The 120,987-nt window shown below is 42.5% G+C and overlaps 1 protein-coding gene across 2 annotated transcripts; it reads right to left on the bottom strand.

Moving 5' to 3' along the window:
- Window positions 1-14,997: 14,997 nt before the first annotated feature.
- gse1b (Gse1 coiled-coil protein b) lies at window positions 14,998-108,317 on the bottom strand. 2 transcript variants are annotated; one of them, XM_056233263.1, is made up of 2 exons: window positions 105,812-108,316; window positions 14,998-15,207 (listed from the first exon to the last, which is right to left on the bottom strand). In XM_056233263.1, the coding sequence occupies exons 1-2, from the start codon at window positions 107,957-107,959 to the stop codon at window positions 15,013-15,015; spliced, it is 2,343 nt and encodes a 780-aa protein (XP_056089238.1). In that variant the 5' UTR covers window positions 107,960-108,316; the 3' UTR covers window positions 14,998-15,012. The 2 variants fall into 2 exon arrangements, with proteins under 2 accessions (XP_056089238.1, XP_056089239.1); XM_056233264.1 differs by lacking the exon at window positions 14,998-15,207 and adding an exon at window positions 73,111-73,419 and having other exon boundaries at window positions 105,812-108,317.
- Window positions 108,318-120,987: the final 12,670 nt, after the last annotated feature.

A 120,987-nucleotide genomic window follows, 5' to 3' on the forward strand; every position in this document is an offset into this window, starting at 1 on the left:
CATTTTTTTTGTGTGAGATGGCTTCCTCCCTATCGGGAGTTATTCCACTGAGGCCACCGCCCTGTCAAGCTCCAGATAGAACTACAGAGTCAAGCATTGGCCCTCTTCGGGCCACCTTGATAGCCACCTTATACTAGAGCAACAGTTCTCCTCTCACTTTAGAGAGTCGTTGAGATTATAGCTCTGAACTTCAGTAATTTATAGTCGTGTGTAAGGGCCGCCTCGATTTCTGGCTTAGGCTTAGTAACTAGGAAATTGGTGGCGGTTTGCTAAGCATTATCGCCTCGAGCCTCTCAGTTTCTGAGTGTAGGCTCCTCAGAGCTAGAGCCCATCAGGATAATTTATTCCTGTAAATCTAGTTGTTCCTAGTACTGGCCTCCTCTTACTACAAGAGTCGTCTAGCCAAGGCCCACCTTTTGCACTAGGCGTAAAATGCTAGTGGTGTTACAGGGTAGATAGCAGCATAAGTAGCAGGCTATCTTCAAAGCCTCCCATGCAGATATCTCATGGGCATTGTCAGGTCTTTTCTCTCGAGAAAGTAAGAAGCAGTATGCTCAGGCCTCCGCCCTTTAGAGCTGAGTATTGTAGGTAGTTTATCCAGCTAGGCCTTAACATTGAAAAAGGATTTTTTTTCCACTGAACCCCTTGAATAAAATAATTCATGTCATAAGGTTGAATGTCGTGGGCCGCTTATTGTGGCCTTCGGTTTAGTAGAGAATGTAACATCTGTCTTGTAAAAATACAAGATAATAGGCCTCGACCCTGATCACTTTCCTCAGGGTCATGCTGATAGTACTCCCCCTTGTTAGGGTCTTTATTTAGAGTACTTTGCTACCCATAGCTTGTATGATATCACCCTTCACCACCCAGGCTCAGGTAGAGACAGATTAGTGTTCCAGAATCTATCTGAGGATCGTTCTGTATGAATACTTGGCTCCCTAAATCTGGTCTGAAAGTCGAAGGACTCTCACGAGGCCTCCCTGTTAGATCAGCGCTAGAGCTGGAGGCACTCCCCTGATTAGGGTCCCTTTCAGAGTGCCCAGCCTCCACAGGGCTCTGAAGCACTGTGTAGATCCAGGATCGAGTAGAGTTACTCGCCTCGTTCGCAAGGGTTAGAAAGCGCTATGCTGAGTTCTACTCTCCAGGGTGCCCGTCTCTATGATCCGGTCTGTGAGCGATCACTGCCACTATCTGCAGTCCTCCCTATCGGATGCCTCCACAAGTGAGGCAAAATATGTCAGAGACTCTGTTTAGGAAACAGACAGGTTGTTGGCAAGACTAGGTGATTAAATTAGACCAGGTCAGCCTCCCTGGTGGCATGTAGGGTTGACTTCATGTCCCCATCAGAAAGTGACTGGACGGGACTCCTTTGGACCCCCAGGCCATATTCCCTTAAAGGAACCCCCCTCTAAATTCGGGCTGTGGTATCCATGCCCTTGAGCTGGCTCTGGGTCAAGTCCTTCGTGTGAAAGCACGAAGTTACTTCCTCGCTTAGCATGAAGCTCGGGCATTGGCCGTAGGGAATACTGGGAATAATAGGGGCGGCAGTGGCTCAGTGGTTCATGTTGGTTGTCTACAAACCGGAAGGTTGGTGGTTCAATCCTCGGTTCCACCTGACCAAGTGTCGAGGTGTCCATGAGCAAGACACCTAACCCCAGCTGCTCCCGACGAGCTGGATGGCGCCTTGCATGGCTGCCGTCGCCCGTCGGTGTATGAATGAGTGAGTGAATGGGTGAATGTGAGGCAAATTGTAAAGCGCTTTGGTGGCCATTGGGTCTGTGAAAGCGCTATATAAATGCAGTCCATTTACCATTTACTGTCACTGACAGCCTGTATGTGACCCGAAGGGGGAGTGTTTATCGCATTTCAGTGTAACTGCCGGGTTTTTTTTGACGTTTTTTGTCACAGCCATAATTTGGCATGCACTCCCCTCAGCATGGCAGCGTGGGTAGATCGTTCCCCAAAGCGTCATCAACGCAGTGCGAGTTCCCTTTCGAAAGGGAACGTCTCAGGTTACGACTGTAACCTATGTTCCCTGAGAACAGGGAACGAGACACTGCGTCTTTCCGCCATGCCTCGGGGATGCCTGCTGAACAGTCCCCTCAGACGATAAGTTGTTGACATGTTCTCCAGGCTCACCTTATATACTTCCGGGTCGCACTACTGATGATGTCATAGGCTGTCGCTGGCCAATAGGATTGCCGTGATTAGATAAGCATTTCAGACACCAGTTCACGCGAAGGCGTTCCCCAAAGCGTCATCGACGCAGTGTCTCGTTCCCTGTTCTCAGGGAACATAGGTTGCAGTTGTAACCTGAGACGTTTTTTAACATTAAAGCATGTTCACCTATTATTTTACACCAAATAAACAAAATAATGAACTTTTAAAATAGCATAATATGACCCCTTTAAATAGGCACACACACAAACAGGAACAAACTGCATTTGAAATGGTTGCTTTAGGTAAAGTTATCAATTTTCAAAATGAAATGTTTGCCTGCTGTTTACCTGACAAATTGTTGCCTCTTATAGAATGGCAACTGGTTAAACCGGTTTACAGCAAATGACACGTCAAACATACTGCATGTATTCATTTTCACAAGTACCCTGCTAATAAAATTCTAGAGGACTGTAAAAGAATTTGGCCAGATAGTCTTACCATACAGATGGCACTTCCTGTCTGACATGTGTCTCTCCTTCAGGATGTTTCTACCTGTGGGCCCGTTTAACATTCAGAGACACCTAGATTGCCTGTTTCCTCTTCACTGGGGATATCCAATGAAAGCAGCAATGTTTTGTCCTATATGTTGTTTGGGTCACTATGATATAGTTTGCTTAGAAAACACCTTCAGTCTGTGGTCAAAGCTAGTACGATCAGCTCTGACACAATAGGACAGTTTGTGTGTGTGTGCTGATTCACAGGACTGTGGTCAAACACATCTTAGATAGACACACACTCATTCTTCCCCCTCCCTCTTTTCTTCCTGTGTGAAACTGGCCTCCTCATCTCCTTCAGTACGCTGTCAAAGTGCTGCATGAGCGGCAAAGCACAAGATCTGTTCCAGAGCCTTTATACCAGATATCAACCTCCTAAAACCATGTGTTCACATTTCTGGATCCCTCTGTCTCTGTCATGTCTTTGTGCAAAGTATAGTACATGTCATCAGATGAGGGCTATAACCAGTCATTTGCTTTCTGTTTAAACACGCACACATACATCAGTTTAACCACACACTTCCGGATGTTCAAACTTGATCAAATGAGACTCTATATAAAGCAAGTTTCCTTGTAATATCTCTTTGGTGGGGTAATAGCATCATAATCTAAAAATAGCATGTTACTGATCTATTGATTTCCCTTTACTGAAAGGAAAATGTCAAGCACACATTTTGCACCTAAACATACAGTCTCAGAATACAGCTGTCTATTTAAACCTGGAAACAAAGTTTTAAGATTTAGAAAAAATATAGAAAAAAGTGAAGAACAAATGTTTAAGATGCTGCACTAGTTTTGCATCATTAATCAAATGCAAGCAAATTAGTGACACTAGGCATGCGAATGTTTTACAGACTGTCCGATGTTCCTGCTTTGCTTTTGTTGCTACATAACATGGATCATCAGGTTTTGTCCATGTCAACAAAAGAGTGCTGTTTTCATTTAAGCAAAATGGGATGTACCAAATAGGCACAGGCATTATCAAATTCATGTACATTTTCAGTTAATTGTTTCACTCAAAATTTTTATGCCGATAACATCCAAAGAAACTGTGAATTAAAAAAAAGTTTAAATGTAATACTTGTAAACGCCCCCTCCTTCTTCTTGACGATTCGCTGCACTTCTTCGTTCCACCACCCGATATTTTTGTCGATGAACTGTATCGTCCATCCCAAAACCTGACTCACAGCCTCCTGGATCTGGCTAGTCATCCTGTCCCATGTTGCGTCCAACGGTTGGTCAGGATCCATGTCCACTCGATCTACAGCCATCCTGAGCTGATCCGGTGGTGCTTGCTCGTGTATGGTAACTAGCTTTAGGTCGAATCTTCTTAATAGCCAGTAGTCAATTTGGGTGGTGCGAGGGTCTCTTCCTGAAGAATGTTTTGGCCACGATCAGGTAATGTGCCACCACGCAGTCCAAGACTCGGCAGCCCTTGTCGTTCTGAGTGCCCTACCCCAGACCGCCGTGCAGGTGTTCATATCCGTCCCGCGAGGAACCAACATGTCAAATGCAGTAGAGGCTCCTGGCCATAAATTTAGGTAGGGCAGATTCTGGGTTTTAGCGCTAGTTTATGATAAACATTTTTTTAAGCTTTATATTCTAATTGCTGAACACATCAGACATTTTTGGCAGAATTAGAATGTCCTTGCATCATTCAGCCTGAGGGTGGCACTTCATTGATGATTGATAGACTTTAGTTCACACAACAAACACATAAAATGCCATCTCAGGGGCTGTTTACACGACATCGTTTTCATCTAAATACTTTTAAAAAGTATGAGTTTTGGCCATTCGTTTACACGATGACAGAGTTTTTTGGGTGCCTGAAAACACAAAGTTTTGAAAACGGGTTTCAAAGTGCAAGTTCTTGAAAACGGTCTCCATGTAAACTACAAAAAGCAAATTATGCACATGCGTATTGCGTGTTCAGTCTGTAGTGTTTCATCGCCATCTAATGGCTTGGCAGCAGAATACAGGGATTTTAGTCATTTTTGACAATGGTGTCATCTGTACGCGGAAAACTCAAAGGAAAAACGTCTCAGTTTTAAGCATAACATTTTCGTGTAAACATACCCTTAGAAATGCCTTAATGTAGTATTTATTGCCTCCGAATGTTGTTTTAGAATGTTGCAAGTTGTGAAGGAATTCCAGTGAGGAATTTTCAGAACGAACATAAAACAAACACAACAGCACTACTGTATATAAAGGCAATTCACATGAGCATGTTTAAACTTAACGATTTATACTTTCATTAATCTGATACGCTACTCCACATAGAAAGAACAGACATGCCAACTACTGTAGTTACTGACCTAATATGCAGACACATAGCTGAAGAGGACAGATATCGCCTTCGCCTGGAGCGAAGCTCATGTGAGGTAACTTGAAAATAAGTGGGGCAGTTTGAAATGGCTCTCAATTAGAGCCCGCTGTAGTTCCATTTTTCACCACAGATTTACATTGGAAATGTATGGGGCGCTGTAGAGGGCTCAGAGACCGGCTTCCCCCTGCTTAGTATACATGCGCTAAATTTAAATATATCCTGCTCACTTTACGACTTAAAAATAGTCTAGAAAATCTGATTTTTTTTTTTTTTTTTGCAGAATGCTGAACACATTTACAATTTATTATCAATTCATGTATACAGAAGTATATGTAGGTCTTAATATTTTGGTAGGGCACTGCCCTACCTGCCCTTAGAGACGAGCCACGGCCGGTCAAATAGATTAAGACATGCTTTTTTGGGGGGGCATTAAATAATGGCGCAAATACCAGTTAATTGACTACCACAAACATTAGTAAATCACATTGGAGGATTTATTTAAATACTCTCCTCCCATAAATTTTGCTTCTGAAAGGGAAACTCCTTCAAAAGCATATGCAATAAGGTCAGCCGCAAAAATAACCGTGTCCACTCCTTTTCATAACTAATTTTTCACTGCTTGTCTTCAATTATCCTGTCCAGTGTTGGGGGTAATGCATAACAAGAAACATGAGTTACATAATCAGATTACTTCTTTCAAGCAAAGTAATGCACACAGAGTTACTTTTTCAAATAAGTAATGCAAGTTACTTTGTGTTCCCATTTATTGACTGACACCTCTTCTGTCCCCATGTTGAGAGAAATCAGGATTAAGGTGCAGATGTGTTGTGTGCGCGGTGTAAACATGATGGTTATTGTAGCTCAAGACTAAATATGAGCATGCATTTACTCATCTCACTTGCACAAAAACATATTCAGTATTCCGCAAAATTAATAAAAAATCTCAGAATATTATGTAAACCTGCAATAATTAAATATGTTAAATTACAGAAATATTTACATTTAATCTCACTTTGTGTATTTGCTGCCCTCTACTGCACAGTCGCAAATTTGCATTTCCTTCAGCCTGAGGCTTATTCATTTCACTTTTGGTGTGAAAGGGACTTTACAGTGGCCCGAATTCTTCTAAGTCCACAAAAATACGAAGGAATTTTCTGTATCGATTTTCACAGGTGTTTTACCTGTATTTTGAATTACACATTGCATGTTGTGTATTAGGGTTGGAAAAAAAGTTTGTAAAGCATAGATCATTTTCTGCCAGGACATTATCCATTTTTTCTACTGATTATTTTTCTTACAGTGTGAGTGTTGAGAAGAACAGGTCAACATTTGGGATGACTGAGACTGAGACATACATGATACACATCTCAACCACACACAAAACACACACATGGAAATCACAGGCGGTTTAACAGAAGCTGCTAAAATGTTAGATTTAAATAAAACATGCTCTTCGTGTAATGTTGAAGGTGGACATATAGATGCTCCAGGGGAGTTGGTGACACAATTTCCTGCTGACCCAAAGAGGACAGAATCTCAACCAACTAAATTCCATAGATGTGTCAGCCCCAATACTCAAACACAGGACAATGACAGAACAGATGGGCAATGAAGAGCTGGAGGCAAAAGCAAACGAACAGAGAAAGACAGCTAGACAAAGAGATAGATTATCCATGAATCTGATGAGAAAAGACAAGAGATCTTTCTATATAAACACATTTTGTCAGCTCATCTCTGCTCTAACTGGTTTACCCTTAGGACATTTAAGCATCAGAGGAGCCAGAAAAACATGAATATACAACAAAAAAACCTTACAAAAGTAACTTACAAACTACAAATACTTGCTCATCAAAATAAAATACTGATGTGAGAAATGTATTCTTGTAAACATAAGCAATTTGACATTTGAAAATATAAAATACACAAAAAAGAATCTGTAACTCTATTATCTGTACTGTAAATGCAGTGTGTTCAATATGGTGTCTGAGAAAGCATAGTGTGCATAGACAGAAAGCAAGTGTGGGAAGATTGTTAAAGGGATAGTTCACCCAAAAATTTTAATTCTGTCATCATTTACTTACCCTGTAATTGTTCAAAACCTGTATGAATTTCTTTCTTCTGCTGAACTCAAAAGATGATATTTTAAAGAATGTCGGTAACCAAACAGTAGATGGGCCCCATTGACTTCCATAGAATTAAAAAAAACATTAACTGTTTGGTAATCCATATTCTTCAAAATATCTTCGTTTGTGTTCAGCTGAAGAAAGAAAGTCATACAGGTTTGGAACAACACCTGTTTTTGCATTTATAGCATATCTATAAAAAACAGTAATAGGCTAAATTTAGAAGTCCTATTTAAAATAAAGTATCTCAAAGTATTTTGTAACTGGTTATTTTCTGTTTGTGACTGATTATTTTCTGTCCATCAAAATACAAAATACTCATATACGTACGTATACGTAATACGTATTTTAAATACATTTAATTTAAATATTCAATTTATATTTAAATTTATTTTGTCAAAGTTGAAAATTTAGCACAAATGTATATTTGCTTTGTCATTATAGGATATGGAGTGAAGATTAATGTGAAAAAAATAAATAAAGCATTATTTCTTTCTTTTGATTTTTTGTTGAAGTACCATGTCTGACTTTAACATGCTCTTGACTGGTTTCATGTAATTCACTGTAACTGAGGTGTTCTGCAAATGCAATCAAGACCCATTGAGAACAAGTGAGAATCCATGTGCAATACTCTATTACCTGCATACAGTATACCATCTATTGTTCAGTGATCTCTGCCCTTCAAGTGTCACAATCCTAAGTCACCAGCTCTGTCACCTTCAGCACTACATCTCCCAGAATCCTTCCTGATCAACCACCTGAATGTATTCCACAATCATCACCAGCTGTCACTCGTCACCGCATCAACTCTGCACCAGATATAAGGACACTCCACACACACATTGTATGGTCTTGTCTCTACCAAGACTGCTATCGTTTGGATCATGACTTACCTGAAGTATATTCTCCTCTGTGTCCAGTTCCTTTCCAGTCCACTCCAGCCATCCTGGGAACAGAGGTTTTGTCAATCGAGCAACCAAACATCCCCCCAACTCCTCCCAAGTCCTTCGCCATCTTCACTCCTAATGCGAGCACACAAGTCTCCAGCAGTCATGCCCACCAAGTCTGAGTCTCCAGTCTTCCCTCGAGCCCGGAAGATGGTATCAAGCAGCACCGACCTGGGAGCAAACCGGCAGATCTTGTGGTTATTTCCGTCTGAAAGGCCCCGACGACATCTTTCCCTCTCAGGTCCCTAAATCCAGAATCCGCTTCCATGTCTGTTACAGTAATTGAAATCCCCGAGCCTGTTCCAGTGATAGAAATCATAGAATCCATTCCAGTCTTTGAAATTCCTGAGCCCGTTCCAATGAGAGAAATTCACCAGTCTGTTCAAGTGTGAGAAATTCCACAGTCTCTTCCAGTGAGTCATCTTCCCCAGTCTGTTCCACTGGGATAAACTCCCCGGTCTGTTCCAGAGAGAGATATTCCTGAGTCTGTTCCCATGAGTGAAACTCCAGAGTCTGAGCAAAGTCCAAGGACTACTTAAGCATCAGTGCCTTATTTAACCTTAACTCAAAGGAGGAAGCAGAGGAAGAAGAAATGGCCCTCTGCCAAGTCCAGCCCCTGGCCACAGCCCAGTGTTGGCTCCAGCCCCTGACTTTAGTCTAGTGATGGCTCCAGCCCCTGAGCACAGCACAGAGATGGCTCCAATCCCTGAGTTCAGCCTCATCCCAGATTTCAGTCACGAGTCTGCTCCAGCCCCAGAATTCAGTAATGAGTCCGCTCCAGCCTCAGAGTTCTGTATCGAGCCCGTTCCGGCCCCAGATTCTACATTGGACCCCACTCTAACCCCTGAATCAGCATCAGAGCCCACTCGTACCTGTGAGTTACCTCTAAATTTACCTCTAGTCCTTGAGTCCGTACAAGAATTCCCCCCAGACCAAGATTCCGCTCTAGATTCCAGTCCGGTGAAGGCTCCAGCCCCTGACCAGAGTCCAGTGAAGGCTCCATCCCCTGACCAGAGTCCAGTGAAGGCTCCATCCCCGACCAGAGTCCAGTGAAGGCTCCATCCCCGACCAGAGTCCAGTGAAGGCTCCATCCCCGACCAGAGTCCAGTGAAGACTCCATCCCCCGACCAGAGTCCAGTGAAGGCTCTATCCCCTGACCTGACTCCAGTGAAGGCTCCAGCCCCTGACCAGAGTCCAGTGCCCGCTCTCGTCCCAGAGCTCAGTCCAGTGCCTGCTATACCGCCAGAAACCTCAGCCAACATGGCCATCATGCCAGAACCCAGTCAGATACTTCCAAGTCCAGAGGATTCAGAGACCCCTCTACCAATGATTGTTCTCCCTGTTGCGGCGGTGGCCATAATGTGTGTTTAAGGCCGCACACTGCTCTCCCACTCATATCGAAGTAGCCGTATTTGTCCCAGAATTTCCTGTTTGCCCAGAGACGACCAGAGAGGTCGTTACAGAGTTTTCAATTTGTCTTTCTAGGAACAACCACGAAGGTCATTCCCAAGTTCCCTGTTTTCCCAGATACAACCAAGAGGGTTGTCTGCAAATTCTATGTCTGCCCTAATACGACTAAGAAGGACGTTCCCCAATTTTCTGTTTACTCTAGTGTCGAGGCCAGTCCTTCATGGTCCACTGAGCTACCTGCACCACCATGGTCCCCTGAGCTACAGCCAGTGTCACCCTGGAGGCTACCCATCCTGCCGGCACTGCCCTGGTCACCTGCTCCCCACTGGCCATCATGTCCAGCACCAGGACACCCGCCCTCCCTCCCTTGATGGATTATATTCTATTATTCTAAACTTGTGAATGGTGTTGTATCTGAGAGTTTGAAATGGTATTTAAAAGGGGCCGTACCCATACATCAGCTAATGGTACCTTGTTTTTCATAGTCTTTCAGATTGTCAATTTTGCTGTATACCCACAACATTAATTTCAGAGGAAAAGTGTTGTCTTTTTTGATACTTTATACTTCACTCCTCCTTCATTCCTTTTTAGAAAGAAATGGTATCTGCGAGGATTTCCAGTCAGGATTTAGACCGTACCACAGTCCTGAGACAGCTCTCATTAGAGACACAAATGATTTGCTCTTATCATCCGATCGTGGTTTTATCTCTCTATTAGTGTTACTCGATCTTAGTTCTGCATTTGATACTATAGACCACAACATTATTTTAAATAGACTCAAATTATGTTGGTATTAGTGGAATTGCATTAGCATGGTTTAGATACATACTTATCTGACTGTTATCAGTTTGTAGCAGTAAATGAAGAAATGTCTTATCGATCACAAGTTCAGTATGGAGTACCACAAGGCTCAGTACTAGGACCGTTGCTGTTCACTCTGTACATGCTACCCTTGGGAGATATGCTGATGATACTCAGCTCTATATTTCTTCACGCCCTGACGAAACTTACCAATTCACAAAATTAACGAAATGCATAGCTGATATAAAAAACTGGATGACTAGTAATTTCCTACTACTTAATTCTGATATTGTATTATTGTGGCATATTCTGATTATTGGACAAAAAACTTCCTCACGTAATAACCTAGAATACTGTCTAACACTTGATGGCTGCTCTGTCAAGTCTTCGTCGACGGTTATGAACCTGGGTGTGCTCTTTGATACCAATCTTTCATTTGAAAGTTACGTTTCTAGTGTCTGTAAAACCGTATTTTTCCTTCTTAAAAATATATCTAAATTACGTCATATGCTCTCAATGACAATTGCGGAACAATTAGTTCATGACATCAAGGCTAGATTATTGTAATGCCATTATGGGTGGTTGCCCTGCATGCTTAATAAACAAACTACAGCTGGTCCAAAATGCAGCAGCTAGAGTTCTTACCAGAACCAGGAAGTATCACCATATTAGCCCAGTTCTGTCAACACTGCATTGGCTCCCTATTAAACATCGGATACATTTTTAAATATCGCTGATTAATTACAAAGCACTAAATGGTTTAGCTCTCCAGTACTTGAGCGTGCTCTTAATGCATTATAGTCCTTCACGTCTATTGCGATCTCAAAGTTCCGGCCAGTTGATAATACCTAGAATATCAAAATCGACTGCTGGTGGTAGATCCTTTTCCTATTTAGCACCAAAACTTTGGAACAGTCTTCCTAACATTGTCCGGGAAGCAGACACACTCTGTCAGTTTAAATCTAGATTAAAAACACATCTCTTTGACCTAGCATACACAACACATAATAAACTTCTATAATTCAATGTTGGGCTGCATAGATTAGGTCAGCCGGAACCGGGAACACTTCCCATAAATTCTGATGTACTCGTTACATCATAAGAAGAATGACGCTAATATTACTACGCTAATATTAGTCTCTCTGTTTATCCCGAGGTTTACCGCAGTCCGCCAGATCCAAGCCGTATCCAGATCTGATGATGGACCTGCGCCTGGAAACGACGACAATGCAGTCCTGAAGTGTCAACTAGTCTCTCCCCAGTGAAGGCCTCCTTTCTTCTCTTTACCTCTGTACAGATAAAACGTTGTCAAATAATTCCAGTTCACATGGCTACACGGAAGCGATAAATAATTCTGTATCATACATTTTTAAGGCCAGACAAGTAATTTGTTGAGGTCAATTTGTAAAGAGAGACTACACGCCTGCACACATATATATTCAGGGTTAAGGGTTTTCTGTTAGAACGGTGTCATGTTAGCGGCACCTAAGTTAATAACTAATGATCTTTGCAACGGAAGTGAATCAATCAAAACTAACTTTAGATGGATAATAACTTTATTCTAGAGCTGTTGTAAAGCCACAACAATCTCTGTTACTTTAATTTCCTATTATCACTGTAAAACGGCTTAGAAACAATCTAAACAATCTTAAAAGCGCTATATGAATGAAGGTGACTTGACTTGACTCCTCCTATAAAGATACATGAGGAAAAATGTTTCATCTAAACACCCAAACTAGTCAATGGACTGTAACGTTACAGTCCTTGCAAGCATCTACAGTACAAAAACAAATGTTTGACTGTCTCCTCTTGACCAGTGAACCCACACTCTCCCCTTACTGCTATATTAAAGGGACACTCCACCCATTTGCATTAAGCTTTCCATTGTTAGAAACCCAGTCATACTATTGAATGGTCGTGCAACACTCTCTCATTTTCCCCTGAGACGAGAGAAATCCACTATTTACCTTTTTCACTTCCTCCTACAATGACACAAAAATCGTCATTTTACGTCATTGTAGGAGGAAGTGTAAAGCCCCGTTCACACTACACGCGACCAAGCGACGCGATACCATTCATTTCAATGGGGAGCTGGCGATTTCCGGCGACACGCGCGACAGCGACCGTTGGCGACCGGATGGGGCGTGTCTGGCGACGCGACAAAGTTGAGATCTGTTTAACTTTATGCAAATGAGGAGCGACTTTCGGGAGCAACAACCAATAGGAGCGGAGCGCGTATGATCCTTCTCCACATCATTGGATGTCATTAAAGGCAACCAGTAGTGGGAACTCCCACTAGCGACCTCATCGCCAGCCACTGGCGACATGCAGCGACAAAGTCGCTTGTAGTGTGAACGGGGCTTAAGAGGGGGGTATTTCTGTAAAGACTACAAGCACCCTTTCAAACCCGCCCATAGGGGGTTGGACCTAATGCGCTAATAGACCGATCACAGATCAGTGCCAGTGCCTACAGCCAGCGTTCCGCATGTTTTCACCACGCCCATATATGGGGCGGGATCTCACTCACAGAATGTAAAGAGAGTGTCAGCCATTTTTCTGTAGAAGCTAAGCTAACAGGCTCTTGCCTCTTGCTCTGTGTAAAAAGTTTGTATAGTAGGCTAATCACGATGGCGGAAGATAGTTTTGAAGCTGAAATGGCAGAAGGGGATTTCGAAGATCTGTTGCTCGCGGCTACCTGTACGAGCCGCAATACAGCGAGAAACAGTTGCGGGAGATGGAGGAACAAGAGGCGGCCGGAGCGAGACCTGAGCCCGGCCAGACTCGAGCTGGGGCGGACTGGCGGTGTCAGTGCTCTCGCTGTGCGCCTATGGAAACAGATATAGAGTCCTATTGCTGTCGCGAATCTCAGCGATGTCATTTTCTTCTGGAGGAGATCGCTGAATCTGCAGAGCTTTGAGTGTAAAAGTGTTAATATTAATTATTTTTTTGATTAAAAGTTATAACTCACATTGGTTGTGGTTCTTTTTATAAACCTTTAGTGTTACTAGAGTATGGATTAGCCTAGAGAATGTATTAGCTTAGAGAAATAGTGATTTCAATTGGAAGAAAACAGTTAATATGCAGAGCTACTAAGCTACTCTGTTGACATGGTCCTGCCTTGCATCATATTTTTAATGTGAAAGTGTAAGTTGTGTTATATACATTAGGCTAGTACATCCCGGTACAACGCAATTTAGCACCATTTCAAATGGAAATGTATCAACTAATTCACGATGCATCAAAGCAAGCCTAGTTGTATCCATTTTTCGGATTCTGCCGCCTGTAACCGGTAGGCGTGGTTTGGGAGTGGCCTCGTAAGGGCAGCAAAGCAAGTGCATTCTGGGAGTTGTAATCTTTCAGCCACATGAGTAAAAAATACATTTTCTGCCTTTTCTCAGTCTAGAATGCTTCAATTTAAAAAATAATTTCACATTTGTACTATATAAATGACCAATATTAAATACACATTCATCTTCCCAGCGGTGGAGTTGCCCTTTAAGCAACATGCCTGTTTGTAGCTATTACCCCATAAATAAGCCTCCATTATAGCTGTTCACTTCTCTACCTGAGACTTTTACAGGGACCTCCACTGGTCTTTCAGGGTAAAATTTTACAGAAACTACATTGCCCACCTCATCTGTCATTGTTCTTTCAGTGTCTCCTCATAGACAGTTTTAATACATTGTACAAAACAGTTTTTTAGGCATTTCTCAGGAATTCATAACCTAGAGGTCTCAGAAACCTCTATTAGTGAGTCTTCCTGCATATTGTTTTCAAGATCATAAGCATAAACTATTTTTGAAAGCATCGTCAGTTATCACTTTCCTGTAATGTCTTAGCAGTTTACTTCTCTGTGGAAAATTAGGCATTAAGGTATTACAAACATCAGGAATTTCTGTAAAGCTGCTGTGAAACAATGTCTTTTGTGAAAAGCGTTATACAAATAAAAATAGTCTTAACTTGGAAGATTCTCCACATACTTCCAACTATCATGGTTCAGATCCCTAAGCTTTGTGCAGTTGTGCCTTATGACAAATAAACTGTTTGTCCAACACTTAAAACAACCCATTAAAAAACTTAACATGAAGACTAGTTGTTCATCTTAAAAGAAAACTAAGGGTGTGTTCACGCTTGTAGTTCGGTTCTCTTGTTTCGTTTGGTCCAAAAAAAAAACATTAAGTACTGGTTCGCTTATTGTTCACATTGGCATTTTAACATCAAACTTAAAGATACCAAACCTAAAGGCATAGGGATATTTTCACAACCTGATTGGTTGGCTTTTATTACGTACATTTTGCGATGGAACTCACTGAACATCCCAAACAATGCTGTGTGCTGGACTAAATGTGCTTGTTGTATGTGCGTAGCCTACATATAATGGTATGTTGACCAGCTGAGAACTCTGAAAACTGATGCCTGTACCGAACTGTGGTGGGCAACATTAACACTGATGTTATGTTTTTGCAAATAATTTGTTCCCCCACTGCTAGCATCACATCCTCCACTTAAAGACCCAACAAGCTTAGGCTCACACCTGACTCCATGGTGGAGACATAGAGATAAAGACGCAATAAAGAAGTATAAGCAGACAATAGAAAACATTTTTCATCATCACCACATCTACTATATCTAGCAAGAAACTAAGGGAGTCATTAAATATGAGAGAAAGGCTCACGAAAGAATAGTTTAACTCATGAATACTCACTGGTCACTGAGCTATCTGTTTTTTCCACTTTCAGGCTGCAGAGGGGCGAGGTGGTGACAGAGGTCATTCTGGTTTCGAATGATGTAGTGTGGTCTTGCTCTGCAACCTCTGCCACAGTGACTATTGCTGGTCTGGTCTCTTCATCCTTACTGCTGCTGGCTGTCTCCTCCACCAACAAACCCTGCAATGAACATTTTGAATTAAAGCGTGAGACATTCAAAGAAACACAGTATTTCTTATTAAAGGGCGCATTCTAAACTTTTGTAGCACTTATAATATGAATCAATGTTTCTTAGAGGATATTGCAGTGTCGGTTTTCCTTTTTGAATGACGAATATAGACGAATATATACAGTATATGCAGAAATAGACAGTTGTCTCATTTACACGCAGGGACAGAAAGCGCATGTTAGTTGAAAGTTGTCTGTAGTTCTCTTGGTGTGTTCAAGTGCTGCTTTTTTGCCCTGACGCAGGCGACGCAAGGCAACAACACATTCGACTTTCATCAGCGCTAGTTCCCTTTCGAGGGAACTCGCGATGCGTCATCGACGCTTTGGGAACGCCCCCAGCGTGAATGCGTCTGAGCATCAATGTCAACTAGTCCAATGGAAAGAATGAGCGTCACGGGCGGGTGACGTCATGACCAGGAAGGGATAAAAGCACATCCGGTGAAAGCCGGCATTAGCTTCTGTGTCTCAGCAAGCGATCTGTGTTACTCTGTCTCTGTCTATTTATTGTTGTCTGTTGCATTTATATTGGAAGAGTTATGGCGAAACAAATGTACAAGCAGTGTGCTTCTCCCTGCCCGCGTTATTTAACGGGTGGGGACACACACGAGCTTTGTGTTATTTGTTTGGGAATGGAGCATGCGGTCTCAGCCTTCGAGGGGGCTGAGTGCCAGCATTGCGAGATGCTTCCGCTTCGCATGCTCCGTTCTCGCCTGTCACTCTTTGACGAGAGTGGTCAGGTTCACGATCCTCAGGGTGCAGGACCCGCTGCTGCCGAGGCAGCACGGAGAATGCATTCCTGGGGATCGCAAAAGGATCTTTCGGAGGGGTTGGAGACGGGTCCGAGGGCCTTTTCTCCTTCCTTACCCGGAGGATCCAGTGCTCTCCCCCCGGTGTCGGAAGCCCGCTCTGCGGCTTCTTCCGCCCGGGGAGAGAGCCCTCCATTACTTCATTGCTCTTCCTCTGAGGAGGTTGATGCGATGAGTATGGACAGTTTAAGCACACACACTGGGGAAAGAGATTCGCCACCTGTTTCCCCAGCATATGAGGAGCTCTAGGGCTGTAGAAAAATTAAATATTGAATGGCCAGCTGAGAAAAGGGGTGCTCGTCCCAAAAGCAAATTAGACGAGCGTTTCCTTTCTTCAGCTACATCACCGCCACCACGGGGCCTTCCCTTTTTTCCTGATCTACATAACGAGTTATCTAAATCATGGGATAAACCGTACTCGTCACGTCTTTTCAGCCCTCAAGTTCATTTATATTCAGGTATAAGAGGGCTGAAAGAGTACGGTTATGAGGCGATGCCCCAGGCTGAACAGACGCTCGCGAGCTATCTGTCACCTGGTCCAGCATCGTCTCTGAAGGCCTCAGCTTTGCCCACTAGACCGCTTAAAGCAACTTCGGTGTTAGTGGGCAAAGCTTATACGGCAGCAGGTCAAGCTGGAGCATGTCTGCACACTATGGCAGTGCTTCAGGCTTACCAAGCTGACCTGCTGGGGGATCTGGATAGGAGTGAGGGAGTGGGTCCTGACGAGGTTCGAGAACTTCGTCGGGCCACCGATCTGTCTCTCAGGGCTACTAAGGAGACCGCCAGAGCAATTGGGCGGTCTATGGCAGCCCTTGTAGCTACTGAGAGGCATCTTTGGTTAAATTTGGCCGAAATAAAAGAAAAAGATCGGGCTTTTTTATTAGATGCTTCGCTTGAGCCTTCTGGTCTCTTCGGCGACGCAGTCAATGCGGTCGTCGAGAGATTTCAAGAGTCAAAGAAGCAAGCGGAGGCGTTTAAAAAGTTTCTCCCTCGCCGTGTCCAGCCCCCTGGGGCTGCTGGGTTGAGCAGCCCCAGCCGTCGAGCTCCTCATATCGTGCGCAACAAAAAGAGACTGTTTCGTCTCGTGCACCTCCACATAAACACTGGAAACAGGCGCAACACTCTCAGTCGAAGTCTTCTAAGTCGAAGCCGGATCTGAGGACCGTTCTTCAGGCGAAGAAGACTTCGGCTCATAAAAAGAGGTCCTGACGTCAATGGCGTCAGACCTGTGAGGACGGCCCCGACCGAAGTGGAGCGGTGTACACCTCAGAATACGGTGCCCGTTCCACTTCGGGGTCCTCATGGGACCGTTCTGCCAACCCCGTCACCCTTGGTGCTTCGGGGCGCAGCGGTCTCCAGCGAGTCGCTGATGCTATGCTGCGGCACTGCATCGGTTTCACGCCCTCTGAGGGGGGTTTTAGAGCAGCCAGTTCAGGTAGTTCCTGCCATTATGTTTCAGGCTCCAGAACTGGCTGTCTCGTTAACACCAGAGACCAGCCTCGAGAGGCTTGTTCCCTTAGTAGATGTTCTGGCAGCGTGGAAGCTACTGCCAAATATTTCTCGTTGGGTCCTGCAGATTGTAGAGAAAGGATACAGAATCCAGTTCGGTTCTCGTCCTCCTCGCTACAACGGGGTGTTGCTCACAGTAGTGCATCCCGAGCAGGCTCTGGTAATGGAGCAAGAGGTAAAGGCCCTGTTAGCAAAGGAAGCTATAGAACAGGTGTACTCACCCGACAGAGAGTCGAGTTTTTACAGCCGTTATTTCATTGTTCCGAAAAAGGATGGAGGGTTGCGTCCCATTTTAGATCTTCGTCTGTTGAATCGTTCAGTACAGAAACTCAAGTTCAAGATGCTGACACTCAAACAGATCGTGACTCAAATCAGATCCGAGGACTGGTTTGTCACGATAGATCTGAAGGACGCTTACTTCCATGTCTCCATCCTCCCTCAGCACAGGAAGTTCCTAAGGTTTTCTTTCGGGGGCAAAGAATACCAGTATCGGGTACTTCCTTTCGGTCTAGCTCTATCACCCCGCACGTTCACGAAATGCGTAGATGCAGCTTTAGCCCCACTCAGGCTTCAGGGCATACGTATTCTGAACTACATCGGCGACTGGCTGATTCTAGCGGAATCAGAGCAGTTGGCGGTTCGGCACCGAGGTGTCGTTCTCGCTCATATGCAGATGTTGGGGTTGAGGCTCAATGCCAAGAAGAGTGTTCTTTCTCCAGTACAGAGAACCACTTTCCTTGGTGTGGTATGGGATTCAGTGACGATGCCGGCCACTCTATCGCCCGTTCGTGTAGCTGTTATCCTGGCAGCCACAGAAGAGCTGAGGCTAGGCCAGTCACGCACTGTAAAACAGTTCGAGAGACTGTTGGGTCTCTTGGCAGCAGCGTCCAACGTGATACCTTTTGGCCTGCTGTACATGAGACCTTTGCAGTGGTGGCTCAGGACCAGAGGGTTCTCCCCGAGGGGAAACCCACTTCGTATGATCAAGATCACGCGGCGGTGCCTTCGTGCCTTGGTTATATGGAGGAAACACTGGTTCTTAACCCAGGGTCCGGTGTTGGGAGCTCTTTGCCATCGAGTTGCGATCTCGACAGATGCTTCCCTCACCGGCTGGGGAGCGGTAATGGAAGGCCGCTCGGTTCAGGGTCGGTGGAGGGGTCATCATCTTTCTTGGCACATAAATTGCCTGGAGATGATGGCTGTCTTCAATGCGTTGAAGCAATTCCTCCCAGACCTGAGGGGCCATCATGTGCTCGTCCGTACAGACAACACATCGGTGGTCTCTTATCTGAACCGTCAGTGGGGTCTGCGGTCGCGTCCGCTTTGCAAGCTGGCGCACCAGATCCTCCTGTGGTCTCTGGGGAAGGTACTCTCCCTGAGGGCAGTGTATATTCCTGGGGACCAGAATATTGGGGCAGACATCCTGTCGAGGCAGGAGCTGAGGCCAGGGGACTGGAGACTCCACCCCGAGGCGGTGGAGAAAATTTAAGAGTTTTACGGCCAAGCAGAGGTGGATCTGTTTGCGTCTCAGCATACGACGCACTGTCCACTTTGGTTCTCCCTTACTCACCCAGCCCCCCTGGGGCTGGATGCTATGGTGCAGACGTGGCCGAGGCTACGTCTGTACGCATTTCCCCCTGTTGCTCTGCTCCCAGGAGTTCTGGAGCGAGTCTGCCAGTACGGTATAAGCCTACTGCTAGTAGCACCACGCTGGTCGAGTCGGATCTGGTTTGCGGACCTGATCCATCTCTTAGACGGTCCTCCCTTGGAGATCCCGATCAGGAGAGACCTTCTGTCTCAGGCCGGGGGCACAATATTTCACCCCCGACCAGAGATTTGGAATCTGTGGGTTTGGCCTCTGAGGGGGCCCAACTCATAGAGAGTGGTCTCTCAACTGAGGTTGTTGAGACCATTCTAAGCTCCAGAGCTCCAGCTACTGGGAAACTATATGCGCTGAAATGGAAAGTTTTTTCTGTATGGTGTCACCGACATCAGTGGGATCCGGTTAACTGTTCTGTGAACACAGTACTCGAGTTCTTGCAGGAGCGCTTTACGTCAGGTTTATGTCCTTCCACACTTAAGGTTTACGTGGCGGCCATTGTGGCTTACCACGCCCTGGTGGGGGGTACATCGTTGGGTCGAGACCCCCTGATTACACGTTTCCTTCGTGGCACATTGAGGCTGAGGCCTGCAACTCGCACTAGGGTGCCAGCTTGGGATTTGGCAATAGTACTAGAAGGCCTGTCTAGGGCTCCATTCGAGCCCTTAGATTCGGTTTCAGAGAAATTTCTTACCCTTAAGACTATCTTTCTGCTAGCTATTTCGTCCCTTAAGAGAGTTGGAGACCTTCAGGCCCTTTCGGTTTCCCCCACTTGCCTTGAGTTTGCACCGGGGATGGTCAAGACATTCTTATATCCGAAACAGGGATACGTCCCTAAGGTGCCGACCTTGATTCCGAGGCCTATCGTGCTGCAGGCTTTCTGTCCTCCTCCTTTTACATCTGCGGACCAGGAAAGGCTGAACCTCTTGTGTCCAGTGCGAGCACTGGATACTTATGTTCATCGGACATCGTCTATGAGGAAGTCCGACCAGTTATTTATTTGCTTTGGATCACCTAAGAAGGGTCTTCCTGCTTCTAAACAGACGGTTAGTAAGTGGATAGTTGAGGCTATTTCACTTGCATACGAGTACTCTGACCAGCCGTGTCCTTTGGTGGTCAGAGCTCACTCTACGAGGGGTATGGCGGCCTCTAAAGCCTTCTTATTTGGAGTTTCTCTTCAAGACGTATGTGATGCGGCAGGCTGGTCCTCACCGCTCACATTCGTCAGGTTTTACAGTTTGGACCTGGATGCTGCCCCAGGTTCTCAGGTGCTTAGTGCTTAGTTCCAACAGACTGACACTCAGGTACTTGGAATTCTGGCGTTTTGGGTATTCTCGTTCCCAAAGCGTCGATGACGCATCGCGAGTTCCCTCGAAAGGGAACGCCTCAGGTTACGACTGTAACCATAGTTCCCTGAGAAAGGGAACGAGACGATGCGTCACCCTGCCATACTTCCTGCATCCCTGTGATCGGCTTGCTTCGACATTTTCACCGGATGTGCTTTTATCCCTTCCTGGTCATGATGTCACCCGCCCGTGACGCTCATTCTTTCCATTGGACTAGTTGACATTGATGCTCAGACGCATTCACGCTGGGGGCGTTCCCAAAGCGTCGATGACGCATCATCTCGTTCCCTTTCTCAGGGAACTATGGTTACAGTCGTAACCTGAGACGTTCTTTGGCATTGGTTTGGTGTCCCTTTATAAATAAATTTGGCTCATTTATTTAATTATTTCATTTTGGCGCTTTTCCATTGCATGGTACGGCTCGTTACGACTCACTTTTTTGGTGCTTTTCCACTACATGGTATGGCTCATTACGGCTCACTTAAATAGTACCACCTTGGATGAGGTTCCAAACGAGCCGTACCAAAACTAAAATGTGACGTGTAAACACTGCAGATCACTGATTGGTCAGAGAGAATCGTCACTACCAGCGTCATTGGATTTGTGTCACGAGACACCAAACCCGCTTGCAGCATCACGGCAGGTTAGGCGGCACAACTATAATAATCAGTCCATAATCCCACCCACTTTGAAGCGGTACTAACTGCAGTGGAAAAGCATACCCTTGTGAAAAAAAAGAATACTTTATTGTGTTTGAAATATATTCCCTTTTTCAATAGTACATTGCAAATATACTAACAACATTTTTTTACTATCTTTAACTATATTAAAAGTATATTAGCATCATGCTTTTACCTATTTTCACAATACAACTTTTAACACACTTTAAAATAATTGTACTTTAGTATATTTTCTAAAAATATATTTTAGAAAAATATACTTGAAGTGAAAATTCTGTTTATTTTTTAAAAGCACTTTATTAAAAATATATTTTAGGTATATTTTAACTGTGATGAAATGATCATTGTAACAATGCATTGAAAGCATACTTTCAAAATACATCATAGTATACAATAGTATTTTGTACAGGGTATAGCTAAGTATTATTTGTCTATTAATGTGCATTTGTTATTGAAGACAGAAGTGTGCAATTTGTAGAATTTGAAATAAGCCAAAGGTATTACTGAGCATATACTTTTTACTCAAATATAATGCACTTATGGTCGGCGCTGATAGCCTCGTGGGCTATCAGCCCCGTTGTGCTTCAGGCGACCCGAGTTCGAGTCACGGCTCGTGGACCTTACCCGATCCTGTCCCCCCCACCCCCACCCCCCACTCTCTCTCACTCTCTCTCTCTCTCTCTCTCTCTCTCTCTCTCTCTCTCTCTCTCTCTCTCTCTCTCTCTCTCTCTCTCTCTCTCTCTCTCTCTCTCTCTCTCTCTCTCTCTCTCTCTCTCTCTCTCCCACCTCACTTCCTGTCTATCTACTGTCCTATTCTAAAAAAAGGCAAAAACGCCAAAAATACATCTTTCAAAAATAAACATATATATAATATATACACTCACCTAAAGGATTATTAGGAACACCATACTAATACTGTGTTTGACCCCCTTTCGCCTTCAGAACTGCCTTAATTCTATGTGGCGTTGATTCAACAAGGTGCTGAAAGCATTCTTTAGAAATGTTGGCCCATATTGATAGGATAGCATCTTGCAGTTGATGGAGATTTGTGGGATCCACATCCAGGGCACGAAGCTCCCGTTCCACCACATCCCAAAGATGCTCTATTGGGTTGAGATCTGGTGACTGTGGGGGCCATTTTAGTACAGTGAACTCATTGTCATGTTCAAGAAACCAATTTGAAATGATTCGAGCTTTGTGACATGGTGCATTATCCTGCTGGAAGTAACCATCAGAGGATGGGTACATGGTGGCCATAAAGGGATGGACATGGTCAGAAACAATGCTCAGGTAGGCCGTGGCATTTAAACGATGCCCAATTGGCACTAAGGGGCCTAAAGTGTGCCAAGAAAACATCCCCCACACCATTACACCACCACCACCAGCCTGCACAGTGGTAACAAGGCATGATGGATCCATGTTCTCGTTCTGTTTACGCCAAATTCTGACTCTACCATCTGAATGTCTCAACAGAAATCGAGACTCATCAGACCAGGCAACATTTTTCCAGTCTTCAACTGTCCAATTTTGGTGAGCTCTTGCAAATTGTAGCCTCTTTTTCCTATTTGTAGTGGAGATGAGTGGTACCCGGTTGGGTCTTCTGGCGTTGTAGCCCATCCGCCTCAAGGTTGTGCGTGTTGTGGCTTCACAAATGCTTTGCTGCATACCTCGGTTGTAACGAGTGGTTATTTCAGTCAAAGTTGCTCTTCTATCAGCTTGAATCAGTCGGCCCATTCTCCTCTGACCTCTAGCATCCACAAGGGCATTTTCGCCCACAGGACTGCTGCATACTGGATGTTTTTCCCTTTTCACACCATTCTTTGTAAACCCTAGAAATGGTTGTGCGTGAAAATCCCAGTAACTGAGCAGATTGTGAAATACTCAGACCGGCCCGTCTGGCACCAACAACCATGCCACGCTGAAAATTGCTTAAATCACCTTTCTTTCCCATTCTGACATTCAGTTTGGAGTTCAGGAGATTGTCTTGACCAGGACCACACACCTAAATGCATTGAAGCAACTGCCATGTGATTGGTTGATTAGATAATTGCATTAATGAGAAATTGAACAGGTGTTCCTAATAATCCTTTAGGTGAGTGTATTCAGTATATATATATATATATATATATATATATATATATATATACACTTATGGTAGGCCTATATTGCTTGTATGTTTCGAAGACACTCGTAATGAATTTGTAATGGACTTGTAACACAAATAAAGTACACTTTAATGTCACTAATCAAGCATGTAAAAAGTCCCTACACAGGTATATACTTAAAGTATACTAAGTATACTTGAAGTTGTTCCAATTTAGCACGCAAAAGTACACTAAATACACTTAAAGTTATGCTTTACAACAATTTAATTACAAATAAAATATACTTTGTACAAATCAATTGTTAACACACTTGAAGTATACTATATTAGTCAGGCTGCAAGTATACTTAGCAACTCCACATGATGACTATACACTTGCAGAACTAATGGGCCCTGTCAGCCACTCCACTGTTTTTAGCAGCAGTCTTTACTTTAATTTCTGGGGAACAATGAAAGTCTCATCTTTCAAGTGACAGAGACTAGATATGTGACAGAATTCTCCTAGATCCATCAGAACAAGACAGACATAGTCGATATTGTACGATATTGTACAGCACCAGTATGTGAGCGCTGATGAGATGTTGTCTGACCATGAAAGGAAAGTAAGATACTGAAAGACTAGGTACAGAAAGAACTATCAGAGAGAAGTATGAAGTTCAGCAGAAGCTTCTGTAACTAGATAGATGAGACAGACACATTTTAAACCATAGTATCCATGGTACTGATGAGTCCAGCCCTGGACAAAAACCTTCAGTAGATCTTTTTGGTCTGAGAACCACATTTACTAATACATTGAAGAAATAAAGATAGTTTTTTACAGGCTATAAAAAAAAAAACAGCGACACCCATGGTGTGCTTGCACTAAACTGTTGCCCTTTTATCTGATCTCTCATACCCCTTTTCCACCAGAATGGTACTGTACTCTGATCTGTCCGTTCTATTCAAACTGAAACCATTGATTCACTCACTCTCTCATATACACAGTTTAATATATTTAGAGCAATGTATTGCAACATTATTACATTGCTCAATGAGAAGTTGACAGAATGGCAGTAAGGGTCTTTACATGCAGCAAAATTGGGGTAATGGGCAAGGTTGTGAAAACAGTGTTGTTGTTTTTGTTACGTGGGTGCAGATTGACGAACCCAAAAGCAGACTGAATGCTCTTCACACAATTTATTGAAGACAAAAAGGGGAAAACAAAGCCCACGAGGGGGCAAAACAAGACAGGACTCTGGTGACTAACTAGACAACGACACTGACAAAATACTAGAAAACAAACAACACTTCGAGAGATACTAACAATGACTAGACCTACAATGACTTTCAATGACAAGACTTTCACAAGATACTCACAAGTAACGTTTGGCAATGAACCGACACAAGACAGCAAACACAAGGGGATTAAATAAGGAGACTAATCAAGACATAACAGGTGACACGGGTGAAGCAATAAAGACTGAATCAGGATAACAAGGGGGCGGGGTAAAGAGACGAGACAACACAAGCACAAGGCCTTGACAATTGGCCATGCGCTTGTACACAAAACATTGGTTCTGTCATGATCCTGCCACAAGACCAGGAATAATCAATAACATGATGGCAGAATCATGACAGAACCCCCACTTTAAGGAGCGGCTACCAGACGCTCCTCAAAAGGGACACTAAGCACAAGACAAGATGGAACGAGACATTGACAAAAACCAACAAAACATGGAAAACACTAAAAGCGGCATACATGAATAAACAATAACAGGGTTAGGGTGAAACATCAAAAACAACATACAAGGCAAAGAAGGTGGAGGAAACACAGAGTTCATGGGGGGTGGTCCAGGGTGGATGGGAGGACTGGGGGTCTTGGGTCCATGGGATGAGGGCTGAGGACAAGAACTCAGGGTAGGTCTGGCGGAAGACACACGAGGACGAGACTTGGGCGGAACAGTCCGGGGTTTCGTGGTGACAGGGGGAACAGTCCGGGGTTTCGTGGTGACAGGGGGAACAGTCCGGGGACTAGTGACAACAGGGACAAACGGGGAAACAGTCCGGGGGCTGGTGGAGACAGGGACGAACGGGGAAACAGTCGGGGATGCTGCACCAACAGACTCAGACACAGGGGACACAGAGGACATGGAGGATGAGGTAACGGGACTTCTGACTGGGGACATGGCAGGTGACAGGGCAGGACTGGGTGCGGCGCTCACGGCGACCGGCTCGGGTGCAGGGCTCACAGGGACAGGCTTGGATGCGGAGGACAAGGCAGGACAGACAGGGGGTTCAAGAATCGCGACAAGACGGGACAGGTAATTAGAAAGGGCCTTGGCCGCAATGATGACCGGCATCTCCTGATGCGCAGAAACAGCTTGCAGAACATCTTTAGCGGCTAGGTTGGCCTCAACTCTCTCCGCAGATCCTGGAACAGCGCTTGCAGTAGCGGGCTCTGGAACAGCGCTTGCAGTAGCGGGCTCTGGAACAGCGCTTGCAGTAGCGGGCTCTGGAACAGCGCTTGCAGTAGCGGGCTCTGGAACAGCGCTTGCAGTAGCGGGCTCTGAGAGAGACGGAGGGCAAGAGGCTCCCCTCTTCCTCTTCTTCTTCCTGGGTCGCGGAGCAGAGGCCGTAGCCGGGCTTGTGACCAGTTGAGGCTGTACAGCCGGGACTGCAGTCTCAGCGGAAGAGGACTCCGAAGTCGACTCCCACGACAGCCGTCTCTCTCGTTTGCCACGGAGATCAGCGGGTGCAGATGATGCCTCGGGAGTCGAAGTGGGATGAGTCTGGTCTCCAAGCGTCACGACGCCTAACATACGACCCTCCGGGATCACCGGCAGACAGGCAGGAGGAGATCCCGTAGAAGAAGCCTGCAGCTCCCCCCGATAGTGATGCTCCACCAACTCCCGGAATGGGCGAAGAAACAGTTCCTCCCGTTCAGACAGAGGAGGGGGAAAGGAAATCCCACCACTCTTCGGGTAGGAGACAGACGGCGACCACCATTGTTCCCGGAGCATAGATTGTTGTTCGATAAGGGAGGACATACTGTCTGCTGGGTTCTGTATTGGTCGGTTCATTCTGTTACGTGGGTGCAGATTGACGAACCCAAAAGCAGACTGAATGCTCTTCACACAATTTATTGAAGACAAAAAGGGGAAAACAAAGCCCACGAGGGGGCAAAACAAGACAGGACTCTGGTGACTAACTAGACAACGACACTGACAAAATACTAAAAAACAAACAACACTTCGAGAGATACTAACAATGACTAGATCTACAATGACTTTCAATGACAAGACTTTCACAAGATACTCACAAGTAACGTTTGGCAATGAACCGACACAAGACAGCAAACACAAGGGGATTAAATAAGGAGACTAATCAAGACATAACAGGTGACACGGGTGAAGCAATAAAGACTGAATCAGGATAACAAGGGGGCGGGGTAAAGAGACGAGACAACACAAGCACATGGCCTTGACAATTGGCCATGCGCTTGTACACAAAACATTGGTTCTGTCATGATCCTGCCACAAGACCAGGAATAATCAATAACATGATGGCAGAATCATGACAGTTTTTTACAAAGAGTACGTCAAATCGTTAAATAAAAAAAAAAAACTTAACATCATGAAAATTATTCCACTCTAACCCTGGGTGGACAGCTTTGGTTTAGGACTACACCCAGACAAACAGAACATTTTGCAGTAACGTTTTGATTTCAGGCTACTAGAGGTAATATCATCATTCATATCAGCTTTCCATATGCAAACTCCAAACAGAGTGCTCATAAACAGCAGGTATAAATAAGCAGGTAAACACTAAAGACTGTGAGTGGTGAAGGAAACTTCCTCCATCTTACAAACACTCACTCGTCTGAAAGCACAGTGCCTGGATCGCTCACCTTTTCCCTCTTCTGCAGAAATTGTGATAATTGAAATAATTGAAAAAGTGAATAATTGAAAAAGCAACTACAGCAATGCAGTGAGAATATTAAACAAGAACCATACATTAACACATGGAGGTGTGGAAAGAATGATCCTAAATGTGAACGTAGGGCAGTTTCCAAAATACTGTCACAGGCCCAGGTCAAAGATGATGAAGACGACAGAATAAGTATTTCCCAATAACAGCAAGATTTATTCAACACGAGCAAACAACAAAAAATAGAGAAAGAAATATATATACGATGAAGCCAAGTCATTTGCATTTGTTTTGCATTGTGGAATTTAACCATGAAAGTTCAGAAGCATTTACATCATGTTTCATTGTGAAAAAAAATCGCTACAAAAGGGCAAATGCTCCACAGGAAACGATTGTTTCTTAAAATCCTGTTTGTGCCAAATATTCATGTTTGATGTGAAAGAGCCTTTACTGTCTATACATTGATATTCACGTATCAGTCTTACTGTATGTGCAACTTTTATAGAAAGGTGTTTTGATCAGTCATGAAAAATGATTATTACTAAAACAGTCTTGCCCTCCCTCACTCTGACATGATTTTCAACGGCCCCTGCTTTCAGAGACCCCTGTTTCAGAGACACAAGAAAAGGGTAAGTGCTATTGTTTTGCACTTTTAGCCTCACCAGGACTTCAGTGTGAGCTGACCGACTGACCGCTTGCCTTTCTGCATGGCCCTGACCAGCGTATGTGTGTGTGTGTGTGTGTGAGAGAGAGAGAGAGAGAGAGAGAGAGAGAGAGAGAGAGAGAGAGAGAGAGAGAGAGAGAGAGAGAGAGAGAGAGAGAGAGAGAGAGAGAGAGAGAGAGAGAGAGAGAGAGAGAGAGAGAGAGAGAGAAAGAGACAGGATATAGCACATTATATATAATATGTAATATATCTCTCACTGCATAATTTAGGATATATTATTAAACAAAAATACTCTATTTATACAGTACAACATTGTGTGTGTGTGTGTGTGTGTGTGTGTGTGTGTGTGTGTGTGTGTGTGTGTGTGTGTGTGTGTGTGTGTGTGTGTGTGTGTGTGTGTGTGTGTGTGTGTGTGTGTGTGTGTGTGTGTGTGTGTGTGTGTGTGTGTGCGTGCACCAGGTCATGAGGGTTATGTTCAGTTTCAGGCTGTTTATTTAAGGGGAGGTGATGATGATTCAGTGACAGTTGATTCACACTACACCACCTAACCAATAGCACAGCAAACACACTTCTGTCTGTCACACCCAAAGCTCCCTCTAATTTTTGCTTTAGCTAAGCAAAACCGGTTTCTATCACTTAAACCCTTCAGCCAACTAAACAGAAACCATATGTAATAATAATAATAATAATAATAAGTTTAATTTATATAGCGCCTTTCCCAAGCTCAAGCTCAATATGTAGTGTTCACTGTGCATTTTTTTAACAATTTTTTTTTATTTAAAAAACATCAAATGCTGAACAATTATTAGGCCATTTCACACATTTTAGTGGAGCCACCTGTAAGGGGGCAGTAACTATACAGTAACTAAAAACCAATTTAATAAATTAAATATGCGGTATTTATCTTGCAAGTATTTATTCTACCTGTAGATGAGATAGATTGATAATTGTTTAAAGTTGCACTCAGTAATGTTTAAGCTGGCCAATATGGCAGCATTTTGACTTATCATCACTCTACAATGCAAAACCTGCATATGCAACCACATTTTGCGTTAAGCAACTAAAAATGTCTGTCATTAGCTACTGGCTTGTAAATTGATAGATTTCACTTAGCAGTGATAGAGTTAGAGACTAAGTTTAGCACTAATATATTTTCACTGTGTCTTGTGTCCAAGAAGCTCTAAAAGACCCAATTCATTTCAATGGCATCAATGGCAAGTGAGAAATCTGAAGGCTCTCATGGACCTATGTTTAGAGATTGGGTGTCACATGCGGGGTGGATTGGACTGAACTGGTTCAGAGTTCTCTCTGATGCACTCTCTGTAGGTGATTTTTGCATCCAAGTAGACTTGTGCATGGACAACAGTGCATGTGAGAGTGATTGTACGTTCAAACTACTAGATAGTGTGCATGCACAGCACAAGTCCATCCATGCTCGTGAGACGAAGTAGAACATGGAAAACAAAGTATACACAGAAGGAGAAGGAGGCCTACATAGAGTACCACGCAAAATCAATGTACTAGATGTAAAGGCCATTCTTTGTGTCTTTTTTTGTTTGTAAAAATGACGGAGATCATTTGGTATTATTTGTTGTTTAAGCTGTTCACGTTCCATTTAACTTTAGCGCATAATGTATATATCGAAACTTCAAATGTCACAAAAAGTAGTTTGCCAACACTTTTTGTCGAGAAAAAGGACTTAACACAAATAAATGTAGTGTCACATGACACATATAGCCTATACACAGCGTCCGCGTTTGTAGTGTTGCTCCAATTTAAGCACCGTTTCTCTGCAATTCAAAGGTGCATTACATATATTATATTCATTTCTATTAAATTGTATATACATTTTTTTAAATTATTATAGGTATATGGTAAGAATAAGACACGTTAACTCTTAAACATCATTCATCTTTATTTTTGTAATTTTGTCTAATAGCCTTTTTTTCTCCTCATTACACATAATAATTTGATGTTCCTTTTATTTTAAAACATTGCAAGTTAGAATTCATTCATTTGTATTCCATCCATTCATTACTATAGGAGAGGAAGAATTGTCTAAACTAGTTAAATCATATAAATCGACAACATGTCTGTTAGACCCTATACCGACTAAGCTATTGAAAGAGATGCTTCCAGAGGTCATAGATCCTCTTCTTAATATCATTAATGGGCTCTATGCACGGCGGTATTTCCGGTGAAGGTCTAAGGATGCTGGATTACTTCCGCCTATCGTAGAGTCCAATGCTATACCGAGAATTTATATTGGTTTTTATACTCTATTGCTATACTAAAGAAACGTTAGTCACAAAAACAGACAAAACAGACACTCCTCATTTTGTTTATGCTTCTGTGTTTATTATATTAAATAAACATAACTATATATAAAATGACATCTAAACGTATTAAAGTTTCATTTCAAAGACGAGAGGACAGTACATTTTGAAGACTCTGCCATAATACCGTTTTCCTCGGTTTTCCTCCGCTTTAAATCTCCCCAACCTGAAACGCACGAGCATCCTTGCGTCAAACGCGGAAGTTATGCGTGCATATAGCCCATTCATCTTTGTCACTAGGATATGTACCGAAAACTTTTAAGCTGGCTGTTATTAAACCTCTTATTAAAAAAACGCAACTTGATCCTAGAGAATTAGTCAATTACAGGGCGATCTCGAATCTACCTTTTCTATCAAAATTACTAGAAAAGGCAGTATCTTCACAACTATGTTCCTTTTTAGAAAGAAATGGTATCTGCGAGGATTTCCAGTCAGGATTTAGACCGTACCATAGTACTGAGACTGCTCTCATTAGAGTTACAAATGATTTGCTCTTATCATCCGATCGTGGTTGTATCTCTCTATTAGTGTTACTCGATCTTAGTGCTGCATTTGACACTATCGACCACAACATTCTTTTAAATAGACTTGAAAATTATGTTGGCATTAGTGGAATAGCATTAGCATGGTTGCTAATAGCAATAGCACCCTGCACGCTTAATAAACAAACTACAGCTGGTCCAAAACGCAGTAGCTAGAGTTCTCACCAGAACCAGGAAGTATCACCATATTAGCCCGGTTCTGTCAACACTGCATTGGCTCCCTATTAAACATCGTATACATTTTAAAATATTGCTGACTACCTACAAAGCACTAAATGGTTTAGCTCCCCAGTACTTGAGCGAGCTCTTAACGCATTATAGTCCTTCACGTCTATTGCGATCTCAAAATTCTGGCCAGTTGATAATACCTAGAATATCAAAATCGACTGCTGGCGGTAGATCATTTTCCTATTTAGCACCTTAACTTTGGAACAGTCTTCCTAACATTGTCCGGGAAGCAGACACACTGGGTCAGTTTAAATCTAGATTAAAAACACATATCTTTGACCTAGCATACACACACATAACACATTATAAACTTCTATAATTCAATGTTGGACTGCATAGTTTAGATCAGCCGGAACCAGGAACACTTTCCATAAATCCTGATGTACTTGGTACATCATAAGAAAGATGGCGCCGTCTACGCTAATATTAGTCTCTCTGTTTATCCCGAGGTTTACCGCAGTCCGCCGGATCCAGATCAGACGGTGAACCTGCACCTGGACACGACCACAACGCATCCCTGAAGTGCCAGCCTCATCAGCCCTGTGAAGGCCTCATGGACACCTCAACAAACTCGTCTCAATACTGGCGTGATGACTCCGACCAGATGGAACTGAATAAATATTGTGAATGTCCTGATCCAATCTGACTTCTGACCTGTAATGTTGCCTGAATCATAATCATACACTGTTCGTTCGTTGGCCAGTGGAGAACTGGCCCCCGACTGAGCCTGGTTTCTCCCAAGGTTTTTTTCTCCATTCTGTCACCTGATGGGAGTTTTGGTTCCTTGCCACTGTTGCCTTTGGCTTTTGGCTTGCTTAGTTGGGGACATTCAATATTCAGCAATATTATTAATCTGCCTTACTTCAGGTGGACAATGACGCAATTTTCTTCTAGAAACATACTTCTTGTATTATTTTCATGTTATCACTGTGAAGCTGCGTTATTCTAACGCAAATATTTTAAGTTGTAAATTGTGATATAATTGCAAAAATTATATATAAAATATAAATCCGGAATAGGCAGTTGTTTCTCACGTTCAAAAAATAATATGCCTATGCAAGCATTCTTTTCAATACAATCTAATAAATGTAGTCAGAAAAATAATAGGCCTACAACTGCACCTGTTTCTGAATATTGCTTGATGATCAAGTATTGATCTAATTAGTCTATATAACGAAGAACAAACCGAAGTGACACTTGTTAATAAAAATAATGTTATTATGTATTGCCTACAAATTAATAATATAGCCTAATAAAGTTTTGTTTCAAATGGATGAGGAAAATATACGTGGCGTCTTGAAAATCCCTGCAGCTTGTCAAAAAATTTAAATGGGGCATCTGTCAAATGAAGGATGGCTGTTGGAGTTTCCAAAACTGACAAAAAGAAAGGTAAAATAAACAAATAATATGTGACCTGTAGGCCTATCTGAAAAATACTTATAATCATGTCATAAAATCATGAGTGTTATGGTCAGAAGCTGTCCTGGCTAGATGACAAATGAAAATCACAAACATGACACTTAATATAATTTTATAAATTCAATTTATTCATATGTAATATAATTTTATCTCAAACAAATTAGGAAAATGAAGTGAGTTAAATCCAAAAAGCTCTAAATGAATTTTAGAATTGTTAGGTGAGAATTTGTGAGAATAAGCATCAGTTAGCTAACGTAGACCATTTAAAAAAGTTAAATACACAAATAAAATGTTTAGGTTATAGCTGCATCTGTCTCAAAAAAGAAAAGTAACAGCAATATCGCTGTCGTCTTCTGATATTTCCTAATATTTCCTCAAATATTTGGGATGCAACATACGATATAATTTGTGATATAAGCAAAATGATGTATGTAAACGGCTCAAGGGCAGAATTTTTTAGAAATACAATATAACTTACACAATGTGTTGGAAGGCGGATGGAAACAGGCTGGAGACAGTAAATTTCGCAAACTTTTTTTATGCATATTCTCTTTGTCTATAACTAAGCACAAAACCTGGATGGAAACTTGGATATTGTCTGCATGTTGATTTCAGCAAATCAGTTCAAGTAAACGCAGACAATGTGATTAATATTTATGAGCCCCGCAGCTTGTCAGGCAATAGACCTGAGTCAGACTCAGGGTAGACACCATATTGAATTTTGCATGGATGAAAATGAGACTGAGAGGTTCCTAGATTACTTAATTTTTATGCACTGTTTTTGACATTTAAAAAAAAAAAAAAACTTTTTTATAGATTTTTTTGTCTATTGAAAGTTTTTTTGCAAATATTTTGTTCAGCTGAACAATTGCTCAACAGTTCAAGTGCCAGGAACTGGGTTTGATCCCTCTCTCTCTCTCTCTCTCTCTCTCTCTCTCTCTCTCTCTCTCTCTCTGCTCTAATTTTGGTTTTGGTTCCTCTCTATTGGCACATGCAGTCACACTCATCTGATTGTTATCTCATTTGTTCTGCTATTTAGTCTCCTCTGTTTCTCTATTTTGTTGTCAGAATATTTTCTCATGTCTATTCACACTAGTAACTCTAGTCAGTGTCAGTATAGTCTGGTCTAGTAATATTGGACTCTGTTCTGCTCTGTCTTGATCTCTGCAGTTTACCTGTTCCTGCAGCACATTTCTCCCTCTGGCCCAGACTTTTATTAGAAATAAAAGTATTTATTATTGTGCATTATTACAGGCAACTAACACTAAATCAAACTCTAAACTTATAGTATATTTTGTTAATTAGTGTTACTCAGTACTTATTTGTGTATTTACACTGTAACAAGGACACATTTAAAAAGTATGGCCACTACAACCGTGTTTGTTTGTTTTTTGGACATGTACCATGGTAATACATGACATTTCTGACATACATACATGACAGTAGCAATGTCAATGAGATCATGCTTTTCTAAAGTCTGATTAAATTGTGTATGACTTATATTTTATATGACTCAATGACCTCAGACATACTACATACAATGTTTATTTCATATGTTTTCATAAAATATTCATTTCCATTTTTATTTATTTATGAGTAAATAAAACCACTGTGTTCAGTTGCCTTCCCAGCATGCACCTCTCATTTGCCAACAGCCACACCACAGACAAGACTTGTTTCTCTATTATTAAAACCCCTCTGTTTTTCTGTCACATTTAATATGGAGGAACATATCAAAGCAGAGGACGAGGTGTGTGCATTAAATGATAGATCTACATCTGTTTAGTTCTTAGTCATAAATGCAGTTTACATAATGTGATGTGGAAGCAATACAAGATGGTTTCCCATTAACTGTAAAAGTTTTTACTGCATTCACCGCTCATCACAATACAGCAAAAATGTAGTGCTTCATACCCATGAAGGCATACTTTAGAAAATGTTGTCATTTGAAAACCTGGAGTCATGCACATCAATTATTACAGGCACAATCACACTGTAAAAATTATTTGTTGGTTTAACTTAAAAAAGTAAGAAGCCTAACCGGTTGCCTTAAAATTTTTAGTTCATTTAAACAAAACATTTTAGTTAATAGAAACAGATGAGTTGAATCACATAAACTGAAAATATTATGTTATCTGAACAACATTTATGAATTTAAGTTTATTTGACAAAAGAAAAAAAGTTGCGATAAAAATATAAAAATATTATTTTACAGTGCAGTGACAGACAGCACTCAGTCAGTCCACTCATTTAAACTCAGAGTGAATGGCAGAGACAGAGAAACATGTTATTTAATTCTACTAAATAATGACCCAGCAGCTGATTGTGTCATACATTTATTAGCCTTAGATTTGTGGTTTTTGATGTCACTTTGAATTATACAAGTTGTAAATTGATAGATTAATGTGCTGTTTTTTTTTTAAAGAAAATAAAAAGTAATGGTTTCATATAGGACAGATCTAGTCCATTACGGTAATATAAGGTTTATCTATATTCTAAATTAATATTAAAGCTGCAGTCCGCAGTTTTTCCTCTTTGTCGCCATCTCTGTTCGAAATCTTCAATTGCAGTTATTCGCGGAATTATTAACTCTACGTGAGTTGTGCCTCGGCACGTCACAGCGCGGATGAACACAATGTTTGAGGAGAGTGTGCAGCTTTCAGTCACCGTGCCGGTGTGGATACTGGCATTCAGAATCACAGATTATTCTTTTTGGAAGTATGACCACCATAATAATTTTCACCGGAAAATGTCATCTGAACAAGTAAGTAACAACCACTTTTGTTCTGGTTCTGACATTGCAGTAAATCGCGCTAATTATATCTAAAAATCACTTATCATATCACGCAAAACCGTGCAAATTATACTTTGTTCTCAAATTGTTAATGTTAACAACGTCAGCATTGCGTGACTACATGTAATGTCCTTCCGATATGTATCCTTGTTTTCGCATGGGCCCGGTTGCAGTCCCTTTTATTCTGTAGCGGCGCCACTCCGAAGTCCGAACGGACATGCTCGAATCTCCCGTGGAAATCCACCAGTACCGCTGGAATTAAAAACATTATTACAAGCTTACCGCTTTGAATCGAGCTAAGGCAAGCAGATAGTTTTGAACACTGGCTGGTCATGTATTTTCTCAGATATGTATTTTGGATAATTTTTAACCCAAAAAAAGCTACGGACTGCAGCTTTAATGAATATGATCTGGTTAAAATGATTTGAAATAAAATCAATATTCATGGGTTGACTTGATAAGTAGTGTAGAACCATGTTCCCGCCTAAGTAAACAAGTCAGGCTGCGGCAGACGGAGGTTCTGAAGAAGGACTACATGAGCCTGATCGAGGCGGTACGCAACACAGCGCCTGAGGCAACGATCATCGTGTCTGGACCGCTTCCCACGTACCGACTAGGACAAGAAAGGTTCAGTAGACTATTTGCACTAAATGAATGGTTAATGTCACTGTGTAATGAACAGAAACTGCTCTTTGTAAATAATTGGAATCTGTTTTGGGAGCGACCCAGGCTGTACCGTGCTGATGGCCTGCACCCCAGCAGAGCCGGAGCGGCTGTTCTGTCGGATAATATCTCCAAGACGTTATGCACCAGATGACTAATAAGTCAAAATCCAAATCACAGTCTTTGCTGTCCAAACTTAATTGATATACGTAGTGAAGAACATTATATAGAAACTGTGTCTATTCCTCGTTTAGTGAAGCCAAACAATAAATCTAGTGCAGGATCTAGCAAAAATCTTATTGTAATTAAACCAGAAAATCTAAATATCAGTGAACAAAAAGAATTTCTAAAGCTAGGTCTTCTAAACATTAGATCGCTCACACCTAAAGCGGTTATTGTAAATGAAATGGTCACAGATAATAATTTCGATATACTTTGCCTTACTGAAACCTGGCTTAAACCAAATGAGTATTTCGGTCTAAATGAGTCTACTCCGCCAAGATACTGTTATAAGCATGAGCCCCGTCTGACTGGTCGTGGCGGCGGTGTTGCAACAATCTATAAAGATATTCTTAATATTTCTCAGAAAACAGGTCACAGATTTAATTCGTTTGAAGTACTTATGCTAAATGTTACGCTCTTAGATGTAAGAAAGAAATCCATATTATCTCTAGCCTTGGCTACTGTATATAGACCTCCAGGGCCATATGCTGAATTTCTAAAAGAGTTTGCAGACTTTCTCTCGGATCTATTGGTCAATGTCGATAAAGCAATAATTGTTGGAGATTTTAACATACACGTAGACAACAAAAATGATGCGTTAGGGGCTGCGTTTACAGATTTATTAAACTCCTTTGGGGTCAAGCAAAACGTCCGTGGTCCCACTCATCGTCTAAATCATACACTAGATTTAATTATATCATATGGAACCAATCCAACTGATATAGATATTATACCGCAAAGTGATGATGTCACTGATCATTACATGGTAACGTGCATAATACGTACTGCTGAAATATGTCATGTTGCGCCACGTTATAGACCAGGCAGAACAATCCTTCCAACCACTATAGATAGATTCTCAAATAGCTTACCTGATCTATCTCAGCTGCTCAGTGAACCCAAACAAACAGATGAACTAGAGGAAATGACTAGCAGTTTGAGCACCATTTTCACTAGTACATTAGATATTGTTGCACCAATTAGATTAAAAAAGGTTAAAGAGAAAACTAAAGCACCATGGTACAACAGTGTTACGCATGATATCAAGAGAGAAACTCGTAACCTAGAGCGTAAATGGAAACAAACTAATTTAGAGGTCTTTAGAATCGCGTGGAAAGACAGTATGTCACGTTATAAAAAGGCTCTAAAAACAGCCAGGGCTGAGCACCTCCGCAAACTAATAGAAAATAACCAAAATAATCCAAGGTTCTTATTTAACACCGTGGCTAGACTAACAAATAAACAGACATCACCAGAGCAAAATATACCGTTACAGTTTAGTAGTAATGATTTTATGAATTATTTCAATGAGAAAATAGAAAGCATTCGAAACACAATTATAAATGTACAATCCTCTATGGTCTCTTATGATTCAGCCTCAATTATCGTCCCTCAAGAACAACTACACCGCTTTGCAACGATAGGACAGGAAGCGCTAAATAAACTTATTATTGCATCTAAACCAACAACATGCTCATTAGATCCAATACCCACTAAACTACTGAAAGAAGTGTTACCTGTAGTGGAAGAGCCTCTTCTTAATATTATTAACTCGTCTTTATTCTTAGGTCATGTTCCAAGAATATTCAAGTTGGCAGTAATAAAACCTCTCATTAAGAAACCGCAACTAGATCCAAATAACCTAGCAAATTACAGACCCATTTCAAATCTTCCATTTATGTCCAAAATACTAGAAAAAGTTGTATCCGCTCAACTGTGCTCTTTTTTGCAAGAAAATGATATCTATGAAAAATTCCAGTCAGGATTCAGACCGCATCATAGTACAGAAACTGCGCTAGTTAAAATTACAAATGATCTACTCTTAGCTTCTGACCAAGGCTGTATCTCAATACTAGTCCTACTTGATCTTAGCGCCGCGTTCGACACTATAGATCATAAAATACTCTTGGATCGACTACAAAACTACACTGGTGTTCAGGGACAGGCATTAAGCTGGTTTAGATCGTACTTATCTGACCGTTATCATTTTGTCTCTTTACACGGGGGAAAATCAAAGTTAACGTCAGTAGACTACGGAGTACCGCAAGGATCGGTGCTAGGCCCTCTGCTATTCTCAATATATATGCTGCCACTTGGTAATATTATAAGAAAACATGGAATTAATTTCCACTGTTATGCTGACGACACTCAATTATATATTTCATCACGACCAGATGAAAACATTACCTCATCTAAATTGACAGAATGTGTCAAAGATATAAAATGCTGGATGACGCGTAATTTCCTGCTATTAAATTCAGATAAAACGGAGGTATTACTTATTGGTCCAAAAAACTACACACAAAACCTCTTACAATACGACTTTAATATAGAAGGATGCCCTGTTACTTTTTCCACTACAGTAAAAGACCTGGGTGTTATACTAGACCGCAACTTGTCTTTCGAAAATCATATTTCATCTGTTACAAGAACAGCCTTTTTCCACCTTAGAAACATTGCTAAATTACGTAACATGCTATCTGTTTCTGATGCAGAAAAGTTAGTTCATGCATTCATGACCTCGAGACTAGATTACTGTAATGCTTTATTAGCTGGTTGTCCTGCATCCTCAATAAACAAGCTACAGTTAGTGCAAAATGCAGCCGCTAGAGTTCTTACTAGATCAAGAAAATATGATCATATAACACCGATTTTATCATCTCTGCACTGGTTACCTATTAAGTTCCGTATCAATTACAAAGTACTACTACTGACCTATAAAGCCCTTAATGGTTTAGCTCCTATGTACTTAACGGACCTTCTTTCGCCCTACAATCCACCGCGTTCTCTAAGATCACTAAATTCAAGGCTTCTGGTCATTCCTAGGATATCGAAGTCCACGAAAGGAGGGAGGGCATTCTCGCATTTAGCTCCAAAACTCTGGAATAGCCTTCCCGATACGGTCCGATGCTCTGACTCGCTGACACAGTTTAAAACTAGACTAAAGACGTGTCTCTTTAGTCAAGCATTCACATAATGCTTACCTTTTAGTCCTCTGCTATGCCATACGGAACCGTTTGCCACTGAAACTGCTTAACGCACCAGTGGGGCTCGACAGCCTTATAGACAAACGGGTCGGTCCGTATGGTTGCGGTTGGGTTGCGGAGAGTTTGGGTTGCGGAGAGTTGTGAGATTATGGTTTTCTAACACCTACTCCCGTGTAATGGAAATCATTATGAACATCAGCTATGCTAATTATTTCCCATCTGCCTTTCTGCTGTTATCTCGGGACGCTTGTCCCGAGAAAAATGGCGTTCGTAGGCTCCAGTTTGGTATCCTGCCTCTCACGGGGATTTCGGATGCCTCAACGCCTGTGATGAGAAGACCAACGCCTGTGAAGAGACGACTCAACGCCTGCGAAGAGACGACTCAACGCCGGCGATATGTTATCCCCTAAATATTACATGATTAACTAAATGTATTTTTTCCAGGTACTCTCTGATATGCACTTACTGTAAAGCTTCTTTAAAACCCTATGATTGTTAGCCAGAGGAGGACTGACCACTGACTAGCCTGGGTTCTCCCAAGGTTTTTTTCTCCATCCAATCTGATGGAGTTTTGGTTCCTTGCCACTGTCGCCTTGCTTTTGGCTTGCTTAGTTGGGGATATTTAATATTCAACAATATTATTGAACTGTGTTGTACTACTTTCATGTTATCACTGTGAAGCTGCTTTGATGCAATCTGTATTGTGAAAAGCGCTATATAAATAAATGTGACTTGACTTGACTTGACTAGTGTAGAACCATGTTCCCGCCTAAGTAAACAAACAATAAATGTTTTTAATCAGACCCTCATTGGGGACTGAGCCCCCCAATACTGAAATCCTAGAATCGCCCTTGGATGACGCCAAAACCCAGAAGACTATTCACCAGCGGTTCCCTGAAGATTTTCCTATGAGGTTTAATTATGGGTTTTTTCAATTTATGAGTTATATAAGGTCTATGGTAAACATAAGTTGACGATACTTTGATGTTTTCTACAACATAATTCACACCCCAATCATTCTTATCAATTTACATATTTTGCAGTATTTTGGATTTAAACCCAATGCTAAAAGGTAACCTGCAAAGGGTTAGTTGTGTTTTTCATTGAGAATAATAATGAACCCACAAGCAATTGCAGCCCCCGAAATGGCGCTAATTCGAAAGTAAAATGCGTACGAATGCACAGGCATTCATAACGGTGGATGCCCAATGGGAGCGTTTCCAGTTCATTCCTATAGAAGCTCAACTCTGCTCCGCACTGAGCGGTTAGCGATTTAAAAGCAAGGTGCAAAAGAGGAAAAATCCCTCTAAGTGCAGCTCCTATCTTTTTGAATGGGAAAACATCAAATTCTCCAAAACTGTTCGTCAAGCTTACGATTACATTTTTATATTTGAAATCACCAATGAAATCTGACAACAATAAATTTTGTTTCTAAACACTCGAGTCATGACAGAAAACACATTTTTTTCAGGCTGGATCAAGCTAATGCGCAATTCGCAGTGGAAGCCCATCTGACTGACTCTGGAGCTTCTATCGGCAGCTGCAATGATGCGATGACTTAACCAATTGGCGATTTAGAAGGCGGGACTTATGGTGCGTTCACGTGCTATGGTAATTATGGTAAATACCAAAAGCCGACGTGTAAAATGCACATGAACTCTGTGGTATTTTCCACTGGGCAGCTCGTAGAATATTTTGATGGACGAGTTGCCGAGATGAGATAACCTTTGACCTTTTCAAAATGGCGGAGAGCAACGCGAGAGTCGTGAATAGTAAAAATATGTACTATTCATGATCTAGAAAATATACCGCATATTATTTACCGTTTGAGTTTTGATAAATAATTTTCTTGCTGTAGCAGATGACTTAAGCAATCTAAAATAGTTTTAGCTAAATAACAGGTCTGGATCTCCATCTTTTTACCACATTACGACAACAAAAGCACTTGAACGCAACACACTGGTAAATACCAGTTCACAAGTGGAAAATATCATATTTTTCATAGCACGTGAACACACCAAGATTATACTGCCATATTGAGCGTTGCACTTTTCCCCATTCAAAACAATACGAGTGACGCGTCGTGTGTAATTCTATAGTCCTTGGTACTACCCAGTATTACAAAATTTTATCCCCAAAAGCAAACCATTCCACAGGGCTGCAACAGCAAAAACATGGTCAACCTTACTGTTCCTTGTTTTCTTCTGAAGTGCAAAACAGAGCTAGTTTGCAGAATTAAGAGATTTTATGATGTGACACATTGCATTACTGGTTGGCACTTTGATCTAATTATTTTTACTGTTAGAGGGCTAGTTAGTCATCAAAACTATTACATAATACAAATGGAAGTATGTTAATTCAGCCATTAACAGTAATTTTTAATGTTTAATATTTACAATGTTTAATATTTACAGTTTTGTGCACAGTTTGCACAAATTATGGGTAACTTCTATCAAACTGTAAACAATCAGTGTTTACAATGGCAAAAATTGGGTAAACACAAGAAAAAAAGAGAGAAGAACACAAGTGGTCGCAAATGGTTGCAGCACCATTTTTACCCATTTTTCATATGCTATTCATGGGTAGACCAGAACTAATTCCAAAATCTCAGATAAGAAGAAACCTAGCTTGTGTATATGTAACAACTGCATGTTGTGTTAACCAAAAATGTTGAGTGTGCTTTTCTGAGAATGATCAGCGTGTGCTGCACAGACGGTGGTTAGTTCACCTCTACCTGTTGTGTGTCAGGGTTAAAGATCAAGAAAGCTTTTAGAAATGCACTCTGATTCACACACACATAATTGACTGAGTTGGTCTGGTGTGTTTTGATGGTCTCTTATGTCACCTGCCCACCTAGCATTAAAGTCTCTCATCGAATGCATGGTTTTGGGAATATTGACATGTCAGAGAGGCACAGCAGGAGATAAACACTTTACCTGAGTGCATAGTTTAAAGCTCTTGTTTTAGCTATAAACATTAAATAAAAGGTATATATATATAATCAAAAGTATAAAAAAAAATCATTCATTAAAAAATGTTACAGATTAAGTTTTTATTATTAATAAAATTAGACATTTGATGTGTTGAAACTACTTTTCATCCTAGTGTTAGGGTTAAGTAATGGTTTACTTAACATATTCAATAATTATCACAACAAAAAATTTTAGGATTTGTGCCTGTAATGCATAAAAAGTAACAAGACAGTAGTGTACCCTATTCATGGAAAATGCGAAAACAAACCTTTAATTCTGCCACCTCTTTTGTCATCTGTCTCACTTTCCTTCCTGTATAAACTGTTGGGTAACTGCAGACATACATGCTGCATATGTTTTGTGTGAGATAAGAACCTTACATCCCTCAGGGAAGACCACAAAACACACACACACACACACACACACACACACACACACACACACACACAGAGAGAGAGAGAGAGAGAGAGAGAGACAGAGAGAGAGAGCTGACCATCTGTTGGCAGTTACGCTATGAGAAAACACTCACAGCCACACAATGGGCAACACTGACAGGCCAGGATTGGATTTGTGTGTGTGTGTGTGTGTGTGTGTGTGTGTGTGTGTGTTCTTTTGTCTATGTGTTATTGTGTAATGTGTATGTTTGTCGGCCTAAAATTGTAAATTAAAGAAGTCGATATTATCTGACAGTGACAGAGTTTTGAAGTGGACAGTAAAAGGGTGCTGATTTTTGCATTAAGAGCAGCTTGAGAGATGGTTTGAATATGGAGTTTTTCATGTATTTACATTAGTGACTCAGCTTAACATCACTGTTTTGCCATTGAAAGAAAACAAAAATAACAGATAAACTGTCTGCCCTGGGGACAGTCATGAAGTCACTGAAAGAGACAGATGGACAGATTGTGCTTGCCTTAGCTAAAAAAGCACACAGAGTGAATGCAAATAAATGCTCCCTAATTCGACAAAGAAAGACATACAACATGTACTGACTGTAAAAAATATGGCTTAATACTGCCACCTGTCTTTCGGAGGCTACTGATATTCAGACATCCTGATTATCAGCTGTGAGAAAAGTGACATACCTCTGATGCAATAAAGTAAAATATCTCTTGCTCTAACCTGAAGCACAGTTCACAGGGATTAGGGTTAGTTTACAAATAATTAATGTATTATCCTGCAAGTACACTAAAAAAATATATAATAATTATATAGTTTATATAGTTAATATAGTTTAATTATAAGATTTATATCAGTAAGTCTCAAGCGATATGTTTGTAAAATGTTAATGGATTTGTAGTTTACTTAGTATGAAATAAATGTATTTTAAATACATTTTGGTATAGGTTTTTTTCACTAGGGTAAAATAGTATTATCTTGTAAAAAAAAAAAATTGTAGAACTGTTTCAAGGTTTTATGTGAATAAGTGGGCAGGATGGTTTTGAAGCAAATATTCTAGCCTACTTGATCCCGTTTTCAAGTCTTGTGAACAAATATTCAGTAAAGTTGTTATGGCCTTATTTCAGTGACTTAATTTTTTTCTTCATAAACCACGCATAAACGTCATTTTATCAAAACTACAAACATTTGCATACATGCTGCTCACATATTATTGTAGCAGAGTTTGTGCTGAATACAGTGTAATCAGACTTTAGTCATGAACATGTTATAAGTAACAGAAATAAGCACAAATGTCAGAGCATGTCAGAACACCTCCAGGACCCAGAAAACACCACAGACCCCAGAGAACTGTGGTCAATCCTCAAAAGGTGAGTGGCCCTCAAAAGCCCTCAACTCTGAGCAGTAATAAGGCATGAATGGATCACCATCAGTCAGGATTTGGCCCAGAAGCTGATATCCAGCATGGCAGGGTGAATTGCAGAGGTTATGAAGAAAGATAATTAACACTGTAAATATTGTCTCTTTGTATATTTTGAATGTTTTTTTTTTTTTTGCCAATAAAAGCCTTTACAACTTATGAAATGCTTAGCATTCTTTTCCAGTATACCATATAAACATGTGAAAAATAATCTACAAATACTGAAGCAGCAAACTTTTGGCCACGGCTGTACACCTGTTCAGAGTTTCAATGGCCACAGGACTTCACAATAGCACCTAGATGGTTGACACATCCCCCAAAGACAACAAAAGCACCATGCAGACACAATGGAGGAACTAGTGTATGCTGGAACTCTCTTTCCATTGCTGCAAGCCCCCAGATATTAACCAAAAGAGAAAAAAGGCGGGCACCACAAGCATCAAACCCTGTGGGCCCAGCTCTCCCTTTTATGATTATTTTTGAATCACTTCTATGTAAAGCAATTTAAACTATCATTGTGCATATAAAAAAATCCCTTTTGAAAAAGAATTGAACTTGAGCATAGTTTAAAAAAATAATTATAATTATAGTAATAATAAAGCCTACTTCAAAAGAATACATATTTAAAAGTGTAAAACAAATGTAATGTAATGACATTTAATTGCAATTATATTTGTAATTACACATTTGTGACAATGAGGTTGCAATTTAGTATATTTGAAATGTATACATTTGAAATGTAATATCAACAAGCACACTACAGTTAAAATTGTAAAAAAAGTACATGTGCTTTAAAAAAATTAAATATGTAGTAAAACTTATAGTTTGGAATGCACTTCTGAAATGCACTTTTGAAAAAGTGTGTAAAGGAAATCTTAAATTAAGCGCACTTCGTTTTCACAAGGGTAGTGTTATAAAAAAAAGCTATATAATAAAAACATTAATTTCATCTGTCATATGGCAAAATAATGAGCAAGATAAGAATGTGATCAGAGCAATAAAAACATGTAGAAAGCAGAAACAAAAGCAGCAATCAAAGTCTCCATTACTTCAACACCTCCACTGATCACTACACTAACCATATGCTCTGTGTGTGTTTGTTTTTCTTAAATGTTCCTGTGGTGTGCTGTGTGTATAGCTCATGGTGAGAGGTTTGAAAAGCATCCAGTACTCCTGTCTTCCTGGAAGCATGTCTCCTAGCAACATGCTCCTAGTCCGAACACCAGCTGCTGCAGAGGATATCAGGTGTGATGAGATCCATTTATGACCTCACACACAGTCCCCAATATCAGATATTTGAGTGGTTAAAATGTTTGGTCACACTTTATCTTATGTGTCTTTAATGCTGCCTTCACGTGCTGTCGGAATGATCCTACTTCCCAGTTCCGAAATTATAATATCATTTTCAAAAGCTTTGTTGGAGATATTAGACCAGTCACAATGTTAGCAAACATGCACCGATGTATCGTCCGCCAATATTTACTGATCGATTTTTTTAATCAATTTAAAACCATCGGCATATCGGCTATAGCATGAAAAAGGCTGATATAACAAACCTATGGTTTATTAATTAAAGGGGTATAATGCCCTTTTCACAAGATGTAAAATAAGTCTCCGATGTCCCCAGAGTATGTACGTGAAGTTTTAACTGAAAATATCCAACAGATATTTTTATCTAACATGTTAAAATTGTCACTTTTTGAGGGTGAGCAAAAACGCACTGTTTTTGTGTGTGTCCCTTTAAATGCAAATGAGCTGCTGCTCCTGGCACAGAGGGCGGAGCTACAACAGCTTGTGTCCTTTTACCTCACACAGACATGCACTGAAAATTTCAAAAACCTTTAGCCTTTTATGTTCAAACCGGAGTCAGACAATGATGGAGAGACTCAAGAAGAAGTGACAACATGTAGAATGCAACAGGACATTTCTGAATGGTTAGTTGATGAATTTATGTAGCTTATGTGTAGTTATCTTCTAGTCATTGATTAGCATATTCTGTCATGATAATCTATAAATCACGTTCCCGGGGGTGGGGTTTATGTAAATTCTAGGGTTTGTGATGATGTCACTAACCCGGGAGGAAGCTCGTGTAGTCCCTGCCAGGCGTTTGTTGTAGTCCTTAAAAAAGAAATTTCTTTAAAAGAAAATATCTCCCTTTGCTTTAAACTTTGAACTTTGTTTATGCATAAAGACTGCCCGGGACCAGTGCAAAAAATGCTCGGGACAATTGACGGAACTATCACTACCTGGATCTGGCCAGTGCTGCATTTTCATGAAACTTTATTTTTTGCATGTGTTTTTAAGGCTTGCAAAATTTAAATAATCAAGCGCAAGTAGACGCGAAAGAGAACGAATCGGTTACCTAACGTAACCTCGGTTCTCTCTAGAAGAGGGAACGAGTATTGCGTAAGCTAGCTTACGCTGCGGGAAAGATTCATCTTTGCTGAGAGTTTGAAGCCAAAAAATTATTTCATAATTTGTATCCATTGACAACGCAGTTCCTCTGCGGCAGACCTAGAGCAGGCTAGCTAGCAGCTCATTGGTTCGCTCAGAGAGAACTGTTTAAGCCTATGGGAGAGCGGGGCTGAACCCGCTGCCAATGAGAAGCGCCCGCGCGCTCATTGCATCATGGCCCGCCAGAATGGGCGTGGCTATGGTGTATATAACAGTCTCTCCCAGGCTTATATGTTGATTTATTTCAGCGTGAAGCGAAACGCTAGTAGCGCAAGCACGGCCGGGAACGCAATACTCGTTCCCTCTTCTAGAGAGAACCGAGGTTACGTTAGGTAACCGATTCGTTCTCTTACGAGAGGTTCTCTCGTATTGCGTAAGCTAGCTTACGCTGCGGGAACACCTGGTCAACGCCGTGCGCGCTATGAATCCACTCATGAATCCCAGGGTGATACCGGGGGATTTTTAACGTGGAGTGAATGTAATATGAGGCCGGCAGAGCGGGCACATGAAGTGTATACATAAGCATCTAAGGAGAGCACAAGGGGAGAACCGGTTGTGTGAGGGACTCCCAATAATGCAGCTTCTTAGGGAGCTGGTCGTTAGACAGCTAGTAATTTTGCCTGCAAGGCGGGAACTTCCAAGTTGTAAAATCTGACAAAAGTGGACGGGGAGGCCCATCCCGCGGCCACACAAATGTCATGAATGGAAATTCCACAGGACCATGCCCACGATGAGGCCATGCCTCTAGTGGAGTGCGCCCTGATGCCCAGAGGGCATGGCAGGCATTTAGATGCGTAAGCAGAGGCGATAGCGTCTACTATCCATCTAGACAGTGTCTGTTTAGAGGCGGCCAGACCTTTGGTGCGCCCCCCAAACGACACGAAAAGCTGCTCAGCGCGTCTGAACGCGGCAGCGCGCGTAGTGTACAATCTCAGAGCCCGCACCGGGCAGAGGAGATTGGCGTCGCGCTCACTATCGGATGAAGGCAGAGCCGATAGGGAAATAATCTGAGCCCTGAACGGGGTACCAATCGCCTTCGGGACATAGCCATGCCTAGGTTTGAGAATGACAACAGAATCATTCGGTCCAAACTCAAGACACGCGGCGCTGGATGAGAGCGCGTGCAGATCCCCCACGCGTTTTACTGAGGACAGAGCCGTCAGAAAAACGGTTTTGAGCGAGAGGTATTTTAGGTCCACAGACTCGAGCGGTTCGAACGGGGGTGCTTTCATAGCTTCGAGAACTATATTAAGATCCCGGATAGGAACCGAAGGGGGGCGCGGAGGGTTCATCCTCTTAGCTCCCCTGAGGAAGCGGATGACTAACTCGTCTTTGCCCAGGGACTGAGCGCGTCGGGGTTCAGAGAACGCCGCGACGGCTGCCACGTAAACCTTGAGAGTGGAGGGGGACCTGCCCTTGTCCAGCATCTCTTGAAGGAAAACAAGCAAAGACGGCACCTCGCATGACCGTGGGTCCAGATGTTTGTCGGTGCACCATCTTGAGAACACAGACCATTTAGACGCATAGAGCCTTCTCGTGGAAGGTGCTCTAGCCTGTATGATAGTGTTTCTTACTCCCTCTGGCAAATCGACGAATAGTCGTTGATCACCCATGCATGTAGCGCCCAGCGCCGCGGATGGGGGTGCCAGATCGTGCCGCGAGCTTGAGAGAGGAGATCTGCTCTGACTGGGATGGGCCACGGGGCTGTCTGTGACAGCCTAGTGAGCTCCGGAACCCAATTCTGACTCTCCCAACGCGGGGCTATGAGGAGCACCGAGTGGGGTGTGTCCCTGATCCTCTGAATTACCTGTGGTAGCAGAGCGATCGGAGGGAATGCATAGAGCGGGCGGCGAGGCCATTCCTGGGCTAGCGCGTCCTCGCTCCTTGAAAAAAATATTGGGCAGTGAGCGTTCTCTTCTGACGCGAAGAGGTCCACTTCTGCTCTGCCGAATAGCCGCCACAGTATTTGGACCGTTTGTGTGTTCAGGGACCATTCTCCTGAGGAGATGAGGTTCCTGGACAGTATGTCTGGACCGTCGTTCAGATGGCCCGGCACGTGCGTCGCTCTGAGCAAGAGCAGGCGGCTCTGAGACCAAACTAAAATGCGGTGTGTCAGTAGGAAGAGATTCCTGGATCTGACACCGCCCTGACGGTTGAGATAGGAGACCACAGCCATGTTGTCCGAACGGATCAGGACGTGGTGTCCCCGAATGAGCGGGAGGAAGCGCGAGAGCGCGTTCTCGACCGCAAGCATTTCCAGACAGTTTATGTGTAAGGGGCTTTCCTGTGTCGACCAATGGCCGAAGGCCGGTGAGCCCTCGCAGACTGCACCCCAACCCGTGTTGGATGCATCTGTCGAGATGACTTTTCGGCGGGAAAAGGTCCCCATCGTGACGCCCTGCCGAAACCATTCTGCTACTGTCCATGGCTGCAGCGCCGTGAGACATGTCTGCGTAACTCTGATCAGCTGGCGGCCCGTGTTCCACGCGCGGTGGGGTACACGGCTGTTTAACCAAAGCTGAAGCGGGCGCATGTGCAGAAGGCCCAGCTGAAGCACAGCGGAGGCTGAGGCCATGTAACCCAGCATCCTCTGAAAAGTTTTCAGAGGTGTGCGGGTGCCCATCTGAAACGAGGCGGCCAGTCGCTGAACACTGCGCGCGCGCTGTGTAGACAGGCGAGCCGTCATCGTGACCGAGTTCAAATCTATTCCTAGAAAGGAAATCAATTGACTGGGTTGAAGGGAGCTCTTTGTCCAGTTGACAGAGAGGCCCAGCGTTTTCAGATGGTCGAGGAGAACTGCGCGGTGCGACAGAAGCTCCGTCTGTGATTGGGCCAAAATCAGCCAGTCGTCCAGATAATTCAATATGCGCAGCCCCTGGCTCCGCAGGGGGGCGAGCGCCGTATCCATGCACTTCGTGAATGTACGGGGCGCCAGGGATAAGCCGAACGGGAGAACGGCGTATTGATAAACATGACCCTCGAAGGCGAAACGTAAGAATGGCCTGTGACGGGGATTTATCTGGATCTGAAAATAGGCGTCTTTCAGGTCTAGAGAGATGAACCAGTCCCCCTGGCGCACCTGCGCGAGGAGTTTCCTGGTAGTGAGCATCTTGAACGGTCTCTTCATGAGCACTTTGTTCAAAAACCTGAGATCTAAAATCGGTCTGAGGCCGCCGTCTTTCTTGGGAACCAGAAAATAACGGCCGTAAAACCCCGACTCGGTCATAGATGGTGGGACTCTCTCTATGGCGCCCTTTTGCAACAGCGTCGCAATTTCTGAGCGGAGCGTGCCGGCGGCCAGCGGGCTGACAGTAGATTCGAGCCGAGCGCGCGCACGAGGCGGGCGGCGGCGAAACTGTAGCAGATAGCCGTTCTTTATAATGCTTAGCACCCACGGGGAAATGCCTGGAATGGCTTCCCACGCTTTGGAGCATGCGGCTAGTGGCCGAATAGCTATATTGCCCTGATTGCTGCACATAGCGGGCTGGACACAGTGTGTGGGCGCGCTTTGAGTGTGTGTGGCAACGGGATTTGCACTCAGAGAGGAGTCTATGGGCCGTGAAACAGAGCGAGCAGAGAGGGGACACGCGCATGAGCTCGTGGGCGTGTTTATGTTCTCTGATATTAGAGCGGGCTGTGCCCGTTTCATGTGATGGGGCTCTGAGAGAGACATGGGATATGTTATGCTTGTGTGTATGGGTGAACACGTGAAAACGGCTTTTTGTCGCTCGCAAGCGGGCTGGGACACCGGCTTGTTTGTGGCGGTCAACACTACAGCAGTCGGCGAAACAACGGGGACTGGCAGAGGGCGAAGCTTTGACGGCGGTCCGGCCGCAGCGGGAGAGCACCGTCGTTTTCTTAACTTTGCTAGGCAGACTTCTGATGATCAGGCTTCAGCGTGATCTTGGGTCGCGGGCCCCGTGGGGGCGGCGGTCTGCGGCGGCTGTCAGAGCGAGAGCGAGGGCGGCCGCCCTGTCTGCGCTGGGCTGTTTGAGTCTGCGGAGGGGGGCGCTGTGGTGGAGCTCTGGCAGGAGGCTCGCGAGAGCGGCCTGCGGAAGAGCTAGCGCGGCGGGGCAGAAACAAATTCATGGCCTGAGTGGCTTTCTGGACCTCGGAAAAGCGATCGACGATTCCCGTGACAGCAGATCCAAAAAGGCCCGTCGGGGAGAGGGGCGCGTTAAGAAACGCGGCGCGCTCAGAATCTCCCATGTCGGCGAGCGTGAGCCATAAGTGTCTCTCGGATACACAAAGGCTGGCCATGCATCTCCCCAGAGCTTGTGCGGCGGCTTTAGTGGCGCGAAGGGCGAGGTCCGTAGCACTTCTCAGATCCGTGACAGCGGGGGAGGGGTTTCTACCGCTCTCGGCCCACTCACGGAGAATATCGCTCTGTAACACTTGGAGGACAGACATAGAATGCAGCGCTGCGGCGGCCTGACCGGCGGCGGCGTAGGCGCGAGCATGAAAGCTCGAGGTCGCTCTGCAAGCTTTCGACGGAAGCGTGGGGGAAGAGCGCCATCTAGCAGAGGGCGGGCAGAGGTGTGCGGCGACCAAGTCCTCAACGGGCGGCATGGCTGAGTAACCTTTTTCGGCGGCTCCGTCCACCGAGCGCAGCGAGGCGGATATATCGGAGCGGTTTCTAGCCGAGAGCGGGGCATTCCAGGACTTCGTCAGCTCTGTGTGAAGTTCAGGCAGGAATGGGGCGGCCCGGTTGCACGCGGGGGTCGAGCGCCGATGAAAAAAGCTGCCGTCCATCCGGTTCGGGGCCTGCTCGGGTGGAGGAGACCACTCGAGACCGAGGCGTTCGACGGCCTGTGAGAGGAGGCGCATTAGTTCCTCCTCTATCCCGGCGCGGATCCCCGCCGACTCTCTCGTGGATCCGAGAGATGACCATTCCTCACTGTCTGACGCGAGCAGTGAACAGGAATCCTTCTCCTCCGCGGCGTCATCGGAAGCGACAGAGCGGCCACTCGGCGGCAACTGTATGTCCGGCTGGGGCGGGGAGGGAGAGCGGGAAGCGGGAAGCGGCGGCGGCGGCCCGCATGGTTCCGCAGGGGGCTCCGGCGGCCTCTGGGAGCGGCGTTTCTTTTTACGCGGCGAAGAGGGAGGTGGCGCGGGAGCGGATTTTGCCGCCAGAAGTCGTGCCCGCAGGGACGACAACGGCAGGCTCTCACAGAAGTCGCATCCTCCATCCGCGAGGGCGAGTTCTCCGTGCTCGAGTCCCAGGCAGAGAGCGCAGATGACATGGCGGTCTCCGTCCTCGAGAGGAGCGCGGCAAGAGCCGCAGGAAAAACGAGACATCTTTAAAAAGACGCTCGGCTCTTTTAGATATAGAGAAAAGAAGGATACAGTCGTCGGATGGCGCTAGCTTGCAGGGCGGCTGAAGGTGGCGAAGACGGCCGGCTTCTTCAGGGTCCGGGAGCTCGCTAGAGTGATGCCTTCTCGACGGCGACGGCTTTTCTCAGGACAGCAGAAGCGTGTAGCTTGCTGAAGATGAAATGAATCAACATATAAGCCTGGGAGAGACTGTTATATACACCATAGCCACGCCCATTCTGGCGGGCCATGATGCAATGAGTGCGCGGGCGCTTCTCATTGGCAGCGGGTTCAGCCCCGCTCTCCCATAGGCTTAAGCAGTTCTCTCTGAGCGAACCAATGAGCTGCTAGCTAGCCTGCTCTAGGTCTGCCGCAGAGGAACTGCGTTGTCAATGGATACAAATTATGAAATAATTTTTTGGCTTCAAACTCTCAGCAAAGATGAATCTTTCCCGCAGCGTAAGCTAGCTTACGCAATACGAGAGAACCTCTCGTAAGAGAACTCAGTTCTACTCACTGTGTGCCCGGAAAGCTGCGTTTTAGGCAGCGCACAAGTACTGAATTGAGTTCTCTTCCACTTTCACAAATTATTTCAAAATAATTGGGGCAGGAGCTATGCTTTGAGGTCAAAAATGGATATGAAAAACCTTTTCATATGTATAGTTTAGGAATCCTCAAAATGATCGGCCTTATGATAATTACTTTGATAATTCTGATCACATTTTTACTCCGCATCCATGATATCCTCTAACTGGCAAGGTCTCCTAAGTGAGAGATACGAGGGCTTGACAGAGACACATTTTTGGACAATGTTGCAATGTAAAGCTCTCTCTTGAATCATGACTTGGTGAGAATGCTGCAAGTTAAGCTTCCAAAAATGTTGGATATCACCTAGATGTGTTAGCTTGTCATAACAAACCTTAATAAAATGCAGGGAATAGCTGCTTAGTTAAGCAGAGAAGGAGCTGCTTGCTGAAAATAAATTATATATCACTGAAACACACACATCACCCGAAATACAGCATTGCAACCATTTACTCGACCACCCAGTGAGAGTCAATGCTTGGAAATGGCCAAGCCTTTCAAGTGGACTCCAAAGAACATGAAAAGCTGCTGTGACTGTCTATACTAATTTGACTGGTCAAGACATGCTATCCCCACACTGGACAAAGCATGTTCGGTTTTTCTTTTCCTAAAAGGAGATTTCTTCGTCAGAAGTGCTCATTATAGCAGTCTGGGAACTTGTAAACACGATTTTGTTCGTATGTAACCCTAAACCTTGGAACATAGGACCCTTTGTCATGTGTTTATTATGGGCCATATACAAATCTGGGGAACAAAGGACTCTTAGGGATGACTCTGAAACTAACACAGTTATGTCTGAAGACATTTCTGACAAAGCTCACAGTTATTTCAATCGATATTTCAACCCCAATCTTCAACCACTGAAGAGTTTTTAATTGAAAGCGAAACACAGCCTCGAGTGCTCAGAGTGACTCCAGTTAATAACATTATAAGTTCTCAATAACTATGGTGTAATAACACTTCCTCATAGAGTCATCGTACAGACTGAATGTGTAATGGCCCGATAAGAGATCAGAAGAGTTGCAACAATTAGTAACGCTCTCTATCTCAATGATTGTCATCATTGCCGTGCATCCTGTTAGCAGTGAATATGGTTTTTAGAATGAGAAACATCTGTGCTGTCATTTCTGTGAAGAGATTACAGTGAACACCGCCATCCCCATCAAAAGACATGCTGGGTGTTGGAAGTGAAAGATTTGAAATGTCACAGCAGCCATATGGAAATGCTGGATATAAGCAACTTTACACACTCACACACACTCACACAGTCATGTCTATTTGGATCAGGCTGTGAGAGGAGGATTATGTGGTTTTATCTCCTCAAACCTGTTTTACGCTTGCACGGTTGTTCAATGGGTAGCACTTTTGTCTCACAGCAAGAAGGTCCTGACTGAGCTAGGAGGACATTCTCTGTGGATTTTGAATGTTTTCCAGGTGCACTCCATAATCCAAAGACATGCAGCATTGGTGAATTGGAGACAATACATTGTCATTTGTGATTCGAGTGAGAGTGTAGTGTGTGTTAGCCCTGTGATGGCCTGGATACACCCAGGGTGTTTCCCTGCCTTCAACCCGAGATGCTCTAGCAATTGCGCAACCCTATAGATGACAAGTGGTTTGGAGAATAGATGGACCAATGCCATTGGTGCCCTGCTGCCTCTCTACTCCAGCTTGTAAGGGTACAAAAGTAAGCGAGGGACAATAATTTTTTTCCCCCTTGGGACTATAAGCAGTCCTTTCATTTGATTTCATAGATGAGACAGGTAGAAAGCAAGTCTTTGAAAAGAGCAATGACACAACAGCAATCTCTACACACACTCATACAAACACACACACACACACACACACACTTCAGAAAACTGAAGACTGTAACCAATAAAGTTCTCTTACGAGAGGTTCTCTCGTATTGCGTAAGTTTAGCTTACGCTACGGGAAAGATTCATCTTCTCGAGATATTGAAGCCAAAAAATTATCCTTAATTTTGTATTCATTGTCAACGCAGTGCAGCAGCTAGCAGACCTAGAGCAGGCAGTCTTGCGTGCTCATTGGCTGCCCTGCGGGCATCTGCTGCAGCCTACCAGTGAGCCCCGCGTGACGTCACGCCCAATGAAGGGCGCTCGCGCCTTCATAGCGTCATAGCCCGCCAGAATGGCCGTGGCTTAGCGTATAAAAGAAGGGGCTGTAGGCTGAATTCCCTGATTTTCGTCTCTTCAGCGAAGCCTTTCGCATCGCTGGATCTGAGAGAAGCCGCCGCCGCCGTCGAACAGCGAACAGCCAGCTTAGGACAGCGCTGAGGAAGCCGGCCGTCTTCGCCACCTTCAGCCATCCGTTCGAGCTACGCTATCCGGCGACGTATCCTTTTACTCTGTTGTATTCTCTTCTAGCTTCTCCTAAAAGAGCGCGAGTGTCTTTTTAAAGATGCCTCGCATTTCCTGCGGCTTGTGTAGGGCCCCGGAGACAGCCAGAACCTGTGGCCACTGCGACGCGCTCGCCGGAGAACCTCCCTCGAGCCTCGCTCTCGCCTTCCCCGCCTCTCTTCACCGACGCGCAGCTGACGCTCACGAGCCTCACTGCCGTCGCGTCTGAGGATGAGGCTGAGGGAAACGCCACAAGGGACTGCTGTTCTAACCGCGGCTAGCTTCCTTTACGTTACAAGGAAGCTACCGCGCCCCCCTTAGAAGCAGTCACTCCGCCCTTTGTGGGACCGCTCAGTGATAAGTGCCGTTCCCAAAGGCAGCCGGAGCCTGTAGCCACAGCGACGCGCTCGCCGGAAAGCCTCCCTCGAGCCTCGCTTTTTCACCTTCCCCGCCTCCCTTCACCGACGCGCAGCTGCCGCTCACGAGCCTCACTGCCGTCGCGTCTGAGGATGAGGTCGAGGGACACGCTATGGACTGCTGTTCTAACCGCGGCTAGCTTCCTTTACGTTACAAGGAAGCTACCGCGCCGCGCGCGCTCTTAGTTATCTGCTCGTGCTACTTAAGCTTACGTAGTTTCCCCCGTGGCTCAGTGGCTAAACTCTAAGCTTTCGCGCCAGAGACCCTTGTTCGATCCCAGCTCTCGCAGCAGAAAAAATTTATGCAGCTCTCCTCTCTGAGCTCGCGACCAGCTTTTCTACGTACAGAAAGCGAGCGCGCGCCCCCGAGCGCATGCGTCACCGACGAAAGAAGGAGAGAGTGTGGTTTTTTGTCCCGCCGAGGCCTGACAAACCCCCTCTTTTTCTCAAACATTTTCCAGCTCCTCCTAGTTCGAGCGGCTGGTAATGTCTATACTGCAGTAGAGAGCCTGTTATAACACGCACGCCTGCAGACAATGCCGACACGCACACGAAAACTGTGATGACGCTCTCTCTCTTATCTGCTCACGCCAACTAAAGCTTATGTTGTTTCCCCTGTGGCTCAGTGGCTAAACACTAAGCTTTCGCGCCAGAGACCCGTGTTCGATTCCGGCTCCCGCAGCAGATAAAATTTATGCGGCTCTCCTCAGCGAGCCGCCGTATTCAGATCCGGCTCACGCCGATGGTGTTCAACACTTCCCGTGTTATTCACAGAGCCCACTCCCTTAAAGCGGGAAACTGCTCGAGTGTTAAACGTAGGAAATGTGTCCACGAGTTCGTGCCCACACCTATTTTTGAAGGCGCTCTATCATTGAAGACTCATATCTATGAGAGAGAAAGACTGCCGTCAAAGTTTATTTCCCTGTCAGTCCCCTTCAAACAGGCTACTGCAGTGATCCATTTAGCAGCCAACGAGCCGGTTCATTGCCCTCTCGCCTGCACACATACGCCGTTTTCACGGCGACCCAGAGAAATCTCAAAAGAGTATAATGTCTGGTCCGGCTCACGCCGTTGGTGTTTTAAGTGTAGTGAAAGTGCCCACGCCCCAGTGTTCACCCCTACACACAAGCACATCAAATCTCGTGTCACTCACAGAGCACACTCTCATAAAGCGCAGAAAAGCCGCTCGAGTGTTGAATATAAGAAATGTGTCCACAGGTCTGTGCCCACTATCTGCCCGCTCTGTTACACGGTCAATAAAACAGGTTATGAATGTAAGTCTCGTGCCCGCCGGAGAGCGTTCACGCTTACTAACACACACCTCCCCCCCCGGGCGCCGCCCGCGCGTTTAAATGTTATCACAAAACGCAGGGCATTAATAAGACGCTCCCCATCCGTTATGATCGGGGCGTCAAATACACTTGTAAGTCTCGTGCCCGCGCACACGCGCTCACGCTTACAGAAAGCTTTTCCGCCCAAAGTGCTGCTCGCGCGTCAAAAAGTGAGAATAAAATGCTCCACATCCCTTACGATTGGGACACCTCACATAAATCAGACGGTCTCGGCTTTCAGCGAGCAGCCATTGCCCAGAACCGAGAGCGTGCGCGCCGCGCTTTCGGCTCCGGCTCAGTTTCACAAGCCCGCAAATGGCGGCGATCTGAACCCGGAGGCCATTCGCCCCCTAGCGGCTCACACAGCTGCGTGGGAAACTATCCCAGGGATTTCAGAATGGGTTCTGAGCACAATAAGCAGGGCTATACACTTCAATTCATTCGCCGTCCCCCGCGCTTCCGAGCCCTGACCGCGACGATAGTGAATGCGGAAGTAGCACACCTACTTCACGCAGAAATAGCAAAACTACTGTGCAAAGGGGCTATAAAAAAGTACCGCCTTCTCTGAGCGAGTCAGGCTTTTTCAGCCGATATTTTCTCGTACCCAAGAAGGACAGAGCTTTCAGGCCTATCCTAGATCTGAGACATTTGAACAAAGTGCTTGCAAGGAGACCGTTCAAAATGCTTACGACCAGAAAAATCCTTGCGCACGTACGCCCGAGGGACTGGTTTATTTCTTTATATCTGAAGGATGCCTTTTTTCAGATTCAGATATTACCCCATCACAGGCAATTTTTGAGATTCGCCTTCGTCGGTCAGGTATATCAATACACCGTCCTGCCGTTCGGCCTGTCTCTAGCACCCCGTACATTTACGAAGTGCATGGACGCGGCGCTCGCCCCCCTGAGAACTCTAATTATGAGTTCTAAAAATGAACTATCTGGACGATTGGCTGATATTGGCACAGTCAGAGACGGAGCTGTTATCTCACAGAACAGTGCTTCTCAGTCACCTGGAAAGCTTGGGTCTCACGGTCAACTTGACCAAGAGCTCATTAATGCCCAGTCAGTCAATTTCCTTTTTAGGTATAGAACTGAATTCTGTGGCCATGACGGCTCGTTTGTCGACACAGCGCGCGCGCCGTGTTCGCCGCCTAGCCGCGTCTTTCCAGAAGGGCAGCTTTCTCCCTTTGAAAACGTTTCAAAGGATGCTGGGCTGTATGGCTTCAGCGGCAGCGGTGCTCCAGCTGGGCCTACTGCGCATGCGCCCGCTCCAACGCTGGTTGAATGCTCGCGCGTCTCGCCGAGCCTGGGTTTCTGGCGGCCAGAAAATCAGAGTGACTCAGACCTGCATAGCGGCTCTGCAGCCCTGGTTAGTAGCCGACTGGTACCAGCAGGGAGTGATGATGGGAACCATCTCTTATCGGAAAGTCATTCGACAGACGCGTCCAGCTCGGGTTGGGGCGCGCTGTTCGAGGGCAGACTGACCTTTGGCCAGTGGTCAGACCAAGAGAAGTGTTTTCACATAAACTGTCTGGAAATGATAGCGGTCGAGAACGCGCTGAAGCGCTTCCTCCCGTTCATACAGAACCAACATGTTCTCGTCCGCTCGGACAACATGTCTGTGGTTTCCTATGTAAACCGTCAGGGCGGTGTCAGATCCAGAAACCTCTGCAATCTGACGGAACGCATCCTTATTTGGTCCCAGATGCACCTGTGCTCGCTGAGGGCGGCGCATGTGCCTGGCCATTTGAACGACGGCCCAGACAAACTGTCAAGGGACATCGTTCCCCCAGGGGGAAGGTCCCTGCACCCCCAAACAGTCCAGAAACTGTGGCGCCTATTCGGCAGAGCGGAAGTCGACCTATTTGCGTCAAAAGACAATGCTCATTGCCCGATGTTCTTTTCGAAGAACGAGGACGCGCTGGCCCAGGTCTGGCCCAGCCTCCCACTGTATGCTTTCCCTCCGGTCTCCCTGTTACCACAGGTGATCAAGAGAATCAGGGAAACGCGCCACTCGGTGCTCCTCATAGCTCCGCACTGGGAGGATCAGAATTGGTTCCCGGAACTAGCACGACTGTCACATGCAGCTCCGTGGCCTATTCCGGTGAGGGCAGATCTCCCCTCTCAGGCTCGCGGCTCGATCTGGCATCCCCAACCAGAGCGCTGGTCTCTGCACGCATGGTTGATCAACGGGTACTTGTTGCCCTGCCAGAAAGAGTGATGAACACGATCACGCAGTCTAGAGCTCCTTCCACGAGAAGGCTCTACGCGTCTAAATGGTCGGTGTTCTCCAAGTGGTGCACCGACAGAGATCTGGACCCGCGGACATGCGAGGTTGCGCATCTGTTCACTTTCCTACAAGAGCTGATGGATAAAGGGAGGTCCCCATCCACGCTCAAAGTTTATGTGGCGGCCGTGGCGGCGTTCGCCGAATCGACGCACGGCCAGTCACTGGGAAGACATGAGCTGGTCATCCGCTTCCTTAGGGGAGCTAGAAGGATGAATCCGCCGCGCCCCCCGTCGGTTCCTATGTGGGATCTTTCCTTGGTCCTCGAGGCCCTGAAAGCCTTCCCATTTGAGCCACTAGACTCCGTGGAGTTAAAATACCTATCACTAAAAAACGTTTTTCTGACTGCGCTGTCATCAGTCAAACGTGTGGGGGACCTGCACGCGCTGTCAATCAGCGCGACGTGTCTTGAGTTCGGGCCGAATGACTCTAAAGTCATCCTCAAACCTAGACATGGCTATGTTCCAAAAGTGATGGGCACTCCTTTCAGAGCGCAAGTCATTTCACTGTCGGCTCTGCCAGCGTCAGACAGTGAGACAGACGTGAATCTCCTTTGCCCGGTCAGGGCGCTGAGGTTTTACACTACGCGCTCCGCCTCTTTCAGGCGCACGGAGCAGCTGTTTGTTTCGTTTGGTGGGCGCACCAAAGGTCTCGCTGCCTCGAAACAGACTCTGTCCAGATGGATAGTGGACGCTATAGCGGCCGCTTACGCGTCAAAAGGTCTGCAATGCCCTCTGGGCATCAGGGCTCATTCCACTAGAGGCATGGCCTCATCGTGGGCTTGGTCCAGCGGGATTTCTATCCACGACATATGTGTAGCGGCGGGCTGGAGCTCCCCGTCTACCTTTGTCAGGTTCTATAACCTAGAAGTTCCCGCCCTGCAGGCTAAACTTCTGTCAGTCTAAGCGAGTTGTGCGTTCTGCCCAGATATATCATGCTCAGACCACTCTCACGTGACTCAGCTGTCCTGGTTGAGCTGCACTAGTAGGGATGTGCTATATGCTTATACAGACCAGTGCTCTGCTCTGTATTCCCTATGTGTGCTTATGTACGAGTGATGGCCCGCGTGGCTGGCCACCTTATTTTTTCCACTTATTGGGTTCCCCGATTACGCAATACGAGAGAACCTCTCGTAAGAGAACGTACTCGGTTACTAACGTAACCTCGGTTCTCTCTAGAGAGGGAACGAGTATTGCGTAACCGGCCGTGCTCGCGCCACTAGCGACTTCGCTTCAGTCGACGAAAACCAGGGAATTCAGCCTACAGCCCCTTCTTTTATACGCTAAGCCACGGCCATTCTAGCGGGCTATGACGCTATGAAGGCGCGAGCGCCCTTCATTGGGCGTGACGTCACGCGGGGCTCACTGGTAGGCTGCAGCAGATGCCCGCAGGGCAGCCAATGAGCACGCAAGACTGCCTGCTCTAGGTCTGCTAGCTGCTGCACTGCGTTGACAATGAATACAAAATTAAGGATAATTTTTTGGCTTCAATATCTCGAGAAGATGAATCTTTCCCGTAGCGTAAGCTAAACTTACGCAATACTCGTTCCCTCTCTAGAGAGAACCGAGGCTACGTTAGTAACCGAGTACGTTTTATCAACATCAACAAAAGATACAAACAACTAACAATCTTTAATATATACTGCAAAGATGGAACAGGAGCTGCATCTGACATGGCATGTTTATTTATACAGACTTTTTAATGCTGCTCAAAGGTGGCATAAGCCCTGTTCGGACGGGACTCGTTTTCCAGGGGGAGTCCTGGGGGACGTTAGAGAAATTCACGTTTCACAGATGTAACTGTGCGGTTTTAATCCAGTCCGAATCTGCCAAGTCAGTGTTTTTCTCACACAACCTCTATAAAAATTCCAGGGCAAATTACCTACTGTTTTTTTTAGGTAAACTCAACTGAGAATTCTAATAATAATAATAATTTGTTACATTTATATAGCACTTTTCTCTGCACTCAAAGCGCTTTACATGGAAGGGGGAATCTCCTCAACCACCACCAATGTACAGCATCCACCTGGATGATGTGACGGCAGCCATATTGCGCCAGAACGCCCACCACACACCAGCTTACTGGTGGAGAGGAGTCAGTGACGAAGCCAATCAGTATATGAAGCTAATCCAGTCCGAATGCGAATGTCTGTGATTTCTGATGTTGTATTGTTCTAACGCTTCTCCACATGTGTTTTGACCTGCCTGAGCTACCATTTACGCACCAACTTTCGGCATGCTTTCATTTAGTTGCAATATGGATGTTATTCCATGAAAAAATAACGTACACAAGCAATAAATAGAGCCAAAACGCCGGAAACTGCCAAGACTGCTTATTTTAATATCAGTGTCAGTTAAGCACAGCACATGACCTTCTGTAACGCCCACGTCTAGAAAATACACTCCCACCTCTGTAATAAACACGGAGAAGTTAGTCCCGTCGGAATCGGTACATGGAATCACAGACGTCGATAAGAATTATAAATATAAAATATTTCATAAATTATCAAATTAACAAACAGGAATTCATTACAGCCATTGTTGGTAGATTATTGCTCTTAATATACTAATTATGATTATTAATGGTGATTAGTAGAGACATTAGAAAAAATTTTTAATGGGGAAAACAAGACAATATTTGTGTGCATAATTTAATTATTTACTCATCCAGTATTTCTGTTACATCTATAATAATGTTTTCTGCAAAGCACCTTGAGGTTTGCACTATAATTTCATTATACAATGTGTGCAATGAATGACAGTAAAAGCATTTTGACTCTGAGAAAACAAAGTGTAAAAAGAAATCTTGGATGCAACGTAAGCAGATCTAAATGTAACACTTTTCATTAATTTTCACGCCTCACTTTAATCGCAACATATGTAATAGATTTAGTTTAATAGTGCAGGGGCAAATTATGTCCCCTTTTCTTGAATTTGTGGGGCATTAACGAAATTAACCCCCGAAATAGGTGCACCAAGCACCCGTTAATTTCGGAACCTACTCAGAACTCACAGAATAATTATGAAATTTCTCACTCTACCCCACAGTTTTAATCATCCAGTTTTAAGATGACAAAATCATAACATATCAGAAGTTTTATCAGTTAGAAGAAATATAACATTAGAAGTCAGAACAGTCAGAAGGCCTGTCTTAACTTTGGTGGGTGTAGCTCAAATGCTCTAGGAAAAGTTAAGAGTCAGAAAAAGATGCTTTTTGAACTATATGGTCTAGCCTGCACCAGCAAAAGTTATGCAGACAATGTACAACAAACTTCAGTATTCTGTAAACAGGTTGCATCACTTCTGGTTCAGATCTTTTGTACATGCTATGTTAAATATGGAGCTGTTTTACTCAAGACACCTTCAAAGGAGCTACTAAAGATGAGCGTAACTAATGTCGCAAATTCAGGTTGACAAAGGTTTTTTTCTTTTTCTCACTAACATTTGGATATTCAAATAAAATAAACTGGAACGATAAAAAGAACTAGTTAGGTTAGCTGATTACCATAAAAGCTATCTCCGTCAGTTCATACTGCTGTTAACACTTTCTCAGACAAGTGGATGTGATGAAAGTTTTCCTGTCTGTTCATGTGACATTCGGCATAAAGAATATGGGGTCATGCTAGCCGGCCAAACCATGACCCCCTGACTATAACACAGAACTGCATCAGAGCCTCCACTACAGACCAATGCTATAGACTCTAAAAAAAGCAGTCAGTCTCAATAGAGCGCTGCTGCCACCTATTGGATATAGTTTACTCATCTGTTCAAATAATACATAAAAAAAAATATGAATGGTGTTGTGGTGATATGGCATGGCAATATAAATTGTGTATGTTCTGTTCGTCTGCACGGTCTCCATACCGGCGTGATTACTTCGACTTCCAAACAGATGGAAATGGATAAATACTCTAAATGTTCCGATCCAATCTGACTTGTAATGCTGCCCGAATCATACACTGTTCCTTCGTTGGCCAGAGAAGAACTGGCCCCCGACTGAGTCTGGGTTCTCCCAAGGTTTTTTTCTCCATTCTGTCAGCTGATGGAGTTTTGGTTCCTTGCCACTGTTGCCTTGGCTTTTGGCTTGCTTAGTTGGGGACATTTAATATTCAACAATATTATTGATCTGCCTTACTTAAGGTGGACGTTGACGCAATTTTCTTCAAAAACAAACTTTGTTGTATTATTTTCATGTTATCACTGTGAAGCTGCTTTGATACAATCTGTATTGTAAAAAGCGCTATATAAATAAAGGTGACTTGACTTGACTTGACTATGTTAATATGAATATGGTAACCACCCAGAATCACATTATATTTCAATGGTATTATGGGTGAACCTATTGAGCTGAGACATCAAAGAAAAAAAATCTTTGCTCGTGTTCTGGAGAAGAAGAAAACAATCATAAACATCTGAGGTGGCAAGAGGGCGAGTAAATGGAAATAAAAATGTAAAAATTTTGAAAGGCCAGTAGAAATGTGTATAGCCAGTTACTGGACTGCATTACTGTGACAAATCATTAAAACATTTGTTTTAAATTTGTTTTCCCATGTTGTGAGAATGAATGAAATGAGCCTGATTGCTGGAAGCTTGTAAAGAATTCTGATTACAAACAGAGAAGCTTATTTGTTTATCCATATACAAATAACAATTCATATTTCAATTTATTTAAACAAGAATTCCACTAAATGTTTATAAAGTCCAGTTGCAAAAAAAAATGGCCTTTTTTGTCAACATTTTTGCCTCTTCTCCAGCAATGTATTCAAAGACGAAAACAAATGTCTTCCACTTACGGTATGTATTTCTCCACCACCAACAAACATTTTGGCTGTGTACTTGCAGAACAACAATGCAGAAGACATGGATTAAACCACTGGAGTGCTATGGATTATTTTAACGCTGCCTTTATGTGCTTTTTGGAACTTCAAATTGTGGTCACCATTTGTTTGCCCTCAGAGCTGAGATATATTTTGTGGAGAAAAAAAATGTGCTCTGCAGTAAAAAAAAGTCATACATATCTATGGTGGCATGAGGGTAAGTAAATGATTAGATAAAGTGAAATAGATAAACTATTTGTTTGAGGATAATTACTGGACTGCATTTATAACTCTAAAAAAATCTATGAAAAACCATACAAATTTAATGTAAACATCTTTTGAAAAAAAAAAAAAACGGTTTCCCCATCCTTTGGGAATGAATGTAATAGAACCTGACTGCTGGATACATATGATGAAAATGGTGTGGCTGATTGTACACACAGAGTAAATTAATAAGACACAATTGGTCTGTGCACTTTATTTCCGCTGACATTCCACATATCGCAATGCACTGCACTTAAGATGCACGGCAAAACATTACTGATATACTGTAAGATATATACTATATAAGAGAGATACACAAACACTTAGCCGTCTACCGCTAACATAATACCGGTTTAACTTTTTAAAAACAGTTGCAAGACAGTAGAGGATATGGAAATGTGTGAGTGTAGAGTGGCTGAAATCCTGACAAGGTCTTAAAATCTCTGTTGCCGCCACAGTGACGCTGCTCAACTGGAGGGCAGGGGGCTGTGGGTAGTGAGAGCGTGTGTGGTGAGGAGAGCTTGAGTCACAGCATGTTAACCAGAGCCATGTGTGGCCGCCTGCCTGAGGGGCTTCTCTCAGAACAGCTGCCACACACACACACACACACACACACACACACACACAGACAGCTTCACACGAGGAGAAAGGAAACCTTAAATATGATTGTGTATTTGTGCAATATATATATATATATATATATGAGAAAAAGAGAAAGAGACTTTACATACACAAAAGACACACACACACAGTTTTTAAGTGTGTCGTTTCAGCGGTGAACTAGTGACACACTGGAAGTGAAGGAATGTGAGGAATCTTCAGGGAGTACACTCACTCAGACACTGACCCAACAGATCTATTCAACAACATTAATACACACAAATGCGTTTTTCTGTCCTCTACTCCTAAATCTAACCCATACACAAAGCTTTCTGAATATTAACATTTTCATTAATACATCATTTTTTTGTTTATTATTAATTAGTGGTTTAGTTTTAGTTAAGTCCCCACAGTGCTAATTTCATGTTTTCCTACCCTTTACTTTCCTTGAACTTTACTTTATTGAATACTGCGCGACTCAGTTTTAAAGTGAGTCACTGTAACACGGATCTTATCTGGATCGCAGAAGAGGGGCCCGGCAATAATTGAAGCGAGATCACACATGAGACTGTCATTCATTTAAACAGTCCAACCCAAAGAAAACTACTGAGACAATGTCCACATGTTAAAATGGCCCAAAACTTTACCACATGTCCAAAAAACATAGCATTCCCATAGCACCAGGCCCAAAACAACATGGTATCATCCTAGTACCACAGCCAAAATCATGGTAAAAAATATGGTATCATGTCCAAAAAACATGGACAGGCAGTGCCAGCATTCACAGCTAAAAATAACAAGCAAAGCTGTACCAGGCAACTGGCACTAATAAAACATCTACACAAGGATAATTGTATCAACACAGCAAACTGGAAAAGAGGGAGGTGGGGGAGTGTTGGGACGGGGGGTTGGTGGAGAGGAAGAAAAACAGGTCCCACAGAGCTACCGTACAGGCGCCAGTTAAGACAGCCAGCACAGAGAGAGGAGAAGAGAGGAAAGACAGAGCGAGTGAGGGGGCAAGAAACTCTCAACAGATGCGTGAAGCCCTCGTCAGCATTCCTGCTAGGTAACGCAAGGTCAGGAGCCGCAGGAAGACAATATGAGGACTATTTAGGCTCCCTCTGCGCCAGATGTGTTTTAATAAGACGGCTGCCCTCCCAGCTAATAAGGTCAGCCTCTGGCTCCAGCGAGACGAGCAAACAAGTCGATTCTTGGCAGGAATTCAGCTCGGGCTTGGCACAGTCTCCGGCTCGGCTTCCTGCACTCTGAATGAGGCAGAGAGAGCTTCAGTCATCTCTTTACACGAGCAGCTTTTTATTAGATACTTCCTTTTTACGCACAGAAGAAAAAATCGTAAGGAAGAAGGGGGACAGAAAAAGAAGAAAAACAGAGAGAATGATCATAAATTGGGGGAATAATAATAATGTAGTTATTTTTTCTCAATTATTCTCAACCCTCATTATTCCTGTCCATTCAATGGGCTCAAATGTCTGTACATGGACCTCAGTGTTGATTCTGCAAATGTTTTTTTTTTTTTTTTAGCCCTTGGGAGACAATGGAGCAATCATGGGTAGAGAGAACAACACAAACAGAAGAACCACCGGAGTGTTATTCAACTGTTTTAGAGATTATGCTCCATTAAGTTATCTTTTATCATGCAATAATTAGTCCTGGACAATTCGAAATGTTACCAAATTATAGGTGGTTGGCATTATTAGCTTTTTTATGAGGTCCATCGCAGTGTAGACGTACTAAAAACAGCAAAAAGCAGAAATGCATTTCTGTCATTCACAACAGACACCCTAACACATCCTGTCCTGACAGCTGGCCCATTCATAATAAAAGACAATTAATTTCCTCACTCTCTCTCTCTTTCTCTCTCTGGATTTGTGGCACTTTCAAAACATTGCTTTGTTTGTGGAATGAGTGCTGCAACATGTAAAATTTTGGCTCAACCAATTGAGATTGGGACGAGACTATATTGATAAATGACAGACATGCGGCAGGGCGAAAAGAGTGGTAAGATTGTTTAGGAAGCCTGAATGGAAAGAGTCATCATTTTTGCTGTTCCATTTTGTGCCACTAGTGGTGCAACATCAATACAAAAAAAAAAAGCACAAATATGGAGAATCCTCCAGTAAACTTCACAGGGCACAGTAAGCGAGCAAAGAAAAATCATAATGACGTTAAATCACAACAAGCAGAATTCTGACCTGCCAATGTTTAATCAAATTGTATTTTTATTTGAAGGAATGACGCATTTCAGTTATGAGATACGTTGTACATAACACATTACGGTTAAAAATGAGTGCATGGCAGGGTCAGTTTTTACAAAACTGTAATGTGTCATTTTGGTGATTTTAGGATACCAACATCTAATTGTTTGACAAGTGTGGTGAGTCTAACAGGATTCTGGACACAAAGTTGGGCAGTTTCCACAGGAAGGTTTGTTTACAAAAGTAGCTTTTATCATTGAAGAGGACATATTTACACATATATTTACATTAGGTGCTGAGACTTTACAACTTTACCACTTTACAGTGGCACAATCAACAACAGTGTAAAAAAAAAAAAAAAATTAGATGCACACCAGCGACACCCTGTGTTTGATAACGATGCCCCAGAGACACTGGGAAACACAGGAGGTGGAGGAAATACCAGAGATGAATGAGGAGAAAGCAACCAACCAATGTATCTGACTGTTCTTAACCAGGAACAGCAATAATAGACCAGAAAATGTATACTGTCCTTTAAAATTAATGTAAATGCAAAACGAGTGTCCATTCTGGCGGTTTTCTAGGATGACTTGTTGCAGCATTACCAATAAATTACTGTTTGATGCTTGTGGAAACAAAGCCAAAATATTACCAGTGCATGTACAAGGTCAGGATGCACTTTTGTTTTAATGGAGATTAGACAGTTACTCTGTTACCTGTGACTCAGAAGTAAAAAAGGTCAAACTGGACAGATAGTGAAACTAAAGTGTTTCTTCTCATACGACAGATGAAGAACATGCTGCAGTGTCTAAAGGTAATTTTTAAAATTAATGATTGACATCAGAGTTTATGGGTATTGTTATGCTGATGTCTAAAACTGAGGTTAAAACTACTAAATATGTATATATATATAGTTTTAACAAATCAGATGGCTATCAGATCAGTAAAAACGCATGAAGTGACCAGGTGTAAACAGGCCCTGAGAAAGGGGCCCTGGAGCACCAAATGAGCCAGGACTGCCACCTGGATTTGAGACAAAGTACAAAGTGAAAATCTATCTAAGGGGGGCAATGTTCACCCTACTCCTACCCCCCACTGCCTGCACTAACCCTGCTTTTTACTTAACAAAAGGTGTTTGGACCATGCATTAGGGGTGTAATGATACTCCCCTATTTTTGCACTTGTCATTCACACCTCAGATTTGGAAAAGGCTCTAGGAATGGTCCTGTCCATCTTTAGAGCACTAAAGTTGTCCATAAAAGTTTAAACACACTCACTCTGGTCTAGATTCACTCCGTAAGTGATGTTGAATTACCATGGTGTTCCATGCAGAAAATGGGTTTTTGAATATTCTGCCTTTTTTTCAGCCAGCACAGCAACTGGATGGCAAAAATGGCAGAAATATTAAAAAACCCATTTTCATAAAAGATCTAATGATGTTTTAGCATACGCCGCAGCTCTTGGTACCAATCGCAATTCAGATTTTACAATAACGTCATATTCTGTGATGTTGCTTTAACATTGCTTTTAACGTTATTTAAACCGGAAGAACAAAATGGATTTAAAAAAAAAAAAGTGGGTTCATTGTATAATATGTAAATCATACATATCTGACAACATTTTTTTTTTTTAAATTGCGAGTTTCACTACCCTTTAAATAAGATACATGATTCGGTAACCAATGAGCAGTCTTAGCCAGAATGTTTGGTATGGAACATGAACCTGACCTGGTGAATGAGCACTATCTACTGCTACACATGACCTGAGGAGGAGGAGGAGGGGGGGTGTATTTCCTCTGGGAGGAAACTGGTCTACGTGCCCCCGTTGCTAACCCCTAGCTCTCCGAGACACTCATAAATCTGACTACTGCTTTCCCTTTGTACTTTCCCTAGAGCTACAAACACATCACTTCTGATTAAGGGTGGCCAGTATACTAGTCTATTTTAAATAAAAAAATAGTGTTTTATAAAAAACAGTACAAAACTTTCAGCTGGTTGAATGGTTTTCTAGGAGACACTGTTTTAATTGAGGTTTAAAGGTGTTGAATGTAGGACACTCTCTTTTTGGGAGGGGCAAGCTTTTCCAGAGTTTACCGCCTATTATTGACAATACGTTTTGTCCAAAAGTGGTGCGTCTAAATGGTATCACACAGTCCCCTTTTACAGAAGCCTGTGTACTACCTCCACTTTCAAGTCTTTGGAAAAAGAAAGATTATGTAAGACTTTATATACCAAATAAGCATACTTGAAACATTTGAAATTGTCAAAGCTTAAAAATGTATGTCTCTCTAAAATATCGCAATGGTGAAATGACAATAGCTTTTTATCAAAAGTTTTTATGGCTTTCTTAAATAGAGATTCAATGCTTTTAAGAGTAGATATGCTAGTTAATGACCAATTTGTAAAACAATACTCAATATGTGAAACAATCATAGTATGTAAGAACAACTTGGCAGCTTTGGTGTCAAGAAATGGCCTAATTTGTTTAAAATTCTGCAAATTGAATTTAACTTTATTTGCCACCTTTTTTACATGATGTTTGAATGTTAGGGTTGAGTCATATATGACTCCTAAATACTTGAATTCATTAACAATATCTAGCTCCTGTGCTCTAAGGAACACATTCGAATGTGACACCTTCATATTTTGTTTGGTAAATGCCATACAGAATGTTTTTCTTTGGTGTTTAGGTAGAGACATGACTTAGTAAGCCAGTCTTGCTCAGAGAAATTAAATGATGTTAATTTAGATAAAATAACTTTGTGATTAACATTATCAAAAGCTCGCTTTAGGTCCAGGAAGACAGCACCAACATAAGAACTCTTATCTTGGTAGCCTTTAACCTTTTCCATAAATAAACAGTTAGCTGGTTCTGTTGAACGATAATTGGCCATATCTGATCTTTCACCTGTTTTAAAAATGGGTGTCACCAGGGCCATTTTCCATGCTGATGGCACAATGGATTGTCTTAAGGACTGATTAATCAGATATGTAATGGGCTGTATAAGGATCTCTTTGTGCCTTTTTAAAAAAATGGTATCAAGGCCATAGATATCCATGGCCTTAGAATTTTTTAGGCTACTGATAGTATTTGCTACTTCTGTTTCATTTGTTGTAAGTGAAAAATCGGCTGTGCATAATTAATGGAACAAATAGAATACTGTTGCTAAACTGCAGGTCATGCTTTGATAAAAAGAGTTACTAAAAGTGCATCAAGCCACAAAATGGACTAAATGTGTTACTCACATGCTTTAGGTACATCCTTTTTTTGTATCATACTCTGTCTACTCTTTAAACAGCATTATGGTAAAAAATACTATGGTAATAACCTTCTCATCTGATGGCATTTTGCTTGGGGAGTTGAGCAGACGGTGCTCCCTGTTCCTTTTCTTCCTAATTAACTGACGGAACACTTTCCCCTCTGTTTGGCCTAAAACACTTCTAGTCATCCTGTTTGAAATAGAGACTACAACATCAGATTTTCTGTAGCAGTGTTCTCACCAAATTTACGATTCTTTGCAGCCTTTAGCCACTGCCTACAATACTCTGGATCCTTCACTGGAAACCGAAAATAACTCGCTTAACCCGCTTAATGTTTAGTTTTTGAATTCTTGCACCCAGAAATGATACAAGTTAACACCATTGTGATTAAAAGTTTGCAAAGAAGTATTTCCTACTCAAGCAAGTAGGTATTTTGTACAAAGCACTAACATTGCAAGACAAACTGCACCCTTTTCTCGGCGTTTGACAGCACATTTTGTGAATCAGAGGCTGTTCTTTGAAGTCCTGCAAACCTAATGTGCACTGACTATGGTCGACCAGTAAAAGTCATTTTAACAGCAGGCTAAAATGTGTTTATATTTGAAAGGATTATTGCCGATTATTACTTTAAATGTTTTTTGCTAGTACTTATATGTATTTAACCTTTTGATTGGTACGGTCCCATATATGGGATTCTTATTTCTGTGCCCCTGAGAGTATGGTCCCACATGTGGGATTTAGAATGTTCAGTGACGTCAAGATAGATGCGCTCAGCGCTTGTCATATATCACAATATGCAGTGTTTTCAACCACATAATGTTTATTTGAGGTTTCAGACATTTAAGTACACATAAGCACCAGTAAAACAATACAATTGGATTTTGTAAAATACACATTTGTGTCTGTGGAAGCAGCAATAACAATCTATTCAAATATAATTTTTGCCGACATGTGTTGTTCATATCAGACAAACATAGTGGAAGTAACTATAAAGTTTACTCTATTCTTCTCACAGTTCACCGGCCACTTTCTTATATGTATTTCGGGAGAAACTGATGACTGACTGGACTCTCTGAACTGCGGCGCAAAGAAACATTGTGGCGCCCATCTCACGTTATAGATCAAGATCAAGATTATTTATAAAGGTTTTTAAACGGCCAAACACACTCACTTACACATATGTGAGAATCGGAGTATCAGATAGTTGATGACATGGTAAGCAAATTTGTGAATATTTTGAATAAAAAAGGAAAAACTAAATAAAAGCGATACATCTGTCTTACAGTGTTATTGTGGCTGCGGTGTGTCACGTGACAAATATGACGCGTCGCCATGGAAACATTAAGGGGGAATTTTCTAGAATAACGGTCGCTCTGGGGGTCACTTAGCATATTTTACACTTACGCATGAAAGGGTTAAGGGTCAGAAACATAAAATAAACATTATATAGTTGAAACCCCTTGTGACATGTGACCAGTGCTGAACCGTCCTTCTCAGACTTGGAGTGGCCATGGATAGCAAGTGCATTATGGGTGTTTTTCTACCAATCTGGCAAAGGGAAAGACAACAAGACAAGTTCTCTGTTTAGTCACCGATTTAAAAAAAAAATAATAATCACCTTTCTACCACATAGGCAGCCAGGTTTTATTAAAAGCCCATTTTGCAAGTGGTGAATAGTAGTTTTGCAGTTTTTGCAGTTCCCTTTAACTGAATGGTCAAATTAACATAAAAATGTAAAAATAACTGTTTTGGCAAGTAGGGCTGTCGCGATGAAGGAATTTCCATTACAGTGATATTGAGTGTCTCAATATTGTGATAAGCAATATCACCACATTAATATTGTTATTATTATTTTGCTATATAAGGGCTACTAATATATTTTTAACAGTTAGTTCCGATTCACAAATTGACTGGACAAGAGGCTTTCCAAAAGTGCTAATATTTCAGAAGTATTAGCACTGGCACATGTCTCTGTGTGTGCTAGACAGTCACAGGCTATTAGTCATTGCAGTTGCATTGTTAGGTGGCGGCATAATACGCTTAAAACGCTGATTCATTTATGAATGAAACAAGGTGGTGAAATTAAATTAACTGAGTGCCACATCACAAGGCTCAATTGTTGAGCATCGAGTCACGTGGGTAACGCTGAAGCTGATGTTTCACTTTAGAGATCAATGGCATTGATGCAATGCATTGAACAGCGCTGGCGCCAGTCACGGAAAATCCCCCTAAATGTTGAAAGGATACTATGACAAAAATATTGTTATCGTGAAATAAAATGACTAAGATTCTGGTCATATTCTTCATGGAAAATGAAAAGCATAGAAGGGAAGATATTTCTAAAATATTGTTTCAGTTAACAGTCCTGTATCATCTTTCCAAGTTCAAAATCTTCCTCTGAGGCCTTGACGAAGATCAACTCACCGCATGACACCAACAGACACAGAAAATAATGAACTGCACACATACTGTAGGTTGTGATCTTAAGTGCATCTGGTCATGCTTTTGGCTCAAATTATTCACACTTCTCTTCACACAATCACCCCCTGCCACAATCTGTTTCCTATTATCAGACCCAAACTTATTTCCTTAAACTGTATATGGACTAGTGTGAATATATGCAATGCTAGAACACAAACATGTTTCAAACAGTGAGAGACTCAGCTCAAGTTCACCTGTTAATCACTGCAGGTTTCCCAAGCAAAAAGAAGAAACCGTATAATTATAAACAAATGTCATTCAACTTCCGTAATGTGTCGTATTTCTGAGTGTAATAAAATATTTATTGGGAAATTTGTGAGTGCGATGAGAGATGTAATTATTAAACCATTAGGATACTTTAAGAACTTTGAACCATAACTCTTTCCTTTGTAATCAAATTTGCTTACTGGGTAATAAAAAATAAAAAAAAAGAATTTTCAACAGACTTTTTTCTACAGATAAGTTACGTAAGAAGAACAAAAAAGTAGATGAGAGTTTTGATTTCAACAGTAAAATATGTAAATGCATTGTGAGATCAGAGTAAATAAGATATTTCTCTCTATGTATAATGACTTTAAATGAGCAGCAGAATAAGAAACGACCATATGGTTCCATTCAGCAGCATTTGGGCAGACACCTTTAGCATCTTCACAACCTAATCAAAGTAGATGAGGTGTGGGTGTCACAGTGGATGTGTTTGTTTGAGCGGAATGTGTTTGCGACAGAGTGGAAAAAGGCAAAAAAAAAAAAAAAGGAAATCAATGGAAGATGTGTGGGAATGTGGGTCAGTATCAGTTTGAGGGGGATACGTGTGTTGCAGTATTTGTGAAAAATGTGAAAGGTCTGAGAAATGTGTGTGTGTGTGTGTGTGAGGTATGTGTGTGTGTGAGGTTGGAAGGGGGTAAGTGGTGTGGTTAGACACCCGGAGTCACTGAACATTCTTCTGGCATGTGTTCAGCTTCCAGCCCCCTCTTCCTCTTCTTGTGTGTGCGAGACTCTGTCCTGGCAGCCAGCCCGGCTATGAAGTGAACTTAAACAAACTTCTGTTGCAGCCATCTGCTGGAGCTGGGGAATAAATCAAACAGCTTCACGGCCGCCAGCGATCGAGTTACCATGAGCAACAGCGCCCGCGCGCCTGCCTGGAGCCACAGCGAACCTCCGCCGGCCAACATGTGGCCACTCTAATCCCTCCCAGAGAGAAGAGAGAGAGAGACAGAGAGAGAGAGACACAGAGAGAGAGAGAGAGAGAGTGTGTTGGAATGTAGTGTTTTGATACTCGTTGAAAGTATTTTGTATCATGCATTGTTTTGTTTTGTTTTTTCATTTGCTCACACTTGTTATTATTGACTAATAATCATTCTTGTTCCAAGTGGTTAAAGGTGCAATGTGTAATAATTTTGAGTATCTATTAACAGAAATGCAATATGACATCCATAACTATGTTTTCAGAGGTGTATAAAGAACTTACTTAATAAACCGTAATGTTTTTATTACCTTAGAATGAGACATTTATAACTACATAACCGCGGGCACCCCCTTCTATGAAGGTCGACATATTGTGACTTCATGTTTCTACAGTAGCCGAACGCGAACAAACAGCGCTACAGAGCGCGTTTCGTCACTACCTTGAAAGAGCGCGTTTCGTCACTACCTTGAAAGAGAAGCCGCAGAAACCTAGAAGCTAGCCATAAACACCGTGAGTAGTGACTTTTCCCTTGTCAGTGGTGTAAAATATGTAGTTGAACTGTTTCATGTAACTTAGTTCTTCTCCCTCGCTGTGTTATGGCTTTGCTATGTGGGGATAAATGTGCTGGTTACGTTCGTGAGACAGCTGATTAGTACTCTTGTCATTGACCGTAAAACAGTATGTTACAGGAATCACCAACCCGTCGATCGCGGTCGACAAGTCGATCTTGGAAGCATTTTTAGTCGATCGCGAAGAGTTTTCAAAATCAGAGAAAAAAGCCTATTGTGTGTAAATGGTGTCTAGGGGATGCGGAGGCGCGCTGTTTCAATCATGTCATTTTTGCCGCGCGCACCTTTGGGCTCATATCATGCGGACGCGTCGAGTTTAAACAAGGCTTTACGCTTTAACCAGCTCAGCCACAGTAACAGCTCATATTTAGCCAGCTAAACTTTTACTACCCTGTTAGAAAACGTCTCAGGTTACAAATGTAACCTTTGTTCCCTGAGAACAGGGAACGAGACAATACGTCATCGACGTTATGGGGAACGCCTCAGGCGTGACAGGTGTCTGAAATCACTATCAAATCACGTCAATCACATTGACCGGCGACAGCCCGTGAATCATTAGCGTGAATGATTAACGTGCGACCTGGAAGTATATAAGGGCGCCTTGCAAACATGACAAATCACCTTATCGTCTGAAGGGACTGTACGGCAGGCAAGCCCCGAGGCATGGCAGGGAGACGTATTGTCTCGTTCCCTGTTCTCAGGGAACAAAGGTTACATTTGTAACCTGAGACGTTCCCTTTTGAAGGGAACTCAACAATACGTCATCGACGTTATGGGGAACGATATACCCACGCCGCCATGCTGAGGGGAGTGCATGCCCTCAGGCAGTGACAACTGTCCGAACCAGCAAATTCAAATGAAATGCTAGAACCACTCACCCTCAGGTCACACTGGGCTGTCAGTGACAGCATTCCCTACGGTCATAGCCCAAGCTATAAGCCTAACAGGAAAACCTCCATAAACATAGTTAAATGAAAGCCTACCTGGGCCTGCTCAAAGGCCTAGGACCACAACTTCAATTAGAAGGGGCCCCTTCTAGGGAATGTGGCTAGGGAATCCGAAGGAACCCCAGCCAGTCACTATTCAGGGGAACGTACTCACCCCGATATGCCACCAGGACGGCCTGACCTGGCGTCAGATACATAGACACTTAGTCTGGCCACTTCCTGTCTGTCCGAAGACAGAGCCTCTGGAAAAAAGCCTTAAGTAAGGCATCCAACCCGAGGGACTGCGACGCTGGCAGTGAACCACTCGGCCCGGATCTCAGAGACGGGATATCCCGGAGAGTATGACTCAGCATAGTGCTTTATGACCCTTGCTAGCGAGGGGAGTTTCTCTACTCGATCCATGGATCAACCCAGTGTTTGCAAACACTGAGGAGGCCTGTGAAGGCCTAATGGCTGATCTAACCGGGAGGCCTCACGAGAGGCCTACGACCGTCTGACCAGACTCAGGAAGCCGCATGCTCATAGAGACCCTCAGTGAGGGGAGCACAAGGTCTGCCTGGTAGGCAAACCAGGCTGTAGGCAGGAAAGGTTCCAGGAGGGAACAAATAGCAGAGAATAAACACTTTAGCGAGCCAGGGCGCAAGCTCGCCCTCAGCAGCTGCCTATTAAGGCTAGCTGAAACTGATAGCAAGAGGCCACTAGCTTCATAAACCCAGCACCATTAGAGAAACATTACAGGGAGGCCCGGAGAGGCCTACTACCTGATAACCCCAGTATGTGGGGTGCTCCACCTTCAGGGAGGCCCAGAGTGGCCTACTACCTGATAACCACAGTATGTGGGGAGCTCACCTTCAGGGAGGCCTGGTGAGGCCTGCTACCTTACAACCACAGTATGTGGGGAGCTCACCTTCAGGGAGGCCTGGTGAGGCCTACTACCTGATTGCTACAGTCTGTGGGAACTCACCTTCAGGGAGGCCTGGTAAGGCCTACTACCTGATAGAAACAGTATGTGGTCACCCACAGGGAGGCCTAGAGAGGCCTACTACCTGACAACCACAGTATGTGGGAACTCACCTTCAGGGAGGCCCGGTGAGGCCTGCTACCCTACAACCACAGTATGTGGGGAGCTCACCTTCAGGGAGGCCCGGTGAGGCCTGCTACCTTACAACCACAGTATGTGGGGAGCTCACCTTCAGGGAGGCCTGGTGAGGCCTGCTACCTTACAACCACAGTATGTGGGGAGCTCACCTTCAGGGAGGCCTGGTGAGGCCTACTACCTGATTGCTACAGTCTGTGGGAACTCACCTTCAGGAAGGCCTGGTAAGGCCTACTACCTGATAGCAACAGTATGTGGTCACCTACAGGGATGCCTAGAGAGGCCTACTACCTGATAGCGATAGTACGTGGGGAACTCACCCTCAGGGAGGCCTGGTGAGGCCTGCTACCTGATAATCACAGCATGTGGGAACTCGTTTTCAGGGAGGCCTAGTGAGGCCTACTACCTGACAGCCATAATATCTGGGAGCTTTTTACTGCTACCTGATAGTAAGCCAGGCTAGCTGTCCAGTTGCCCGTCATTGGGCTTGTCTCTTCAGGGAGGCCTGGTGAGGCCTACTACCTGATAACCATCTTAAGTGGGAATTCACCTTCAGGGAGGCCTGAGGGGCCTACCACCTGATAGCAACTGGTAGCTGAGTCCGGGTGACAGTTCCAAGGTGGCCTGCTAAGGCCAGCCAGCTGGGGACTCGCCTATCAGGGAGGCCTGGTTGGGCCTACTAGCTGACAGCAAGTCAATTCTGCTACAAAGGAACACTGTTGGGAACCATACCACACCAATGGAACTATTGGGCCCACCCACAGGAGGCCTAGTACGGCTAGCTACCTGTAGCAGCTATAAAGTATGTCCCACAATGTTGGGACTCACCTCAGAGGAAGCCTGTTTAAGGCCTACTACCCACCGGTGAGTCAACTGCCCGAACCACCAAAGCCAACCATTTATCTCGAGAAGTGGCCTACAGCGCCCTATTGGGGGCTGCCCATACAAGGAGGCCTGCTGAGGCCTACTACCTGATGGCGCAGCCTTCGTTGGCAGATAAGCTGTTTACACAGCGCCTACAGCATCCTGGTGCCTAATCACATTGCCCATGGCAGTGTACTCAGCATAGAGAGCTAATACCCTTAGAACAAGGGGAGTACAACATACGTCACTCTGCCTCAGTGGAGGCCCCAGTTAGTCAGGGGCCTACCATCTATGCATGGGCGTCAGCACAGGGCAATGCTCTGGCTTCAGGGGAGCGAACTTCGACCAAGGAAGAAGTGAAGGCTTACTTCATACTCGACCCGAGCCATAGTAGTGCGAGGTAGGATAAAAACAGAACTGGGAGTGAAGTGCTCAGACCTACCCTGAATCACAGGGGAATACTCACACCTCACCCTGAGTTTACCAGGGTGCGGGCCTGCCAGCGGCTCTAGGGGTAACAGAAAAACATCTGTGCCCAACCTAGGGGAGTGGGGCTTGAATGAAAGCCAACCACCTACAACCCACAGCCTGAGCAGTAGCTCAGCAAGGTATTAGTGAAGCCTACACTGGCGGCCTAAATCCGTAGGCCAGTTCTGCACGGCAGGGTCGGGCAGGAGACTCAGTCTTCTTCGTGAAGCGAAAGACGGCCTAACCCTGCTCAAAAGGACTTATATACCACGGAGGCCTAACTGAGGCCTACCATGTCCTTATAAACCATCCTCTGCACCACGCTGCATTACTCTAGTCACCCCAGAATGCAGAGAAGGGGGCGGGCCTTGGCCTAACGACTCCCATGGGAGGAGGCTGATTATACAGGGATGCCAAAACCTACATTCACAAAGTGAAGGGTCAGAGGAAGAAATGCTAATTTTAGCAGAACGCCTCTAATATCCCTGGCACAGCCTAGGCCAGCTACAGAGGCGGCCCTGGTGAGGGCCAACCTGTAAGCATAGATCTATCTGAGGGCTCAGAGGAGCCACAGCCTACTAAAGAATATAGTCTGTATTATTCCATACAAAGGGCTGCAGAACGCTCAACCTAATGAAAACTCAACAGAGCTCAAGGGGCGAAATACTCAGAAAAGTCAAAACGGTCCCATGGGCCGGACATAAGATCTATCTGAAGCTCTAGCGTCAGTCAACACTCTAAGTAAACATTCTATCAGAGAGAGACCAACTACTCTACCCTGAGGTGGCTAGTAGCCCGAAGGCTAACATAGTTATCATTCTGGCCACCTAACGGGGAACTTCAGGGCCCTAATAATCCAATAAAGTTACCTTACCTTTATTACCTTGACATGACCCCATAACTCTTTATACAGGGAACGAGGTCTGTAAAGAGAAATATGTTATTTTTTATCACAAAAAATATACTCCTTGAAAAGACCAGCAGCTCACCTGCGGCGTGCAAAGTGAAGACTCACCAGACAGTTCTTCATGAACATGGGGTCTACCACCTTTACATACCTGAAAGAGGCACTCTCCCTAACCAAGCCGAGGCGGGCCATCAGAACATTGTTCTAACCATGAGCCCAGCCTCAGGCCTGATGTAAGAAGCGCCTGGGGAGTCGGGGAAGAGAGGAAAAGGCAAAGATATAATCACGCCCTCAGGGAAGATGATCCAAGACCAACGCAACGTGCGTTTGTGCCGGATCACCTCCCTCAGATCCCTCTTCCCATCCACGCATACCCACGCTCTCCTATCCTCTCAACATCAGCGAGCTAGCCCGCTGATGTTGGTGGATACAGGCAGAGTATGGGTTCTTCCATGTCCTCTCGATCTCAGTATGATCTCAGGTGAGCCGGTGGTTCTATGACCGGGGAAAAACCGCTCTCATCGCGAGCGATTTCTCCCCCAACGAGCAGCCACGGCAGCTGCAGCCTGCCCGCGGCGCGTTCTATAATACCAACCAGCTCAGCATACACAGGGCAGGGTGGCTGAGAAGATACAGGAAAATATTTTATTATTTCCACCCTCATCAGCCATCTCCTGTTTGTCCGGGAGAGCGCTTGCTGCCGGACTAAGTTTTCCCTTTTTTTTTTTTTTTTTAAACTTCATCCAATTGCTTCTCAATTCAACTTCTCATCAGCCGCCGCATCGTCTGAGAGGATTACACCCCTCTCAAGGCGATCGGCGAGCTTCAGCTGTGACATCCAGACGCTGAACCCTCTTCTCTCGAGAAGAGGGACAGGCGCGATCACAATTTGTACAGGCAGTTCCCTCGAGAACCGCCTGTGCGCGTCTTCCTTCCCAGACAAAAAATGCACAGTTCACGTGTGTCACCCGGCTACAAATATCTTGGGCACGGGTCTGCACACTTCTGAAAGCATTTCATAATTACCTGATTTTCAAAGCAGTTACAGACAAAACAGTCCCTGAAGACGAAAAGATGATTTGTCATGTTTGCAAGGCGCCCTTATATACTTCCAGGTCGCACGTTAATCATTCACGCTAATGATTCACGGGCTGTCGCCGGTCAATGTGATTGACGTGATTTGATAGTGATTTCAGACACCTGTCACGCCTGAGGCGTTCCCCATAACGTCGATGACGTATTGTTGAGTTCCCTTCGAAAGGGAACATATATAGTTGCATAGTTTCATGTGGTTCTTCTCCCTCGCTGTATTATGGGTTTGCTATGTGGGGAGAAATGTGCTGGTTACGTTTGTGAGACAATCAGCTGATTACTATTATTATATTATATATTAAGACCCTTCATCCTCACCTGACTATGGCTTTGTAAACTTTATCCATGATGTGGTTTATAATGGACTGTGGTACAGAAACAGTGACAATGTTACACACTCTTGGCTTACTCTGGCTATTCTCTGCTGTCTCAGACGACAATATGTTTGTCCCGTTTTAGCCACCGTAGCTTCTTCGGAAGGGAGGGGTGAGCAGTGGGCTGAGCCCTTAGTGCAAACTCGCAACCGAACCGCTAGATGCCGCTAAAAATCACACACTGCACCTTTAAATGCACTTACATCTTGAAATGCTTTTTTGACACAAAATTAATGTAAGCACAGTCAGTTATGTCTTAGGGGATTAAACGCTGGTGAGTTCACGTAGTGTAACAGCGCAGCGCTTCTGTGTTGTACGTCACACGTATCACACACATGACCACCAGCGTCGGCCAATAGTGAGCCTACGTGTGACGTACAACACACACTGTAAAAAATGATTTTATGGCAAAAATCATGTATCTTTTGCTAAGAATAATTTTGTAAAAATGAAAACTTTATAATATTAAGTAAATCCTAATTATATACTCAGTTTTTACTTGTATATATTAGACATCCAAAAGACAAGTAAATTTGACTTCTAACTCTCTGGCATATTTACACGCATTAATTAAGTACTTAAAGCTAATTTTAAAAAATCAAGTAAAATTTACGTCCTTGAAAAAAGGAAGTTTACATTTTAAAAGTTTAATGTTCTTAATGACGAGTTAGCTTCGTAAGACGCGTTAGCCATATTTGTTTCTCGGTTTTAAACTTGAATGTTACGTTTTACACAAGTTACTTCTAAAAAACATGAATATGTTACTTAAATCATGATCTTTTTGTTTACTGTTTGTTATTTTGTGTGCAATTTTCTTTATAGATGACAAATATCGTGGCCACGATTCACGATAACTATATGTGAGCAGGTTTTCGTTCCCTCATCGTGCACAATATAATTCATTCCCTCATTAATTGAATAAATCGTGCATACTATCTATTAAATGATCCCTGCTTTTACTAAATCGTGACCAAGTTGTAAATGACAATAATTCGTTGCCTTATTTAAATCAAGACGAGTGAAAAATTAGTAGGCCTAGTGGCCTACTACGAGAGTAAGGTCATGCAGGATGTTTTTGATATGATTTGGTATGAGTGAAATGAATAATGTGAATGCATTGCAAATTAATTAACTTTTAATTTAAAAGTATTTGCTGTTTACTGATTATTGTTAATTTTTTTTCTTTTCTTAATTTCAGGATATTTCTCAAATGCATTCAGTCCTTTGTACCTTCGTTGCTGGAAACCGGTTGAAATGGACAAAGAGAGAGACCGAACACGCTGAATTGTGCGCTTAAGCATTATGTAGATGATTATTTCTTAATATTACTCTCTTAACTGCACATTGTCACTGTATTATTTTTGTCACATTATACGAGTAACATTTAATTTAATTTAAAATAATTACCAGCACTGCATAAAACAAGTAAAATGCATTTAAAATATCAAATGGTTTTACTTAATTATATTAATTACATCAGATTTGTAAGTAAAAATTACTAAATATAATTTAACAGGCCAAGTTATATGTACTTATTCACTTTGTTAATTTTACTCAGCTTAGTTAAGTAGATTTACTTAATTTCCATAAATGTGAAATTTACTTAAAAAACATTTGTGCAAAAACTTGCCAAATAGAAAATTTAGTAAATTCTACTTATTGTTTTTCTCAGTGCAGAAGCGCTGCGCTGTTACACTACGTGAACTCACTCGAGGCCAACAGAGAAGGAAATTAATAGTTGAATAAAGTCGTTATTTCTTTTTTTTTTGGTTGGGGGGGGGGGGGGGGGGTTGTGCGCACAAAAAGTATTCTCGTCGCTTGATAAACTTGAGATTGAGCCAATGTAGTCACTTGGACTATTTTAACGATGTCTTTAATAACTTGGCTGGCAAGTTTCAATCCCTTAGAAGCCTATGGAGGAGTGATCCAGCTCTCAGATTTAATCGAAAATATCTTAATTTGTGTTCCGAAGATGAACGAAAGTCTTACGGGGTTGGAACAACATGAGGGTGAGTAATTACTGACAGAATTTTTTTAACTGGAAAACATGCAGATACTTAAAGCACCCTTTATTTATTGCTTGTAATATGTTTATTTGTTCTTCCTTATTATTTAACATTTGCTTGTATGTTTTAAAGCTAGTTGAAAATTCTTAACATATAATTGTTTTAATTTAATTTGTTTTTTAAGTATAGGGTTCCACTTTATTTCGATATTCCACTTTAGGCATTCTACTAAGGTAACTTTGCAACTACATGTCAACTAACTCTCATTAGCGTATTAGTAGACTGTAGTAGACTGTCAGTAGACTGTTAGGTTATGGTTAGGTGTTATAATAATAATAATAATAATAGATTTTATTTATAACGCTTTTTATAAGATTCTCATTCCAAAGAATCTCAAAGTGCTACAAAAAAGAACAACAATAATAGCTACAGAATACTAAAAACAATAAAAACAATAGAACAATCAGCACATAAAAGCCTTTCTAAATAAAAAAAGTCTTCAGTTCTGCCTTGAAGCTGCCTTATGGTTCAGGTTAGTAGAATAAGTTGACTTGAAGTTGCCAAGTTACTTATAGTCAGTAGAATATCTGTTGGGGGGACCATCAAAATAAAGTGTTAGCAGATATTAAGTGTACAGTCTACTAATACTCTAATGACACTTAGTTGACATGTAGTTGCAAAGTTACTTAGTTAGTAGAATGTCTAAAGTGGACTATCGAAATAAAGTGTTACCACTTATAGTTACAAAATTTAAAATATACTCCACAGCAATGCAAAGGAATGTGGGAAATATTAGTATTTAGATCCACATATCGAAAATTCACCGGAAACCATTAAACCATTCGGCTATCTTTGGGATACTCATTTCTATGGATTTGAGACACAATCATTCTAATCCTGGATATTATTTTGGGGCAGATAATGTAAATTGTGATGCTGGGTCTGATTAGGTATGGTGTTATTCAATAATGGAAGGTCAACAGTTGTGATGAGATTAAGATTATAATGAGATTTTTTATTACTTATTAATTACTGCAAGCTTTAGGGAAATCAATGTTCATTTTTATGCACACCCTGATATGCTGATAACTCCCAAAAATCTGATTATTTCCTGGTAGTGACGTCAAAACATTTGTGTATCTGACTCGGATTATTCCATTTGTTATGTCGGTTGTTAAATAAAGCATTAAAAACTGAAGAGCGGGAAACGTATATACTTGTATATTCTACAGAATTCTGACTGTACTATACTTCGCTGCATAAGATGAGAACACATTTTTATAATTTCTTGGGTCAAGAAAGAGTCTGAGTTTGCTATATATTTCCTCCTCTCTTGCAGCAAAGTGCTCGCTCTGTATGGATGCAGTTAAATCTGCATTAAGGACGCTTTCCTGACACATATCACACATGCACACTTTAATAAGCCCACACAACGCAAGTTAATGTGTTTATATGCTGGGTGAAATCAGGGTAAGGGGCGAAAATGTCAATCGGTTTATGCTGAAGCTATTTATGATCTTACATGACCGCATGTATTGTAACTTATTAAGCATAATTGGGTGCATGTAAACATGTAAGCATACTTTTGTAATGGTTTTTTTTTTATATTCTAATTTGTTTTTTTAGAATATTTTCGTGCAAAATCTAGCTTAGGCTCATGAACTGCAAGCATATGTAGGTTTGTCAAAAAGTGAGGACATTTTTATTTGTGTCTTAGTAAGGTCCTGGAACACTGTTTAGTTGAATTTATTCGCTCATTGAAATTAAATGTGTGCTTTTACTCAACTAACTCAGACATTTAGTCAGATATGATGTGAATACCCCATCCAATCAATTGGAAAGAATTCCAGTTATCCTAAGACTATTTGATCCCTTATTCGTGACTCCTCGCCACCCTAAAGCTCTTAATAGCACACTGATTCACTCATTCACACACTATAATCTCTGAGCTGGGTGTTACCTGTAATGCATGACAGATTCAATTTTAGGAATAACCTTTAGGTTTAAAAATATATATATATATGTATATATTTACATAACTGAAAATGCATTAAAACTAAAATCCCAGCAGTACAGCCACAATCTTTTGAATTAAAAGAGAACTGACAATCAATATGACCGATTCAGCACCTTTGTTGTTGAAAGAACATGTAATGTTCTCATTGATGGAACAATCATTTTCACTATCAAAGAGAAAGAGCGGGGTAAAACTTTAGTTTAGGGTCCAATTCTCACTATTAAAGATACGTTTTTTAGCTTTTAGTATGGATATGTTAGCCTTACTGATACGCCAGTCTGCTCCAAAACAATGACAATTGTTTTGAAGATATAGCATAAAAAAAAAAAAAAAATTATGACTTCAGCCACTCATCACATTTTCTGTCCAATCAAATGCTCTCTAGAATCTAAAGCGTCCCACCCCATAGATTATAAATAGCTGTGCAGTATGAATCTGCAGCTAAAATTGGTCACTTGTTCACACATTTACTAATTTCTACAAGGTGAATGGCACATAGTGCACTATATAGGGGATAGGGAATGATTCAGACAGTGTAAATATGCATTCCATTAGGGCGAACGAAGTCTGGTTTCACGTTAGTGTCACGATAGCATGTCCAGAGACACGATAGCACAGAGCGGATCATATGCGCGATTCGCCACAGACCACAAAACGTATCGGACCCATTTGAATTCTGCACAAAATGCTACATTTTAAAGCGATGTGGAGGAGAAACGGTTAGAGATTAGGAGGAAACTACGGTTTTACCAAGCTCAACGGCTCTGGTCGAGCTGTGATGAAAAATATTCACATTGAATATTGCTGCGCGTTTCAAGGCACTTCAGTGGGCCTTTAACTAGTTGCTTATTAGCATGCATATTACTAGGATATTGGCTGTTTATTAGGACTTAAAAAGCACATATTAATGTCTTATTCTGCATGATCATTTTCTACATCCCTTAATCCTACCCAATACCTAAACTTAACAACTACCTTGCTAACTATTAATAAGCAATAATTAGGTATTTATTGAGGCAAAAGTCTCAGATAATAGTTAGTTAATAGTGAGAATTGGACCCTAATAAAATGTGACCAATAGAGGATAGTCCAACAGGATGCAACTGGAATTTTAATTAGAATGATAGGAAGATAAATGTATTACAGATGCAATCAAAGGAAAATGGATCCTGCGATTTCACACAGTATCACGCGACATTCTTAGGGGAGTTACTAAGGCCCCTAAGTTAATAACTAATGTTCTTTGCAAAGGAAGTGAATCAATCAAAACTAACTTTAGCTGGACAATAACTTTATTCTAGAGCTGCTGTAAAGCTTTAATTTAATTTCTCTGTTACTTTAATTTCCTATTATCACTGTAAAGCTGCTTTGAAACAATCCATATTGTTATAAGCACTATATAAATGAAGGTGACTTGACTTGACTTGACCTTCTATGAAGCACGAAAGGCATGATATACGGTCATGTTTCATTCTTTTTTTGCGATCAACTTTTTATTGTTTTTAGATATAACAAGATAACATTGATTCAAACAAACAAATAGGGAAGGGGGAGCAACAGACATAGTATCAATCATTTAACATTCTGAAAAGAGAGGGAAAAAAGATTACTTTATATGGTGGTCATGTTTCATTCTTTAAAGGAATACATAACACCAGTAGATAGTTTTGCCCAGACATGTACAAGTCCAGTGAAGCCTCTCGATACTGCAACAAGCAGCAGTATGTGTACTGTGAAGATGCTAAAAAACATTCATGATTCAGTTATTAATGGTATTTTTACATGTTTTACTTGTAAACTGCGGCGCTTAGTTTTATGCTCAGAGAACAATCTAAAATGCAATTCAAATGTAATGTGCTAAAAACAATGACCAGGAAGATAAAACAATTGTTATCATCTTTATCTTCAACACAATTTACTATCAAAACAATAGGTCTCATTCATTGATTCCTGTCAAATTGATTCATTCAAATTGCTTTCTAATTCACAACACATGTACGTACATAAATTTGTTCTTAAACTTGTTGTGTTCCAACATAAATTTTTTTTCAACATAAATATTCCAAAAATCATCAGCAGGTTCATTCTCTCTTTTTTGTAAAATCTTGCAGCTTCGTAAAATACTTATGTTGTCTTAAAAAGTCAGTAAAATATTTAGGACAATAATACAAAACATTATTTCATAAATACCAGTTTGGTACACTGAGGACCCAAATGCGAAGTTAGTTCAACAAATATTATTGAGGGCTCAAGGCAGAAATAAATCTGCAGCCGGCAGGCCATCAAGTCCCGGGATGAACTCTGAACACTCTTTAGAGCAGCGAACACATGAATGTGACCTGGTAAAATTACTATGAGATTATCTTCGGCTTTGAAAAATGCAACATCATATGCTCTTAAAGATACAATATGTAATTTTTTTCGCCTGCTAGGGGTCCCTAACCTCTTACAATAACAAAGGCGTAGGTTGATGACGCAAAATTCCAGTTGAATTATGGAACTTGTCGTCAAGCTTATGGATCTAATAATGCTTATGGATGAGTGAATACATTGATGTTTTTATCATGACTGTTGTATGAAGCAGGGCTCGATTGCTAATGAGAGACAGATATCAGCGCCACACACGAGTCCCGCGGATATAAAGGAATAAGGACATTTAATTCTACCAAACTACCCGCAAGTGCAGAATTACTCACACAGATCAGTTTATTTGACGAATGAAGCTTGTGAGGTAATGCAGCGTTGTTTCACTTGGTCTACACTATCACACTAAACTGCATTTGAGTGTGTTGAAAGTTATAATGTTATTCTACGTGTTAGTTTGTTGGCTGTATGAGACTAGCAGCAGGCACGTGCACAGGTAGGGCTCAACCTGTGCAGAGCACATGCCCTTTTTGCCGAAGTGCCCTTTTTTTGGTGGTGGTGTTTTATTTTATTTTTTATAAATGAATGCTATTGGTCACCCTTTAAGTCAATCTGTCTGTTTTAAAAAATATTTAGCCAATGAAAGATCTTAAAAAGAGCTTGTGTAAATATTGTTCGATCTTAAACTGTCAGTAAAGCTGATAACTCTGCCCCCTCTATCGTGACTGAATGAACTGAAGCTCTGCAGCGGCCGCACAGCAGACAGCAGCTGAACGAAGTTTTGCAAGGGTAAACAAAGATCTTGTTGTTTAAATAAGTACTAAACACGTTGTCTATAAAAGCGCATATTTTATTTATTTGATGTCTGACTAAGATATGTGGGACGAGAGAGAGAGAGGGCTATGCTAGCATTTGCCATAGTCATAGCCAATAATACATAGCCTACACTTAAATAGCCTGTGCATACAGTTGAGTAGCATTTCATTTTTTATAAAATGCGATTTTGACCAAATGTATTTTACAACAGGAAAAACTGAGCGCCTATATAGCTATAACAATCTAGTTGGTAAGTTGTTGATGAAAATGTAATGATGCCGCCGGCGCCGTTTCCATCGGAGAATCATAAGCACAGGTGCGCCCCCGCGCTGTTCGTACTGGAACTACACAAAGCAACGAGTGATCCTCGTCACCTACATATATTTCTAAGAAATGTGTTCTTTGATTTATGATTGCAGATACACTTAATTTATTAACATTTAATCATTTAACATTTAATGTTATGGTAATAATATTAAATTATGGTTAATTCAAGTCTGTTAATATGCACGTATTCGCTATCTAATTTTTGAATCTACAGTATTCTTTACCTACTCTCCGGTCGTCCTCACATGCATAAATGTAGTAAAACTTGGTTTTACTACAGTAATGTTGTAGTAGTAACTAAAAAAAATATAAAAAAAAAATTACAGAAGATCAATGTGAAATCTTTATCATGCAGAACAGTGGCGTAGGCAGAAATTGTATTTTGGGCGGGCCAGTGAAAATGTGAGTGGGCCTATAGTTTTTCCTAGAAAAAAAACTGACTTAAATAATAATTAAACCTTAGAGAGTAGAAAAATTAATTGACAAACTGCAAAAACAGTTACACCTTTATTTCGCAATATTCGGCAAATCATCATGTTCAACCAACAGAGCTCAATAAAGGCTGGACAAACCAGTATAGACAATAACCTGTCTATTTTATTCAGGCTAGTCAGCAGTGCAAAGACAGTTCACCCGAAAATAAAGTAAGCTAAAATAATAATATCGCAGTTAGATCGGCGGGTAAACCCGCGTCAGGCTGACCGGGAGAGAGGGAGCAAGAAGCGGCCGCCACCAGCACCTGACTAGCCTTCTTGTGGGTTAATGAGTCTGAAGAACTGGGCTGGGTGGACTCGGTAGAGGAAGGCAGTAGCGTGTCTTCTTCCTCAACTCTTGCTTTTTTCAAATAGCACATTAAAGAAAGTTGTTTAGCCATTATTGTGGCGCCAGCGCCGCTGAATTTTCCTGTCGGAACCCCTAGCAACCATAGCAACCAATAACGTTCCGGAGGGAGGCTTTCTACAACTTGCTTCAACAGTTCCATTTTATTCGGAAAACAAATTAAACACACACACCAGTCAACAATAAATCAGGTATATATTAATATATTTTCTTAAATACACTTGAATAATAAAAATAAACTAAAAATGTATTTTTATCAAACTTGCCCGGGCGGGCCAGTGAGTAATGTGGGCAGGCCAGTGCCGCCCTGGCCCATTACTGGCTACGCCCCTGATGCAGAATCTAATTCATGATTTAATTCATTCGAAGGCTTAATGTATTTGATCCAAAATAAGCAAAAACAGTAATATTGTGAAATATTTTTACAATTTAAAATAACTGTTTTCTATTTGAATATATTTTAAAATGTAATTTATTTCTGTGGTCAAAGCTGAATTTTCAGCATCTTTAGTTCAGTACTCTGCAGTGTCACATGATCCTTCAGAAATGCTTTTCACTGCAACTGTACTTTTCACACTATTTTATAATTTTTTTCATTGCTGGCTTATTTTATGGGAAGTGTAGTGAATAAAAGACCTTCAACAGACCAACATTGGTCCTCCACAGTATCAGGTTTTTGCCATCAACTGCAACTGTGGAGAGATCCTTTTCCAAAATGAGGTTAATTAAGAACCAACTCCTAAGCCTTTGCTCAGAGGAGAGACTCGCAGACCTTCTCCTCATAGCCATAGAGAGGGACAGCCCAGTGGATCACAGTGAAGTCATAAACATCTCCAAGCATGGCTCACAGAAGGTTGCTGTTGTAATTAGGTTTAAAGAAGCCCTGAAACCCTGTATATCTATATTATCTATATTATTATTATTATTACGGTTATTAATAGTGAATAAATCTAAAGCTTTTGAGACTATTTTTTTTATTGAATTTGTCATGAAGATGAGACCATTTCCTCCTTTAATGTAGGCTTACTAAATAATCTTGATATAAAAAAAGGGAGGGGGGTGCCCTTTTTTAGTTTCAGCGCATGCCCCTCAAAAGGTCTGTGCACGGCCCTGACTAGCAGTAAGCTAGATCAACATTAGAATAACATACAGACCATATTCTAACATTGCATCATGTTGAACTATATAACATTGATTAGTTTTATGTTCATTTGTCTGCTTGCCATGGTCCATAATGTTTGAACGAAACAACTAGCTAACAGTTAGACGTAACGCTGTTGTCCACGTCTGTCTCCATGGTTACTATGCTCGTACTGCACGAGCGGAAACCAGGGATAACACGGATATTACGTCAGTGACAGGCGACAAGTGAAAATTCCAGAACGGCCAATTATTTAAAATTGGAATTTCTCAGAAATTAAAAATCTTTGGGAACTTTTGGGATATTGTAAGTACACAACTGCAGGAAATATATCACACTGTGCAAGTGATTTTTGGATGTTTTATTACAAAATTCTTACATATTGTACCTTTAACCGAAATTATAACGTTTCAGATAATTGTCCTATTTATTGATAGTTTACTTGTATCAGGGAGGCTGCATTGTCCTGCACACAGGGGCAAAACTTTGAGCCAGTTGTTACACTGTGTGCTAAATGAACAGAACTGCGTGACTGATTCAGTGAAGGAGAGAGACTAGAATGAGCCATCACACAAACAGAACCAGAGGAGCAGTAAAGATGGAAAAACCCTCTCATTTCAGAGAGAGAGGAAGAATAAAAATAAACAATGACTTCAATCGCTAGCCTTTCCCTCTGAGAAATCACTAACACACTAGAACAACAAAAAAAAAGAATCACAAATGAGATATCCATTGTAACTTAATTGTTTCTCCTAGACAGAAATGGAGAGCAGATGAAGACTTAGGTTTAAATCTACTGCTTTGAAGATGTTTCTAAAAAGAATCTCATGATTCGAATCCCCAGTAATCTCATGTTTACTTTAAAGTTTCAGAAGAGAAATTATTTGAGCAAATTACACAAGCTATGCTATATTTTACAGCTTTATACTCTTACTGTATGTCAACAATTTACTGTCTTTTTTTATGTATCTCTTGCTGGGCAATGAAAGAAACTGTGTTTTTCACAGGGCACATCTTTCATTCAGCAAGAATGGGACAGAATACAGAGATTTTCCGGGCGTTCTGCCACTGGCATGTTCAGTGGGGGTTTCACACAATTACAACTGGAGCTGGGACAAAAAATCTTCCCTGGTCAGGCAGGGCAGGTTCTGTGTTTAGAGGCCAAGCGGAACCAGTCAAGCTCCTAGATCAGGAAATAATGGCAGAGTGATACAGAACATCTCATTTTAAACACCCAGACCATTTATTAAAACTACACTGCAAAAAAAAAAAAAAAAAAACCTCATTCAGAAATGTACATGGTTCATATGACCAACCACATTTACAAATCTACACCTATTCAGTATTCAGCAACTTGAGCTGCCCTCATTAATGGTAGGAAAAAACTATGCTGTAGCAGGGGTTCTCAACTCTGTCCCTTGAGATACACTTTCCTGCAGAGTTCAGCTCCAACCCTGATCGAACTCACCTGCCTGTAGCTTTCTAGTAATCCTGAAGATGTTGATTAGCTTGTTCAGGTGTGTTTGATTAGAGTTGGACAGGACATCTGGAGGGCCAGAGTTGAGAACCTCTGCTGTACAGTGAGAATACTGTACAGTCGCTGCACGTTATATTGAAACAAAAGCGTTATCATCAACGATATGGCTTAGTGCAATTGTTAAATCGTGCAGGGTGGAACTGAAGTAAATGGTACTGGTTTCAGAGTCAAGCGCATCATTTACACATGTAGTTCATGATACAGTAGCCAAGTTTCCATCCACTTGTCAATCGAATTATCTGAAGATCGGTAAAAAAACTCATGCGAATAAAGCTGGTGAAAGTGTGTTTCCATCCAACGGCTTTAAAGCGAATAAAAACCTGTGCGTAATGACGTCACATGCTGTTTTGCGATCAAATTGGTATATCGAATTGATTTGAGACATTTTAAGGTGTTTCCATTCATTTTCGCACTGAATCGCACAACATTCAAGCAAACCTTTCCAAACAAAGTTTTGCTAGACAAAATGGATCGCGCCATCTACCAACAAATGATCAATGTTGCACAAGTTGTAATAGTGCTTATGTGCCAGCTGATAGCGACATATCAAGCTATAATAAGAAAAGAACGACCCTATCAACACATTGCCTTTTATTTTCCCTCCGGCACCGCTGCGAGACAACTCTCTTTTTTGACACATGTATCGCTGTTTGAGCGCCTTCCATTTACTCCGGAGGATGTCCCATGGCTTGTTGTAACCTTTGTTGGCCATTTCCTTCGCGAATTCCTGATAAATTATGGCATTTCTTAGATTTTTGCTATCTAAAATAGGCGTTATATTTTTCTGGTAAATTAAATTCAAAAAGTATCTCGTCTCCTCGTTTGTCCACTTACATCTGTCTTTGTTGACACCCGCCATGTGTGCGCAAACAGAGCGGAAATACTGGGCGGAAATGAACTAAAACTTCTTCTATGTTTTGTGGCGGGTTGCAACCATAAAATGACCTAAAACTTAATCGCAATTCATTATTTATTCGCCAAATAACGTTTCCATCAGCATTTATCGCATAAGCCGTATATCGATCAAGATAAAATCCGATGAGACCGAATGTATTTCATTTGAGTCGATATTCATGAAATTCAATCGAATTTTACTGTTTCCATAAGGCATTTTTCATTCGATATCACTTAATTCGGATAAAAACGTGTGGATGGAAACATAGCTACTGTTTCAGATTCTCAGATTCTTCATTTACTGTGAATTAAGCAGTTCCCTCTGAAACTGGATGGCGCATTTATTCGCCAGCATACTGTTTGAAAATGAAGAAATTAAGACATAAATATTACTATTGTAATGTTATAGTAAAATACAATTATTTAGATTTTTTTATCATACAGTGCTAATCATCACAATAAAATTATAATAATAATAATTCATTTTATAGTTACATTGAATTGGTCAAAAACTTGGCCCTCTTTTTTGTGGTCTGAAAGAGGATTTTTCCCCCCTCTGTTTAATTAATGGTTGGCCAGGTTGTAAAGGCACATGAAGGGACACCTGACGTAACCTTTAAAGGCCCACTGAAGTGCCTTGAAATGTGCAGAATTATTCAGTGTGTTGACGTAATTTCAACTGAAACAGGAAGACAGGACATAGGACATAGATCAGCTCCTCCCCTTTTTTAAAATAGCCAATAGCATTTAGTTTATATCACAGCTAGGCCATAGCCGTTGAGGTCTGTAAAGCCACAGTTTCTCCTCATAATCTCCTCCATATCGCTTTAAAATATAGCATTCGGTCTACAATTCAAATGGATCCGATACGTTATCTGGTCTGCGCCGACTCGCGCATATGATCCGCTCTGTGCTATCGTGTCTCTGGACCGTATCAGACTGTGCGCGTTGTGGCAGTTGGCGTGACACTAGCGGGAAACCAGCTGTGGAATAAATCTTTTAAAGACAGGATTGATAAAATGGCAAAAGATTGCCAAAACCAGTTCCACACAGTATGAAATTGTCACAGATCAGCCTTGTCAACTCCTCAGTACTACATTTCCCATCACCCTCCTTGGCTCTCACCTGCACGTCATTCATGATCACACACACCTGCACCTCATCATCACCCTCATCACTGCCTTTGTAACTACAGACACCTCACCCCAGCTCAGAGTCTGGTCTTGTTTTCACATTGTGTACTATCTCCCTGTCTCCAGCGTCTCGTCCTTCCACGGTGTCTCCTTTCCCACCTGTGTTCATCTGCCTCGACACCCACCGTATCCTACCATCATCCTCTCCCTTTGTTGTTATCAATAAAACACCCTGTTAATCACCCATCATCCTCTAGTCTGCATTACGTAACAGAAATAACCGCAGAGGCAGGGAGGTCTCTGCTCATCATTTATGTATAGTTTATTGATCAGAGACTCTTTGCCCATCAGTATGGTTATAAAGTGCAGCAAACTTTACTGCAATGTACAGAGGTGCTGCCTGTTGTGTGGCAAAGTGATTGTGGGTTTCTTAAACTTTTCTGGAACATTATTATCATGCACTATCACAGTGATGCTTTCTGTATTAAAACTGCATATCTAGCTGACATATTCAAGCTTTATAATGAGTTCAATAAGCAGCTGGACAGAGTCAAACAACATGCAGTGCAAAGACTGATCTTGCCTTCAAATGTACAGGCCTGGAAAAATGACACAAGGGCAGTTACAGTAATTCCCACCGCTACTGAAACACACTAGCAACACTGTGTGTGTGTGTGTGTGTGTGTGTGTGTGCGTGTGCGTGTGCGTGCGTGTGCGTGTGCGTGTGCGTGTGCGTGTGCGTGTGCGTGTGCGTGTGCGTGTGTGTGTGTGTGTGTGTGTGTGTATAGTTTTCCTGTTACATGAATTAACATAGAGAGGAATTAAAACTCTGGTTTGCTGATGTTAATGAATACTTATCAAAGGACTTTTGAGCCCTTCATTTTCAGGCTTGAGAATGTGGAGTACCTCATCTGTGAACATGAGCTAGCTGAACTTCAAGTCACCTTTATTTATATAGTGCTTTTTAGAATACCGATTGTTTCAAAGCAGGGTTACAGTGGTAACAGGAAAATAATGCAACAAAGTTTGTTCTCGCTGAACAGCAGATCTAGAAGAAAATAGTGTCATAGTCCAGCTTAAGTAAGTTTAGTGATGGTTCATTTTTATTGTAAATAAGTTATTAATTTAGTTCATTTATATACAGTGGGGAGAACAAGTATTTGATACACTGCCGATTTTGAAGGTTTTCCCACTTACAAAGCATGTAGAAGTCTGTCATGTTTATCATAGGTACTCTTCAAATGTGAGTGACGGAATCTAAAACAAAAATCCAGAAAATAACATTGTATGATTTTTAAGTAATTAATTAGCATTTTATTGCATGACAAGTATTTGATACATCAGAAAAGCAGACCTTAATATTTGGTACAGAAACCTTTGTTTGCAATTACAGAGATCATACGTTTCCTGTAGTTCTTGACCAGGTTTGCACACACTGCAGCAGGGATTTTGGCCCACTCCTCCATACAGACCTTCTCCAGATCCTTCAGGTTCCGGGGCTGTCGCTGGGCAATACGGACTTTCAGCTCCCTCCAAAGATTTTCTATTGGGTTCAGGTCTGGAGACTGGCTAGGCCACTCCAGGACCTTGAGATGCTTCTTACGGAGCCACTCCTTAGTTGCCCTGGCTGTGTGTTTCAGCCCATCTTCAATGCTCTTATGGAAAGTAGGTTGTTGGCCAAGATCTCGCGATACATGGCCCCATCCATCCTCCCCTCAATACATTGCAGTCGTCCTGTCCCCTTTGCAGAAAAGCATCCCAAAGAATGATGTTTCCACCTCCATGCTTCACGGTTGGGATGGTGTTCTTGGGGTTGTACTCATCCTTCTTCCTCCAAACACAGTGAGTGGAGTTTAGACCAAAAAGCTCTATTTTTGTCTCATCAGACCACATGACCTTCTCTCATTCCTCCTCTGGATCATCCAGATGGTCATTGGCAAACTTCTAACGGGCCTGGACATGCGCTGGCTTGAGCAGGGGGACCTTGGTGCGCTGCAGGATTTTAATCCTTGACGGTGTAGTGTGTTACTAATGGTTTTCTTTGAGACTGTGGTCCCAGCTCTCTTCAGGTCATTGACCAGGTCCTGCCGTGTAGTTCTGGGCTAATCCCTCACCTTCCTCATGATCATTGATGCCCCACAAGGTGAGATCTTGCATGGAGCCCCAGACCGAGGGAGATTGACCGTCATCTTGAACTTCTTCCATTGTCTAATGATTGCGCCAACTGTTGTCGCCTTCTCACCAAGCTGCTTGCCTATTGTCCTGTAGCCCATCCCAGCCTTGTGCAGGTCTACAATTTTATCCCTGATGTCCTTACACAGCTCTCTGGTCTTGGCCATTGTGGAGAGGTTGTCTGTTTGGACAGGTGTCTTTTATACAGGTAACGGGTTCAAACAGGTGCAGTTAATACAGGTAATGAGTGGAGAACAGGAGGGCTTCTTAAAGAGAAACTAACAGGTCTGTGAGAGCCGGAATTCTTACTGGTTGGTAGGTGATCAAATACTTATGTCATGCAATAAAATGCAAATTAATTACTTAAAAATCATACAATGTGATTTTCTGGATTTTTGTTTTAGATTCCGTCACTCACAGTTGAAGTGTACCAATGATAAAATTACAGACTTCAACATGCTTTGTAAGTGGGAAACCCTGCAAATTCGGCAGTGTATCAAATACTTGTTCTCCCCACTGTATATAGCCGCTCTGGAGTAAACAGTGATGTCATCGTCCAGCTCTGTTCAGTTCTCATACAATGGTGTCAATGCAGGCAGATCAATATTATTGTTGAATATTAAATGTCCCCAACTATAAGCAAGCCAAAAGCCAAAGGCGACAGTGGCAAGGAACCAAAACTCCATCGGGTGACAGAATGGAGGAAAAAAAAAAACCTTGGGAGAAACCAGGCTCAGTCGGGGGGCCAGTTCTCCTCTTCAAGCAGATTCAAGCAGATTATATCAAATAAATATTTCCTGGAACATGTATTCAAGAGTTTTTGGATAGTTAGAGGCAATACTGTCACACATAGACTGATCTGCAGCTTCCAAAGAAATATTGTTTCTATTCAAAATGGGCTTCCTTAAAGAGGCTTAAAGTGACCTCCACCTGTGTGATCCTTGACCTTGTATGACCGTTCATCTGTTGCCACTTACAAATACCTTCATACCTTGTGATACAGACACAGTCACTCAAGTGTGAACACATTACAAAGAAATGTATCAATTCTTACAACCAACCAGTGTGAGTATATATAAACATAAGACACTTAAAACACAACAAAAAAAAATGTGTGTGTGTATATATATATATATATATATATATATATATATTAATATGTAAATATGTTATATTTTCCCTATACTTTCCCTGCCAGCATTTATTTTAAAATTTTTTGTCAAGTATTCTGAGTACAAGTTTAGGCCAAATATACTTTGTGTACTACACTTATATGCTTAAGTGTAATTTTACATTTTTTACATAATTCTGAACAGACAACTAAACAAAATAACATGTAATTTACTAGAGGTTCTGATCAAATTGATTGCTGCAGTCTATTTAAAATGTTTAATTTGAATGAATTTGATTTGAATAAATTATTCAATGACTCACTCATAAATTCTTCACTTGTTTCATTGAATCAGAGTTTCTGAACAAAACTCTTGAATGAATGCAGATTTGAAGGTTCCAGTGTGATTTTGTCAAAGGTTCAATAGACACAGGTAGATTGTTGTCATTCAGGAACGAGATTGGTTGGGTTTTGGAATCGAGATCGCAATTTTTGGATTAATAAATGATTAATCGTGCAGCTCTAGCTGACAGATTACACATCAATACCTATTGGCTTACACCATAAGTTGATGGGCTGACAGTTTAAAAGTAGAAGACATACAGTATGTAGTCATACATGTAACATGATAGGAGATTGCTGGCATTACATATCAAGAACCAATCAGCTTGCGACACATAAGAGTTTCCTGATTGAATTTCAAGTAAGTAATTGTATAGAGCCGCCACTCTGTTACTCAGCAGAAACACTACTAGCCTACTTACAATAGAAGTCTATGGGGGTATGCAAACTTTGCTCAGAATGGAGAGTTGTGTAGCTTTATGCTTTGTAGTAAATTTTAAAATTGTGCTGCCAAATGTATACAGTGTCTGAGGCGACAGATTTGTTGTCTTTTGGATAACAATCTTATTCCTGCTGTATAAGAGACTAAAGCTATTTCTGCTAGGACTCAGTGATGCTGTCTTATGTTGGTATGATGTGATTCTGATAATATTAGCCAAGAGCTCAGATCTAAACATAGGCAAAGTTTGTCACTCCAGCAGCAGCTCCTGAGACAGCTCCCATTACACCAGCGCTATTTTAGACATACCCAAAGACAAACAGCAATTCTGCTCTTTATCTCACAGACCCACAGGCAGGACCCAGACTCAGAGGAAAGAGAAAGTGTTGGTTAAAAAGAAAATGTCACACTAGTAAGAAACCCACCTCTTTCAACCCTCTACACACATCTTGGTAACATATACATATACAAATCAGTTGATCTTTATAAAATGGCACAGCCTTTTATATATCTATATCTGTATCAGCCAGTAAATACTCATTTTTAATGTTATCGTTATCGATCCGATAAGAAAATTAGGCCGATATATTAAAGCCAACAGATAATGTATCATTTCCAGCTGAGCAACTTCAGATGAGTGCTGTTTGCCATGATAATTTTTAATTTCTTGATATGATTGGAAATCACTTTGAAAACGAAGATACAGCTCAGTGCAACATGTGCAGCACCATCTGTCATTTAGGCTGCATAAAATTATAATGAGAACACGACTGTAAAATAATGTTGTGAATTCTTTGTGCGCCCGTGTTTCAGTGCGTTGTTGCGGAAAGAGCGCGTCCACAGAATTGACTAGCACAAGTCAAGTTCGCTTGTGCATTCCCAGCCTTTTGTGCCATTGTAAGTTGTAATATTATGTTTATTTTGTGTATATATATATGTGTGATTAATTTCATATAGGATCCGTTTGATTGAGTTAATTATAAATGCACTCCAGGAAACAATAAGACAATCCAGTTCATGACCCCTTTAAGATACATCCATAAGTTATATGATCTGAAAATAAAACAACTACTCTTTTAACATCAGTCAATCAAGCATTTGTTATGATAGAATAGAACTTAAGTAATTAGAACCAAAATGTGGTAGCCATGTATGAATGTATATTTGTCATTTTAAAACTAATAATAATACTGACAAGACGATAATACTATTACTAATTCTACTACTAATAACTATATAAAACACGCTGAAGTCTGACGAGCTGCTTGGTTAATGAATATTAATCACATTCGCTCAAACTGATTTGCTGAAATAAAAACAGGGACAGTAATAGGCGAGCACTTGTGCATTAGTTCCGCCCACTACTGAAGAAACCGACAGTGGCGTCTGCTTGTTTTAAAAGGCAAAACAATTCCAAATGAACTTTTTGACAGGAAAATACAACAAAAAATATAATTTACATGTAATGCATCAATTCTACGTGGTATGTAAGACTCTCTTAACCTCTCTCTCTCTTTCTTTCAGCTGAGCGACGGCGAATCGGGCACCTTCACACTGCAGTTTACAGTATACAATGTGTTAAAGATAAGTGAAGGAGAGTGAAAATATATCTGTGCTAAACTTAGCCTCGAACTCAAACACTGGCAAGGGAAATCTAACAATTTATAAGCCAATGGCTAATGATAGACATTATTTGTCTATCATTATTTACCACAACTGAAAATTCTGTTGCATATATGAGTGATTTACTCGCATTGTAGAGGGTTGTCCTTAAGGCATTTAATTCTGGACAATACAAGAGGAGATACAGCAACAGTTCTGTACACTTGCTGGTAAAGACAAGTCATATAACAGAATATTGGCCAATATTGGGCCATTTTGAGATTATCAACATCGTCCGATTAGCATGCCCAATTGACCAATTATAAAACAAGTAGTAGTTTTCCCTTGTCTGTGGTCAAGAATCAATATTGTATAAAGGCCAACTACCTTGCACTTTACCTAACTTTTCAACTTGTTGGCCCTTTAAAGGCCCTGATATACTCACGGTTATACTCAAAGTTATTTTTTAAAAGTATTTACGTATTTACAAATCTAGCGACTATTTGGACAAACCTTAGTTACTTTCCAAATGTCGCTACTGTCCTCTGAGCGCAAGGTCTTGCTTTTCTGCAGCAGTCACACCTCTCTCTGTGTCTACTCTGTTCAGTGAGTGGCTGAGAGGAGCAGCACATTCCGTTCACAGCATGGATGCTGACATGAGCCTCGTTTATACTTTAGCCTGGCTCCGCACAGCAAGCCTCCGTTCAGTGCGCGGGCTCCTCCCCAAACGGACAAGGCATTTATACTTGACGTGCTAGCTTGTCGCACAATGTTTGATTTTATTACACTTCACTAGGGATGCTCCGAATGACCGGCCGCAGATTGGTATCGGCTGATAATTACATTCTATGACTCGATTGGTTGTCACTATATTTGGCCGATCTCACGAACCAATCCCAATTTGATTACGTAAAACATGTGATGACGTCAAACTTAAGCTCCACACTCACCTGGCATGTTCTAAAGAAATATCACGTAGGAAATATTTCCTATCACAAAATAGGAAATACATTGGAAAAAAGATAGAAACATTGGAGGAATTATGCCATGGAGCAATCAACAAACAGCAATACACTAAAGGCCTGCTAATGTAAAAACATACACAGCATGTAAAACATACAGCTGGGGCTGCACAAACTGACATACATAAATCCCCTGTAAGCAGATCAAGGCAATAGTTCCTAGGGAGGAGGAGGGTGTCAGAAAAAAAGCTCTGATTTTCTTTTTTTCTTTTTTCTGTTCCTTTAGTTTTTTCTTGTTAATAAATCTGCAGTTATCTCAGATCTGTTTTTCGTTTTGTTATCACCCACTTGCACCTTTTCACTATGCAAAAGAAAAACATGCTACATCCTGGATCTTTATTCCGTGACAGCAACTTTTGGGATTGACAAAATATTTGTTTGGCTCTACGGACCTTAAGCTACACTGTTTATAGTTCGATTTTGAATGCAACAATACTCTCTACCTCAAATGCAATATCAAATTAGTAACTTTTCAACACAAACAGCAAGTGATTTAAGGTAGCAATCCTTCTTGCGGTTTCATTCAAGTGATCAAGTAAACGCCATATTGAAGTTTATCCTTCATCTGCCACGTCCAGCCAGGAATTTTGCAGGTAAATGGATAAATTAACAGATGATCAAATCATTGCCAGGTAAATGTGAGGGTTTTCTGGGTCCTATTCATCTAACTTGAACTGTGCACGAGAAGATTACAGCATTGCTTTCCACCAGTCATAACAGCCACAGCAAACACCCAGCTTAAACATAAAACAATGACAATTGGTGTCAACAAAGAGATGCAACTTTAATCCAACAGAGCTTTGTTCTCATTGATCAAATTTGAAAATGCATAATTTTCTCTACATTTTTAGCCACACATTAGTTTGGACACTCATCGGAAGGTTGTGAGTCCTTCCATACATTATGAATCAGTTTATCTGATAATCGCATCAAAGCAGTTGGTGGTCGAAACGACTGTACTGCCTGATAAGCTGGTGACAACTGCATGTGCTTTGTGCTAAAAGTGTAGTCAGAGGAGAAGATTGTTGGTGCCATAGCTTTAGACCGAGAAAAAAAAAACACACAAAAAAAATAAACAAATGACAGGTGTGCAAAGGATTAGGTTGAAGAGCAGAGAACAGTATGGTCAACCCGTTCTGCAGAAACAACTAGAGTATGTATTATATATGTCAGTGTCAGGGGTGTTTCCACCGAGGAGTTAAAGGGTTAGTTCACCCAAAAATGAAAATTCTGTCAGTAATTACTCACCCTCATGTATTTCCAACCCCGTAAGACTTTCGTTCATCTTCGGAACACAAATTAATATTTTTGATGAAATCTGAGAGCTGGCTCACTCCTTCATAGGCTGCTAGGTAATTTGATATCCGCCAGCCCAGAAAAGTTAGTAAAGACATCGTTAAAATAGTCCAAGTGACTACAGTGGCTCAACCTTAAGTTTATCAAGCGACGAGAATACTTTTTTCATTTTTGGGTGAACTAACCCTTTAAGGGAGGCAGTGTCTCTTAAAAAAAACTGGATGAGAAAATAATCGATATTATAAAAAATGTAAACAACGCAAATATTACAAAATGTGACATTAAAAAGTATAAAAGTCACTCATTTTTATAAAGTAACTGTCCAACAGAGACACCCGCAGGTGAAATTACAGCGGAAGGCGCGCCTCCTCTGATCACCCCATTGATTCCCTGTGCCAATGCATTGATGAAATTAACAGTTGGATGTGCCAAAACCTATTTCAGTTAAACAAAGACAAAACAGAAGTCATTACATTTGGAAAAAAATATGAAATTCTCAAGGTGAATGCATACCTTGACTCTAGGTGTAAAAAAAAAAAAAATCAAATCAGGAATCTTGGTGTGATTTTGGAGTCGGGCCTTATTTTCAGTTTTCATGTCAAAGCAATAGCTAATCAGCATAATATTATCTCAAAAATATGAGAGCAGCAGGCGTAATGATATGACGCAGCGCCTGAAAATAGGCCACCTTCCGTCAACACAACGGAACTATTTTCAGGCGCTGCGTCATATCATTACACCTGCTGCACTCATGGTACGGCAGTGAAGTTTCTTGATTATTACGCAGGAATGAGAGTATAGTTCCTAGCCATATCAGCCTAGAAAATCGCAACTTTACATTTTCCGTCGGTCTTAGTGCACGATGTAACTACAGAAGAGTCAAGTTTTAAATAGGAAAAATATCAAAACTCTTTGGTCATTTTTTTTTTTTGAAATGCTAATGGTCTTGTCCACTTCAATGATGTATGCTAAGCTATGCTAAAAGTGGTACCGCCAGAACCGGAGATCGGCTGAATGGATTCAAAAACGGTAAAACTCAACAGTTTAACTCTGGGGGAGTTGTAAAATGAGCCTATTTCCAAAAAAAGTGGAGTATCCCTTTAAATCCATTTTATGTAAAGCACTTTTACAATGGTGTATAAAATGTGCTATGTAAATAAATTCACCTTGCTTTGCCTTATGTAGCTCCGCCCCTTATCAGCACTGTGCTTGTTGTATTACGGTTTGTATTTCCACAGCATGAAGGTAAGATCTTACGGATTATAAATGAACCGCTCTTTTTAAAACCTTACCGGTCTACTGACATTTATGACATCCGCTTCAAACCTTACAATGCTCATGGCTCATGATAATATACATTAACTCTACAATAAGAAAATCCACTTCACCAGCTAATTACTTTTCGACAGTGCTGTGGCCTGTATAGAAATATACAACGCTACCGCAAAAATGGGAGTTCAAACTCAAAATTCTAAAGATGGCACATAAAGTCTATAGGGCTGCCCAGCAGTCTAGACTCATCAGTGCTTCTCAAACCTGTTCCTGAAGACCCCCCCAACACTGTACATTTTGTATGTCTCCCTTATCGGATACACCCACCTCGGGTCTTGCAATCTCTACAAATGAGTTGATGAGTTAAATCAGGTGAGTTAGATGAGGAAGACATCCAAAATGTGTAGTGGTAGGAGGTCTTCAGGAACAGCTTTTGAGGCAGTGTACAAATACTGTAGATTATATGCCTTTATTTTGCCAGGTAATCTTGAAATGAAATACCATTTTAGGAAAGAGACCTAGACAAAATGGCAGCGTAAGACATCAAGTCCACAACATAACAAGGAAAACAAACAAAAAAACACAGCATACTGTACATTAAAACAAATAACTTACAAAACAATTAAATGTTAAAACAATGCCATTGGCCAAAGTTGTAAGTCCTAAACTCATTTAATTAATTAATTAATTAATTAATTAATTAATAAACCACTAATTCTGTCAGTGAAGGCCATTTCATTTACGAAGAGTATGATGAGTCAAACCAACACAATATAACACACCATTGTAAACTGTCAAATATCTATAGTGAGGCAACAAGTTTACAATTACTGACCAGTTTACATGCACTTAAAGCACAGTGTTTACACCGTGTTGTGAACATGAACTATTGTAAACATTCATTATTATCTTTATATCACCTGCGATGAGATGACTAAACGCCTGTGAAGAGACGACTCGCCGCCTGTGAAGAGACGACTCAACGCCGGCGATATGTTATGCCCTAAATTAATACATGAATAACTAACTGTATTTTTCTATGTACATTTCTGAAATGCACTTTCTATAAAGCTGTTTTGAAACAATATGTATTGTGAAAAGCGCTATACAAATAAATTTGAATTGAATTGAATTTATACCTGCAAGGTAAATATAAAGCTTTTTTTTTTTTTGCTGCTGATGCTGCTGCTGCTTCTTGCAGATTTAGGGGCTGTTTATATGACACTGTTTTCAACTAAAAACGTAAAACTTTTTATGCGTTTCGGTCGTTCGTTTACACGACAATGGCGTTTTGCGTGCCTGAAAACATAAACTTTTGAAAACGGGTTTCAAAGTGCAAGTTTTTGAAAACGGTCTCTGTGTAAAAAAACAAAAATGCGAATCTCTGAAGACAATGATGTCATGCACATGCATATTACGCGTTCAGTCTATAGTGTTTCATCTAATGGCCTGGCAGCAGAACACAGGGTTTTTAGTCTTTTTCGTGGAGATGTGAATGGGGATCGTTTTGACAATGGTGTCTCCCTTATTTAACACACCTTATTCAGATCTTCACCTCATTAGGTGAGAGCTCCATGAACTAAACTAAGTGGGTGCTTCTGCTTCTCAAACAGAAGGCTGCGTCCTAGTAAGGAAGCATATCTCAGCTACCACGTCACCAATCGCCGTCTCAATTAGGGTCCTTGAAAGGCAGCTTTCGTTTTGCGTCCTTCAATCAGCTAATTTTGAAGGATGAATCATCATGAATATTTATATTTTCATGCCGTGACCGTGGGGCGGGAACATGTGTGACATAGCCATGCTCACTTTCAAGACTATCTCATTCTAGTGTTTAATGCTGAGAAAGACTCTAGGCCTCTGAAGGACTGGACTAAGAAGCACACAACCTCACTAGGATGCATCCTTCCGTTTGAGAAGCACCTAGCGTGTCAGTTAAGAGAAACATACAAAATGTGCAGATTGGTGGGTCCCCAGGGCCAGGATTGTAAATAGATGTGACACTAACTCATCAGTTTGCCCATTTATGCTGCCTTGTGGTCCTGCTGCAAGCAAGACAGGTAGACTTTTCACATAGACAGAGTAATGAGCCAAGAGCATTGGAGGCGTTGCATCCTCACATCACTTTTCCAAAGTATTTCTTGATTCAATCCACATTAAAGGAGCGATTAGAACTACTAGAACTCAACAAGCTCATGAAAGGCAAAAAGGATGCTGTCTCCCTCTGAAATATTATCCCTAAATAGATGTTAAATAGAATCTAATGGTTAGTATGATGTCCTGAAATGTTAATAGAAATTAAGTTGAAACTTTTTTTCTGGAATTAATTTTTTAGTTGGACGTTCATCTAAAGATTTTTTACTAATTGGTTGTTTGATCATTAACCTTAATCATTTGAAGTTGTCATTCATTCATTAAGGGGCTGTTTACACAACACAGTTTTCAACTAAAAACAAATATATTCCACAACTCTACTGAAAACTAATAAAAAACATTTTGTGCAGAAAGTTAACTATGGCGTAACGATCAGCATAAGAAACTCAACAATGGTGGCATGTTTCATGCTGCAATGCATGCTGGGTGTTAGCATAGTCCAAAACTCATTCATGAATCAAAGCATGCATTGCCGCATGCATAAATTATGCAGCTAAATTGTCTATAATATAGAATATATCGTTTTTTAGTTATAGCCATAATTTTCATAATTACCATGACCATGGCAGTGAGGAGCCATGCATTTTTTTTTTACTGTAGTTACATGTCTAACCTTTTAAAAGTATTGACTGTGGAAGAAGAGCAAACCCTAAGTAGAATTAAAATCAGTGTTCCAAATGTGCATTTCAGTGAGACAAAATATGTAATGTTATTGCTGGCTTTAGTTTTTGTCCTTTATTATTGGTCCCCCTACCCCACTAGTGCTAGCAAATAAAGTGCTGGTGCCACCATCTGTAAAACTTGTTTCTCATATGTTAGTCCTGCAGTAAAGAAAGTCATAAATACAGGTAGCTTCACACACACACACACACACACACACACACACACACACACACAATCAATCAATCAATCAATAATAATAAGAAGAGACACATTTTTGTTCAAAACATAAAACAAACATCTGCCTTGATATTAAGATCTATAGACAATATGTGAATCAGCCAATTACAGCTTAAAAACCCTCTCACAAAATTGTCACATATAACGTGTCTCATTATATAGGTGGTTTTGTTTGTAACATCCTCAAAAGAGTCTGTTATGTCTCTCTGAAACACACTTACACACAATAAATACATGCTCACACCTGGAGACCAACAAAAGCTTGAGTTGGCCTCTGTGAAGAATGTTTTTAAACAGAGCTTACAACTACTAGACTGTCTGCAAAATGTTTATTTCTTTAATGCGGCAGGCTCCATACTTTATCTACCCCCCGCTTGCTGTGGCCGCCCCACTCACTAGAAAGAACAGCAGTCTGCCATAAAACTTTAGTTTCAACACTTGGCTCACTCACTCATCAGTGCATCAGATGAACTTTTGCATGCTGGCCCAGTAACAGCTCCAGCCAAGCTGCCTAATAAACTGTGCTAACTGAAGCCCCAGAAGACTCTGAAAGACAATCTAGCGGTTGCTAGAAAAACAAAGTCATCTGAGGTTCTAATGATTTTTTTAAACATGTAAAACTGTTTGTAACCAATAGGACTATGAAAGAGTCTAAAGATTATGATAGAAAGCAATCTGGCCCTCAACAGCCTTACCTTGTGTTGAGCAATTCCACCGACCGGCTTCATGTTCTGTCCAGCCAGAACCATGGACTTACAATCCACACAGGAGCCAATTGTTAACTGCTTGCCATTGTCAATTACCAGGGTCTGGCTGACCCTTGGAGCATAGAGGAACACAGGCAAGCGGTCAACGCACACCGCTTTCAGCCCAAGATGTCTCTTCTTCTCTTTCCTACAGAAGAAGCAGATGAATGTGTTGCAGTTATACTGGCGTGCCCAGGGGCTGCTGGACGGGCCTGATCCTGAGCCCTGACTCTCATGTTGGGTCCACTGGCCCAGAAGGTCATGGTAGCACAGTGCACAGGCAGAAACAAGGCCCGTGGCATCAGCAGGGCGGGCACGGGGAGCGGGAGGGTGGACAGTTAGAAAAGGAAAAAAGGGTTCTCGCTCTCCACAACGCCCCGGAGGGTTAACATGAAGCTGATACTCTGTTCCTCCAGAGAGCTCCTCTCCACACAAGTAACAGATTGAGGTGTGGCTTGTGGTTGTTATGACATTCTGAGAAAGGGTCGACAGAGGTCCTCTGGGGGGGGATACCAAGACTCCTCCCCTTCCCATGGCCAGGTGGTATCTCTCACGGAACATGCTGACGGAAGTAATGAGCTCCTCACTTAGACAGAGACAGTACTCTGCCCAGACCCCCTCCAAGATGCTGTGACATGCGACACAGCAGTGTACCTGTCCATTACGCACACTCTGAGCATTTGGAGGGCATTGTAGCTGGTTTATGAATGGGAAATACATTGCACTGCGGGATTTACTTGCACCAGCATGGGTAAATGCCGTCCTGACCTCTCGACCGCAGTCCTTCCCACATAGGTAGCAGGCCTCCCTGTGATTCTGTGGCATGGAGGGGAGTGGGTGCATTTTTGGTAATCCATCCACACATTCATTCATGGCAGGTGGAGAAAGAGGGGTTGCAGCACCAGCGTTGAGGGGCACTACATAGAGTCGCTGGAGAACAGGCACATCTGCTAGCTCGAACCCTCGCCACTGTTGCATCAGGGAAGAGTGGCAAGTGGTACAAACCAGAGTATATCCACCCAGGTTGAGTGGCACAGCACCAGGTGGAGGGGTGTGGAGCCACAGAAAAGGAAAGAATGGTTCGCTGGATGCTCTCTCCTGCTTCTGCACAAACACTCTGAAGCGGCCCCCTGCTGAAAGCTTGATTCCACAAATATAACAGACGCATTCGTCAGCAGAAAGACTGGAGTGACATTTAACAGCTTGACTGCGCTCTACATCAAAGTCTCTCTCATCATCACTGGTGATGTTAATCTCGCAGCTGTCAGTCACGTCCAAATCACCGGTGGACGCATGTATCCACTGCTTATTACACGTAATGATGCCGTTATCCTGCAGGGGTGTGCGCACAGACTGACTGTCATACTGCTGGACAGCCATGGACACAGATGAGTGCGATATGTGATTGATCATTTTAGTCGCACGCCGATCTGATTTGGGTACGTCCTGAGCTGTGTAAACTCTGGTTGGATATCGCGCTGACTCAGGACTGCTTTTAACACTCATTGCGCTCTTTCTACCGCCTTCTCTTGAGGCTTTATTAGACGCACGGAAACCTGTGGCATTACTGCTATTCATGCACGCTGACAGGTCCAAGTCCTGCTCGGACAAGTCATTATCAGAGAAGGAGGACATGTCCGACTCATTGCCGTCATAATTACTAACGCTCATTCTGCGCTCAAGATCGTAGGAAATGTTCCGTAAATCGCACTGGTATGGTCTCTTGAGCCAGTACATGCGCTTTTCTATGGGCGTCCTGTTGCGCTCGAATGAGTTCCACTGTTCGCGCAGGAAGCAGTGGCACACGGCGCACACCAGAGCGTCCCCATCCGGACCGATCTCCGGCGCGCCTGGAGCCGGGTCCTGGCCTTGCAGGAAAGGGAAAAACGCGCTATCCTTTTCTCGTTGGTATTTTACCTGTAAGCTCAGCTCTTTTCCCGGGGTCACTCCGCTCCCACAGATGAAGCAATGGATGAAGAAAATCCCGTTGCGCTCGGGGATGCACACGCTGCCGGACAGAGCGCTCTCCTCCCCGTGCAAAGACGAAGCCATTCGCTGTAGCGCCTTGGAGGTCGGCGTGAGCTCCGGATCGTTCATAGTTTCATGCGCAAAAGTACTTCAGAATCACAAGCAGCGTGATTTCAAAGCCAGTCGCATTCTTTGTGCGTTTTCTCACATATGTAGCGCCATTGATCCCGCGGGGGAAAAAACTCGTTCACTCCGCAAACTCACTCGCTCCGCCGATTTCTGATTTGTGTGTCAGTGTAACAATCCAGAAACGCACATTTGGACCGTCGTCTGGAGTCACATCCTTATGAGGCGGCGTAATCCGTGTGCTGTTAGAGAGTAGAAAGTCTTAATAAAGTTGCCTGGCGAAGTTTCCTCACACTGTGCCTGTGAGACGACTGAACTGAACACAGCGCCATCTCTCTCACTCACTCAGTGTCACACACTCACACACACACACACACACACACACACACACACACACACACACACACACACACACACACACACACACACACACAAACGTTTGTTTCACTAGCCTATAGTTACGACATCTCATAGACTTCCGTTGTTTTTATATTAGATTCATATTTTCGCCTAACACGAAAGTGTGCAAATCACTATTTAAATATGATTTGGCCCATTCATATAGACCCAAGTCTTTTTTAACTAGTGAAGTCTGGCACACTGGTGTTCAACAGGTTTAACTATAGCCTATTAATGGGGATTTTTTTTTTAATAGTGATGACTGACATCTCATTGACTTCTATAGTTTTTTATACCATGTGAATGATACTATTCTTCTATAGCCTAACCATACCCTACCCCTAAACATCACAAAAACATGAATGAAGCACAATCACTTCTTGTTCCATCATGCTAGTCATAAAACATTTCAAAAATGATTTTGGTCAAGCTGTGGTTATAAAATGTTAGCATTTATGAAACAAAATGTAACAAAATAGTGTTAAATAGTGTTAAAATGTACATTAAAGTTTTTATATATATATATAACAGTTGAAATGTGTTATCAAAGTCTGTGGAAAAAGACCCATTGTTGATGACATAACCATCACATAGCTGCTGGATTCACTGCTCTCATTCAGAATCCAGTCTCTGCTTGTAAGGATGATGTAGTACTCATTTAATATTATTAATAACAGTAATCGGCAAAGCTTAAAGCATGAGATTCGGTGTTGTGACATTCATTCTTACGGAATTGAAAAACATGTTGTGCACAAACTGTTTTGCACAAAATGTTTAAACAACTGTATAATTTAGATACACATAAACATCAACAATCAGCATATGAATCTCAACAATTGTGACAATCAACAAAAAGCTTCATGTTGCACTGCATGTCACCATAATACAAAACTCATCCATGGCTCCCAGTATGCATTGTGACATGAACTCATTATACAGCTGATTTGTCTTATTATTTTTTTGTGCATTTATTTTGCAGTTGTTTTTGATCTGACCTCTTAATAGCTTGTTTTGTGATGTTCAGAGATGATCTGTTAAATCTGTATAGTTTGCTGATTGTCACCATTGTTGAGATAGACTGTAGGCTGATTGTTGATGCCTGTGTGGCAAATCCCAAATGGGACACTTCATATGCGCTTATGGCTTTGAGGATTTACGATGTCCCTGTGTGCAAAGCTGAAGTCCACGTTCATACAGTGGCCTATTTGTGATTTTAGAAGGGTGCTCAACAAGAATATCTCATTGACACTACACTACTAGTCTTACACTGTAAAGTCACAGAATCATGTCATGTAATTTCACCAACATCGCTTGGCGGCGGTTGGCTGCATGGATGAGAAAGTAATGACCAGTCTTCTGTCTTGTATGGCCAGCTCCTGGTAATTGTCGTAAAGTCACAGAGTTGATGTATAATTACACAAAACACTTATGGTCAGTGAATCAGGCAACTTTATAATGATATCATCATCAATAAGTAATCACCTGATCTCATTTGATTTGTCTTCTTACAACACATAACTGTTTTCTTTAAACTGTTTTAAATGCCAGATGTAAAATTAACTTAAAAAGTCAAGGATCAATTGTAACATGGGCTGATTCAGAAAGACGGAGAGTAGGATCCAAATGCTTATTAACAAAATAACAAAAGTGAATCCAGACAAAGGCAAAAACAGAGTACATCCAAACACAGCGAAAAAGGGCAGGCAGAAACAGAACTGAAAACAATGCACACGGTACATCCACAAAGGACAACACCAGAAGCCTGTTGCATGAAGCTAGTTAAACATTCTCAGAGTTTTAGAGTAGGTTTTAGTTAATTGATAAATAAAATCTATTGATGAGATTATTTTTGAAAGCATCTTCACTTTACAGCATTTTTACACAAGTGCCTAAAACTTTTCACAGTAGATTTACAGGTAGGTTTCTTCAAGCGTCTTGGAGACGTTGCCGCAGTTTTTCTGGATTTAGTTTGTATCAGGTTTTTCTGTTTCTTCATGTAACCCCATAAGATATAACATAAATGAAATCGGGAGATCAGACCACCAATGCTAATATGTTGTCTTTTTTTATACTGTTACAGCGTATGTTGAATGTTGAGTTGATGAGTCCCATTGACTTCCATAGTATGAATTTTTTTTTTTACTGTGGAAGTATATGGAAGCCTCATGCCCATCAAATGTTTGGTTACCGACATTCTTCAAAATATCTTCTTTTGTGTTCAGCAGAAGAAAGAAATTCATACAGGTTTGGAACAACTTGAGGGTAAGACAATGATGACATCATTTTCATCTGAATTTTCAGCTTCAGAACCCTGTGAATAGAAAAGAGGGGGGTGATAACCAAGGCAACACATACAGTAAACTGAAAAGGCCCAGTCAAAGACAAACACAAGGAGTTGTGAGAGTATTCAGCCTACATCAGCTGCTGACTCCAGGTAGAGGGGTTAACCCTCTGGGGTCTGAGGTGTTTTTGGGGCCCTTGAGATGTTTTGACATGCCCTGACATTTGTGCTTATTTCAGCTACTTAAATCATACCATTTGCCAACATATAAATTTGCTGTATTCAGCACAAACTCTGCTACAATAATATGTGAGCAAAATGGATGTACATGTTTGCATTTTATAGAAAAAAAATATTATGCGTGGTTAGTACGTTTTGGGAAAAAAAATGTCACCGCAATAAGGCCATTTAACACATACTGAATAGTTTTCCACAAGACTTTTGAGTTACTATTCTTGTAGGCTAGAATTTTTACTTCAAAATGAAGTGAAAATCATTCTGACCACTCTTTCACAAACAACAATATAACTATTTAAAATTTGTTACGTCAGTTTGTGGTCAGCACTGCTGTATGCGTGGGAGTGTGAATGGCCATGAATATTAATGTGATTTACACCTGGGTGTGAAGACTAAAGACACTCCCCCAATGGCCCATCAAGGTGCTGTGAGGCAGCCTGAACTAAGAATGATTCACTGATGAATAAAAAGTTAAAAAGAACAGCATTTATTCAAAATAGAAATCTTTCCTAAGAACGTAAAGACTTAAAGTCATTCCTATCACTTAACACATCCTTTCAAAAAAAACAATCATAAAAAGACCAAACTTGTTTTGTTTTTTTATAAAAAAAAATGTATTCAAAGAATCCTAAAAAAAACTATTACAGGTTAAAAAAAATTAAGCAGCACAACTGTTTCCAACATTGATTTAAAAAAAAATCATATCAGAATGATTTCTGAAGGCTGATGGTTAGTTAGGTAAGTTAGCGGTACATCTCACTGATGCTGACATCTGTCCATTTATATTTGCAGCCTTTTGCAGTTGCCTTGGCAGCCTGGGTAATAGACTAACCAAAACTGAACATTTATATATAAAAAATATATTGTATTTAGACAGTATCACATATTTGCATAGGCGTCGATTTCGGTGGGGGCGGTGGCGTCCCCACCAGATTTCGTCATGAGTCATTTTGTACCCACCACTTTTGGAAACATTGAGGCACGGATGTACCTAATACAAATAAAACATCTCCAGTTAACTAGCAGAGCATTCATTTAGTCCGCTCTTAAATAAGAGATCTAGCGCTAAAATGTTTTGTTTTTGAACTCAAGCTAAGCGCTCGTGTCCGCTGCTATCAGTGTCATGGATACAGTGTTCTCTTGTGGCGGCGCGCGCACAGTCTTCACTCGGACGCGCTCTTCAATCTATCGCCGTTGCGGCGGACACTATTCATTCCGGTGAAATCACAAAATAAAATGCACACAACTGCTTGATATAGACTGTAACCACTGATGAACATATTCGGTTTTGATGAGGGAAAAAAAACTATACCGAGGGCGGATTATAGAACCCGTAACCTCTGACACGCTTGGCAAAAGATCTGCCACTAGACCACTGAAGTACTCAATCAAAACTTGCGGATCGATATATTTCACTAAATCATTATAACCTAAGCAGTTATTCAAAAAGTTTACACGAGCGTATAGGTGTCAAAACTAGGCAAAATATAGTCTGAAAATTCATTTGAGCTCTATGATCAGAAAAGGAATTATATACCGTAAAACTTCTAATAGTAGCCCGGGCTTTTATTTTCCCAAATCGTCGAACTGCACCGGCTTGTATTTGAGACAGGCGTCTATATGAGACGGGCCTTTATAATTTAGCGTTGAGATGTTGTTCATTGAGTGTCGGCCTAGAGTCTCTAATCTCTAAAAATCTCCAAATGCTCCACGTGAAACTGCGGTCTTCCGACCTTTACTATCGCGTCAATTGATTTTGATTAATATGCGCGAGGGAGAGAGAGCAAGACAGCGCTCGTGTTGTTTGAAGACGTGAGAGTGTGCGCGCGCGGTCGGGGCGCTCTCTCTCTCTCTCTCTCTCTCTGCTTGTTATGCGCCCTGTCAGGCGCAACAGTCATTCTATTCTACATCACTCACCGATCAAAAAAGGCTTTGGAGGGACAAAAATGTGCTTTGGCGGCCGCCAAAAAGCGGACGATCTGACGGTTTTAGAAGATTAAATACAACCCGAAACAAAAAAACAGACCCGGCCTCTATTTGAGACCGGCCTTTATTTACCCAAACCTGCAGCCACACCAGGCGTGTAAAAGAGACAGGCGTCTATTTGGGACTCGGCTATTATTTGAAGTTTTTCAATTCCTCTGAGGAAAAGGTGAATTTTTCCCCGCTGTAAATAATCCTCTGAAGGAGTAGCGTGCTGCCATCCTCAAAACGCGATGAACTATCAGTGATTCTGATGAAGAAAGTTACTTCGTGTTGTTATGGCATTGATCGGGGGGCGTGCCGCGTGTGCGATGCATAGATCGCCTATTTACCATGTGAAAAGCTCTGGGGGCGTGGCGGCCTCAGCTAATTAAAGATAATGAAGGGAGAACGAAAAAACTGTACCTCTCCTTGGTTTCAAACGGATTACATAAACTGGAAATATATTTTTAATTAGAAGAGAATGCTTCATAAAGATACATCTCTCGTATCTCTGTGACAAGTATTGACTGAGTTACAGTTAATTTTTCGGACGCGTTTCAGAATGGACTTTACTGACAGAGAGAAGGCAAAATGCGCATCATGTTTATTTTTCTTTATTTGACGAAAAGCACAACACTTTGTTTTTATTGTGAGTATCCACAAAAAAATAGACACTTAATAGGATCGATTGATGTATAACACTTATATGTACGATCAAAAGTATTTTGAGTCTCTTTTGCACTGATAAGGAAAAAAGCGAGCAGATCACGCCGGCGTGATTGCCGACCCCAGAGGGTTAAGGGAAGCCAGACATTGATGATGATGATGATGATGATGATGATATTGCCTTTATTCGTCTCACAAGTGATAAATTTCAAGGAAAAATACAGCATAACATGAGGAGAGGTGAGAAAAAAAAAGGCAACCCCCAGACTATGCTCCTCTAGGAGTACAGTGTGGGGACAGGAAAAAAACACCTCAGCAACATTAGCACACAATCAGTACACTTTACATGAACAAGACTTGCAACAGGGGTGACGGGTGAGGGGTGAGGGGTGGGAGGTAGGGGATGGAGGTAACCCAGCACAGGCAAGCAGCCATCCGGTCCTGCAGCCATTTCAGGCGCTGGTCACAGACCCGCCTGTCAGACTGGGGGTACAAAGCGACGAAGGCGAGGGATGGGGTATGGGACGAGTGATTGCATATCTGTATATATGTGTAAGAGTTCATGTATGTGTAGGCCTGGAGAGTCGCTATGCCTGGCATCCTAATCTAAGTGCCTCAGTCCGCAGGATTGTCATAGCGATACACAGCGAGTTGCCAGACAGACAGAGTCAACAATCACCAGGTGTCTGGGGAGTCGGGGAAGGAAGCAAGAGCGGCTCACTGCAGTGCTCTTCCGGGGGAGTTGTTGATCCAACAGCGGCCTTGGCCAAGGCCAGTGCTGGTTGAGGGCGGCCGAAACAGATAAGATTGGGATTGTTTGGTCTTGGGGCGAGTAGCCACATTCCAATTTACACGGCTATTCTCATGGTCCATTTTGGTCTCCTAAACGATCCATTTGCCTTTGCAAAGCTGTGAGCTTCTCCATGATGTTATCCATATTCTGGTTCATAGACACAGTCTCAGTGCTGACAGCTCTGCCCACCGCTTCAATCATGACGGGCAGCCTATTGAGGGTTTGGACAGCTGTCACCGTCTTCTTAATTCCTCGATAAACCAGGGCAATGCCTAATCCAATCAGCAGAAGACCTGTTATCATGGTTCCGAATAGGTAGATATCTTCAACGTCCTCCACGGAAAGAGCCGCCAGACACACGACCCGCCACCTCTCCCATGCGTCCATCGTGTAGCCAGCTGCGAACGGTCCGGCGGGGCAGTCAGGTTCCCCCGAACCCAAGCTTCTCGTCGAGAAGATGGTGTCAATTGCGTTGAGAGACCAGTTGATCAAATCCATAATTTCTTAGTTTGGAGAGCAGTGCTGAGAGAGTCTCTCAAAGTACAAGACAGGAGACCAGACGTGATGAGAGGAGCAAAGCAGGGGAGGTAAGGGGAGGGAGAGGGAGAGAAAATGCGACCTCCTCCGTTGAGAGCAAGAGAAGAGGAGGTTGGAGCATCTGCTCAAAATCCTGGTTCGCCTGCTCTGCCTGGCTATTGAATTTTGGAACCTCAACGACACACGGCGGTGGCCCAATCTGCTGGCAGAATTCCTCCAAGAAATGTCTAAAACCTCATTATCTGGAAGACCATACAGCTCGCCTCAAGAACAAAGAGCAGACTTCCATTAGGGCTTGCCTGAGGTGAAGTATAATCAGGATGGGGAAGGTAAACTAAACAGATAAAATGCATGCAGATTAAATAAAAACAAATAAATACAAAATTTATTTCCTTATTGATGTTGTGGAGTTAATATTGTCCAAGTTAATATTGTCCATTAAGGGGTAAAACTGAGGCCTTTGATCATATGGGTGATCATATGGATCATAAGGTGTGTGTGCAATCAGGAAGGACCCACAGTTGGCACAAATTTTGAAAACAAAAAATGCCACCCACACAGCAAACTCATTGCTGTAATGAGGAACATTGTGACTGATGGAATAGTGAAGGAAATTAGTTATTTGTGGTTTACGGTGAAAGTAGACTGAACCAGAGACTAGAACTGAAATGATTTCCATTGTATTTTGCTACTTCGATAAAAAATATTGAAATTGCATAAGGCCTGTGTTACAGTGAAGTGAGGGGAAGATTAAGAGAGAGTTGAAACTGGAATCTTTTGCAGCAGTTGATTAAAAAAAAAAACGTATATATATATATATATAAATGACAGGACCAGGGTATGCAACTTTGAAAATATCCTTGTGCTGAATTTTGGTCAGTAGCTTTAAAGGTAAAGGGTCATAGAAGTCTTTGTACTGGAGACTGAAATCCTTGTCCACTTTGAAATAATAATAATAATAAGGATTTTGATTAGTTCTTCTTGCGCTGTTGTGCACATTGGGCAACAAATGCTCTCCAGTGGGCAGGCACAGGATATGTCCAGTGACCGTTTCTTTCAGCTTTCTGTCTTGTTGCAGGATTTTGTTACAGCTTCTCGTTCAAGGCTTGTGGTCACGTGTTGCAGACCAGGATCGGTTTCTGACAGTAACGCAATGTCATCTGCAAATTCAAGGTCTGTAAACTGGTATTTGTTCTTCCACAGGATACCAATGCGTGGGCATGGCATCGTTCTCATCATGACAATGTCCATGGCTAGCAGGAACTGAAATGGAGATAGCAGCCTTCCTGCACACTGGTGATGATGTGAAAATCTATGAACCCCTTTTCTATCTTGACGCAGCAGCTGGAATTGAGGTACAGGTTCAGGAAGATACTGATGTTCTGCAGGGAGTCTCCATAGGATCTCGTAATTTCCCTGAGAGAGTCCCTATGGAAACTATTGAAGGCCTTCTAAAAGTCTGTTAAGATGATGACCAGTGGCGCCAAATGAAAATTTGGTCACTGCAAGATTGTCCCATATGGAACCCAACTTGCACTTCTTGTAGCACTTTGTCCACTTTGCAGACGTTGCAGTAGGATGATGCTGCAGACCGTCTAAGACTGAGAGCATCATGATGCCTCGCCAATTTTTGCAATCAGCCAATTTATCACTCTCTTTGGTAGTTTAATAAACAAACCTTTTCTCCTGTTCCTGGGGACACATTAAGCTTGTCAGCGCTCATTGAACAGTTTAATTAGCATGGCCACTCGCTGTCGCTGCCTTGCATCAGCAGTTTGGCATCCAGCCCTTGAGCCTTGCTGCTCTTCAAGGCCTGTATCACTTTCCTTGCTTCATTGGCCAGGATGTTAATCAAATCTATGAACCCGTATTCTCCATTGCATACACACCATGTTCATTAGATCAGTCTTTCCCAATTCTGTTCCTAGAAGTATACCAAGAGTACATATTTTGGATGCCACCCTAATTTGATCCATCCATTTCAGTTCTCAGGTATGTTTGAATAAAAAGAGTTTATCAACAGTACAAAAATATATACTGCCTCTAGGAACAGAGTTGGGAAACGTCTCAGGTTACGACTGTAACCCTAGTTCCCTAAGAAAGGGAACGAGACGATGCGTCGATGACCTTTGGGAATGCCCCTGCGTGATTGCGTCTGAAGCACTTATGTCAACTAATGCAACGGTGAGAGTGAGCGTCACGGGCGGGTGGCGTCACGACCAGGAAAGGATAAAAGCACATCCAGTTTAGAACCGCGCTAGCTTCGAAAAAGGCCGAAGCAAGTCGATCACAGGGATGTAGGAAGTATGGCAAAGTGACGCATCATCTCGTTCCCTTTCTCAGGGAACTAGGGTTACAGTCGTAACCTGAGATGTTCCCTTTCGAGAGAACTCGCGATGCGTCGATGGCGCTTTGGGAACGAGAATGCCCAACACGCCATACGAACAAGAGCCTGTCTGTGTGAATACTGAGAGCACAACTAAGACAAGAGCACCTGTGAACCTGGCGTAGCGCCTAGGTCGAAGTTGTAAAACCTTACGAATGTGAGTGGAGAGGACCAGCCCGCCGCATACCACATCCTACAGGGATAACTACTTATATAATAAGGCTTCTAAGCCGCCATACTCCTATCCTGGTCTAAGCACCACGGAGGAAACGACCAAAGGTCCCCCCCCCCCCCCCCCTCGGGGAAATACCACCAAAAGGGACATGGTAGGCACTAAGGCCGCCACGTACACCTTCAGTGTGGAAGGGGATAACCCTGCGGAAAAACGAACCCGCAGTAACTCCAGCACTGTACCAATCGGGCTGTAAACTGGCCCCCACTGTCCAAGATCCGCAATATGAAGTGAAAACCCATAACTTAATACATACATTTTCCTCGTGGAGGGAGCTCTGGAGAGAAGTATGGTCTCCACAACCTCAGTTGAGAGACCAAAGTCAATGAGTTGGGCCCCCTCAGAGGCCAAACCCACAGGTTCCATATCTCTGGGCTGGTGTGAAGGGTCACCCCTTCCACTTGAGACCGAAGGTCCCTCCTGACTGGAATCTCTGAGGGAGAGCCGTCGAGGAGAGACTCCAGCTCGGCCAGTACGGTTCTACTAGTAGTAGACTTATCCGGCGGCGGACCTCCTCCAGAACTCCTGGGAGCAGAGTAATCGGTTAAAGACGTACAGACGTAGCCTCGGGCCATGTCTATACCACAACGTCCAGCCCCAAGGGAGCTGGGTGTGTGAGAGAGAACCAAAGTGGACCGTGCGTTGTATCCTGAGACGCGAACCGTTCCACTTGTGCCTGGCCATAAAACCCCCAAATGTGCTCCACCACCTCAGTGTGGAGCCTCCATTCCCCGGGCCTCAGCCCCTGCCTCAACAGGATGTCTGCTCCTACATTCTGATGCCCGGAAAATAAACTGCTCTCAAGGAGAGCAGCTTCCCTAGGGACCACAAGAGAATCTGGTGCACCAGTATGAAAGAGGACGTGAACACAGATCCCCTTGATGATATAGGAGACCACCGATGTGTTGTCTGACCGGACAAGCACATGATGACCCCTCAGGTCTGGGAGGAAATGTCTCAACGGATTGAAGACGGCCATCATCTCCAGGCAATGTATGTGCCAAGAGAGATGATGACTCCTCTAGTCTTTTAGATCTATCGTGACAAACCAGTCCTCGGATCTGATTTGAGTCACAATCTGTTTGAATGTCAGCGTTTTGAACTTGAATTTCTAGACTGCACGATTCAACTGAGATCTAATAAAGGACGCAACCCCCTATCCTTTTTCGGAACAATGAAGTAACGGCTGTAAAAACCCGATTCTCTGTCGGGTGAATACACCTGCTCTGTAGCTTCTTCAGCTAACAGAGTCTTTACTTCTTGCTCCATTACCAGAGCCTGCTCGGGATGCACTAACATGAGCAACACCCCGTTGTAGCGTGGCTGACGAGAACCAAACTGGATTCTGTAGCCTTACTCTATGTGCAGGACACACTGAGATATATTTGGCAGATTTTTTCCATTCTGTCAGATAATCTACTAAGGGTACCAGTCTCTCGAAACTGGCCTCTGGTGTAACTGAAACAGTCACTTCGGTAACCTGAAGCATACTGGCAGGAAACAACCAAACTGACTGTTTTTGAACCCCTCTCAGAGGGTGCGAGTTTGACACAGCGTCGTGGTGACACTGAGCCATGTGCTCGATGGAGACCACTGTGCCCCGAGGCACCAAGGGTGGCGGGGTTGGCAGAACGGCCTCCTGAGGGCACCGTATACTGAGGTGTACACACTGCTCCACACCGGTCAGGGCTGCCCTCAGAGGTCTGACACCAGTGGCGTCAGGACCTTGGCCGAAGCCTTTTTCACAGAAACAACGGTCCTCAGATCCATCTTCTGTTTCAAAGGCTTCTGTTGAGAATGCCATCCAGGTCCCCAATCAATCTGAGAGGGAGCACAGGAAACGACACTCTATCCTGTACAAGGAGTTTGTTAATCTCAAATGATAACATAACCAGAGCCTGCTCAGGGTCCACTATGTAGGGAGGCCCTCTAGAAATATGGGTGGATGAGAACCGAACTGAATTCTGTAACCCTTTTCTATAGTGAGCAGGCCCCAACGAGATATATTTGGCAGTACTAAGTGGACCAGTCTCTCGAGACTGGCCTCTGGTACTGGTGGAACAGCCACTTCGGTGCGCTGAAGCGGCGAACCGGCAGGGAACAGCCGAACTGACTGCTTTACTACCCTCCTCGGAGGATTGTTTGGGGACGCTGACACCTCGGTACCCTGAAATGGCGAACGGGCAGGGAAAACCAAACTGGCCCTCCTCAGAGAGTCGCCCCCCAGAGGGTGCTGCCTCAGCAAAGCGAGATCCGAGCCAAATAATCTTTATTGGCTTTCTTCCCTCGAGACGAAAGCCAACAAGAGCAGAGCTATAACTCTCGATAGTGCATATGTTACACGTCGGGAATTTATGAATGAACACTGTCAGGCCCATTTTACTAGAGCTGACCGTGCATGCTCCACTCCCAAACAAACAACACATGAATCGCTTGTGTCCCCACTTGTAATGAAGCGAGGGCAGGGACGACCACACGATCCAAAGCTGTTTGCTCGCCATACTCCTGTCTAATATATAATATATATGCTTGAGCACAAACAATAAATAGACAAAGACAGATTCACATAGAGCACTTGCTGAAGGCACAGAAGCTAGCCCGGTTCTAAACCGGATGTGCTTTTATCCTTTCCTGGTCGTGACGTCACCCGCCCGTGACGCTCACTCTCGCCGTTGGACTAGTTGACATAAGTGCTTCAGACGCAATCACGCAGGGGCGTTCCCAAAGCGTCATCGATGCATCGCGAGTTCCTTCGAAAGGTAACACTGAATTAGATCACACTGCCCACATGCATCTACATGCTCTGGTGACACAGTCCTTCTCTTCCCGTAAAGTAGCCCAGATAGGTTGCCATGGCCCCATGAATTCCCAGGGTCGAATACCTTGGGCCAAAGCGGGCCAGCTCGGGCTAGAGGCGTGCTCAAGGTAAAAGGCGGAGTTTATCAGTGTTATGGAACGTTATGATCTGAAGCAAGATGCACATTTCACTTTTTTATATCGCTGCTCGAAATGGAGAATCGCCTGTACTGGTCTGTCGAAGATACCAAAGCTCTTCTGAGCATTTGGGCAGAAGAAAGGGTACAACGTCAATTTGACGGCGTGTGAAGAAATGAGGACGTTATAAAATACATCGATGCTGAACTTTCTAAGCTAAGCATTCAGCGAGCAACGCTTCAAGTTCAGGAAAAAAAATGTAAAAGTTGCGGGCGCAGTATTGTACAAGGCGATTAAAACGCACAATGAACAAAGCGGAGCTCAGAGAAGGGATTTTCCATGGATCGGCTTGATGGACCCTCTGTTAGTGGCGACTCGCGAGACAATCGGGACACTATTGCAGCCACGGTCGGTGAGTTAATATACATGCTATCTTCCTAACTTAAAAAATAAATAAATTCATAATACCCGCTGAAATGGGTTGGGTTGTATGACGTTTGATCCAGAAAGGCGTGTTAGGGGCGGGGTTTAGGGCAGCGCTGCGGGGCTACTGGCCCGGCAGTGGAAACGCAAGCCCGGTGCTTGAGGCCCGATGCCACTG

This window comes from Rhinichthys klamathensis, unplaced genomic scaffold (genome assembly GCF_029890125.1).
Source record: "Rhinichthys klamathensis goyatoka isolate OS25496 unplaced genomic scaffold, OSU_Roscu_1.1 h1tg000365l_1, whole genome shotgun sequence".
Classification (NCBI taxonomy): domain Eukaryota; kingdom Metazoa; phylum Chordata; class Actinopteri; order Cypriniformes; family Leuciscidae; genus Rhinichthys; species Rhinichthys klamathensis.

What these genes read in the sequence shown, in the direction of transcription:
- gse1b (XM_056233263.1), bottom strand. Translation starts at nt 107,959, where the DNA reads ATGAACGATCCGGAGCTCACGCCGACCTCCAAGGCGCTACAGCGAATG. An exon ending in GTGGAATTGCTCAACACAAG is followed by an intron (nt 15,208 to 105,811) that starts GTAAGGCTGTTG and finishes TGTTCATTGCAG; the next exon opens with GGTTTGTTGGTGGAGGAGAC.